This window comes from Leptosomus discolor, chromosome 5 (genome assembly GCF_034619465.1).
Source record: "Leptosomus discolor isolate bLepDis1 chromosome 5, bLepDis1.hap2, whole genome shotgun sequence".
Classification (NCBI taxonomy): Eukaryota; Metazoa; Chordata; class Aves; order Leptosomiformes; family Leptosomidae; genus Leptosomus; species Leptosomus discolor.
Window position 1 is genome coordinate 48,511,691 of NC_141395.1, and position 144,179 is coordinate 48,655,869.

The following is a 144,179-nucleotide window of genomic DNA, read 5'->3' on the forward strand; positions in this document are numbered from 1 at the left end:
GGTTCATCAAGTGACTCACAGAGAACACTGTAAAATCAGACAGTAAACTAGAAGACAATGGTGCTAATCCTATTGTATTAAAAACTGGATTAGGAATCAGCCTGAACAGGCTGGCATAGAAAATAAATTAAATTTACTTTAATTCCTAAAATAATGCTTCCAATGCATCCTACACAAGTTTCCGTTGTATTTGTATATATAAGAAATGTGTCTACTTACAGAGAACTATGATAGTACAGAGAATACTGGATGTGATTGCCAATTTTATCCAATATTCTCTGGCACTCAAAGCAGGATTAATCTTTGTGTCGCTAGTGCTATGGGTAAGTTACTGGAGAATGGATATTGGGATAGCCATTAGTTTGTCCCTTGCTGGAGAGTTTCCCAGATTTTGAGGCAAGTCTGAGGGTAAGGATGTTCAACAGGTACAACCTGTGCTAAGCATTCTCTTCAAGACACAAGAAACGTGTGTTTTCTTCATTTGCTATTTAGAACTAATTGCACATCCTCCAGTGCAAAACTTTTCAATTGGAAAATGAAAACTAATCACAATTAAATATTTAATAGAACTGGTCAAAGTGACTGGTATTTCAATTAGGGGAAGAAAAACCTAAGAGGATGTGTTCTGGTATTGTTGAAATGTTGGTATCGCTATGCATTCAGAAATTTCTGTTTTCTTTTCAAAACGACCTGTAAGTTAAAAGTACCCTTATATGAGATGTTTGAATTTTTAATTGAAATAAGATGTTTTGATCACCCTTTATAATTTATTTTTTAAATTTTGTATGATTGGTCATTGCAATATTTCTAGGTTTGTTCCACTTTGAAGGAGAAAAAGAACTTCACACTGTGAGAATTTCTCATGCAATTCCCTTTCCTCCCCACAGACTAGTAAACCAGAAACCAGCCTCATAAGGGTGGAAAATGCAATGGACGTACAGGGCACAAGTTTATCCCTTGGTTTCCAAGCCTGCCCACAACATTCATTTGGCAATCTGAAGGTTTGCTCTGTCCTTGATGCAGCAGCAAGAAGTCAGTGCAACGAGAGAAGGACTTGGACAGAGGCCTGCAGAAAGCCATAAAAATGGGAGGTCAAGAAACCATCTTTACAGTCAGCTCTACAGTGGCACAGAAACACAGCCAGTGTAGAGGAGACAGACTCTTTTCTCATGAGTTACTTGTTTCTGCACTGGTACTCAGGGTCTCACTGGTATTGGCCACCCAGTCAGCACTCATGCTGAACCATGGGCAAATCCCCATGGTGTGACTGTGAGGAGGGGTTTGGGGACAACTCACTGTCTGTTAAGAGGTGGAGAACACCCTGCTGGCCTTTGATCTACTAGGCAGGATTATACAGTGACCATGGTACCTGCAGAAAAAATGCATCAGACCTTTACTGGGATAGAGCACTCACAGTGACCAAACTAGAAGCTCTTAAAACCTAGAGAAAAATAAGAGGTATTGAGTCCCATGCACTGAATAATAAACTCATACATTCAGGCTGTCTTTCATGCAAAAGAAATAAAAGATGCTTTCTCATGGTCTATTTGTGGGAACCCAACATCTCACCCCCACAGGTCAATCTGGAGCCAACAGATTCACTCCCAGCAGAAATACAAGGCTTCAAAAGTATCATATTCATAGATGCATCTATGCCATTGAACAGAGAACATAATTTCAAAATAACTATTTATTTTGGATCATGCATGTTCAAAATATCCAAAGAAAACTTTTGAAAACATTTTGCTCAGACAATGTTTGGATTTGGAGAAGAAATTTTATAGAATGATTCTTTACATCTAGCACAGAAGCTAGCAGTCACTGATCACAGAGATGGCCGCTTCCTCCTCTCCCATCACAGCACACACCACATATCCAAAGATATCACTAGCCAAGGAGTAAACAGCCTCTAATTGTTTTTACTATACTTTGGCCCTCTTTAAATAGCTTATTGAAAGGGACTAAACATTACAGCCTTACTGCCTGTGTTCTCCTGACAGTGAGGTTATGTCTATTTACATGTGCTGGAGACTGGAACATGACCAGTGCTGTTCTCTCAAAGGTAAGCTTCCTTCTGCTTCCTGCAAAATTTCTGCTGGCTTGAGCCCACGGCTCGGAGGAGTTTTAGGATGTTTTATACTCTGTCTTTTCAGAATGAAAGCACAGGACTGACATGTGTGCTTAGTCCTCTTCTTCATTAACCTCACGCAGTTAATTAAAGCCTATACATTCAAAGTTGGGACTGCATCTGGATGTCCTAGATCACGATGAATAGCACATTGATGGAGTAGATAACGCTGGTAGCATATGCTTCTTATGAAATAAAGTCTAGTGGCCACATGAAAAATGGGGACTGATGTGTGTAAACCCCTGTCTATAAAGAAAGGTAACATCTACCTTAACATGCATGTATATCCTGTTGTTTTTGTGATATGCCTAACTCCTTTTTAACTGATTCAGGGAATCAAAAATAGATTCTTGAGCTATATTTAAACTACAACAGCTGTAGACTGTTATCAGACCTGATCCTGCTTTAAATAGGTACCTTAGGTACGGGTAACGAGGAAGTTAAAGCACGCAAGTCGCAAAATTATGTAAGAGCTCAGTGAAGTTAATGAACATACATTTCTCCATACAAACAGCTCCAGATAGATGGGCTATGTGGTCAACTAATTTTGCAAGCCATCAGTTTATAAAAGACTGAAGGTCAGCAGTGTAAAGCAAGCTGTATACGTCTCGACACTGTCTTTCAAAAGAATTCAGAAAATTCGGAGAAGGGTTGAACAAGTCTAATTAAAATAAAAGGTGAGGTGAGTCGTAGTCTAAAATTGAAAGAAATGTAAATCAAACTGGGTTTTAGATGAAAAAAGGTAATTGAGACAAGCTTATATGTCATATGGCTCTTCACTTGCTAAGAAATACAAAATTGCCAAAATACTTAATAAAACACTGCTGTCACATTGTTTTCAGCCTTATAAAAAAATGCAAGGTTCAAAGATGTCTGTCCTTGCAAAAATTTCAGCATGGGTTTGCAGGGCACAAAGTTCAGATTATTTGTGTATGTCAGATAACTATATCTCAGCTGTAATCTTACATGAACACAACTGAACCTCTGAATGCTTGGGTTACTAACAAGTGAGCCATTCGATTTAAACTGAGTGCTTTTCAATGTGAGCATTAGCCGGACATGACCCACCAACGTGCGCTCGCAGCCCAGAAAGCCAACCGTATCCTGGGCTGCATCAAGAGCAGCACGGCCAGCAGGTTGAGGGAGGTGATTCTCCCCCTCTGCTCCGCTCTGGTGAGACCCCACCTGCAGTGCTGCGTCCCACTTTGGGGCCCCCAGCACAAGAAAGGTGTGGACCTGCTCAAGTGGGTCCAGAGGAGGCCATGAAGATGCTCAGGGGACTGGAGCACCTGCCCTGTGAGGACAGGCTGAGAGAGTTGGGGTTGTTCAGCCTGGAGAAGAGAAGGCTCCAGGGAGACCTTATTGCGGCCTTTGAATACTTAATGGGGCCTACAGGAAAGGTGGGGCAATCTTTTTAGCAGGGCTTGTTGTGTTAGGATGAGGGGTAACGGTTTTAAACTGAAGGAGGATAGATGCAGACTAGGTATAAAGAAGAAAATTTTTACAATGTCAGTGGTGAGACACTGGCACAGGCTGCCCAGAGAGGCAGTAGAAGCCTCGTCCCTGGAAACATTCAAGGTCAGGTTGGACGGGGCTCTGAGCAACCTGATCCAGATAGAGATGTCCCTGCTCACTGCACAGGAGTTGGACTGGATGGCCTTTAAAAGTCCCTTCCAACCCAAACTATTCTATGATTCTATGATTCTTTTGTACATGATATCCATTGAAAAAGTGATTCAGTGCTTTTCCAGAACTCAGTATTTTATCATTGATATTATTGGTGTTAGAAGGAACAGACCATGGAAGGATCAAAATCAGTCAATAAATACTCCAGATAAAATACGTGCTCATATGTGTACTAAAACCTGTTGAAGTATATTTCAGTTTTTCCAGTGTGATAACCTTTGGTATCTTATGTTGGTTTGTATCCCATTTAACTACTAGATGAGAACACAAGAATGGCAGGTGACAGGTCTATGTAACCTGCTGTCCTTCTTCTAAATGTAGGCCCAAAGAAGGATAAAAAATGGATAAACCTATATAATACTTCTTCCTAATCCTATGTCACCTTCTAATTATTTTTAGCCTCAGGAGATATTTTTTACTACTGCTGTGTCTTTAGCAACATTCTAAAGATTTTTTTTTTTCATTACCTTGTATTTTCCTCTTGAGCCCATCCACCCTCTGGTATCCAGAACTGCTTCTATAGAGGAGGCTATAGGACAACTACCAACTGTGATCAAGAGCCAAAAATCTGCTATTTCTTTTGTTGTTTCAGTCTTGGTTCCTCCTGGCTCCATTTGATGCTCCTCCTTTCCTCAGGTCCTGTACTGGCAGAGACAGTGAACAGATGGTCTATGTCTATGCTTTTTCTGACTTTGTGGGATTGCAGGATTCTGCTACATTCACACTTCAGTCATTGACTTTAATGGAGCAGAGAAGAATGAACAACTGCATTAACCGTGAAATGAAAAGGAACATGCAAATAATTATTCTGGAGGCCCATAACTTTCCCGGCCTTTACAAATAGCAGTTTCTGTGGCTTATCAGTGTGAAATCTAAAGAATTTTAGTCTGAGCCTGAAGGGTAAACTGAGTTTTCAAGGGATCAGAGTTTTCTTCATAGGGCAGCCAACTTCCTTATCATTTATGCAGCAATGTCTGCACTGCTGCTGTCAAAATAGCTACATATTTTGCTGAAAATAGTTCTCCATTCACAATAACTTATAATAATCCAAGACAGAAACAAAGTGAAGAAAAGTTTCATGCCGTAAAGTCAAGCAATAAAATAAACAGTGAAATACTGGTGGCCACACAGCAAATAGTTAGGCAGCCTTGGTTATGTTATGATCATCTGTTCAAGGAAAGGCATACAAAAATAGCACGAGAATGAACATAGTGTACATCTACTCCAGGATCCTGCCTATGACAGCACATGCCTAGAAAAGACTAAATGGACAGAATAAGCAAGAAGAGATACCAGCAGAGAATACAGAATTCTCTTCAAAATGTATTTTTCTTGGTTTATAATCTATAAGGTCTATAATCTAAAGGTCTATAATCTCTGCACCCCTAAGTTTTTTAGATCTGAGCTAGTTTTTAATGTATATATCAGACCTTCATATGTGCTCAATTTTCCCATGTAAGAAATACACTGGAGCCTTGTCATTTGTGGATGAAACATTATTTAGAGTAAATGCTGCTGTTAATTTTCAGTGATTTCAGGTATCTTACATGACCATGTAACAAAATTTAATTGAGAAGAAAGTATTGAAGTTTCTTTGAGTGTAAGAGTGAGAGTGAATTCCAACCACACCTGCTTTGGATGTTAGTCAAGGAGGAGAGTCGTTTGGTTTTGAGCATAGGAAGAAATGGCACAGCTAGTTTGCTATGTTAGAAAAAAAAGAAAAAGAATTGTGGAAAACCACCACTGAGTGGAATTAGGACAGTCACCATAAAGATTTCCTAATACACTAACAACTTCTTCATCTTGATGAATGGTGTTTATGTACCAAGGAGCAAGATATTCCAACCAACATCTGGATCACTGACAGCAGCATGGGACAGATCTGGCTCAGTCATAGTACTGGGAGGCAGGTGCTCTGCTGAGGATGTGATTTCAGTGACATGCAATATATACTCAGAAATAAAAGCAGTGATATGAGAATAAAAGAAGTGATATGAGACTAAAAGAGCAGGAACTACTACAGACTGTAGCAGGAAAAACTTTGAACAATCTAGAAATCAAGAGGGGGAAATTTGACATGGTACAGGAACACAGAAAACCACACAGAACTTGTATTTTTGTTTGTGTAATCCATGACAGCAACTAATTGTTCATTAAACAAATAAAGCTGAGAAGTAATTTAGTTATTCTTCATGCTGGACATTCACTGATTTCAATTAGTTTTCCTGAATAGTCCAGGTCTGCTATAAAGGAATAGTTGAGACAACTTTGATAAATTTTCTACTGTATTTCATGCAGATGTTGAAAGGGTTTGCTAAACAGCTATGCACACAGAACAAATCGGGTCCTTAAAAAGGAAACTGTCTATTTTTATACAGCACTACTAACAGTTGTTATAGTATTTGTAGCAATCTTTTCCATTATTCAAAGGACGTGCCTATTGGTTGGAGTCCGTTTAAACCAGGCCAAAGGAGAATCGGAGCTCTACTGGGAGGGGACATCCAAAATTGCTGATAGTGAGCCATGCCCTTTTTATAGGAAACAGCCTTTTCTGTCCTCATCTTTTTCTGTTCTTTACAGGAACCGAATGCGTTTTATAAATTTTAAAAAGGATCCTTCTTCTTGTAATAGCAATGAAGATGCAACTGTGGTTCTCTGTCATGTGCTGTGGTGCCTCTGAACCACTTCAAACATATTCCAGACCTAAAGCCAACAGGAATTGTGGTCAGGGAGCCCATGCTGAGAAGCATTAAAACACTTGCAAAATCAGGACCCTACCTCTGTAGCTGGGCACAGTTCTTTTCCACAGGTGATGAGAGGGCAAGAGCTCCTGGTATTCTTCCATACTTCCAACAGTAAGGATGGGCTATTTACCGAAGAAAACTAAAGAAGCCAGAATAAATCAGCAGCTTCAGCCTATCTTCTAAGAAATCTTCTTCTAAACATACCTGTTAAAACAACTTGGCGTCATCTAATTTTATTCATAGACTGGAATGTATTTGACAAGGAATCTGACATCCTCTGCAAATTTCAAGACATTTGCAACCTATGTTTTGTGTCTGATCTCTGTGTTTCCTCTTCTAAATGTGTTCTTTCTTAAAGATAACTGGCACTGAAATACAAAGGAAGGAAGGAAGGGAGAGAAAAGAGAAAAAACTTCAAGTTTCCTTTTAAAAACTTGTAAGAAAGACACCCTAAATGTAGTAATACATGAAAAAACTAGTGGCACAGATTTCACTGTGTCTACCAGGTGTTAAATTTTCATTTAAATGTGTCTCGATCCTCTTACTTTCTAGCGCTCATTGTCTTAACATCATTAAGCTATTGACAGTCTGCTCAGAGAACCAGTAGTACCAATACCGATGTGAAATTCCATCACCTCATCTTAAGCAGTATGAACTTCAAAGACTACCTCTGATCATTTTGATGATAATTATTTTAAGCAACCTGCACAAAATATATATCCAGCTTAATCTATTTAAATTTAATTATAAAAGACAGCAAGATCTGGTTTTGGTTTTGACTCAGAAGACTGCTGAGAATGAAAGAAAAAACCCTTAAAACCACAAAAGCAAAATAAATCTGGGCCCAACTGTATCACAAAAAATATATTTAGGTACCAAAAAAAAAGCATGTTTATCTGAAGTACATTTGCTTTTAAGATTTCATCTTGTTTTAAAAGTTCTTAACTGTGATGCGCTCTTTAGACATTATATATCAAATGGAAATCTTTCTCTTAAGCAAAGCTTTTCCCTGCAGAGCAGAAAGGGATTTGAGATGCAAGACGCTGAATTATTTTTTTTTTAAGGTGATGCTCAGAGTTTCCATAGGAGCCCGTGGAATTTGAGCACTCTTAGCTCCTGGCAAAATGTGCCACTACTGTGTGGATGTAAGTTCCAGCTCTGCAACATTGCTCACTTGGCTGGTTTTTTGACCCTTCAATCTTGTGATGTTTAGTTTTTGTAAGGAGACCTTCAACAATAGGTCTTGATAGTAGAGTGTTTCTACTTGTTGGATTTTTAAAGCTGTATGCACTTCCTTATCTTTCCTTTTTTTTTTTCTTTTTCAACTGAAAATTATTGAATATTGTAACTTTTATTTACTTACAGAAATCATGGGTAACTAAACAGCGGTTTTCAGTAAGGCATTCAGAATCTGTATGTTCTGAGGAATGCTTCTTAGATGTTGCTGTATTTGTAAGCTGCTGGACACTGTGTTTTCCTTGTGTTGTTATCACATGCAAATCTTTGCTTTGCAGTATCTTTCTCCCTCAAGTCTCTTCTGAGTTCTTTACTGTATCCTTGTCCTTTCAGTTTTCTTTCCTGTTAGCCTGTTTGGTGTGACTGCCTCCTGCTTACTTTCCTTCTTGTTTTCTTTCCATCTTGGTGACTTTCATTCTGTCTAGAGAGCTGTGTACAGCCTGACAGATCCTTCCTCAAAGCCAAATTTGCATCTTCCAACAGGTTTTTGCTTATCTTTGAATCCCTGACTCCAGTCACTTTCTGATCTCATACCATGAAACTGTCCAAAGTGTCTGATCTGTAATCAAAGATGACTCGTTTAAGAGCATTTGGAAAAAAAATTCTTCAGTTTCTTCTAACTCTTATAAGTGTCAAGAAAACTACACCATTCAGTGCTTTATTTTCTTGGGAGTAAAATATTCATCAGACTTCTGAATGTGAACTATGTAATTTCTTAGCATAATTTGGCTCTGTACTTTTAAAGGCAGGTTCTTGCCTTATTTAGGTGAGATCTTTCCTAAGCCCAGAGGTTTGCACATAGATTTGAAATCCAAATTCTTATCTGAATCTGAATTTCAAAGATACATTCCCAGTGGATATTAGCTCTCTAAGAATTTTTAGTTGCTTCATTTATCCTGTTGTTCTGTTTCACACTTTCTAAATTATCTGTCCTGGTTTCTGTCATCTCAATACTTGCTCTTCTCTAAATCTAACTGATGGCACTATGGGGTATTTAGGTCTGTAACAGAAAAGATGGATGTTAACTGCGTATTTGGATGGTGGAAGAAGGCTGGAGAACATGTGCCAGAACCAGCTTTCCTGGCTCAATCTCTCTCTGTCCCAGACCCACAGAGACTGCTCCTTGCTTCCAAGTTTTGCAAGAAAGGAGACTTTCTATTCTTACACAGCATTACTACCAGTTGTGAACATCTTTTCCATTATTCCATTATTCAAGGGAAATGGCTATTGATCAGAGGCTGCTTAAGCCATGGAAGTTCTGTTGGGGAACATCCAATTTGGTGATAGTGAGTCATGCAGTAACTGGAGGAAACACTGCCGTATTTTCTAACAAACTATGAAGTTCCTTTATGAAATCAACACTAATAACATTACTATGGATATTGCTTGTCCATGCTGGAAAAGGAGCCAAAGTGCTGGAGTTTGGAGAGGAGTCTAACCAAACAGAGGAGGCCTATCTTTCTACACCCAGGAGAACTGAACTTACACAGAAATTGTGATTGCCAGGCTTGAAATAGGGACAGAAGTGGTCTCCTCAGGAATTATTCACGCAATAAGAAAAACATTTTAAATATCCCCTTCTCACACAAGACATTCCTGCCATTAGCATACATTTCCCCCTGACCCTAGGGGTCAGCATTGTGCTCATCCAGTTATCAGCATCAGGTTCTGGCAGCAGAAGGTGCTTTTGGGTGTGTGTGTGTCTCCCTCTGTGTTTTCCTACCAGTGCTGTTCGGCTCTTCTCACAAGGATAGGGCTCATGGCTACAACCTGGCCCACCAGACCTGACTTGTCACGTGCTCCCTTCCAGGGTATTCTCTGTCTGAAGCACCCTCTCCAGAGGAGAAGGCGAGCAATCCCTTTTCCCTTCTTTGCTAGTTTCTATACCTTTGAGTGGCATAGACATCCTCCATATGTTCAGCTAACACTAAACGGTGGTTTTATTAGTTTTGCTCATGTTCTGAATCTTGGAAGTTAGTGATTTGCCCTAAGATCTCTTATCTAAGCTTTTTACCCACAAAGAAAAGAGTATCTCTAAGCCACATGGTTTTCTAGGGGCAAAATGAATTAATGAGTCTGACAACCAAAGCCCTCACAAATCAAACCCTCACACATGTTATTAACTGAAAAATTGACTATAGATGTTTTTTCCTCACAGCTTTCGGGGAAGTGGGGAGGGGAGTGGGTATTTCTGATGGTTTATTCCAGCAGCTTCTAACATGTCTCAAAATGAAGATTTAGTCTCTTGATGGATACTTGGCTTGATGATTTGTGGCTACATGAAAAAATAATCACATAGTTTGAGTTTCATAATAAAATCTTGGAGCACCGGCAACGCTGGAAATACTCTTTGTGCCCTTCTTGCAGCTGGTTCAAGACATTCTTGACTGGGAGATCTGCAGAAATACAAGCTTCTGACTAGGTTTATGTCATATCTAAGGCTAAGTGAAACCTCAGACGTGATTAGAAACAGGGCATAGCAAACTCTGAGAACAAAATAGGATCTCAGGTTGGTTGAAACTATAAAATGGAGCACAGATATAGATGTCCTGGTAAAGTAATGCTCCAATATATGTAGAGCCCAGATAAGCTTCCTATCTTTTCTTCTGTAGAAGTATGTAAAAGTTCTTGTGCACCTGCTTTACAACCTTTTTCACAAAGATGGCAGGTTCAGTTACAGCCAGGCCTTGAGAAGTATCAGTGTAACTGTTTATTATATGTGTTTAGCGATGCTGTTTTCCTTGTTGTAGCCGGTATAGTGCAGTACTACAGAACTACTATGAAACATTTCGTAATTTGTATGAATTTTTCATAAGAAGTGATCAAAAATAATAATTGATAGTAAAATGGATGTATTAATACACCTCTTTTTTAGTAATTAAAAAATCATCCTGCAATATGCAGGTTTGCCAGAAGAGAGAGCAATCTACCTATAGACTCACAGTGTTTCAGCAGCCTTGCTTACATTTTAAAACTTCCTCTTTAACAGCTGAGGAAAGAATGGGACTTCTCTTTCTTTTAGTAATCTGGCATTTGTCACAGTTCCCTTTGTGTCTAAGAGCAGGAACACAGAAAGAAGCGGGAAATATTTGTGCAGGTGAAGAAAACAGTTTGTGAAGTAATCTTCAGTTACATCCTGAAGAAGAAAAGTTTTCTGCAGCTGAAGTCTTGAAGGGCAGGAGGCCTGGCAGTGAAAGCTGAATTTAGTGGGAACAGGGCTTTCATGGTTCTCTGTAGACAGGTCTCTAACTGTTTTACAATCCAGTTTATAACGTTATGCTAAACATAACAAAAGGGTGTCTTGTTTGGGCAAGTTTCTTGCACAAACTTCTGTGTGGAGAAGAAAAGTTGTCATCATATGAAGAAAGGCATCACCATTTTAAAATTTAAGGGCAGGAGGGAAATAATGGTCATTTTACTTTGCATTTGAATGTGTTTCACAATATCCCTGGGCTTTAAATAGAAAAGCATTTTAAATTTATTCACTGTATCATGCAGACTCCGTGTTCTCCTTAACAAACAGCACTCTTCACTCAAAAGAAGAAATGTGTAAAAATAATGTAAACATAATCTGAAACCCTTTAAGTATCTTTCCTTATTTGATTTTCTTGATACTGTAATTTGTATTTTACTGTTACTGAATGTTTCTCCTTTATATGAAGAGCCTTTCAAACACACATGCAAGCACATTGCTTTGAGTGACTCCCCCATCAGGTTAATATGCACAATTTTTCCACTTGTATCAAGCAAAACTCTTCCAACACTAGTCTGAAGGGTTTCATTAAGAACGTTTATTGGCAGGCTAAATTATTAGTACACTTTAAAAAAGTCTGCTTTGCAGTATTAAGAATATGTCCATGTATTTATATTTTAATATTTATTTATTGATGGCTTTCCTAATGATGGACGAACTGCAATTCTTACTCATGTGAGTAGCGCTCTGGAACTTTTGCTGTAAAATGGTATAATTCATATGAGTAAATGCTGCCTTTTAAAGCGCTAAATGCTTTATGAAGGTCCTGGTCTTGGCAAAGTTTACCCAGGAAAATAGCCATTACTCAGCATAAGGAATACTTTGAAAACTAAGAGTGTTCAGAATTTTATCCTCAGTGGATCTTAATTAATCTTAAGCAGTGCAGATGAGATAGCTGATACTTTCATGAAATAAAACCTTTGAGGTCCTGAACTATCCCTTGTAATCACTGGGATCTGAAGGAATTCAGCGCTGTTCAGAATTAGCCTTGCATTTGGAAACATTTACAAATCAGATGCATTGATACTATTAACCAGAACTGAAAACAGATACCGTGCTGCACTGGAGACCTGTCCCCATGGAAAAAAAAACCCAAAACCAAACTGAACCAAACCAAAAAAAACCCCAACAACAACAACAACAACAAAAAACAACCAAAAAAGGCATCCTAAGATCCAAATCAGGATAGCCATAATTTTCTTCTCCCTCATTCTACAGCCTTATCTCAGGCTACTACTCAACAGCTAATTGATTTACACCTTGCTAGAAGGGTCAAGACTGTGCTAAGCCCTCAGCATGCGCTGTTGCCTCCTGCCTTCAGAGAAACCCGAGATGGGGAGGGGGAGTGGGGGAGTTGTAGTTTCTGCCAAGTAGAAATATAGCACTTGGGTGCATATCCTTCCCAACCTCTTCCCATGGTTTTTCCAGATATGGCAACACCAGAATACGGAGAAGGCAAAGTTAGGAACCAGAATGTGGAGTGCTAAGCCGGGTAATGATGGGTGAATAAAAGGCAAAGAATGCTGAGGCACAAAAGAGGGGTACAGAGCAAATAGTGTCAGTTAATGAATTAATTTGGAAATGTGTTATATGTGCTGTAGGACAGTGACTGAAATTTGGAAAAAGACACTACAAAAGGATAAGTAGCCTTTTCCCCTTCAGTGCACTTCGAGCTGACAAGTATTAAAAAGAGAGAGTACTCTTTGCTTCCTACTCCTTCTTCTCTCAGATCTGTTATCCCCAGGAAATACTCCCCACACCAATCCATTTTTTTAACTGAAATATCTAATCATGGAAATGTGACCTAGGAGGGCTGATTGCTACCTGCAGCCTTTCCGCATAATTTAGTTGCCAGGTTCCAAATCATTTTATCATACTGTATTATTTGTTTACTTACATTAAATATTTTATAATCTATTTTATATTTAAAATATATTAAGATATAATTCATCATGGGTCCCTTCCAATTCAAGGTATTCTATGATTCTATGAATACACAAATATAGTATATTATTGATTTATTAAAATCAGCCATCATTTTGGAAAGACATGTTTCTGGCTAGTCCAGGCACACCTTTTCAGGAATTATCACTTTGCCAACTACTTACCTTAAAGATCAGAAAGAACTTGTGGTAGACTTGGAGGAATAAGGTGACCCAAAGGAATTGACAAAAGATAAGGAATGTGTAATCTCTCTTTGAACTCAGCAGGACAGGTTTGGGCAGACATAGGAAAGAGGCCTCTGGCAAGAATTACACTCGCAAGCACCTTGGCTCTGATTCAGCCAGGTACATACACACAGGTATGACTAGAGATGCCCCACTGAAGTCACTTCCTAAAATTAGGAAAATGCCTAAATTCTTTGACAAGCCAGCACTTTGAGTGTTGATATTTGCAATAAAATCCTGTATAAACAAGCCAAACACAACAGCATTCAGACATGGGATCAGAAGGCAGGTTAAAATGAAGCTCTGACTGCACTCGTGTAGATAGATGCCTTTTTGTCAGCCCATCCTGAGTGAAGTCTGTTATTATCCTTTCCCATCACAATTCAGGTGATTGGGGCACAGACTGCCACAAGAATCAGATCTACCAAGGGAATGGGCTGGGTGTTGTATTTTTCCCATATGAAATATTGGAAAAGCACAAGAGAGATTCTTCTATACAAACAAAAACCATCAAATACTTTGAAATAATGTACAGCTTTTATAAAAAGTGCAGGTATGCATAAACCATAGAGTCATAGAATTGTAGAATAGCTCAAGCTGGAAGGAACCCGTAAGGATCATAGATGAGGAGGTCTGTCGTCTGTTCGGACAAGAAAACAAATAAACACACTTTTATTGGGTCGATGTGATTTCCTGCATTTCCTATGTTTTCTGCTTGGCCCTAGGTGTTAAATGACAATGGCCCACAGGCAGAACATGACCTTGCTATCTGGGGACCAAGGACTGAGTACATGTTTTAAGTACTCAAACTGCTCAAACTGGTGATACGTGGGTTATTTGGAGTGCGCAGAAATGTTTGTGCATGTGCGTGCATATGATTGTGCAAAGTCCTCTCCACTGTTATCTATCCATGGACAAGAAGATTTCTTCAGGATGCCACCCAGCGTTTATCATAGCCTTGGGCATGTGGCAAGCAGAACAGTAGAATATCCTTTGGATAAATACACAGACACACAGATAAAGTCATTCCTTACTGCAATTTTGGATTAAAAAAAAAAAAAATCTATGCAGCATCTGGGAAACCTGCACAAAAACTTGCTAACTGAACTATTTCCATGCCTAATACACTTCCTTTTTGGGCCTTAGTCCAACACCTTCCAGATATATGTTTTTCTAAATGGAGAGAAAAAGCTTGCTGCTTTGAAGGAAACATGTCTAGGTATTGTCCATAGCTATACTTTGAGGCACTTGCTATAATTAATCTTCCTCTTCAAATCAGTGCTATTGTCCTCAGCCCCACAACAGTTGATTGAGAAATCTTTAATTAGCAGAATTTGTAGAATACTTGTACACACAGATCTTGCGCTCTGACAGAATTTCACTGATGACAGGATTAGCTAGTAGCTTTCACAGAAGGCAATGAGGGTCAGTGATAGTTTTGCCCTTTGATTAGATAATGTAGATCTTATCTAAAAAAGACTGAAAGGGACCTCCAGGCCAATAAAATACAAAACCTCATAGGTTTTATATTTTATTTATAGGTCATATAATTCCTATTGCAAATTGCTGAAACTCTGACTTAAAATATTTGAGCTTTGCCCCCATATCTTTCACTAAAAACCTACCTGATAGTCTCATGTTTGTGGTTAAAAACCTTCTTCTAATTTTCAGCCCCAATACTATCATAGCTAATTTATGACTTTGTTTTCACTGCTGTCCTTTAGTTTAAACAGCTGTATTATCTTCCTGGTGTTGAATGAAAAAACACCCTGAAGACATTTTTATAGAGAATATCTCAATCTTTTATTTGTTAAAAAAACCCAGTTGCTGTCACTTCTTATATAAAAGGCTTTTATTCTTGTCATCTTCCTAGCAGACTTTCTGTGCCTCTGTCCCATACTGAATCCTTCTTCCCTGGACACAGCCAGCTACTGTTATACATGGAGTCCTACCAGTGATTCATATAAAGGCACTATTATTTCATTCTCCTTTAGTGGATATATCCTTCCTTGCCTTTTTCACAGACACATCACATCATCCAGGTTTCCTGTGACTGACCAGCATACGCAAGCTTTCCTCCTCCTCTGTCATTCTCAATGGATGAGCTCCCAAGTTTATAGCAGAGATTCTTGTGATTAGTCCCTAAGTGCCTGACCTTATACTTTGCAGTCTTAAATTCCTTGTTGCTTCTATCATTTGGGTCCTCAAGGTCATTCAACTTCTGTGCTAATACCTTCTGTCATGGTTTAAGCCCACACAGCAAGCAACTAAACACCATACAGACCCTCATGCACTCTTACCCCACTCCCTGTGTGCCCCACACTGGGGAGGAGAAAATATAACAATATAACAGTATAACAAAAGGCTCAAGTGTCTAGACAAGGACAGTTGTGGTCATGGGCAAAAACCAGACTCAACGTGGGGAAACAACATCAATTTAATTTAAACACTACCACTACCAACCAATTTACCAACCAAATTGGAGTAGGATAATGAGAAATACAACCAGATCTTAAACACACCATCCCCTCACCCCTCCTTTCTTCCCAGGCTCAGCTCTGCTCCTGATTTCTCTTATCTTCTCTCCCCTGAGCAGCATGGGGAATGGGGGTTGTGATCAGTTCATCACAAAATGTCTCCGCTGCTCCTTCCTCCTCAGGGAGGGAGGTCCTTAAGGTCCTCCCCTGCTCCACCATGGCGTCCCCCTCATGGCAGACAGTCCTCCATGAACTGCTTCAACGTGAGTCCTTTCCGGGGCTGCCACCATCCCAGTGACAGGCTGCTCCAGCGCGGGCTGCCTTGGAGTCATAGCCTTCTCCAGGCCCAATCACCTGCTCCAGCCAAGCGTCCTCCATGGGCTGCCGGTGGGCATCTGCTCCACTGTTAATCTCCATGGGCTGCAGGGGCTCAGCCCACCATCTCATCATGGGCCGCAGGGGAATCTCTGCTCCAGCACACCTCCCGCTCTCCTTCCTCGCTGACCTGGTGTCCACAGGGTTGTTTCTCTCACAAACCCCTCCTCTCCTCTGCTCCAAACCAAATACTTGCCCAGCAGGTTTTTTCCCTCTCAAATATGTTGTCACAGAGGCGCTGATTGTCTCAGCCTTGGCCAGAGGTCGGTCCAACTTGGAGCTGGTGGAGCTTCTAGAAGCTTCTTACAGGAGCCACCACTGTAGCCCCTCTCCTGCTACTAAAACCCCACCAGGCAGAAACCCAACACACCTTCCTTATCCAGCTCAAATACTAGTCTTCAATAAAGCACACTGTAATACAGCAAGCTGTCCTGAAGCTTGATTATGCTTTGGTTGAAGTCCTATTTGTTTCTATGCTCTCATTTCTCATTAATCATCCTGTCTTTGCCCTTATGTTCAGTGTAATTACTCTTACTGAGAAGGAAAGCAAAATATTAATCTGGTCTGGGACTATATTTTGATTATCCTTAAACTGCACCTTTTCATCACAGCATGGCATAGCGATTCTTTATTCCTTGACCTCTTTTCCCACACAGATACAGGTATGGCAAATCTGCTGTCCATTTTAACTTCTCTTTTTTTTTTTTTTTTTTCAAAGATACAGCTTAGTTTAGCTTTCAAAAATTCTCAATTTATCTCACTATATCTTGGCTTTCTAGGTAGAGCTCTCGTTACTGACCTCTCTTGCTGTGTGATTAATCCTAATATGCCCCTCTCAGGCATCAGGACCTTCTTCAATTCTTCCCTTACCTACACGCTCCAAACAGCTTTCACACAGGTAAACACAAGACTTGTAGTGCTTCTCACCAATTTTCTTTGTTTCTCAGTTCAGCAGAGTCCCACATCAGCACAAGTCATGGTCAGCATTCATGACTGCTACATTTAGACAGACCTTCCTGAGAGTCATGAGACTCCATCTGATGCACAAATGATGTTGAGATGCATTTGCAGGGTAACTTCCCCTGAGACCCTCCCCTAATAGTTTTGGGATTTGCAGATGCAAGATTGCAGGAGCAACAAAAACAGAGCAAGTGAAAAATACTGCCAGAGAAGCTCTGGAAAACACTGGTCACAGCAACTTGAGTAATGCTGCAGTGCTGCAGTGCTACAAGCGAAAAGCAGGTCACTGAATTGCAAATGGAAAGTCCTTTGCATTACACAGGGTAAGGCATTTAGGGCTGCATGCAACACAGATTTCTGTTATTCATATTTATCCAGTTTCATCTGCTGTGTGGGTACATTGAGAATACTCATTGCTAATGGTTATTGTTACATAAATATTTCACTGTTTTTTTCCTCTGACCTCATCTGTTTCTAGCTGGGTAAGATACAGTACTCTCAGTAAATGCATTGCTCTCGTTATTAATATTAGGACACATTTTCACCATGCTGTCTCTTCTCATATTCTTCAGTACTTCTTTTTCTATTGCTACATCTCCATTCATATGATATTCCTCCAGCTGTGCACTAAATCTATGGTTGAATTTACACCAGTTTCTTCCAAATGTATCCTACCTCTTTTAAAGATCCCTTAAAGATCAATAGTTCCATTCTTGATACTAGACAGCCCATATCCACATGCTCAGGTATACAAGATTTCCTGTTCAATGAATACCTCCTGCTTGTTCACCATTCCAACACCTTTCCTTACTCAGAATCACAGAACAGCTGAGATTGGAAGGTACCTCTGGAGCTCACCTGGTCCAACTCCCCTGCTCAAGCAGGGCCACCTAGAGCCAGTTGTCCAGCACTATGTCCAGATGGCTTTTGAGTATCTCCAAGGATGGAGACTCCACAGCCTCCCTGGGCAACCTGTGCCAGTGCTTGGTCACTCTCACAGTGAAAAGTGTTTCCTGATGTTCAGAGGGAACCTCCTGTGTTTCAGTGTGTGCCCGTTGCCTCTGGTCCTGGCACTGGGCATCACTGAAAAGAGCCCGGCTCTGTCCTCTTTGCACCCTCCCTTCAGGTGTTTACAGACATTAATAAGATACTCCTTGAGCTTTCTCTTCTCCAGGCTGAACGGTCCCAGCTCTCTCAGCCTTTCCTCATATGAAAGAAGCTCCAGTCAGTCCCTCAATGATCTTTGGTGTTCAGAGCGGGCTGGGCAGAGGGGCAGGATCACCTCCCTCCACCTGCTGGCAATGCTCCTCCCAGTGCAGCCCAGGAAAACATTTACATTCTTTGCTGCGGGGGCACATTGCTAGCTCGTGTATTCATCATATCATGTATTGTCACTAAAACTACCTGTTATTCCTGCTGCATTTCTGTAAATTATTTGGAATACTTTCTGAATTTCCTGAGTTACATTCATTATTGCTTCCATAACATTATCACTCTTTTTTTTTTTTTTTTATTTTAAATTTCTCCTCAGTGTTTGTGTAACAACTATATTCCTGTCCTTTGTATCTTCTCTTTTCCCCAACGGATGTTTCCTTTTGCTGAATAGCTTTACTTTTCTTGATCTATGTCCCACTGTTTTTTTAACTGCAGCCAGTTTTTGTTAAATTAAAAAAACCCGACAATTCTTCCTTTTTGAAACTTCAGTAGTTCTGCATTAATGCTCTTCCCACACTTTTTAAAATCAGCATTTTAAATTTAATAGGAAGACCAGTAGTCCAGCATCATCCACATTTCTTTTCAATGGCTGACTCAGACAAGGTATTGGGTCTAGAATACCTTATGAATTTATTTGACTATACTAGAAGGAAGCAACGTTATCTTTACTTCCTGAATATTTTCCTTGCCAGTTATTGTTTCCCAGATGGTCTTAGTCATTTTAATCCCACATGAGACATGCTTTGCTTTCTCCTAGTCTTTATTTTATGACGTTTTTCAAACATTATGTGTTCCCTCTTTCACCTTAATCACAACTGTTAAGCCTTCAGCATCCAAAACACTAGTCGTTCTTTCATGTGACAAAGCACCAATCAAGTAATACATGAATTGACACAGCAGATCAAACCAACGGTCTATTTATTCCGATGTCTTTTCTTTGAATTGAGAGAATATCAAACTTTTCAGAAAAAAAAAAAAAAAGTTAAAAAATCCCCACATAACATGCAATAGCATGTTATTGAATAGTTTTTTCCAGTTCGGGAAGTTAGGGATGGATAATGTCTTGAAGCATGAAGGTACATATCTTTTTTGTAATACATATATTGTATTTTATTGAGTGGAATTGCAGACATTCTTAACAGGTATAAAAATGCTGAATCCTCCTTAAAGCCCTGCTCCGCTCAGTGTGCAGATGGTGGTTCCCCAAGTATCGTCCATATACCACTGGGGTCTGTGAGGCAAGGGCCCATGGTCTGCAGCACCTTTACAGTCAGCCTGTGCTCTCTGACAAGAGGATATAGAGGGCTCTGGTGAGCCATGAGGCATTCCTACATGCTTGGCTTTGCCAGTGGTGCCAAGCTATGCCTGTAAAGACATTCTTCCCTTTATTATTTTTAAATGTAACATTTAAGAAAAAAAATATTTTAGATGTTCCTATGCCCTTTCATTGTGAAATAATTCATACACATTTAAGCAGTCTCCTTCTAAAATACTGATTATTGTAAATGCTTGTCTTGTCGGATCTTGTTCTTCCATATAAAAATCATTCCAAGTCTCTAATAATTTGAATTGCCTTCTGGATTTTTTCAATACAAGCAACCAAAAGTAATGCAATTTTATAGGTAAATAATAAAATTATAGTATTTAATTGCAGCATTACCCGTTGACAGACATTTGTAATGTATCTTCTTTATTAGTCCATACATTACGGCAAAATGAGCAGTTTTCAGTTTTGGTCAAAGAAAACTTGTTAGGACTTTATTTGAGTGGCTGCACTAGATGTAGAAGCCTTCAGCAGCTCTGATGACTTGAAATCATCCCTTCCACTATCACTGATACCAAATTTTATTTTCTGAAATTAACCTATCACGGAGTTGCCAAATATGTAGAAAATACAGCAAATAGTTCCTACCTATATAGCTTACTTTCTGTAACAGTGCTCATATTAACCTGTATCATGTGCATCATTCCCACTCTTGCTTAATAAAGTCTTCACTGAATTTTAGAAATTCTGTAGTCAGGTCCAATTATCTAGAAAAGAAATCATAGTTACATGAGAAATTGTGAGATGTAATACAGACAAACAATAATAATAAAAAAGATGTCATCATAGATTATGTAGTTTGGATTCTCTGCTACAAGCTCATGAGTCACACCAAAAGCTCAGGGACAATCTTTCCCAAGTCCTAAAATGCTGGCAATGTAAGGGAGACTTTAACTATCTCCATTCAGGCATGATTTCTTTAAGAACTTTTTCAGATACCACATGGTCCTCTGTGGAAGACAAGTTGGAAACATTGTCTACAAAGTATCTTTTCTCAGGGAAAACAGTGAGAATAACTCAGGTGCTAAATTTATACTTAGGGTTTTTGCTACATGTTATCAAGCTACTCCAGAGCTGGAAGGGTCTAATGAGGACCCTAACAATGAAACGGATATGTACTTATACCCTTTAACATAAAAATAGAATGGTTATTTCACTTTATCTACGTGATCTAATCAGCTATTGCCAGTAAGCGTTTGGGCTGCTATGCCGTATCTGTGAAATTATCCATACATTTCAAAAGTTCAGAGTGGAAGTGCATTATTATTGGTTTGTATTCATGTTGAGCGTCTGCCTAAAGTGTTTGTTATCCATTTAATCAGGAAGCAAACCTCCCTCCTGATCTGTGAATTACTCACTGGTCAAATGCCAAATCACCACCAAGAGCTGACAGTAAATAATCTACATGATTAGCTTTTAGTGTTTCAGGGAGTGGGTTTTGATTTCAAACAGTGAGTACCATATGCCTCATTGCCTCATTGTGTGATTCCTGGAATGGTTTCCAGAAATTAGCATTACATTATATTTTTATGGTACGATTACTTTCTCTATTTTTTCTCCTACATTTTGGGTGCCTAATCTTTACTGCATAATATGCAGAACATAAAGAACAGAGGGACACATCTAGTTCATTACTGCATCTCTGTAAATAGCCAGCATGGGTGCTTTGGGAGGAACAGAAGCGCAAGGCAACCATATATATGTCTAGATATAATTTCCCAGGTTTTGGCAATCTGTGGCTCATGGACTTCCTCAGGCATGAGAGGTATATTTGTTTGATATCTTTTGATATTCTTTTCCTCTGTGAATTTGTCAGATTGCTTTTTGAGCCCATAACAGCTCCCATCATCTAAACTGCTACATGATGGTTAGTTTCATAGTTTAAATACGACTTCTGTTAATAAATATCTCTGTTTGGTTTGGGTTTGGTTTTTTTTTGAACCTGCCACAGTGTTATGAGAGAGCTGCTGAGTTGCTCACAAGTATCACTGAGTTTATTTGCAGAAGTAAAAATGTATGCTTGCACTTTTTTGAAGGCCTAAGAAACCACGAAAAGCAAAAGGGAAAAGCCTGAATTGCTGCATGGTGAGTAAAAGTTGAGTCAAGCAGAAATTCCAGGATCATGTAGAAATGATGGTTGGATTTGCAAGACATAGTATATTTTCTGAGGCTCTGTGGAAGATTCCTTGTCAGGCTTGCAGGCTCCACATTTTCGGCATGTGACGGATTACATAATCAGAGCTCAAAGGAAAAAGGAAATGGAACCACAACTCTACTCAGTAGATGAGAAGTATACAATTAAGGGATGCATACAACTATGAAGGCTTCATGCTAGATATGTGTTACTTTAAATGCATGTTACAGATTCTTAGGGGGTTTTTTTCTGGAAATTAGTAAGATATCTGACTACTTGCCCAGATACTGTAACTGCTGCTGGCTATAAAGGTCTGGGGTTTTGTTGTTTGTTGTGGGTTTTTTTTTTTTATTATTTTCCTAGGTGGAGTCTGCCATTCTCTTCTGACTATAAAGAAACTATCTGTGTATACACAAAATCGGGCTGAGTGGACACTTTAAAGATTTAGAAAAAGTCTATATAAAATCAGAGAGAGGTATATCTTTAAGTATGCAAGAAAATATTAAAAAGTAATTAGTTTGTACTAAGCTTGAAAAATCCTAGCTGCATCAGCAAATAAGGACATTTGTTTAAGGAATACCAATAAACCTATTGCTTGATAGTTCTGCTAAAGGAATGTTGAAAGTATTTTCAAAACTGAATTTTGTATTTCCACTTGCAGTTTCATTAAGAAATTAATAAATAGGAATATTATTTTTGTGCAATGCATTTCCTCCTTGCAAAATCACAAAAGGTAAAAACTGTGTTTTATGTTTTATCTGTGGCAGCTGATGATATGAACAAGTAAAATATAATAGCTGTATATGCATTTTTACTCCGGTACCATCCATATTCCCATTATCCCCACACAACAGCTGTAAAAATTTGCCTCGTAAATTAGCAGATTAAGTAACCAGAACACGAAAATAATAAGCAATAAAGTGCAGTTCCTTCTTTGGGAAACTTTTTTTTTCTCAGATACAGCAATTAAATGTAACATGTCTTCTCAATATTCACTTTTCTATATCAGGTCTTAAGCTGAAGCCAATACATTAAAAGCATTGTCTTACGATGCCGTATACCATAACATGTCATATTATCACAGTATTTTAGCCTATATCACTGGGACCTCCTGTGGAACCCTGGTGAAAATGTGCTCACGCTTATATTTAACACCTCTAGCATCTGAAAAATCTATTTTTTCAGTGTAGGCAGCTTCTTGTATGTAGTTCCTCATTTTATGAATGCTAGTTTTGTGGTTGCGCCACCGTGGGGCTGTGGCTGCAGTGGTGATTACTGTTTGTCTTCCCTGCCCGCTGTGTCTTTTTTACCACTTACACAAGCAGCCCGATGTTGTGGTGGGGATAGCAGCCAAAGGCTAGCATGTAAAATCCAGTATACAGAAGGCAATTCTGTGCAGCTGCTTCTTAACATATTAACCTATAATTAGTCAAGAGCCAGTAAGTTATATGGAAGAGAAGAAGCTTGAAACAGAGCATTGAATCAGATGGATAGTTCATAGCTCAAATAACCTCTCCGAAAAAGTTCACCTTTCCTTTCATACAAGCACTGAAATCTTTCATTTTGCAAATTATTTCCTCTTGTACACCCACCCATTTGCATACCTCAACAATACTCAGCAACTTTTTACTGGTGTGAGCTACTTTTATACTTCACTCTACAGACTGTTTTGTTTTGGATTACAACTGTAAAGCTGCTGACGGTACTCGAGCTCAATCTCTGGGTGGCAAAAGTGCGTACATCCCTTCTGCACATAGCCCCTCGGGGTTATGTTGCAGCGTCTCTGAAAACAGGAGATTCTTACTTGCAAATTATCTTGTGTGTGCTCTTTGCTTTCAGACTGACATGCCAGCAAGCCATGGTGGACCTGGCAGCCATTGGAAATATAGCTTATCAGGAGCTATGTGACAGTCATCAGACTGCTAAAATTTCCTGTAATCTTGATCTCGGCCATATGATTCAAGGCAAGAAAAAAGTAGCAATCCTTCACCTGTACTCTTCTGCATTATGGTGTTATGAAGAATTAGAAATAAGCTAAGTCTTTGGCAATACTGAAAGAAATTATGTTGCTTGAATTGTTCCTTGCATACAAGAAGCTATCAGAAAACTGAAGGAAGTACATGGAATGAAATGCTTTTACATTTTAGTCACTAAGTATTTTCTGAAGGATATTGTAGATGTTAGAATCTACGGTTGATTATGATAGTAGTGCTAGAAATTAGTCCAGATGAGGAACAGAGATAAAGTACAAAAAATGCTGGCATTCACTTTAAACCATTACTCGATGAAGGCAAATTTACAAGAAAAGTAGCTGTCAGGATGAAATGTGGATAGAGGTTAACAGGTAACAGAAGTGTGGAGGTATTGCCAGGAGACTGCTCCATGGGAATGTGGCTAAAACAAGAGCTACAGTTAAAGCGTCTTTGTGAGTACTTCGTCTAATGAGTAACCTAAAGAAAAGGTTACTCGCACTGCCTAACTTCAGGCACCTAAACTAAGAGTCTGAGCTCCTTTATAGTCAACGTACGCTTCTTTAGAGGGCTGGCCAAGATGACAAGGTTAACTTTGATGTTCAAAGTCATCTTCATAAGGGACACATTTGTCATAACTGATGAAATAGGGAGATCATCCTTACTTAGCTACCTGTCTCAAGTGTTCCCAGTTAGAAGTTGTGAATAATCTCTATCAGATGCCATTACATTAATAGCCAGCAGATTTGCTCATGAAGCAGAAGCCACATTCCAGATCTGATCATTTGACATTGTTAGGCACGTGTGTTCTGAAATTGTCACTTCAGTTCACATAATTAACAAATGGATTATTTGTTTTAATACTGATAACTAAGTTTAAATGAGGTTATTGAAATAAATTGACTCTGGTTTGTGATGAGAGTGAAGACCATGCTTCCCCAATGAAAACATTAATAAGTAATGAACGGACAGAATAAAATTTAATTAAAAAGTCATATAAAAGGAGACAGAAAGGCAGAATAAAAAGGCAGAGAAACAGCACTAACTAATAAATGCAAATGATGCGTCTTATTCAGCACTCCAGGAAGGAACAGTGACAGCCAGAGACAAGAGCGTTTCTCTTAAAAATCACCAACTATAGCATAGCCCCGACCTGGAGGAAAATACTTTTCTTGTAGGTATGAAAAGAAGATGATGATGCAAAATCAGAGTTCTGTGTTAGAATGCTTGAAAAATGGCAAATTATAAATCCAGATTCTATTAATAGTTGTCTGATAACTACAATTAATTCTCAAAAAGAAAGTATCTCTCTGAAACTATATCTGCATAGATCTAAGATAGTCTTTTAAGTAAGGAGGATTATCTCATTAACGACACATTATTACAGATTTTCTCTTAATGGAGGAAAAAAGTGAGGTGCCTTGAAATCAGCTTCCTCATCAGGAGATCTGGGCTTACAAATAATGTAATTTCATTCATTAGGTTGTTTTCATCAGCTTTTTCTCATCAGCTCATCAATTTACCTGTGCCACGTCATTTCTTTTAGTGGGTTTCCTTCCTACCCATCTTGTTTTCAGAGCTTGGAAACAAGTCTATGGATTTGCTTCAAAGACAAATCACCTTTGAAATGGTTACAGTTAAATGGCACACCTGGAACTCAAAGCAGTAGAAAAATTTTAACAATCGTACCAGTTTATTACCATCTGTGTAGGATCACTGAAGAAAACATCTGAAAAAAACAAGGCAGACTACGTTTTTCTGTTCCTTACATAAATCTGAAATGGTCCTTGCTGTTTTTCCTCACTCACTGATATTCCATAGTATATCTAATAACAAAACCCAAAAATCAAGACTATCTAAGCCAGGATCCATATTATATTCTGTAGCCAAGTGAGAGACTGAAGAGATGGGTCTCAATCAGGGAGGCAAAGAGAATTGGCATGAGACCAGAAAGTGATTGCACTTGAGAGACACAGTATTATCTGTCAGAAGCTCCATACCCTCCCTACATGCTATGCAGCTTCTACTTCTGTTTTATTAACTATTTTGTAGGAGTGATGTTAAATTGATATAGTACTGCATCACATCTTGAAGGGTAAAGATAAAAGCAGGCATTAAAAAAAAAAGAAAATACAGGACTTGCTATTCAACAACCAAACTTTTTGTAAAAATCTCATCCATATAACAGGACCCAGCGGTCTGCTGTCTCTGCTATATTTGGCATTTATAGCTGGAGAAGACATGTTTTCCTGAGTCTTATTCAATGGTATTAGCCTGAACTACCATGTCAGAGTGGTGAAGTGGGAGGGAAACACAGTGGAGAGACGATGATAAAATAAAGGCAAGGAAGGTGAAGACAATTGCTGAGGAGTTGCAGAAAGAGACAGTGAAACAAACACCTGCCCTGTTCCAAGAATGAAAGGAAAAAGACAGTGAGCATAAGAAAGGCAACAGGGAAGAAGAGTTCAGGCTCGAAAAAAGAAAGCTGTGAAATGAAAGAGACTGAGAAAATTCATTCTGGCAGGCATCAAATGGCTGAAACAATATTGTGGTGAGCAAATTGTGGAAAATATTTAACTGGAGAAAAATAAGGAATTTGATAAAACATGGTTGTAAGTGCAAAAAGTATAGGGTATAGTACTGAACACTGCACATACAAATTTCAATACATGCCAGTTAAACTTAGTGGATTCCTTGTATTCAGTAGATGGTATGTAACTGTTCATGAGTTATTTATACAAGCCCTCTGGAAATGCTTCAAAAAGTATCAGTCCTGGCTAGGCATTTTTTTAGGCTCTATTGAGAATAGATGGTTGTTCATGAGGTCTGGACTGCCAGCTGGCCTTCTTGAGGGCTCCCCAGGACAGCTGGATACTTTCCACTTTGACAGGAGATGTGTGCAGGTTGCCTTGGTTTGTGTTACCAAACATACCATGAAATTAGGGAAAATGTTGAATCACCAGAGGTCCAAAGCCTGGTTTGAAGAATATCTGCAGTCCAAGAAAGAATAAAGGCTTCCCCAACAGATTTGGGAGTAGCATTTCATATGGAAGGGAAGGCTGGGAGTAGGCATGGAGATACCTCTAAGAACTGACAAAGGGACTGTACTGATAGCGGGAGCCTGGCGAGGTATGGGAGTTGGATAAGCAGTTGGATATGAGAATTGTGAAATATAACAGAAATATTTTCACTTGGATGTTTTAAATCACTCTTTACACATGGAAATATATGCATTGTATTTAAAGTTTCTCATGAAAAAACTTTAAAATTAGAAGGACTTCGACTTTTAGTTTCCTGACAGCAATCTCTGCAGACACTAGCAATGCCAAACCATCTTTCCTGCACTTAACGCTGTTTCCTTTATGTGCTTTTGTCCCTTAAACTGTCTTAAATATTTGAAGAAATTGCTTTCCTGGCATTTTTTAAAGAAACATGTTATTTATTATACATCTGGAAATAATGCATTATATAGCTCCCTCAGAGCATTTTTTCTAAAGTATATTTTGGGAACCTTAGAAATTTCAGCTATTTTTATCGTGATTAGTTAAGTATAGATGCGAGTCTTGCTGACAGGTAATTCTTCAAAACCTTCATATGTCAGTGAATGGGTGGTCCTGACATCAGGAAGTGACTGTGAAGGGGAAACCTGTCTGAGGGAAGAAAGTGCGTAGAGTTAAAATATGCCCAGTGTCAGGTGGGTCACCACATTAATGCTGTGTGGCTTTTTATTATGATAATATTATTTTGAGTATGTGATATGCTATCATTCATACATAGTAATTCAGTTGTAAATATGTACGATATGAAATATTTAGGAGAAAAATGCCACAATACATAAAAAATATCATCCATGAGTTTTCACTGAAACCACAAGGATCAGGTTTCACAATCTTCCAAAAAAAACTTTCAACCTCTGAAAATTTTCTGGGAAGTATTTACCCCAGACATAAGCACCTTTTAATAAAACGTCCCTACTATGCACCCTGACAACTTTTCACACAAGCGGCAGTATTTTACCATTTTACTATTTTTCTATGATGTGCTATGCTGAGATTTTCAAAAAAAAGGAACAGCTGCTGTACACTTACCAGATCTATCACAGAATATATTACAAATGCCCAAATATTCAAATATTAAAACTTTACTTTCCTAGAGCTAGATCAGAGACCAGAAGTTACGTGCTAATCCGTTACAACCCTGACAAGCAATAGCAGAGAACACAAACACAGCAGTATTTTTATTTGCTAACTGCAAAGGACATAGGGACTATCAGCAATATTTGAGGGACAGGTACTTTCTTCCTCTATTACTGAATCAATATGGTTTGCACAGAGGAAACGAAGGAATCAAAATCTCCCCTTTCTAGCCATGCACTCGCATTCGGGGAAGTTATAGGTCTAGTTCATTATGATAATGGCAGCAGACAGTGATACCTTTCCCATGTAGCACAAGTGTCCAGCTTGCTGACCCTACCTGATACATGTCTCAATTGCGCAACCATACTGTGCCAGCCACAGACTCCTTGACATCCTCTTTGATGTATGCCAAAAAACCTGAGGAAGCCTTCTAACTCCCTGTCCCCCACAAGATCCAGACTGTGATTCCAGCAGCCCTACTGCATTTTGAACATTTCACACCTTCTCTGTAGTCAGTGTATTTCTCGCGTGGTACAAACCAATTAAAAGGAAGCCACATCAAATTCCTTTTCCGAAGGAAGCAAACTTTGAGTAAACATTGTTGCTTCCACTTGGCTGCAGTGAATTTTATAGCATCCTCAGGAGGAGCAGTCACAAAAGACCGTATGGCTCACAAAGTTTATCCTCAAATTGATCAGGTACTACTGCAAAGATGCCAAGATCCCAAAGCTCTCATCCACATTAGGAAAGACTTGTCTCTTTTCCCTTTTTTTTTTTTCAAGGCAAGAAAGAAATGTGGTGTGAAAATATTGCAGTCCATACCCTCTGTAACTGTCTTGTTTGCACATAAATATATTGCTTCTTTAAGAAAAAGAGACACTGGCAGCAGTGTAAGAATGTATGTTTCAATATTTGCGCATATACAGATATCAGTCTGTTTAGAGCAAGAAGGCTGAAGAACAGGCACACACAACTGGCACAAAAGGGGAGCTGACCTTTCAGTATTTACCCTGCTGGTGTTTTCAATGGCACCTACCCGGCTGACGTTGGCGACGCTATTTTGGAAAGCGCCAATGGACTTTGCAAACCTGAAAGCTTCTTTGCAAAGTGTTTACTATACTGCTTGCTTAAACTTCCTTTTCTGGGGCCTCACATTCTGTAAGCAATTAATTATGTTTTATAACATAAGCATTCAGAGAACAGGTCAGTGTTTTGATGTGTACAACCTTTGCTCCTTTAAAGGTGCTATTCTTTCAAAGCAGCAACTCAAATCCTCACATACCCTCCTTTAGCTGTAGCTGTGGCTGTGTGGGTTTGCCATCCACCGCAGCAGCTGCGGATGCAGCATATTCCCCAGACCTTGGCAGCAGTGCTCTGTTTTAACTGTGGGTCAGAGGAAAGAGAGAGTTGGGATTGCTGGATGCAGAACAGCAGGGTTGGAAGACGCATGAAATAGGAGATTCCTCGGAAAGAAGGCGTTCTCTAATAAACATCCCTTTATATTTTTCAGCCACCTGTATACCCATGCCCATACTGCTGCTGAATGTAGGATTTTTTTAATGCATAACCCATGCTACACAAGCAAAAAGGTGGTAAATAAGTGGTATATCTACTTAGAAATATGTGCCCAGTTATTCTGAGAGGTGAGGTAGGGAGTTAGGGAATTGTAAAGAGATTGCTGCTGAGGAGGAGTCAGAGGTCCTGCTATGAAGCACGTAAGTGAATGCAACAACAAAGCTGAAGAGGAGAAAATAAAGGGCTGGGTCTTGCCGTGAGAGAGAGGGAGTATGGGGTCTGGTTGCTAGTTGGTGGAAGGACACAGCAGAAGTGTGGAGGAAGGGGGGAAGCGTGGGACTGGGACAGAAGGAAGCAGAGAGGTGAATTCAGTGCTTGGCTGATCTCATTTCATCAACATTTGACACCATTAAGTCTAACGAAGAAATAAGGCAAGAACAGTTCTTCCTGCCCAGCCTGCCTGGCAGGCTCAGAGCTGGAAGGAAGCCCTTCCACATCACGGTGTCCTTGCGATGGCCTTCACTCTTCTGTGATTGTATCTGTCTCTCTTTTATACAACCAAATGTGTCACATGGTTTGATTCCCAAAGCCATCATTGCCTCAAAAAAAAGATACTGTGCCACAGACCTTTTCCTGATACTGGAAAATAATTTACCCAGTGTGAGGAACGAGTATTTAGAGGTGCTAACAGTCAAGGCTATGCACTGAATTGTAAATGACTGGCAAATAAGCTATTAATTAAAATAGAAATTGATTCCATCTTGTGGGGTTTAAGGAGAAATAAGATTCTCACAAGGTCTATTCTGAGTGCTCTTTTAGTACAGCTAAAGGCAGTATTTTAATTTTCAAATAATCCAACCCTATAATTAAAGTTACACTTTTGCCACAAATTTTAAAATATTAATGAAACTTGAATAAGTCTGGGTGAAGTGCTCCTGGGCAAAATATAGAAATATGCTAATGAGCATCTTCTTCAAAGATCTACTTATGAAAGAGCCATATTCCAACTGACAAAGTTCATTGCTTTCATTGTCTTTTGTAATTCTAATTAAATCTTCCTTTAGGAATCAATTTTTAAACCAGTCCTTCCTTTCATGTGTTTCTGGAGTCGTATATTTAATTACATTTATCTGGAAATTTACAGGAAATATCATAATAATTAAAAATAATAATCTTAAGATCTTTGTTTTAAACAGTGTGTTGATTATTGCCATCTACAAGGAGTTGCTATTGAAAACTGAGGTGATACGTAAGATGACATAAATTAATTCTTAATAAGTGGATCATAACTGTCCATGCTGGTATAATTTATAAAGATCCTGTTTTGCACGGCAGGGTGAGTAATTTATATAGAAGAAAAAAGAATTACTAACAACCTGTAATAGAAGAATTAGCATGCTTAGTCATGCCAACATAAAATCAGAATTAAATATTCTTACTGATCATTGAACAGCACTGTTTCAAAGTGTTCCCGTTGTATTATTGGAATGTAGATATAGGTAATTTCACCTGCCCTTTAGGCTGTGGTATCATGAGATAATAAAGGACTCCCAGCACTGATTCAGAATTGTAATAGCTAAATAACATAATTTTCCTGTCTGATGTATATATCAGACTGTACTAGTTCAGATTTGTTCAGGAGAGAAAAAAAAAAAGGTGGGTTAACTGTGAAAGAAGTTCTTCTGTGTTATCAAAACCATCCTGCGCTCTAGATGTACTAGCTGTACCTCAGGCACGATCTCCAGTACCTCGTTTGTTCCTTCAGCTTCTGTTGCTCCTGAGGACTTCTGCCCCCCAAATCCCTTAAAAGTATCAATCCTTTCTCTAGGGGAATACTACCTATGATCAGTGGAATTATGACACTTCTGTCTAATTTTGTTGACACTAAAAAGACATGAGATTCAGCTGAAGCAAGGCTTGAGACTTGTAAATCATTCTGTATTTCACTGTGGGATCTGATATCGAACATCTGCACCTAGGCAGAAGTGCTGGATGCACCAGATCTCTAGGAGAAAGGTTGTTGTCAAGGAGCCACTTACTAGGGTGGCATGGGTGGTGTGAGATGTTACAGGTACTGGTGCAGATGATTCTGTATTGACACCTCAGATGTTCTCTCAGATGAAGGTGCTCTACTGGTGTCACCATCAGACTTGTTTGTTGTTCTCTTCCAGCCATAAGAAGCTTGGCATAAGTAAGCAGAAGCTGTTCTTCTCCTTCACTTCTCATCCTCAGTGTGGATGAGCTTTTAAGCTTTTAAGATGCAGGATGATGAGGGAAGCAGAAGGTGAGTCTAGGATAGGGGCACAATCATGGCAGAGGATGTCCCAGTGTGAAAATGGGTTTTTTAGAGCTGGATTGCTCCAGGCCAGTCAAGACACCTGAAGTCCTCTGATTATGCTGCAGGGAACTGTGAGTAAAGAAGAGCAGCCTGCGCAAAAGCAGTTCCATAGGTCCTTTTTCATATGCGTTTGATTTTAAAAAACAAACAAATATGTACATAACAGGGACAAACCAGACCCAAGCACTTCTGTGAGCAGAAAAGTCGAACATTTATGCCTTGCACCATTTCTAGCCTTGGAGCCAGGGCAGTGCTACTTCCTATGCTTCTCATCCCCATAACCAGCCTTGCATCTCTCCCAGCTTGCTTACAAGAGCTCTGAACCTGCAGGATTTGGAGCACTGCATTGCTATTAGTTCAAGGCACCTCACAGCAGTGGTCATACCAGTGCTACATAACCCACAGAGGTTCTCAGCTGCTGCTTTTCTCCGAGATGGGACCTTCTAGTTTTGCAGGGTGATAGTGCTGCCGAAATCTGATGATTTCACTTGAAGTCACGGTTCATCACCATCTGCCTTGTTGTAACTGTGAAGGACAAAGCAGGCAAATATTAATAGGACATCAAGTTCGATACCCATGCATCTCTGCCTTCCTTCAAGTAATCAAAATGCATATTTCACATACAGTCATACAATAAAGGCCTGTCTGGAATTTACGGGCAATATAATATCTGGAATCCAAAGTTGGCAGCTTCTAGATGCCCATAGTATCTTCTTCCCTGTCAGTGGGACTTCTGGTCTGTTCAGTGGCCAAAGTAGCCTCATGCTGGCATCACAGCCAGGTACTGTCACAACCTCGATGCTCTAGGGGAAGATGGGACAGTGCAAAGATAGAGGTGCACTGGAAAGACCTGTCATCCCTCTGTGTCTTTTACAGAGCCCCAGACTCTCCAAAGAGACCAAGTCTCTCCCTGGCAGACAAGAGAAATGCCTGGTAGCTGGTGACACAATGGTGAGGGACCACTTCCGAGGCCTCCCCAGTTAAGAGCTCCACAGCTGGAGGAACAGTAGAGTGGTTGCTCCTGGCGCTCTCTGTGCCTCTGTGGCCAGCTCTACCTCCTGGGCCATTTCTGGGCCCTATATAGCCATAGGCCCACAGGTGACCTTCTCAGGTGTTTCGAGACTTTTGCCACCTTAGTGAGGAATGTGTTAGGCCCATGATTTAAATGTGATGGTTTTGTCCCTCTCCCTGAGATAACTGGCTAGGGGATCTGGACTGAGAGCCACATGGCAATCTACAAAGAGAAAGGATCAGAAGGCAGGGGAAGGGAGGAAATGGCATACTTCCTGGAAGTGATGTCCTCCCATGCCAGACACATGGTTTCCTCAAGTTTCCTGTTCAAGGACCCTGTGTGGCTTTGTCAGCTCCAATCTGCTTTAATTCTAATTTAATTTTAATCAAATTCTATTTGATTCTGCACCTGGGAGGTCTGTTCGGATAGTGTTACAGAGGAAGGGTGACGTAGCTGAAGTGAGTCAACAGCAATGGTGTAGTCAGTGCTATCCACTGCCTGGAGCACCAGAGCTTGTCCTTGCTGCACCAAAGGGCTGCCCCTCTTGAGGTACTCCAACAGCCAGCAGGAATAGCACCAAGTTGCTCTTGCAGTACAGTTCACCAGGTAGAGGGATCTCTCCTTGACAAACAAGGGTGACAAAGAACATTTCTGTTCCTCTCTGTCACACTGTGTGCTGCCACTGGCATTTGGATGGTGTTTTGCCAGCAAAAGGAGAGCGTGTTGTAGAAGACAAGGTATTTGCACACCAGTGGGAGAGGGCTGGTTGGGGAAACTGGCCCAGTGAAGCCAGAAAAGGGAAGGAGAAGGGCAGCACAGAGCAGAGAGAAGAAGAAAGGCAGAAGAGGGGTGAAGACTTCTTATAACCATAGAGACTCAAAGGTGATGGTGATACTATACACTGAGATTTCCTTCTCCACTGCTGTTAGGATGTCATTCCCCACTACAAAAAAGACCATCTTCTCAAACATCTTAGAAGATCTTACATCACCACAGCTGACAGCCCCACCCTCTCCGCAATGCCTATGTGGGTCTTAGGTTGGGGCAAGACAATAAGGGAAAAAATTGGCCTTAAAAACTACCCACAAGCACACACACAAAAAATTTACCCAGATACTCAGGAGGAACAAAGGAGAAAGGTGAAGCAAGGGGGGAACAGGATAGAAGCCAACAAGAAGGACTTTTTCTCTGTCCCTTCCCTTTCAAGATGGCATAAACTGAGGAGTCTAGGTGTAGTAGGAGATATCATTCCTGGCAACAGTGACAGCGGTCACAGCAGTTCAGATGGTAAATGTTTGATTCTTCTCCTGGGCTCCCAATGAGGGATTTCCATTTCTGTGCTGCTGTGGCCATGGCTTGTCCTTCTGCCCTGGCTGGCCTCTGTTATGCTGCAGCTCATTCTGAGAGGGGAACAGACAGCAGAAAGTGGCCGGCTCATCTACGCTTCCTGTGCAGCCTCCTCGATGGCTGGTATTGGAGACAGGGCACTGGGCTAGACGGACCATTGGCCTGACCCAGCAGGGCACTCCTACATTTATTCTTACTATTCAAAGATTTCCTATGCTTAGATTGAGATGTTCAGAAGAAAAAAACTGCTTCTAACTACCTAAACTTCATAGCACGTCTGTGATACTCTTTCTGTGCCAACCAACTCGGACAAGCAATCAGGGTGCCTGGGGAGATGGAATTTACTCCTTGAGGGGGGGAAAAAGAAAACAACAAAACCAAACAAACCAAAAAATCTTGAGCATTTTCATTGGAAAGGTCTTGGTCCAGGGATATACTTCTCCATAAATTCTCATTTTCAAACATGGTTCTCCCTTTGTGACTCCTTGCTCTAATTCATATGTTGATGAAGGTTCTACTTTTAATAGTGATACTGAAAAAATACTGAATATTCCTACCTCACTTTAGAAAGGCCGATATGGCTAAATCAAGCAATTTCTTTTCCAGAGAGTAAACAAGGAATTAATGACTCTCACAGGGTCAAACTGGACACGACTGCACAATTACAATTAAACTGTTAAACTGTTAAGCCACTGCAACATTAAATGCTCTGTTCTAACTGGCAGGAAGGGATTCAGACTTTGGTTTGCTCCCTCATACATGCAGCTCAAGTGATTCTTACGTATAAATTTACAAATAAACTGTCAGCCACATTTCATATAAGAAAATAAGAAAAATACATGCAGTTTAGTACTAGGTTTTATTCAAAACTTATGACAACAAAATCCACCTATCTTGGAGTAAAAGTTGGTTTTGGGCAACATCCTCCAATCCTGTCTCTGCAGCAACACTGAGAACAAAAGCAACATTTAATTCAGTTAATTTTCTGGGACAAATAGCTGGAGACAATAAAAACCACCAACAAAGTCCTATTTCAAATCAATCAGCAGCAAAGTGACTTAGAACAAAGTGTTTCTGTGCTTAAGGCCTGAATTGGTTGGAGCTGTCTGAGTATATCTGTTCAGGGAGAAAAAAAACAGCATGCTTGTAAGTCCCCTGTCTCCTCAAAGCAAAATTAAAAAAAAAAAAATAAAAAAGAGAAGTGTATGGTTGTGAGCTTGAGAGGGAACAGAAACAGGAGACTAAATGGACAAGAACATAAATGGTACCATATAGTACTCATATGTACCATATAGTATTTATATAGTACATATAGGTACTACTACAGTACATGTGCCCCAATTAGTACTTTATTTCAAATACATTAAGTGTAAATACCAGGTTTCAGTGTAGTTTCATTCTACCAGAAGTGCTCTTGTCACTGGGCTACAAAAGCATTATTACACATCCTCCCAGCTCAAAGTATACTTGATTATTTTGTGAAATAGAAGTGACAGAGAGAATGCCATCCTGACTCACTGTAATGCACAGGTTGGGGGAATTAATCAAGGACAGTCAGGCTCAAATCCTTTTAGAGAGGGGTGGAAATGGAAACCTACTCTTTCAGGTGCTGACTGATTATCTCTTGTGGTACTGTGTTAAAGAAAAGCGAGTATATATTTGTCATTCATTTTATGAACAGCCATATTGAAAAAATGAATGTATGTGCTGGCTCCTAAATGTCAGAGACTGTTTCTGTGAGAGTCCAATTGTTCTTCATTTCAGGAATGTTTGGTTCACAAAATACTTTTTGATCTTTATACGTGTAAGAGGCAAGGGGAGCAAATTAACCAGTTTTATAATAAACAACAGTTCCAAAATCAGAACAATTTCCTGTATCTTTCTTTTAAAATGTATCTTCAAAGTCATTTAAATCATGACATTTTTCTTTTTAATGATAGCCTGCTTTCCGTTCATCCCAGCTCCCCAGTGGCCTGTAGCTCTGACATTTCTGCATTGGTTAAAATCTTTCTTGGATTTTCTATTAGTTGCAGAACGTTCACTGCTAATAACTTTTGTTCATTGTTGAATTTGGACAAAATTAAACTAAAAAAATAAACTGTTCTTAATCTCAATTGGAAGCAAAGTAGAAGCTCCCCTCAGTAGAAATAATTGCATCCCATCGCTGTAAATACACAATAATGACTTTTTCAAAGGAATACAATGATAATCAAATTATAGGTCTGTCCTCATGCAATCATTGTATTCAAATTTTAAACCGAACATTTTTAAACTAGTAGCATAAAAGTAAAGTCTTCATGCCATCTATCCATAACTTAAGCATAAAAAGTTATGTTCAGGTAATTGTTCCAGGAATCATTGCATCACTTTATTTCATGTATTTCATATATTTCATGTGTCTTTATAACCCAATTTATATTTGACTATTTACTTTTACAGACCTTTGTGATTATTTTTCAGTCACTTGTGTGAAATAGCTGGTGAAGATGATGCAGAAAAACATTTCTGTCAATTTTACTCTGCATCATAGTGAGGGATAATACATGACAACAGGTATGGCTCCTCCTCCCAAAGGCCAGCAACTGTGGAGTGTTACGAGTATCTTTTTTAAGTCCTGCTCTTAGTATTTTGCAAGCTTCTTGGAGAGATAATGGGAAACCATGATTTTGTGAACTCTGCTTGTGAAATACCAAAAGCAATAGATATAATTTTCTCTGTGATGCTACAATGTCTAAAGATGACCAACTCTTGAATGAACAGCATGCTGCACAAACTGTACTACAGAATGCATAGCAATGCCCATTAACAAAAGGAAATGTTTGGAAATGCTACGCAGTATATGCAAAGTGTCCAGGCACTTGTATGACATCTGATAGATGGTATGGGATCTTTATGCGTCTTTTTACTCTGGTAAATCTAGCCATAGGAAAGCTATGTCCCATTGCTTTTTTGCTGAGTTCTGTCTCTGAATTACCAATATACCTGTGCTCCTCAAGAATAAAACAGTTCATGAGGTCCCCAACAATGGACGTGACCAAGACATTTTCAGCTGAAGGAATCCATCTATCAAAGGATCTTGCAACATTGGAATAATTTTGTTTTGGATAAAGGTTTCTCACCTCACCCAGAATAGCACAAATACCAACACCCATCATCTCTTTACTTCATTTATTGTCCTTGCCAGAAACCTTCTGTGACAGTTTTTAAAATCTGACCAGGGAGAAAATCAAAAAACTCTTGCAAAGGCAGTTTGGGCAACAGCTTAAAGCAAGGCTTTGAACACAGTCCCTCCATTTTAGCCACCAGTTTGCAGATGAATATATTTACCTTTTCTAGCTCTATATACATTTAATTGTAAAATTGAATGGCTTAAAACAAGAGCCATCAAAAGCAAAATCAAATCAGACTGCTCAGCAACATGGTGGGCATATTAGGTCTCAGCTAAGGAGCATTCAAGAGCTTGCTCCACATCAGGAAGACATTAAATTTGAATCAGTGACATCAGTGATGAGTGGTGTCCCTCAGGGGTCTGTATTTGGACTGGCACTGTTCAATATCTTCATCAATGACATAGATGGTGGGATTGAGCACACCCTCAGCAGGTTTGCTGATGACACCAAGCTGTGTGGTGCGGTTGACACTCTGGCATGAAGTGAGGCCATCCAGAGGGACCTAGACAGGCTAGAGAGGTGGGCCCGTGCAAACCTCATGAAGTTCAACAAGGCCAAGTGCAAGGTCCTGCACCTGGGTTGGGGCAATCCCTGTTATAAACACAGGCTGGGGGAATGATGGGATTGAGAGCAGCCCTACTGAGAAGGACTTGGGGGTGCTCGTGGATGAAAAGCTGGACATGAGCCAGCAATGGGTGCTCGCAGCCCAGAAAGCCAATTGCATCCTGGGCTGCCTCAAGAGCAGCGTGGCCAGCAGGTCGAAGGAAGTGATTCTCCCCCTCTGCTTCGCTATAGTGAGAACCCACCTGCAGTGCTGCTTTCAGCTCTGGGACCCCCAGCACAGGAAAGATATGGACCTGCTTGAGCGGGTCCAGAGGATGGTCACAAAGACAATCAGGGGGCTGGAGCACCTCTTGTATGAGGACAGGCTGAGAGAGTTGGCGTTGTTCAGCCTGGAGAAGGAAAGGCTCCGGGGAGACCTTATAGCGGCCTTCCAGTACCTGAAGGCGGCCTACAGGAAAGGTGGGGAGGGACTTTTTACAAGGGCCTGCAGTGACAGGACGAGGGATAATGGCTGGAAGCAGGGAGAGGGCAGGTTTAGACTAGATATAAGAAAGAAGTTCTTCACCCTGAGGGTGGTGAGGCACTGGCACAGGTTGCCTAAGGAAGCTGTGGCTGCTCCATCCCTGGCAGTGTTCAAAGCCAGGCTGGATGGGCCTTGGAGCAACGTGGTCTAGTGGAAGGTGTCCCTGCCCATGGCAGGGCGTTGGAACTAGATGACCTTTGAGATCCCTTCCAACCCAAACCATTCTGTGATTCTATGACTTTATCAGGGAGTAATTATGAGGGGTAATAGTTTTGAACTAAGAGTGTAGATTCAGACTAGGTATAAAGAAGAAATTTTTTACAATGAGTATGGTGAGACACTGGCAGAGGCTGCCCAGAGAGGTGGTAGAAGCCTCATCTCTGGAAACATTCAAGGTCAGGTTGGACAGGGCTCTGAGCAACCTGGTCCAGCTAAAGATGTCCTTGCTCACTGCAGTGGGGTTGGACTGGATGACCTGTAAAGGTCCCTTCCGACCCAAACTATTCTATGATTCTATGACTGAAAATTTGTCTCCCACCTTACAGACATGTATCCTGCTTGGAAAAATCCCCTGCTTGGCCTGCTGGTTTTGTGGGTCTAACTTTTGGGGGAAAAAAAAAAGAAAAAAGAAAAAAGAAAAAAGAAAAAAGAAAAAAGAAAAAAGAAAAAAGAAAAAAGAAAAAAGAAAAAAGAAAAAAGTGGCAGTTAGACACCAAACTCCTGTAATGGATCTGACTTTTTCATAGTACTTTTTTGGTTAATGTAGTGCTGTGATCTTGTAATATGAGTAGCAAACCAGAAGGTATATTAACTAAAGATGTTTAAAATCAACGGAAAGATGGCCTGGATTTTTCTTCTTCCTTCTGTTTTGAATTATAAGCCCAGCTCTCACAAGTGAGCAGATTTGCTAAATATGTGTTTATAAGTATTAGTGTCTTTCTCTCTGTCTTTCTTACTTGGTGGTGTCACTCTTAACCCAATTATCCATGCTTGGGTATATTATTGTGTATTATTTCTATTAGGAAAACAAATTGATGATGAAGTAAAATATCTTTCACTCAGGCCCTTGTTTATTTACAATGACTGCTGGAATTCTGTCTCCTCGAACCCAGGAAGATTCAAACAGCAGAAGATTTCCTTTCCCTCAAACTTTAAATCATTATTTATTCAAAGTTTAGGCTAACAATTTTCCTTTATAGGATTTTCTCAGCGCTATATTCTCAGTGCTTCTCCAGCACGTACCTGGTGGCCCCTTACTGGTTTCTTTCAAGTGGATTTTTTTTGTTGCAATTATTGTTGCTGCTACAGGTATTCAGAAAATGGCTGCCTGCATATGCCCTGTCTGCATGTGCCTTTGGAAAGGGAGGATAGTTTAGTTTCAGGAGACATAACGGTCCTTAACTGTTTATTATAACAATTTTAAAGTGTGGATGGCAGTTATATCCTCAGTGTCAGAGGTTTAAACCAATCCAGAATAACAAAAAAGGGGAAAAGGGTTTCTCCTAAGATGATTAAGACAACAGATGCAGGCAATTATGTTTAATCACATACACAAAATTAGTGGATAGGTCAAGATCTCAATTGTTAAACTCACAACACTTTTACGTGGTCACAAATCATACAGCCATAAGCCAAATACAAAAGCACAATCACGGAGTGTAAAGGGTTTATTCAATTAATTTATTGCCGATAAATTAAATGATTAAAAAAAATAAATCCATTTCAATGAGGCCTATCTCTTTTTGTTTATTTTATTGAATCTAAAACCTGCTTTTCAATATAATAAGGTCTTCAACCTGACAAAGACCAAATGTGATCAAGTCCTTTCTAAAAAGTATGATAAATACTCAAAATGAAAGATGGAAGGTGATGTTTGATCTATATTCTATTTGAAGCCCAGCAGATGCCCAGGGCTGATGGGAAGTGACAGCTACTGTGCTTTCCAGTGATTGATGGGAACCTCATAAATATGTTCATTCCTTTATAATTTATCAATTTCTTGTATGCAGCCATCACTGTAAACCTTTTCTGATGCTTTCTAATGAAATAGCAGTTGTATAAAGAATAAATGGCTTGTTACGACACATATTTTTTATGAGGTGATGATGGTGAAGCTGTGCCTTGGTGGCCTCCAGAGGTCTAAAGAGGATGTAAGTCCGTCTAGCAAGACAAACGGGATGTATTACAAAAATCCAGATTTGACCTGTAGACTGTATCAAATTGTTCTAATTTTTGGTTTCCTTCCCCTCTCTTCAAACACTTTTGGATGACTAGGCTATAAGTAAGGCTCTTTCTTCCACACCAAAAATGACATGTTAAGGTATTCTGGCACATAAACCCTGAAAAAACTTGTATCTAGTCTGTGTATCCAGCTGCACAGTAGCATTTTACCTCACACAGATTTGCTAGGAAAAAAAGTTTAGTGCCCAGTACTGGGGTGCAAAAGTCCGCTGCCCAGCATTGCAAAGGAAAAGTCCTAGAGACCAGCCACTATAGAGCATAACAATTTTTGCACATCGCAGTGTGTAAGTAACAGAGTACCTGCAGCATCCTGCAAGGCAGGTTAGTTTCAAAGTCTTTAGGGAAATTGTAACTAAAACTGAGAAAAAGGGAGTACAATAAGAAGCAGTGTGTTACTTGCACAGCATTGTTTCTCTTGGGCCCTTGAAATTTGGAAGCATTTATGGAGGCGGTCTGAAGCCAGCTGGATTCTGACAAATTTTAACCTCAGCCTCTCAGTTTCTGAAAATGAACATACAGAAAACCTTTGCAAGCTGGTACAGCAGTTCTGTGAAGACTGGAAGCTGGTCAATCCTGCCGTCAGCTCAATGTACCAAATTATACTAAATAAATGAAACACTGTCCTGATCAGCTTGCGTAAAAAATGCAGGCTAGAAGACTTTGATGAAAACACAACGGAAAAGTACGTATCTGATGCCTAGTCTTGTCGGAAACAGCAATGAGTGTTACAAGCTTTTGAATTCTACTTCGGAAAGAGAAGCCTCATGCGGCTGGTCTGAACCCACAACAAAATTCCTGTCCTGACACCTCTAGCCGTATTCACACGCTCTGGACTCCTGTGGAGCTCATGTCCGAACCCCCAGCCTTCTTCCCTTTGCTGTGTCTCAGCAGGAGCAGGCGATGGGCCCCCCCTCGACCCTTCCTGGGCGACAGCTTCGGCAGGAGCGAGGCCAGCCTCTGGCGGGAGCCTGGGGCCCGGCCACACTTTGCTGCCCTAGGACTCCAGGCGCTGCCCGGGGCCTCAAGGCACCCCCCCCCCGGGGCCTCCAGGCACCCCCCGGGGAGCGGATCTGCCGCCCCCCACCCGGGGCAGGCCGGGCGGTGCGGGCGCGGGTGCGGATGCCGGGGCCGGGCGCGGTGCCCGGAGCACGGCGCGTCCCCGCCCCGCGGGGTGCCGGGGAGGGGTGTCCGCCGCGCGTCACCGCCGCCCGCGATAAATGCCCGGCGGGGCGGGAGCCAGGAGGAGAAGCGCGGAGCTCCTCGGGGCGGCGGCGGGCACCCGGAGCCCCGTGGGGGAGGTGGCTGTGGCGGCTCCGCTGCCGGACACGTCCGCGGCGAGAGGGCCGAGGCCGCGCCCGCGCCCCCCGGCCCCGAGGCGGGCCTGGCCGGGCGGCGGAGCGGAGAGAGGAGGTAGCCGGAGGGGTAAGGGCGTTTGGGGGGGGGGGGGGGGGACGACGACACGGGACGGACGGACGGACGGACGGACGACGGCTCCCCGCAGCATCCTCCCTGGGGTGGGGGGGGGCGGGGCGGTGAGGAGCGGCTCCTCGGGGGCGAGCGGGGCCGGGCCGCTGGGTGCGGGCGGCGGCGCGGTGGGGAGAGCCCGGTTCGGGCCCCTTCGCCTCTTTTTGTTTCCCTCCCTCTCTCCCAGCGGCTGGGTCTGGCGCGGTCGGTGTGGCGGGATTCATGGTTTTTCAGCCGGGGTGAGGGAGCGGCCGTGGCTTTCCTACCTAAAGCGCTCGGTGGTGTAGTAGGGGGTGTTGGAATATTGTCTTCTTGGAAGTGGTACTGTTTTTTTTTTCCTGAGGTTTAGCCGTACTTTCCTTTGTTTCCTGAATAGAATAAACGCATCTGCCCCCACTTTCTTGTCTGAGTTGTGTACTTGTAGTTTTAGTAGGTTTTTGGAAATAATAAAACAAAAGCTGTAATCAAAGTCATATTTTTGAAATGCACCAAGAGGGGATATTTCATATCAACTTTATTGTGGTTTTCGTTTCACATTTTGGCAATGAATGCAGGCCTCAACTTTTTTTGTTCTTAAATTCCAATACTGGAAGACCTTATCTACAGTCTAATCTTCATTGATGTCTGGCTCCTTTTAAGTAGATGGGAAAAGTATGCTTTCTTGTGTGCGTGCCAGTGTACTTTATAAAACCACTTGAACAAACTGAAGTTCATATGGTTGAAGATAAGCTATCTTCCCAAATCCATAGTGCATACTTATTAGAGTAAAAAAAAAAGTAGTATCCTGGTTCCTCCCCCTAAAACAATAGTGGCAAACTCTGTACAAACTACAGGTTTTGGTGCTTAGTAAGTTCATACAGGTTAATACTTCAGCTTCTGAATTACATGACTCTCTCTTATGCATTTACAGCCAACAGACCTGGAAGAAAGACTTTGTCTTGGAGTTAACTCCCGAGCATTTTGAGATCATTCATCATGAAGTATGTAGTACAGGAGTGGCTCAAAGTAACTACCTTACTATTCATAGCTCAAGCAGTTTCTGCAGTGGTTCTTCCCAATGCCACGCTCTTAGAGGAACTTTTGGAAAAGTACATGGATGAAGATGGTGAGTGGTGGATCGCCAAGCAGAGAGGGAAAAGGGCTATCACAGACAGTGATATGCAGAGTATCTTGGATCTTCATAATAAATTACGGGGTCAGGTGTATCCACCAGCTTCCAATATGGAATATATGGTAAGGAAAAACTGTTAGTGACATGCAGAAAGAAATGTTCTTAGAATAGTTACTGTCACTTTGTGAAACAGCATTCTTTCAGTCTTAGCTTGCTTGTTTTCTTATTTAAAATGCTTGTTACTTGTTTGTTTTTTTTTTTTTGTACAGGGCTGAACTGTGAGGTAAAAATGCCTGTTTGTGAATCAAGTGTCATGCTGTACTGATAATAATGGGTTTAATCTCTTGTAACTCTGCTGAATTTAAGTGGCTGTTTCTCAGTGTTGGGGACTGATTTCCAAAACTGCATTACTCAAAGTAGTTGGTTGGGGCCTAAGAGGTTACCATCTAAGAAGAGTGCCGAACTATGAAGTGTAAAAATAACACGGATTCTTTCCCATGCTTCTAGGTTGGATGGAACTTCTGAGCAAAATGAGGCTCCTATAACAAGAAAGTTTTGTATTTAATTTGGCGTGTTAAGTGGACTGGAGTCCTGTATGTTCCTGTGTTTAACAGATTCATAATGTAATATGTAATTTCTGTTTGTGTTTTTCCCTTGAAGCCTCTGTATTTGGTTTGCTATTAGTAGACATCAATCTCCCATGTTTTTGAACTTTGATTTAATGCTGTAGTTCACGGCTAGCTCTATCTCTCCTTGCTAATTAGATCAAATCAGGTCATTTGAGCTTTTAAGAAGTCCAGAGGTTTGGCAAGAATGGTCAACTTTTCTTCCATATTCTTGTTTATACAGAAAACCTCAAATCGTTTTCCTGTGTCTACTCTGTGTTATGTATTTATCTGTCCAGGCACCAGAGAAATGGCATTACTATAGGTTGGGTTATTTATACCAAATATTACACAAGTTTCCTGACAGTTTCCTTTGTAAAGTTGTGAGAGAATCATATTAACACATTTCAAGATGTAGATGTGTTTTCCAGCTTGGAGTGATGTCTGTCAGCTTGGAGATCTGATTGAACTGAGCACGTTCATGCAGAAACCATGCTTGCTTAAAGCGTCTATAAAGGTCGTTTAAGTTTTTAATCTATATGAGTGTTACTATATTAGACTACGAGCCATTGGAGAATTAGTTACCACATTTCATCTCCAAACAAAGAGGTGATAATATCTGAAGCCCCTTTAACCCTTTCAGTTACAATTGCCTGCACGTATCCTTAAACTTTGTTTTCTGTAGTGACTTTTTCAGCCCTTGTTATAATATAGGTTACCTTTTTGTTCCAAATAACTCAGGTTGATTTATTTCTGCAAAACTTAAGAAAAAGCTGTCCAGTCCCTTTGTAAGATAAGAATAGGGAAGACTGTATTGTTTTCCCATGTTAAAACACTGCAAAACTTTTTCCCAAGATTCTGCGAAAGGGTAGCTTTGATTTTTAATTATGTGCCTTTTTCCATTCTTAATGCCATTCTGCATTTGCTTGTGTGGTGTCTTGGAAAGAAGAATTTGGGTGTACTCTGGGGAGTTAAATTTTTGACAGCTGTTTTCTTCAAAGATTCCTCCTGCACTGTGCACCCTTTGGCCTAAACTTTGTGTTAGGTCTACATCTGGAACAAGGTTTTAGGGTTTTGTTGTTGTGTTTTCTGTGCTCCTCAGCAACCCCTGACCCAGAGTACAAGTAGCATGGAAAAGAGATGACCCAATTTTAATGTCAAGGAGATATTTTTACGTCCTATTGTTCAGAGAGTGGGATTCAATTTTGGCATAATATCCAAGGGAATCAGGGATTGGGATGGGGAAGAGTTTGGGATTTGTGAATGCAAGGAGTCTGTGTAAGGGGTCTGGTCAAAGGGGTGGAGACACGTTCAGGGACAGTGACCCATGAGAAGGGCATGGAAAGAGACTGAAGGGTCTGGTCAAGAAGGTGTTGAGAAATCAGTGGTATGTAGGAGGAGAGCATTTGATGAGTAGATGTCGTAGGGGAAGGAGAACTGTGACTCTCTGGACAGAAGAAAAATTTGGAGCAGGAGTTTCTGGAAGGAGGTTAAGAGCACAGATAGTTGCTAGGAGGCTATTTAAAAAGACTAAGTCTGGGAATGAGTGGGAAGGGAGATTGTGCTTGGAGGAAGCAGGCGGGAGTCAGTAATGGGAACCAAGAGATGATGGTTTAGGAGACAGCGGGAGCCCTCTGCTGCTTGAACAGATGGAGGAAATGACAGGATCTCTGTTTGCACATATATTTTTATGATACAGTTTGTGATTGTGTGCTTATCCACCTTCCTTTCTATATGAGGTCTCATAAAGAAATTGGGGCTGGTTTATTGTTTAATAAGAGCGAAATTTGAGTACAAGATTGTAAATGTGGTGTGGAGCCACAGATTGAAGAGCAAAGAAGGAGCAATAAATAATAGCTCATTAAGCAAGCATGGTTGGTTTTGTGCAAAGATGCCTTTGGAAGAACAAGTGTCTAGTCGTTATCATAGTGTAGTGTGCATGTGCAAGAAATAAATTAGAGGCAAACTCCATTCTAACATTTCATAACTTAAAACAGATATAGCGGTATAACTGCTACTTTTGGGTTGCTTTATTAGTATTCACATGTGGCAAAAAGAGTCTCCTGCTATGGTCACAGCCACGTCACTGTAAGCTGCCCCTTATACTAGTAAAACCTCTCCTTGTAAGTAGAGCTACCTGTGCTTGTGTAAGTGAAGTTTTATGTCTTGCTGAATCCAAATGGAAGTGATCAAAGTCCAGATGCCTCACTGGTACACCTGTACCACAGACTTCTAGAGACATAAAGTTGAGGAGTTTAAGATGTCCAAGGCTGCATGGAGCTGGGAGAGGGTACATGGGGGCTGCATGTTTTCATTACATGGTTGGTGTGTGGCAGCTAAGCTAACCTAGTCGGGTTCTTTGGCTGAAATGCCTCTGTCCTGCTACAGGTATGTGTCTGAGTTGATGATGAGACCGATCCAAGTACTTAAAGAATCAGACTTTATTTTTAAAACTATTTTCCAGTCTGAGTTGTGAAACTGGCTCCCTATATGGCTGAATCAGATGAGTACCAGTGCTGATAAAAAGATGGTGGGAATGCATAGCTAAAGAATGGGAGGGATGAAGAACCATGCTTTGGGTAGGAGCTATTGGTTTTATGCTTTGCTTGTAAAGTCCAGCCTTACCTTTGAGAGAACTGCAGGGGTAATGCCACATTTGGGTTTAAGTTGTGCAGAGGAGAAAAGCCTTTGGGTATGGTCTCCAGCATGTCAGATCTTGGTTCTATTTTTTTTAAAAAAGTTTGAATTACTGGTTTTCTGTACAGCTGTTCAGTCTGCCCTTATGCCTTGAAAAAGAAAAAAGGGTGCTGGACTATCCCAGTTCAAAGGCCTGAAGTTACTAGCTGCAATAAGATTCCCAGTAGATATGTGTAAGGAACAGAACATTCTCATGGTTGTCTGGCTGAACTTACCAGATGAAAAGTTCATCTTCCCAAATACTGTGGCTCTGGTGGTAAGCAGTAATGGATTCCTAGGGTAAGAGGATAATAATAGAGCATGTGAACACAGAAATTTCTGCAGTGAACGCCCCCCCCCCCCCAAGCTTCCAGCAAACTGCAGCTTAGGGACTTCCTAAATCTGCTGTTGTACTTCTCGTGTCCAGTTGTCTTAGATGGAATTTTCTTTTATGAATCTGAATGCTTTTGAATTAATTTGTGTTCTTTGAATCTATGGCATCAAGCTGCAGAGCTCTAAATTTAATTATGCACTCTGTGAAGAAGTACTTCACTTTGCTTTAAACCTGTTCTTTTACTTGATGCCTTGTTTTTCTTTATTGTGAGATATAATTTCCTCAGTGGTCATATCTTTTTCAGCTGAAGAATCCTGCTTCACTTACTTGAAAACTGTTCTGTCTGAAAAGCTATTCCATTTTGTTTTCCTTCTCTATCTGCTATGGTTCTACTGTTTTCCTTCTAAATCAAAGAGAACAAACCGAACTGTTGATAGTTATGGCATACTGCAAATTTATAGGTTTTTTCTTTTTCACATCTTAATTTCAACATTCTTCTACTTTTTGACTGTGGCTAAACTAAAGCCGACATTTTCATAGAGCTATTCACGATGACTCCAAGATCTTTCCAATATGCTAACAGGTCACTTACTCATCTACAGTGTATTGTGTAGTTGGCTGTGATCTCCAGCAATGTCCTCATTATTTTACATGTGTTCACACTGAATGTTATCTATCACTTTGTCTTCCAGTCGCTTGGTATTAGTGAGTCTCCTATCTCTTGTCTCTTCTTTTCCTATCTTGTTTTTTAACTACCGTAAGTAGTTGATACCATCTTGCATTCCCTTTCTTGGGCTATTGTGAAGAAGGTATACAGCAGAGGACCATGGATGCATCTTGCAGGGAATCTGAAAAATTGTTTCACGTTCTTAAATATTTTTTTCTGTCTTTTATCACTATTTTCTTTATCTCATGATAGCTGAATTCTATTCATTTATCATATTTTAAATAACTTTTAGAAACTTTGTGGAAAGCTTAGCTGCACTTAACCCGTTTCCACGTGTTGTTGACACCATTGAAGTCTAATATGTTTGGGAGGAACTCATTATCCATATAGTTAATGTTTTTTGACTTGTCCTGTGAAATCATCCCAAGGGAAGTCAGCTTTTAGTCTACAGTTTCTCAGGATATGCTGGAAGCTTTTAAAAATATTAACACCCACACGCTGCTTTTTGTTACAGTGGTAATGAAGCCACTTTGAGAGAAGTTGTGTACCACACAGTAATTCAGAAGTTTCATGATCAAATTCTTTCAGTTTCTTGAAGGATATTGTCTGCTCCTGGCAGTTTGATGCTGTTAGTATTTTCAGTTTCATCTAATGTTTCTTGAGCCTGGTATGGATCCTCTGACTTGCCTTCTATCTCTTGCTCTGTATAGAAGGCTTCTGGCATGAGAAGCTGCGTAAGTTCCTCTATAGAGAACAGCAGTCCAGCAAATTCAGTTAACTCCCCAGCAGTGGCTTTATATGACCTTATGACTGCATGTTAGATCATTCTTTCCTAGTCCTATTCCTTCAGTGCTGAGGGAGTTTTTGAATTGTCAACATTGTGACTTCGATAGAAAAAAAAAATCTTTTTGAGGTTATGATGAACAGGTTGCTCTGAAAATGTATGGCATATGCATGCTATATATATGTTTATCCTGCCCTATGCTGTACCCAATTGTTTCCTAGTAAAGAAAGGAGTAAGGAAGATTATTTTTTTTGGTGTGCAGAAGAATTTAACAGCCCTGGAAAGAGAGCGGAGGGGGCTGATGTTTCCCTGCTGCCTTTCCAAAGCACCTGAACAGTGCTTGCCAGAGCATTGTATACAGTATCATGCTTTCAACATTTCCCACCCTGGGCCGTTGACACCAGCGTGACCTTCACACTATAAACGTACTTGGGGCACTCTGCTGTGGAGAAGGTAGCTGAGCTAGTACTGAAGACTGAAGCCAACTGCTCCTGGCAGTAGTCTGTGTGAGTGGGGCAGGGTGCTGTTGTGGCTCTGCTCTGCGGCTGTGCAGGTGTCCCAGCCTGTCCCTCTGCTGTGCTGGAGCTGCCGGTGCCTGCCCAGCCTCCCTTGGCAAAGACCTTGCCTTTAAGACAAAAGTGGGAACTGTTGTGCTTTGTCGTGTGCTTGTCAATATGTGTAATAATCTTGGAATACACAAGGTATGCATTCTTTCTGTGGTTAAAATTGTTATTTGGCAGATTGACTTCAGACAACCTTAAGCACTCTACAGCTGTCAGTCCCACCCTTAGATAAGTATCATATAAGAGACTGTGACAAGTTGGGAAATCAGTACGGTGGTTCATTGTGGATGGATGTGGAAGGTGTTACTCTATATTATTCAGTTAGAAAGGGTTTTATTGCAGTATTAATAAATTCTTACTAGATTGTAAAGTGTTAATAAAACTTTAAAAACTTGTTTTAGGCATATAGTAACCCTACAACTTCCTAACCTCTTGATCTCTTTTTTTTTTTCCCAAAGCATTATTTGTGTATTGTGGACTGAACTTGCAAAAGCTTTTTTTTTTTCCCTGATAATTCCATTGGCAACACTGCACCTTAAGTCCAAACATACTGATGAAAACTGAGATTTTTTTTTTTCCATGATCATGGTCAATGCTTTAAAAATAGTTATTTGGATAGTGAAAGTTGTTAGCTCTTTTATATTCCAAACATTTGTAGTCTGCAAAATAAAAAGGCCCACCAAGAATTTGACCCACCGAAATTTACAAACACAATTTTGATTAATGAATTTATAATGCTTTCTATTTTGAACTGTCCTTTTGATGCTTGTTTCTTGATTTCATACATTTTCCCAAACAAATAAGTCAAATAGCTTGTGCAAGATCCTTGTTTCATGCATGTGCCTTTGGTGTACTGAAAAGTATTTAGATTCCCAGCTTGTCAGATAGCAATGCATTTCAACTTGGTATTTCTTGGCACCTAGCCACACACTGCGTTTTGTAATTACTGTAACTGGAGAACATCAGTATCCTCTCGGGCAAGGAAGTCTTTACTTACTTAATTACTTTTATTCCTCTTTTGGCCAGATTTTGCTGAGAAATGCTAGGGATGTCATTGCAAAGCCCGTGCCTTGCTTCTGTAAAGTTTTCTTTTGCAAACCTTGTGAGGAAAATAGTCTTCTAGAGGTACTTTTGAAAAAGTTCGGAGTAGAGTAGTTTGTTTGGTATAGCTGCATGCTCCTTGGGGACAATTATGGATGTGTATTTGGCAGAAGTGTTGGACCCATATTTTGTTCACAGGGGAAAAAAAAAATTATTTATATTTATTCTTACTTTGTGTTGGTATAATACCTCTGAAGGTCTTAGTTTGAAAACCTTGATAGTGATGCATTGAAAGTGCTTGTACCATATAATTCCTTTCAAAACCATGACTGACTCATCACTTCTGTAGGGCCTCGTATTTTGAGAGTCTTGAAGGTTTGCCTCTCCATTTCAGTAACTTCATGAAAACTTCAGAAGAAGAAAATTTAAGAACGACTGTAAATATTTCTCATTGAGATTTTTCTTAATCTATTCCTCAGGCAAATTCCTGCCTATTTAAATACAAATCATTGGACTTGGGATCACATGAACCCACTAGCGGATAAGAGCTCTTGCATGGATAATAGTAAGACATTGTTCATGTCATCATAGTGACTGAGTAGGGATTGAAATAAATTTTTGGCTATTTTGTGATAGTTTTAGATCCTATGATCTGTGTAAGTCTGGGTGCAGCAGTTTCTCACTCAGTGTGTGTCTGTCAGCTCCCAGCTGAGATTTTTTTTTTGTCTGTAGTATACTTGGGAGAACTGAAACAGTGTTGGGAAGCATAGAGGAAGGGCTTGTAGTGAACTTACACATTTAGAGGAATTTTTCTGTGCTGAATAGAAGTGCCCTGTTACATTTCCTTCACCTTTCTGATAAAACTGTTTCATGTTTCCTGTCTCTGTTTATTGTATCTTGTCTGTTTTGCCAAAACTTTTCGGTGACGCTTGGTTAAAAACAATTCCCATTCCTTTCAAGCAGAGGACTGTGGTTTGTGGAAACTCTTAAGTGGCTGGAGAGCACTTTGGGTGCCAAGAACAGAGAAGCTCTTTTCAGAGTGAACCTGCCTGCTTTCCCTCTGGTTTTCCACTTTTCTGCTGCACTTCAAAGGCTGGTCGAAGTGCTTCAGCTCCTTTGGCTGTGCTCAAAGGCATCAAAGAACACAGTGACATTGACTTATCCTCTTATTCTCTCTGGCAATTTTAGCAAAGGATTGTGCAATGTGAAGTGGCCAAGAAAGCAGGTGGATAAGTCCATGATATGCCTCTTACTGATGTAATGCCAACAACAACTACTAAGCAACTCCAAGTAAAGAAACTGAAAGTGGAAAGTAGCAGAAAGGCTCACTGTCTCAAAGTTTAAGGGAGCCTTTCCAAAATAAAATAATTAGCAAGACAGGACAGACACTGTTCATCTATTACTTTGGCTATCAGAACTTCTTCATCCCCCATATCAAAAAGATTATTAAAAATTAATCAGTAGTGGCAGAATAAGAGCTTAAACACAAAATATGAACTGAACACAGAAAGAATCAATGTGATTATAGAAGTAACTCCATGTAGCCTGTCATCTTCATGATGTCTGCCTGGGAATCTTTTTTGACTTAAGGTTTTTCAATTGAGGAAAAATATATTTGTGAACATTATTTCGTTGATATGCCCTATATGAATTTATCCTGTTCCTATAAATATAGTCCTCAACCTTAGATATGGCATAAGTAGAGTGACTGTCATAGTTAGAAAAGTGTGATTCATTAAGAAGACTGTCTTCTGTCCATATAGAGAACAACTTGTACTTTATTATGAAGGAAGATAACAATTTCTTAAAGTGAGGCTATTATTTCACTCATTAAATCCAGAATTTTGGCTGCCTGGTACATGTCGCAGTTTATTTGTTATGAATTCCCTGTTGGATCTCCAAATGGTCTGGAACTCCTTTAATAATTAATGTTTTCCATCTCTTTTATTTTTTTTTAGATTTTATTTAAACATATTTTTAACAGTAGTGCCAGGTCACATGTGATCAATGGATGCTCTCTGGCAGTAAGTCCAGTTCACCCATGTCAAATCACAGTGGTCGTCTTTTAAAAGCGTTCGCTGTGACACATCTTTGAGATACTGCAGCTAATTCCTGTTCAAAGTCCAGCATCTCTGAAACTGCTGTACGAAAGCAATCAGTTACAGCTAGTTCATTGTGGTAATCACTACTAGGATTTGAGATAAGGACCTGTGCTCTGGTCAATTTGTGATTAGCTATAAATATTTATGAATACCATTGGTAATGAATGTGTGTAATTCACACTTTGACAATGGATAAAATGCCAGTCAAGATCAGCTTTTACACTATTGCTTCTCTTCCATTCGTGTCAGAATATAGAAGTGAATAGATGATTTTTAGTCATGTTCTAATAGAAAGCCTTTATGCACTGCTTCTAAAAAGTAGCAAATAAATGTACTGTTTCAGAACACCTTGGAAAGCTGAATATTCCAGCAAGGTTTTTTTAACAAGCTTAGAGTACACACAGAATTAAATGTGATTAGTCATGTCTGCTGGTTCCTATTCCTGGTTTTACTTTTTGAACACAAAAAGCTCAAACACATGAAACTGTAATAGGGAGATACTTCTAAATAAATATTGGTGCAATTTATTCAGTGTTCAGGAACAATATTTTTGGCCTCATACTGCTTTCCTGTTTCCAGGCAAAAGCCACAGTTTTCCTGCTTTTTACTCTGTTCCAAAAGAGTAGCTGAAACCTCAAGGTCTATTCAGGGATCTCTGCCCAGTTTAAAGCTCTACAAACTCCAGTCTACCACATGGTAGCATGTAAGGTCCTTACCATTCCATTTCTAGACAGCTAGTAGTTCTCCAGTGGAAAATGGATGACTAATTTGATAGTGGGAAGTTTAACAATTTTAGCTATCCTCTTTTCTTTGTGCTTAAAGGATATATCAGTACTAGTTAGTATGGTTGGCTTTGTATTTTCAAGGAGAGTTGTCTGGTGTTTCATAACTCCTGAGTTTTTGTGGTCACTGCTCTATACTGTGAAGGACCTCTGGCTATTACGGAGACCACATTTTTTTCAAACTCAGATGACTGAAGGTAAGCATCTCAGTCATTTGCAAATTACTGACTTTTCAGATGTGCTGGTTATCATTAGTTTCCATGGCCTTCCTTCAGCAGCTTTGGTATGGATGAAATGGCCTCAAATAAGCATAACTGAAAGGCTGAGCTGATGAAAGCTGCCAGTGACTGCTCATTGAGAAGAGATCATGTCAAACCAATCTATTCTACTTTCTTTATGACCCAGTAAATAACCAGCGTCGTTTTTCAGAGGGAAGTAGTAGCTATTGTATTTTTGACTTTGGAAGGCTTTTGACACTTTCCACCCCGACATTTTTGCGAGTGAAAATTGACAGACGCTCCCCATTAAACTGGCAGAAGATTGGAGGTGTTGGCACTGTTGGAGCCCATCCCTTTTTCGTTAAGCACTAGGTTATGACTTGTGTGAGCAAAGAATACACTTGAAAACTGCAGAGTACGTTAACATGGGACAGAGGTTATGGTTGTTTTAGAGAACACGATGAAAATTAGAAAAACTTGACAAGTGGAAGTAGTGGCCTGAAATCAACATGGTGAAATTTAACTGCTAGGAAGAAACCAAACAGGTGAAGTACAAGGAATAAAATGTAGGGGGAACACTGTGATAAAAAGATCCAGGAGTTGCAATGATTTAAAAAATATGAGGTGGCAATCTTTGAAAGGACACTTCTTTGTGTGAAACTGGTGAGACCTTGTCTGAAAAGCAATGTCCGCTTTTGATAATTTTTTAAGAATGATCTAGCCATTCTAGAGAGAATAGAGATTAATGGGACTGACTATAAACACAGAATATGTGATTTATGAGAAAGATTGAAGGAATAAAGCAGCTGAATTTGTTTAATCTGGGAAATAAATAAAAGGTTGTTATAGGAAAGAGAGTGATTTCTTTTTTCTTGGCAATAAAGCATCAGCTAGCATTGCAGGGCAGGAAGTTTAGGTTGCATACCAAGGAAATCCGCTTTACTCTTACAATCATAAAACTCCAGAAGAAAATTACAGTAAATATTATTCTGAAACTACTGTTACTAGTGTTCATTTAAAAAATGTGGATAATATGCATATATCTGATTCTGGCTCAGTGGAAGAGGCTAGGTAGACTACAGTCGAGATCTGTCCCTTGAAGTCATTTTCAGCTGAACCTTCCTGTCGTTCTGTGCTGGTGCCATGCAGCTGACTTCTAGTTCTCAACTGTCTTTCTGGCTTATTTGCACATGGCATTTCTCATTCTATGCTTCATCTTTTTTTTCTTTTTTTTTCCTTCTCAGTGTCATTAGTCTTAAAGAATACAGTGGATTGTATTAAGAAGTAAATAAATACCCATACTGTGCTGTGGTATTTACTTTACCACTCTCTCCCTATATTTAGAATGTATACAGCAGTGAGGTTTTTATACTATGCCATGGTAAATGTTTACTTTCAGTGGTGCCCACTGTACTTACTTTTCCATCTTTACTGAGCTTAAATTTTAGATTTTCTTTCTGTATAGACCCATCCCATATGATTTCTTTCTGCCTTCCTACATGTATGAAAATCTCTCCAGTTAAAATGTTATCGCTGTATTTTTTTTAATTTACTGGAAAATATTTTTTGAGCTACTGGGCTTGCCAGTTCTGTTGTAGTACCGGTTGGTCTAACTGGTAAGCTCACTTATGCCTGTCTGCCTTGGGTGAGAATGTGCTCTTTTGATTTAATGCTGACACAACACAAATGGTGGGATTGATCTCACTGAGCTTTTGCTGTCTGTGGTGTAGATGTCGGCATTTAAGCCTGTCTCCTTTATAATTAGTAGAGAAAAATGAGAATTTCCAAAACACAGTTTATCTCAAAGGTGGGTAGCTAAAATTATCTCCTTCTATAGATGCTTATGTGACTATGTAACTGCAAAGGTAATTTGGATAATTAGCTCAGATGTAGGTATCTGCTTTGAGGCTGTTTAAATTCAGGGGAGGTTAATCCCACTCCATGTGATTAGTTTGGCTGTTGATGAATTGTAATTTAAGCTGTGGTATGCTCACTAAAGCATCAGCTCCTTCATAAGCAGAACACTGGTTTCAGGTACTTGAACCCCATGTTGACAGAGGTTAAATACCACAGTTTGTAGTCCAGTCTGTAAAGTTAAACTGATGTTGGTTGTGGTTTATTTAATGTGATACGTTGTAAACCAGAAGCATTCAGAAGATCCGTATTGCACACAACATCCCTACTGCAAAATTTGTAACCTTCTGGGGTAGAAGATTTGACAGCTGGAGTGAGTAACTGCTTCTACCATTCAGTTTAATCTGCTACCTGGGTTTTAGCTTCAGCTAGTCTAGCATATGTGGAACATTCGTGAAACACTGATAGTGCCATATCTGTGTGAATGTCTTTGCACGAGGTTTTAACAGGGTACTGATGAAGGCGGTGCCTGTGTTGGCAAGTGTTGTGGTGCAATAGGAGCAGGTTTGTAGAGCAAAAGAATTGGTGCGGAGGACCTGACATTCATGCTTTCTGCATTTCAGGCGTGTTTAGTTTCAACTAGGTCTAATCTGCGTGGACTGAATACCCATGAACAACTGAAAGGTGTTAGATGTGCTCTTGGAGCACAACTCCTGGCACTTTATCTGGAAAGGATCCAGTTTGTACTCCAAGAGCGCTCTGTGGTACACAGTAAGGAGGATTGGTCAAGCCTTTCGTTTTAAAAGCACATTCCTGATCTGAATTAAAAAACCCCAGTAATCCACTTTGAGTTCCATCATGGTGGTATTGCAACCCAGCCTAAAAGATCGGTATTGTTTCCTGACTGCTGGCTTCATGAAAGGGGATGTTTTAGATAGAACTGTGTGAACTCAAAGAAATGCAGCAGAAATAGCATGAATAATCACAATACTCGGATGGTACACAAGTTGTTTCCCAAAGCTGAAACAGGAAAACACTAGATAAAGCATACAACCCTACTGACACTGCAAGGCCAAAGTATGTAGAGCTAAATGTTTTCTTCTCTTACTGTAAAATAGGTGCTTGCCAGGGCTGGAAGTTTAGCCAATGCTGCTGCTGTATGTAGTGGCTCAGATACAACTTTGAAATAGCAGTTTTACTGTGTGGGTACTGTTTTGGCTAGCAGAAGCATCTGAGCTATAGACCATGCCATCTTGCCAGTAGTAGACTGCTCAGGGTAGATGATGAAATCTAGCTTAGAGCTGCACTAAGCTTTGAACTAAAGGTGTGTGGATGAATTATACCATGTGAGGAACATGCTTCACAGCAATGATACATCAAAAGTTAGTGTAGACCATTATTTCTGTCACACAGGAGGATACAAGAGTAAAAGGGAAGTGGTTATGCCGGTAGCTTTCTATGGAGAAAGAGGCATCCTCTTGGATGGCTACAAAAAAGCTGGTTTTCAGCATCTGGATCTTCTGTTCTGAACATATATATTTCATTAGAAGAAAATATTGGTTGTCATAGAGAGGGGTATTACTTGAGAACTTAGTCATGCTTGCATGACCTAGGGATTTCAGGGGGAGTACATTTGGCAAGATTAAAAGTTTAATCAAGGTAGTGTCTTGATTAAGTATTGAATTAGCACTTAAATGAGTCTGCCTTGCAGGATGTTGAACTTGAATATCAGTAAACTCAGTATTATGTCTGCCTGTTTCATTGGGTTTTGGTCCTCTCTGAATTTAGAAGTTTTTATATCAAAAAGTGAAGCACAATGAGCATCTCTAAAATTATGATCAGCATCACTACCCTACCACTCAGCAATCTGCCAAATATATCAGGTTTTCATTTTATTTAACAAAGCACAGGCAAGCTCTTGTGAATGCCACCTTAAAAAAAAAAAATCATTAGAATAATAAAGTCGTGATTTCTTTCTATAGAGGAAGGTCTGGATTGATGAATCTGTTTACCACTTGGAACTAGACCAGTAGGCAATAAAGGGGGAGGAAGGGACATCATCCTTTGCCTTTGTAAGAACCTAGATGTCTGAAGTCACTTATTGCTGCAATCTTCAGGGTTATGTGTGTACTTAAGACTCCAGCCATCAGCTATCAACATAACTGTACCCAAAACCCTTTTGCTGTTCGCACTATTTAGTGTACCAGGTGTCTAAATTAACTGTGTGGATCAGAAGAAATGTATGCCTGTATGCTCACAGAATGCTCACAGAGTAAATGTAGACTTGTGGTGATATCATCATCTGTAGCGTAATTAAAATTTTTTTTTTCAAATTATGTAGTCCTCCCTAAAGCAGATGTGGACAAAAATCTAAGAAAAACTTCAAAGAGATGAAACATCAGATACAGACTGGAAGACATCAATGTCTTTCTAGTTAAGGCTAGGTCCATAAACTTGTAAAACTGCTACATGACTTGTAAAAGCTATGTACATGACTGGTAAGATAAAGTCAAAGTTGGCAGATTGCAGTTATAAAGAAGTTAATTTGTTAGCTACAAACAGTTATCTGTGAAAGCTGAAATAGAGAGGGCTTAAATGCTTAAGTATAATACAGAAAAGAGGTAAGATAATGGGATCAAGGTATCACAGACTGAAATTTCACATTTCAAAGGGTCATCACTCATTGTTTCCTGTAGCTTTGGTGCACAATTATTTATGTGTGCAGAAGATTAGAAAACACTGAATCAAAGGCCACCATGAAAATTTTACTCTGGGAAAATGTAGTTTGAGGCAGAAAGCTGTATTTGTCATGATAACACTGTATTCAGTGGTATCATGAAGAAACTATGGCGCTGAAGAGATTGTGGAGCACAAAATGGTGCAGCATATACGATTTTCTTAGACTTGGTTATGTATTGATTTCCACCTGTCTTGCTGTCTTATGTCCAAAGCAGAAAAGTGCAACATGCATTTCTCAAGCTGGGTGCAGATGTGAATTTGCTCTATGTGAGAGAGGGGAAAGAGAGGTACATAACTTGGTAGCTACAACGACTTTGACATCATGAGTACTGATGGACAAGAGGGCAAAAAACCTCTTTAGTTTGTTCTCTTCTCTGTAGTAGCACTGTCTTCCCGTTGCCGGGTAGCATCTTTTGGTCTTTGTAATTAGCATCACTTCTGTTGGAAGTAAAAAAAAAAAATGCAAGATTTGGAAAGCAGAAGGATATTTTTAAATTTAGGACACACTAGCAACTCCTTTTACATTTGTTGCTACTCTTAACAGAGTCTTGTGAAACAAAAGGAGTAGCTTCAAGTAGGTTTGGGTTGCTGAGCAGTTGGTGATGTGTTCAGTGGCTGCCTGGCTCAATGTAGAAAGCCAACCCTGATGATGATCCTTCATCCAAAAAGGTAGATGACATATAGGTTTCTGACAATGTGGACAATACTTTTTCTTGATAAACAGGTTGAATTACCTTGCGTGTGGTACCAAATGATTGCCAGTTAACGTGCTTGTCAGACCTGGGAATCGGATGTGTAGTTGTACTTCCATCTTCCTGTGCTCCCATCAGTATTTACCAAAGAAATCTGGTAGTGCTAAGTCACTGAAACCTGGTCATATCAGCGCATGAATGAGGGAACGAGCGGATGAGGAATCAGGTGCCATAGCCCCCCTACATTTCAAAAGACCATGGTCACCCTTTTGATGAAAAGAAACAACTTCCTGTATTTTTAAGGATTCAAACATTGTGTTTAAAGGGTTTATTCATCCTTCATCAAGCAAAAGGATCCTTGCTATAGCAATGCAGAGATTTCTTTTAATCTTTTTCTGTACTAATTGTTTCAAAGGGTTCTTTTTGAAGTGTCCTTAGTTTAAATCTGTAAAATACCAGCTGCTGATGACGAATGTTTTGGAAGAACTCTTTGAATTTAGTTCAATGCATCAGAACTCTGCCAGCTCAGTATATATTTCAGTAGCCAGATTTTAATATTACTAATGACATTGTGGTTAAGGTATGAGAAATGCTTACTTCTGGTAGGATTTAAAAATACCTATGTTGCTCTGACTCTTAATATTCTTCCCTTTCTCTTCTGTCTTTTTTTTTTTTTAATGCCGAGCATATTGGCATTTTAAAGATTCACTAATTAGTTCTATATTTGTTTGAACTTCTTTGTGTAACTTGCTCTGAATGGAGATTTTTATGTGTTTTTGGAAACCTTTCCTTATACGTTTGCTTTCCTGCCTTTATCTTTTTTCTTCCCAGCTTGGAGGAGGAAAGGAACATTAGAACAAAAGCCATTTGAGTTTTATGGAATGAAACGTGAAAACATAGTTATCTTTCTTTGTATATGAAGATGCTTTCATTGTTTGAAGCCAAAAGCTTGCCATCATGTACGTGAAACAAAAGAATGCTATTAGGAGCATAGGAATCACAGAATCACAGAACAGTTTGGCTTGGAAGGGACCTTAAAGACCATCCAGTTCCACCCCTCTGCCATGGGCAGGGACACCTTCCACTACACCAGGTTGCTCCAAGCCCCATCCAGCCTGGCCTTGAATACTGCCAGGGAGAGGGCAGCCACAGCTTCTCTGGGCAATCTGGTCCACCCTCACAGTAAAGAACTTCTTCCTAATAATCTAATCTAATTGACTCTTTTTTTTTCAGTTATTCCAATAAGAAGGTAGGTTTTATATACTTCCACAGATTATTTTTATATTTTTGTTTCATTCAGCCTGCTATGTGAGCAAACACAGGACAAATATGATAAAATGCATTGTATTTAGAGCTAATCTGACTGGATTAGTATGAAAATAATTTAAAATTAATAGTCTTTCAGTCCTTAGAATTAGCATAAACAAATTTTCTTCGTGTAACTTCAATCAGAATAATTAATTTAAGAGGGAAATTTGAATCTTCTGTTTTAACTACTGGAAGAGAAGGACAAAAATCAAGATGGCATCACTAATATAAAGCAGCTTCTTCCTGTTCATGATCCAGTCTCTGAAGCAATGGTTAGGCATGTTGACAAAGCAGTAGAAAACCTTTTTAATTGTTTAAGTTCCAACTACATATAACTGTAGAAATGACCTTTAAAAATATATTTAAGCTAATTTACTCTACATTAGCTGTGATATGGGATTGCAGTCTGTCATATTTTTTACAAGTTTTTCATTTGTTTTCAGAAATTCTGTACCTGTTCATAATGTTATTAATGCCTGTGTAAAATTTTTGCATCACTGGAGTAGTCAGATACAAATTTAAGATAAAGTTTTCCAAAGAATTGCATCAGGAATTAGGGTATCAGTTTTCCCTTTATTACAAGCCATTAGAGTGATCCTGGAGACTGAGAAGCTTCTTAATTTCTACATTGATTTGGAGTTGTGTTGTATTGCTTCTCTCTTAGTGGAGGTTGGGGACCCAAGTAACTGTGACTTCTACCAGGTTTTTTACTGGCTTTAGGAGGTTGTTGGTGTTTTATTCCCTTTTTTCCTTTGAAAGTTCTGGCAATCAAGAAAGTGACTTGGGGATCTCTAAAAATTCTTTGGAACTGGGGCATTGGATGATTTCTTCCAGAAAATTTCATAAATTTGCTGTAACTTAGGAGAGGTTTTATTTTAATTCTGAGTTCTATTACAGGCACTTCAGGAAGCCGTGCATTGATGAGAAAATGAGACAGCTGGATGATGAATACTGCAATTAAAGAGATTGTTTCCTATGTGCAATTTACACTTGACAGATTTTTTACATCTGAATGCATAATGCTTTTTATATTTACTCTCTCACACCTCAAAACAATACTTAAATAATTAAAATGAAGAAGAAATCAAGCTATATCCTGGTAATCTACTTGGTGTATCTCCGTACTATGGACCGCAATTTGGCACTGAGAAGTAGCTTTGAAATAACTGGCCCCATTGGCAACCATAGTCATTGTATATTTGAGCACATTTGAACTCATAGTCTTGATGAAGAAGAAGCAATGTCAAGTTGTACTGTCGGTTGATACTTTTTCATGACCTCATCCAAAAAAACCCTGGATAAAACTAAACGTTGGCTGACAGGACAACAAGCAGCATTTTCTGACAACCAGCTGTGCTAAGTATATGTGCGTGATATCCATGCCATGTAGATTTTATATCTGGCTTTAAAAATAAGGGGTTTGGTGTTAAAGGTTGAAGAACAAAGGAACTAGTCCTTTCTTCTATGGAACAGAGAATTTTCTGAACAGCTGACTGTTCTGAAGTGACTTGTGTGGTACGAGCATTGAGAAAAGCAAGACATGTCCCATCATTTGTTGTAAACCCGAAAAGTATATATACAGGTTTTTTGACATCTGATTCATGTCTCATAACATCTTGAAGTTGGGGTTATCTGTTGATTGGCCTACTGTGTGTTTGGGTTATGCAGTATATCGGGTGAATTAAATCCTTATACAGCAGCAAGTGACACATAAGACTTCTGATCATTTTTCTCATAGAATTTTTATTGACCACTTTTCATCAAAATTGTAATGATTAAACTTAAATCAAAATTAATGAGTGTATGAAATGTATGCTGTGAAATTTTGTAGTGTATTTTTTATAAGAAGTTACCTGTCTCTTAATGTTTGTATTTAATTTCTGATATGAGACAGTTCCCATGAGGTAGTATCATAGACATTTTACAAAGGTACTGAAATATGAATTACTCAAGTTTTAAAAACCGTATTCTTTCTCTAGTGTTGTAAAGAGTAGATTGCTAAAGCTGTTTTTTAGAGAAGAGTTGATAACTGAATAAATGATTCAGAAATATTTATAAAAATTTACCATGGTAATTAAATCAATGTGTCTCATTAGGCTAAATAATGGCTTTCTTAGTCCTTTTTTAAAGATTTCTTATTTCTTTGACACACTAATAAACAACAGTTGTCTAGCCTGTTAGTGCTAGTTAGAGTACTTTTAAATTTTCATTAGAGAAAGGAAAATAAAAAATTTTCAGTTGAAACAATCTTCTGTTTGAGAATAATGTTTATTGCCTTTCAGTGAAAACTTACAAAAATTGAGATTAACTGAGCTGTAACATCCCCATTACTTCATTTCTTCCTGTTCCCCTTTCATATATGTCATAAACTGGTGATGCTGTGGTGTTTCTGTCATTAGACCTGTCATTGATTCACATGGAAGGGCAGTGACTAAGGAAGCCTGACATTATCACTGTCTTAGAGGACTCCAGAGCAGAATCATGAATGAAACTGCTCCAAGGAAAGTGCACTATGATGAGGCTCACTTCACCATAAACAGTAGTAAATAAAAACCCTGGAAAGCACTGATGGCACAGATTTAAACTCTGTAATATAGCAAGTAATAGGTTGATTACATCATGATGAGTCTCAAGCTATGACCTCTTTCCCTTAATTATGCAGATTCCTGCCTGAGAGAACCTTGCACACTTAGGCCCATTCTTGAAGAGTGTAGAGTTGGCTCTCTGGCTCATACACCAACCTGTTCTGGAGTCAGGAATGACTCTGCGATAGGCAAAAATATCCAGACACCCCAAGCTCCTCATTGCTGATACTGTCTCCTGTGCTGTGCTTCCTACAAAGAGCTTTGCTGCATCTCACCTGCTCAGCCATGAAGATTTATTTCTTTGCTGTGGCGAAGGTTGTGGCCTAGAAACTGAGAAGTGTGCTTATCTCTGGCTTGGCAAGCAGGGTGGAGTAAAGACATTTTATACTGTGGATGGAGGCAGAGAAACAGTTAAAGTAGAAGGAATTTTTTTGAAGACGTATCTGATCTCAACAGTACCTTGGAGTGTGGGTGTTCATCTGTCAGGAGGATTAACGATGAGTTTAAGTTTTTTCATCAAAAAGCTATTCTTGCAGAGTTCTGGATGGCTCTGTAGTGCATAGCTATCATCACTCTTTAAAAGAAAATTTTGTTAAAGATAACTACTTCACGAGTTTAAGGAATTGATTCAAGCAGCTACTATTGACTGCCTAGCTCTGATCTTCAAAAAAAATAAATTATTATTTCAATTAAAGTAGATGCATAAAATATTTTGAAACATGAATGGAGAAAAACCCAGCACAACAACAGTATAGTTCCTTTAACCATGACTGCTGCTTTCAGAGTTGAGAATGTGGGGGGATGCTTTACAAGATAATATATTGTGGCATTCTGAGGTTCAGAAGAGCTACAAGAAATTTTAGCAGGCTTTGGAGGTGGGAAATTCTAAAAGTGAGCAGGTGCCCACATTTTGGTCTAGCATAGGTCTAATTTACTCTGTGTTTCAGAATCCAGTTGCTAAAACCATTCTTAGCAGCAATTATACAGGAAATACATTAACTTTATGACTTGTTCATATTTAGAGCTAAGTCTAAGATTTTGAGCGGACTGAATGTTATACAATATACGCAACAAACTGTAGGTGGCTTTTGTTTTAAAACACTACAGTCTCATGATTCCATTCTAGGATGATGAAGTGATTGTACTTCAATTTATATGAAGAAAATATGTAAGTGGAAGAGGAAGAACTGTTTATGATGGTGTGATAAGAAAAGGGAAGAGGGAAAGATTTATACAAACTGTCATATAAAAACTTCTGATTTAAGATTAGAATATTTTCTTATGGAGATTAAGACATTGAAAGCTTATGACTTTGAAATACTGGCCCAGTAGAGTGAATAGAAAACTTTTACTGTTCACTAAAGTCAGTACGCTTTATATCCATATGTGGGTTAAAAGATTCACTCTGACATTGTTACACGATTAGAGTACTTTTGTTGAGATAAATGTTGCATTTTGAGAGTCAAAATGTACCCTGTAAATTTCTTACTTGCTATTAATTCCAGACAAAATGGAATTCAATGCATTAGACGCTTCTGAAGAAGAGAACTAAGAACAGATATTCTAGCATTAAACTGAGTGATATTACATAATCATGGTCTTGCATAGCCAAGGACATACTTGTTTTTAATGAGTAATCTGATTAATAAGGTGAAAACTGCATGTCAAAATGAATAGACAAATTCTAGCACATGGAATTTGTCTGTTACATTTGTGTATTCTTTGGCTGTGTTAAGGGGTTTTTTGCCTTTAAACTGTGCCAAAAATTTGTAGACGTGATCTCCAGTGTCTGCATGGGAATTTGGGTTTGGAAATACTGAATTACTGTTGTTTATATAACACAGTCTCACTCTAAGAAACGTAGTCTGAACTTACGATGAAATAATTGAAATTCTTTCAGGGAATGTGTTTCCTTCCTGGAAATATTTCAGTTTCCTAACTTGAGCATTGGTATCAGAGTCTCAGGTGTCTGAAACTATTTCTACTGTTTAAAAAGTCAAGCAGCGGTATGAGTACCATGCACCCACTTTGGGACCACTTTGGACAAACCCCAGCTTAGCACAGTAAAAACTGTGCATACATAGTATGATACAATTTCTTTCAAGAAGAATATGTTTTCATATGCTTTTGAAAGAAATAAATTTGCATTTACCTTTCAGCTACGAGCCTATTCTTCTATGTCCCTTAAAGAATAAAAAATAAAGATAAACAGTAATTCATAATCTTTTTAACTTGTCCTAAGCATGCCTCTTACTAACATGAATGCCTCCTTTTTTGCCAACCAAGCCTTAAAATCAATGAATGACAACCTTACTCTAGTTTTCATATTTTAGTTTGCACTGTGTATTATTTCAACAAAAGCTGATTATAGAAAAGGGAGAAAAAATTACCTTCAATTCAGATAAACTATTGGTTTAGAGGAAATAAAGCCCTGTGTTGAAAGTGTGTTGGATAATACCCTTTTGGCTAAGAAAAGGGCCTATTACGAACAAGAAATCTCACAAGATAGAAAATGCACTTAATTTAGCTTGGAAAGTTGAACTAAGCCTTTCAGTTTCATATTTGTGACTTATTTGCTGCAGCAGGGCTGCACATGCTTTCTAAAGGGAATGCTGTGAAGGGATTAAAACTTCTTTTTTTTTCTCTTGGTGAAAACATTTTTCTTTCTTTTGTAACATGAACAGGGCATACAATTGTCAAGTCTCGCTTTCTTCTTCAGTTTTCTACCCTTGTAACGGAAGCTTTGAAAATGGACAGCACTTTTTTTCCTTTAGAGTTTGAGTTACACACCCCAAGTATTTCTAAGACGATGTCCCTTTCTTTTCTTTCAAATTTCAGACGTGGGACACAGAACTGGAGAGATCTGCAGAGTCGTGGGCTGAAACCTGTCTATGGGAGCACGGACCTGCAAGCCTCCTTCCATCGATTGGACAGAATTTGGGGGCACACTGGGGAAGGTAGTTAAAAGATACTGTTTGATACTCTATATGGGTTGGGTTGGTTTTTTGTTTGTTTTGTTGTTTTGTTTTGTTTTTTTTTTTAAATTAACAAAATTTGCTTGTTACTTAAAGGAAGAACGATAGAAGCTACAACTTTTGAATGATCTCATAGACTACTACTGGCTTTCTTAGGTACAGACCTCCAACATTTCATGTCCAAGCATGGTATGATGAAGTGAGAGATTTCACATATCCCCATCCACACGAATGCAACCCGTATTGTCCTTACAAATGCTCTGGTCCTGTTTGTACACATTACACACAGGTACGTAGGTGGGATTGTTTTTTGTCAGCTATGGAAAAGTGGTCAAGACCTACAGTTAGGTTGCTGTATGACACACAGAACATATTAACCTTGCGGTATATACCATAGCACTAGGGCACAGAAGGGGCTTGTTGTTTTTAGACTCCACAGTTAGAAGCATTGGGTATCGATGACAACCTAGAGTAAGGTTGTCATACAACTCTTTAGATTTTATCCTCATAAATATCACTTCCTTAACAGGACTAAGGAAAAAGCTCACAAACGCCAGTGTTAAACTGAGTATTACTGCTCAGTGCACTTTGCATAATCTAGTCTCTGTGCTGGTATGCTGGTAGTCCGTCCTTTCTGTGATATGATGAAGAAACAGCACATTTAAAAAAAAAAAAAAAAAAAAAAAAGGTTTTCTTAGGTGAATTCCTCAGATCAAAAACCAGTTTTTAACATGTTACTTTAACTTCAGCAAGATCTTGAAATTGCATAAGAACTAATTTATTTGGTATTTCTGAAATCTATGTATCTAGCCTGAATTTTTCCAGAGGGGAACTAGTCATGTTTTCAGTGAGTGGAAGATACATGATCCTCAGATTATACTGAAATCCACATGTCATTTTCAATATAGTATTAGAAAACTTCAAAGTGATTAATTTTTAAACATTTATTTTCTGTTTACTGGGACAGCTTACAATTGTATCTAATTTTAAGACAGAATTACCTCCATGTTCTTATTTACCATTTCTGTAAAAATACCTATAATTACACTGATGCATTATATGTGAGATCTACAATACATATATATAGTTCTTTGTGGTACTAATTCTTCACAGTACCTATCTCTTTCAACTCCTATATCCTGCTGGAACTACACAGTTGGCTTGTCTTGAGTGAATACAAGTTTAGCACCTGTCACATTTGTCAGTTTGAATGTTCCAGCCTTTGTCATTCAGATTATTTTGAGTTCTGCACTGAAAATTGTTTCAACAGATGAATAAAGGAGCACAGTCACCTTAGATTGCAATGACATGAAAGCATATTCATTTTAAATTCATGACTTGAGTCTTTTCGGTGTATGAGGGTTTTTTTTCGTGAATAGTTTTATCATTTATCATCACTCCTTTCACTGCTGACGAGTATCTGTTCTCTCAGTCTAACCAAGCTAAACCCCTCTAGGTCCTTAGGCTGTGATGAGAGCTCCAGGGCAGAGGAACCTAGCTGCTTCTAACTCATGATTATCTATTAATTGTAGTTCCGAGAATCAAATCAGATCTTTAGGTCGTGTTTTGTAAATAGTTTGCTACACTTTCAAATACATGCTTAGACCATTTATGTAAAATGAGAACCGTATCTTTTGTATCACGATAAAGCATTTCTTTCTGATAAGGATATAACTAAATGGCCTTTTGACAGTTCTAATTAGGTCACTTCAACCCATTTATGACAGAGGGGAATATAATGTCACTTTTGTGATTTGAGTTTTATACATTGAAGTTTGGAGACTGTTTTGATTTTATGTTAATCAGCTTTGGTTTTCACATGTCTTTCTCTTTCCTTTTCCATAGGTTGTTTGGGCTACAAGTAGCAGAATCGGTTGTGCTATTAATTTGTGTCATAACATGAACATCTGGGGGCAGATTTGGCCAAAAGCAGTCTATCTTGTATGCAATTATTCTCCTAAGTAAGTAGGCTGACACCCAAAAATATCTTAAGGGGGCAAGATACTTTATAATAACCTGAAAGGAAATCAGTCTGGATTTTCTGGTTTTTGTACTGTTACAAAGTAGAGCTTTGTTCTCAAGGCAGCTTTTGACTGCACAAATACTCTTGTGATTTTTCTACAGCTTCAGTTTTCTGGCCTGTGTTTTAGCATACAACATCAGAATCTTTGTTGTAGTGTGATATTTGTTTGAAAAATAAATGTCTGAAAAATAAAGTCCCCATTGTGATTTTAAGGAATGTGTAACATGAAGCCCATAGTTAAGAAAAAATTCTGTAGAATGTTCCATTTAGGAGAGTGGAGCCTGCTGTCATGTAATTAAGGAATTCAGTTTTACGGTGCTATGCCAGTCAAAAAAGTTCTTACGGTAGTTTACAGCAGCACATCATTTTTTCTTCATGGACTTTGTAATTACTTCCTGTGCATTTGGTGTAGAATCATGGAACCACGGAATCATTCAGGTTGGAAAAGACCTTTAAGATCATTGATTCCAACCATGGACTGCCAAGTCCACCACTAAACCATGTCCCCAAGTGCCACATCTACATGTCTTTTAAATACCCCTGGGGATGCTGACTCCTGTTCCAGTGCTTGACAACCCTTTCAGTGAAGAAATTTTTCTTAATATCCAACCTAGACCTCCCCTGGCACAACTTGAGGCCATTTCCTTGTCCTATCACTTGTTACTTGGGAATATCAAAACAATGTTATGATATAAGTGTCTGCTGGTTTTCATCATTTATTTGTCCATATATTAAATGCTGCTTAATGTTAATATGTTCATTTATTAAGGCATGTATTGCTAATTTTTTTTTTCTTGGTATAAAGGGGTAACTGGTGGGGTCATGCTCCTTATAAACCTGGCCGCCCTTGTTCTGCATGTCCCCCTAGTTTTGGAGGAGGTTGCAGAGAAAATCTTTGTTACAGAGGTATGTGCTATTTCAACAGTACAGCTATAAATGGGAGGAGAATTGTAACCATTCTTTTGCTTTCTTTCCTCATTATGCTTTAACGTAGTGTAACAAAATATATTATGTGTGTGCCCAAAGACGTGCTAGGGGCCCACTTTACTGTGATGGGTGAGATCACAGACTTATGATACGTGAGGCCAAGCCTCACCAGAGGGAGTGGAATGTACTGAACTCCTGCTGATCTAAGTGCTGATTGAGGGCTTTTAGTACACAAAGATGCAGACTGTCACTGTGTGCTGTTTCTGTGCCTTACTGTAATTATAGTGGAAATCTGTGCACTCATTTGTTTATAGGGAAACGTTGTCTCAGTGACATAGCCATGTGCATTAGTATAAGAAAAATCAAGAACAAGACTAGAAGACATTAGTAATTACCCAAAATGTCAGCTAGGATGATTATTAACTTCTTACAATTTTTGGAATGCTGTTCGTAGTTTATAGCATTGCAACGCAGCATATTATGAAGCTGCTGTTTCTTTGTGTTTTACTCTGTGTACAAGTAATTTAGCAATTTTTGTTAATAACTTTTGATAGTTCATAAGAGCTGCATGAGTGTGCCCGAATACTTTCTTGCTTAAGTAAGAAATGTAGATTCAATGATGAGTATTTCAAAATTATTTTTATTATGTATGAATAGAAGGGACTCATTTTCAGGTGGATGTTTTTATGAAATGAGCTTTTTTAATTACGAATTATCTATGAACTTGGTAAAACTCTTCCAATGTATGATAGAAATATCATCTTTGCTCTGTTGGTTTTCTGATGGCATAAAGATATTGAAACATGACCGTTAAGGGCATTTTCATACCCAAGTTGTGCTGCCTGTGCTAGAAAAAAATCTACCTTTTGTCAGTGTCAGAAACATATTTGAGATGTATTATTAATCTTGAGGTCTTCATCTTATGAAGCAGTGGAAAGCTTTTCCTTGCTTTCCTGCTTGTCTTCATCCACCACTTCATGAGAACAAAGCCATGTTGCCAAAACATGGTAAAGGATTTACATTCCAAAAACACTGTTGTTTTTTTTTTCCTGAGAAATATTTTTTTTTCCCTTTTTCTGAAACAGAAGATTCAGAAAGGCCTTATTCCCCCCATGAACCAGAAGAGGAAACCAATGAGATTGAACGGCAGCGATCCAAAGCCCAGGATGCAACAGCACAAAGCCGGCCAAGAACTCATTCACCTTCAGGCTCCACAGGCTCTGATGACAGTGAGAAAAATGAAGTAATAAGCACACAGCAAATGTGTAAGGAATTTACCTGATTTGCAAGTGGTCAACAAATTTGAATTATATAGTATCAAATTCATTGCAGTGAAATTGCTTTTTGCTTGTTTTAGCTCAGATTGTTTCATGTGAAGTAAGGCTAAGAGATCAGTGCAAAGGAACAACTTGCAATAGGTATGGTAAATTTTACAGTTGTCATTCTGAGATTATTCTAAAAGGCTGTATTTGTATGTGAGCTGGAATATTTTTCCTTTTTGTAATCCCATTATTTAAGATCAAGTTGTATTTTATTTTCTTAGGTATGAGTGTCCTGCTGGCTGTTTGGATAGCAAAGCCAAAGTTATTGGAAGTGTACATTATGAAATGGTAAATATTTTTAAATTAGATTTTGTACCAGTAGAATGTTTACTGAAATGTGTTTTCTGTTGGAATGCTAGTTAAAATCATATTAAGAATGGATTTTGAAGAAATTAATACTCACCAAAAATAAAAGCCAACCCCAAATGTTTAAGATAGCATCAGGCCATCTAAGTTTAGATCTGCTGTTCTGCATGCACTGTTCCAATGTACTTCAGACTTCTTACACATGCATAGAAGTAGGATCTTTGTGTCCACCTCTTTTTGTGTAAACATGTGAAGGTGCGACTTAAGGAGAAATACAGCAATTTGTGTGTACAATCATGTAAATTGTTTCAGTAAAATAGGCCTACTTGTGTATGCTTGATGCTAGCTGAAAATAGATAATTTACTCTGTAGAACTGAAAAACAGTATAGAAAATAACAGCTACTGTGAACAAGTATACTTAGGGTAAATGAGTATAGTTTATCTCTGAGTAAGGCAAAGTGGTCTTTTCTTCATTTGAAATAATACCTACATAGACACATCAAACATAATAGACTACCTACCAAGTTTTTAATGACACGTAATTAAAACCTGTTTTTTTCACAAATAAATTACAATGTAAAATAATGGCTCTGTCTGATGTGGAACTGCTTTTCCTGCTCTGTTTTTCAGCAATCCAGTATTTGTAAAGCTGCCATACATTATGGCATCCTAGACAATGAAGGTGGTTGGGTTGATGTCACTAGGCAAGGAAGGAAAAATTACTTTATCAAGTCTTACAGAAATGGCATTCAGTCAGTTGGGTAAGGTTTTTTATTAAAATGTATGGAAAGTTTTTCAGCTGTTTCTTTTTATTTTATGCAAAATAGATCATAAAATTTTGTTCATACTTTTTACCATAAATAATATGAAAATGCTATAAAAAAGTATGTGGATATAGAGGTATTGTATCCATTCTGAAACTTTAGCCAGTGTTTAATTTTAGACAGAAAAGTGATGCAATAATGATGTGAAAGAAGGTGAAATAATTTACAAAATCACTGGGGCAGTAAGTTACTATTTATAGTTAAGTAATCTCATCATATGGAGTATCTAATTAATTAATTTCTAGTGTATACATATTTACTATAGAAAACTGGTACATTCTGGCACTGAAGTAGATTGTTTTACATGTTTTGGGCAAAGCTGGTAATATTTCCAGGCTTGTATCATGCACACAGCAATCCATGATGGCTAACAAGGCAATAATCTTACAAGTTTGTGTTTGGAAGTGACCTTCTTGTACTGTGCGTGTGAATGATATGAACCAAGTAGAAAATACATTTCCTCCTATGTGTTTAATACTTTCATCACAATTCCACAGTTTAGATATGATATTTTGCACCAATATATTGCACGATTTCTGCACTGGCCAGTGGTGGAATAATATTGCATACTGTGTCAGCTTCATTTGGAGGTGTATGACACAGCTCAGGTGCTTGCCCCTAAGACTGGTATGTGAAAACAGATCCAAATACTTGCTGACATGCTAAAAGAAAAACCAGAAAAACAGTGCAGAAAAGTGGAGAATACTTGGCTGTTGCTATATGTAATTATCCAGTGATAGGACAACATCAATATTAGTATGTTTGAGTCTAAGATAATTAGCATTTGTGATAATTAGCATAACTGTATGAATGTATTCTGCAGAGCTCTACATTGCTGTCCTTATTTCTGTCTATAGTTAGTGTATGTATATGTGTGTAACAGTTAATGTAGGAGCAATACTGAACTGAAAGAAAACAGAATTTTGCTGAGTGATGCATTTGGCTCAGGTGTGAACCCAAGGGTAAGGAGATAGGTAATCCTTAGAGGCTGTGCTCTCTGGCTGTGCGAACAAATGCCACATGCTATGACACCTGTCATAATTGCTCTTTTCAACAGATTTACCAGGTTAGAGAGAAACACTGACCAGGTAGACTAAATTCAGTAGCTCATAGTTTGGGCTACCTGGGTAGCACTTAGGGCACTGGTATCAGTCTGTTTCTTTGGGTCGTCTGATGGTCTGGCTGTGGTTTAAGTTACCACACCTAAAAATGAAGACACAGACAAATAGATCTTTTTAAAAAATGTTTTGAGACAAAGAGAGGAGTAATTCTTTATTATATCAATGCTAACATGTTAGGAGCCAGCTTTCTTACAAATGTAGGAGTAGTTAAACTGTAGAAAATCTTCAAACTAGAAGGAATTAATTTCCCATCACTTGAAAAGTCTATGTTTCGATGCCATATGAGACAAAACTGTTCAAGTGTCGGATCTACAGAGTGTGTTTAGCACCTGTCCTCTGAGAATCAGAGCTCAGAATGAGGTGTTAACACTATGGGCATAGATAGTTGTATCATTGCTGAACAGTAATGGCTGTTCTGGTTTTGTGGTTAAGATGTAAAAAAACCCACAACTGGTTGCCTTGTAGATAAAAAGATTGTTAAAGGACCAAATCTATACCTTCCTATTTACAAGTGTATTTCAGAAAACTCCTGCTGCTGTATATGTACACACAGATGGCATAATCCTTCGTAATGTCCTATGTTACTTAGGACATCACCTTTTAGAGTGAATTTACAACATACTGTGGTCAGGCATCAGCTTCATAAGTCATTCTATAAATCAAAGTCTTTGGGATAAATAAAGATGATTTACCAAAGTTTCAACCTTCAAAAGGCCCATCAGTAAGGCAGGGGATACCCTGCAGCTGCCTGACTCTCACCAGTGTCTTGCAGATGGAGCCTTGCATAAACTACATACCTATTCAATGAACAGATGAAATGAAATGGGTCTTGCCTCTAGTGCATATCGCAAAACAGAAAGATAGAAAAGGGAGCGTCAGTGTAACATACAGCAAACTTCCTAAGCTTCAGCTTCCCTGATTATAAATCAGGATTGCTAATACAGATGGTTTTTCAACTGTTGCATTTTCATAGTATAGGGTACTGTTTTGAACAGTGTCTCGACCAGCTAATCAACAATAGAACACAATGAACTATATCAGTGTTTGACAATGGTAGGGCAACAGAAGTATGAGCTAACTAAGTGAAAGCAAATGGGAATCCAATAGATGAGCAAATGTGAGATTGGTGGGCCATACAACTAAATAAACCAATGCAAGCGGTTTCTGAATACAGATTGCAGTGCTGTGGAGCACACAGGAATGATTTGCTCCAAGGGTGAATAGGGAATCATTTCCTTGTTTTTTTCTTTAAATAATAAATAACTTTATGGGTGCCAAAAGCATCATCAGCTTCTTTGTTACAGATGAAAAAATATTAGAAGCAAAGGCATATCCAATGAGTTAAGAGAAGTAGAAGAGAAGAAAAGTGGAACATAGAGAGGAGTAAAACAGAAGCATTCATCAATTGTAATGCAACAACACAATGTGTATACCTAGCTGACTTTATATAACAAGAGAAAATGGATACATTTGGGTACCATATAAGTGCTGAGAAAAACAGACTGTTGCAATGTATACTGGGTTGTTAGTGATACTGGTGATAATTTCACATAGACACAAGATCCAAAAATAAAATTTAATGACATTTTTCAAAAAAAATGCCAGGAGAAACTCTCTTCGGTGTTGGAGCTGTTCGTAGGAATGAACCTTTAGGAGGAAGTGAATGATCTCTTCTGGTAGATGGATGCTTCTGAGCAACCACAGATTTTGGCTGCTATGTTTTGAGGGACAGAGATTGCGTAATTTGTTCCTAGCTCACTTACTTTCTTAGCAAATTAATTTACTGAAAAAGCTTAACATGCATTCCTGGTTTTCAGACAGATTAACTGGGAGTACAAAGTAAATGTGTCATTGTAATGAATAGATGCGTAACGGGGGAGAGGGAGTGCCATGACTGGGGACAATGTATTTTATTTCTAGATTCTCTAGTAAAAATTCTTCTAGCTAAAAGAAATCACTGAGATATGTTATTCATTGACTATTTCTCTTATATCTTTTTCAGAAAATACCAGTCTGCTAATTCCTTCACTGTCTCTAAAGTAACAGGTTAGCATTTATTTCTTATAAACTCAGTAGTACTTATGTGTTTTTCTAAATAGCAGACATTTATTTGTTTCTGTTGTACTTTCTTCAGTTCAGGCTATCACCTGTGAAACTACAGTGGAACAACTGTGCCCATTTCAGAAACCAGCTTCACACTGTCCAAGGTAAAATTCTCTGAGTTTGATTAATTTTAAATGCTGCCATATTTTCTGTCAGTTACTAATTGTCAGTAGTTCTGATTGATAAGGGTGACAACAGTAGCTGTAAAAGTGAAGCCAGAAACGTTTTACTGGTATTTTAGTCTTTAGTCTAAGTAGAAGGCCAGATATGATCTACAGGCTTTTTCATTAGGGGAATCTCACTTTCTGTTGCCCATAAAGATGTTTCTTTGGTCCCTTGGCAAATCTTAGTGAAATTATCATTGTTTAGAGTAAAGACTGCAAAGAATAACGTGGTTTTATTTTACGTTGTCCATTATTATCAGGGAGTGTTGTGATAGGACAAGGGGTAACGATTTCAAACTGAAAGAGGTGAGATTTAGATTAGCTCTTAGGAAGAAGCTCTTTACTGTGAGGGTGGTGAGGCACTGGCACAGGTTGCCCAGAGAAGCTGTGGCTGCCCCCTCCCTGGCAGTGTTCAAGGCCAGGCTGGATGGGGCTTGGAGCAACGTGGTCTAGTAGAAGGTGTCCCTGCCCATGGCAGGGGGCTTGGAACTAGATGGTCTTTAAGGTCCATTCCAACCCAAACTGTTCTGTGATCTATACACCTTGGGCAAAGTACACTTTATTTCAGTTTATTTGCCTGTAAAACAGATAAAATAAAAGGATATGATATAGATATTTAGCACAGACGTTATCAACTTTTTTGGGAGTTTTGGAGCATAGAGTGAGCAAATAAGTTTGCAAAAAAAATTGAAATATATATGGTTAAGGTAAGGTGTGGTCTGCAGGTCAGTCAACAGCCTTAAATATAGTGCCATTTCTTTGACATCTACGTTGATAACTCTTTGAAAGGAGCCTGTGCCACAATGTTTTGGGGAAGGAAATCAGTAACACTTAACCATAGATGAGTCAAAGGTAAATATAGTGTAGCTTGACTTACTGCAAGCTGAGCTGGAGATATCCACAGGATTATTTTCACAGCAATCCTACAGCAAATACAAGATGCAAGTACAAAGCCAGAACTGCTAGGAAAGCATCCCTTCATGTAGCACTTGAGTACATGGACTTGTTTAGTGTTTGGCTATGACTTGTGGCATTCTAGCTGAAAGATGTAGAGAAGCTAAGTGGAGTGGAATGCAGGAATGGATGGGTACAATCTCATACTTCTGTCTTTTATTTCTTCATTATTAAAAACTAAAACTAGCTTAATTAAGAAAAAAATAGGATCTGTCTGTAAAAATTTAAAACTAAGGTTAAAAATGAATGATTAATTCTGATGCATCAACTTAAGGAACTTCACAACAGCAGTAATTCATTCAAGATTCTGTGTATGCTCTTAATTCTGAAAATGTAGCTCAGGAGCTACAAGGCATAATCATCTGTGGCATTGGTTACACAACCTCATTTTTCCCTTCTCACGCCCTAATCATAAATCAGCAGGTGTTCGAAAGGCCTCTTTGACATCTTCCTTCTTTCAGACAAAAATCTCTTTCCTAGCTGCATCAGCCTGTTTGGATTACCCATCTGGTATGACTGTAGCATGCCCAAGTAGTGTGACATGGCCGAATATCGATTGGATGGTGGATAGCATCCTGGAGAAGAACGCTTGCCCAGGACTGCCCCATGTAGGGTGGCTCCGAAGCCATTAGGGCATGACCCCTTTTTTAAATGAAACAGCTCAAAGTAGACCTAGAGCTGACTGACAGTTCTTCCTTGTGGCATATCACACTTACCAAATAAGATGCTTGACACCTTCTGTACTGCTGTTAGCTTCCCACATGGTTTTCCTGTGCGTCTTGGAGCTATAGCGGGCATGAATCACAGAGTTTTTCTCAAAGGTTAACAAAATGCAGTTGAATAAAGACAGTCTTTGTTTCAGTAGCTTTCTGATCTAGAATCAGCTAGGAATCTCATTACTTTCCAGAGTTTTTCATTTTAGCCACAGATGCCAAATGCTCACCCTCATTATAAGTTGCTAAATTGGCTTGAATGACCAGGTTGTCAGCATCATAGCAGGTCCTCATTCAGATCTGCCTCTCTTGAGAAAGCATCCAGCTGTACAGTTTGTATAGGATGCTGTGGAAACAAATAATAATGTAAGAGTGAACAGTCTCCTCACTGGCTTTTCTACTGGCCTCACGTGTGTTGAACAAGAACACCGTCTACTTATCCAAAGGGAAGAAGACCAGACCTGCTGAAGTATGTTTTTAAGCACTTTATTATGACCCACATTTTATATCAGCGATGCTTTTGCCCGGATTGTCAAAGCCTCAAACACTGGCAGCCTTTTAGTATCAGTATGGACTCATGTATATGGATCATCAAATTGATTTATACTCAGTAATGCTGATGTTGAATATGATACAATAATACTCTGATATCATTCTTCCTAACTGTGTGTGGTTTATTTTTGATATTGCAGGGTGTATTGTCCTCGCAACTGTATGCAGGCAAATCCACACTATGCTCGTGTAATTGGAACACGAATTTATTCTGATGTAAGTATGTGATTTACATTGCATTATATAATGTAATATAAAAGCTATAATGTAAGGATAATAGGATATAATATAGATATCCAGTTTTCTTCCATATGCTGATTTTTTACACGGTGTTTTCAAAAGTTCTTTTTCAGAGGCTCCCATTTAAGTTGGTAGTACTCAGCTGCTGAAGATAGTTATTTGAAAGGTATTTGAAAACTCAGTGTAGACTTCAGTAGTCTCTGGACCCGTATTTTCAATTTTTTATCAAAATTCCCACTGATTTGGTCAGTATTTGGTCAGTGTATACTCATTTAAACTATTGCTCTTTGGACCCTTATGCAAACATAACTTCTGTCAAATTAAACTAACAAAAAAAAATTATTCTGAAAATAAATATCAACAGTCTCATTATTCTGGATATTTCTTATCTGTGTAGATAGCTAAATTGCAGCAGGATTTTGATACATTTGTGTAAAGTACCTCACATTGTCATATTATTTTAACAGACTAATACTGCTGAGTTTTTTTGTTGTTTGTTCCCTAGGCAACTTTTTTCATGTCTTTTCTACATCATGTTTAGTTCTGAAGTGGGTAGAAAGAATGACAAGAGGTTCTCTTCTGTGCCACTCCTTTTGTCATCTCTCTATGGAGAAGCCAGGATGTAGTGGCAGAGACCACATGTTTGCCAGTCAACTCTGTGTTTTAACTGTCTATTAGCTGTCATAATGAATAGCATGGCAACCAGCTGGGTCAGATGATTTTCACTACTGTCCAGCACTTTGAAATGTGTGAAAATAGTATGCAAGTATTTATTCATCGTTATTTTGAAACTAACTAACATCTATTAGCTTACCTGGGTAACTTGTCCTGAAAACACTCTTCTCTGTAAGTAGTGTACATGTGTGAGAAATACTTCCAGTTCAGGAAGATAATTGATTTGTGCATGTGGAACTGGGCCCTTAATGTGTATAAGAGGGGCAGTGAAAAGAGATTCAATCAAATTCCGTTTTGTGGAAGACTATTTTCTTTCAGTTCTGTGGTTGCAATCACACGGTACAGCCAAAGTTTCCCAGTGAGTTAGAAAAGACTTTGTTGTAGGAGAAAGACCCATTGCTGTTTAACTTACACAGAACATCTTAAGAGTCCGTACTTGCTTTGGTTGGAGAAATCCTAGCTAACTTTAAATAGTGTTATAGAGTTAAGCTTTAAAATTATTTTAGATGTATTCATTATTCATCTCCATTGTATAGAAATGTGTGCAGCCATACTGCTTTTAGGAAAAAAAGGACATAAATACAGGTAAGAAACCAGGGATGGGAGTTGTCTTACCAACTTCAGATGCTGTCAGGATGGATACCTACACTGAAGGTGCTTGTTCTAGGTTTTGTTTGTAGTAGTTTGTAGTGCATACAGTATGGTGGTAAAGGACATAAAATGGCATCTGCAGAGCAGAATTTTTGACCTTTTCAGAGTGTCTACCACAGTGTGAGATGTCTATTCCTCTCCATTTCCTATAGAAGGATCCTAGGGCATCTAGCTCAGATGTAGACAGATGTTTCCTACCTATATTTGTACAAATGTTCCCATCGGTGGTGTCAGCATTATACAATTTTCTACAGTGTTCCTTTGTTGCTATCACTTAAATTATTTTAAAACTAAGATAATTTTTATTGAAACTTTCACTAAATAATATGATTGGGTATTTTGTGCATTATAATATATTACTGAACTAGTTTCAGGTGAAGTATTTATAGAGAATAATCTGTTTAGTAAGTGCATCCTCTTTTGCAGTTTTTCATGTATTCAGACAGACTTGTTCATAGATACAGAGCATCCATTTACCTGCTTGTCATAGCATATGTATTTGAAATTGCAGTCTGTGATCTACTTGGTTGATTCCACAAAACAAATGGGGTTTTTGTGACATTCCTGCAAATTCTTTTGTTTTGAAAATGCATATATAAGTATGTGGATGTAGGCAGATATGCACATGACTTATTTATTTGCACAACTGCTTAGGCCACTTGCATTCAGTAAATGAAGAAGATTTTAAGAAGAGATATTAAGAGACAAAAGCAAATAACATTAATAGACATAATTAATGCAAAAAATATATGTTTACACAACCATTTTTGTAGTATTCATGAGAATCTAGTTAAACCTTTCCTGTTCTGGCTTTGGTCTGATCAGACATTCATTCTTAAACTCATTTCATAGTTTACAGTGACTCCTTTTCCCCCCTTATCCTGGGAAGGGTTGTTCCCTGGTTTATTGGTAGTGCACCACAGAATTTTTACCCTTTTTTCCTCCTATTCTTTTTTTCCTTTGACATTGCAATGACTGTCCCTAACTTGACGGAAACAAAACCCCCCATTATTTCATCCTCTATTCTTCCAGTCTGCTAGCTATTGCCTCTTTGTCTGTGGCAGATAAATCACAGCCAGCATCTATAAACTTATGTTTGTGGGGAGTTTTCATGTAATATCCAGCCCTCTGTGCTCTATACCATCTATTTTTTAGTTTATCTCCTTTGTTTCACTTGTCTTGAGGTAGATTGCAAACTCTTTAAAACAAAAGTATCTCTTATCCTGAGTTTATGGTACAATTTGTTTATTTTCTGAATAGAGCTATTATAGTGTGACTAAGAACCGTAGTATGTGTCGTTCTCGGCAGACAGAAGTACAAATTATTCTTCATATGGCCGAAAACACATCGTCCCGTTTGTGCTTTGTGTGCCTGCTGGCCCACAAACGCTGCTAAGAGTTTCCACATGGCAATGTGGGAGACCAGGAAAAAAAGAAAGTTTCCTCCTATCTTGTGCTGAATAGTTCGTTCCACCTTTCAAATTCGGTTAATCCATTTTGTCTCAAACCTTTGGAATCTTATTTCTGGAATTTCAGAATCGTGTCATGTTGACAAGCACTTTAACAATATCTGTATTTTTAAAGCACTTTTCATATTACCTCATTAATGAAATAAAATAAAAAACTTCCCAAGAACTGAATCATGTCAGGCCCATTGTGGTTGTCTGAACTCTGTTGGAGATGATCTTGCAGCACCTGCCTGTACAGAGATTGTCCTTTGTTGCTGTTAGCACCTGAATTATCAAGGTACCAAAATAACAAACTTTTTAATACAGAGATGGAGAGGCTACAATAGTTCAGTTGAAAATTCTTTCACTTGCAGGTTTTTTATGTAAAATTTTATTTTAATGGACACACCTTGGATGTGTATATGGTAGAAGTTATTAACATCATTCCAATTGCCTTATGAGTATTTATGAAGAGATTAAGGTTTGTATTTATCCTGTTGTTTTCACAGGAGGAAACATTCTACCAAAGACAACCTCTTACCACTAGTGACTCTACGTTATGGGTGTTGACTGAGCAATTCTGCAAAAAAATTGAGCCTCCTTTTGGGGGCTAGAGATCAGCAATGGGTTTTTATCTAAAGAATTTGAATTGTGTGATTTCATACTATCTGAGGACTTTGGCCATATTAATTTTTGTTTCTGTTAACCATACATGGAAATATTTCCCTGATATTTGTGCAAAAGTACTTCTAATTCTCTGCTGTGGTAAAATCTAAACAGTATGATGTAAAAAAGCTATTAAATAGTTCTATAGTCCTGTGATGGTCAGGGAGAGATCCTTGTGGGGTTAAAATGCCTTTGCAGAGTACTGCTATGCTGTGGCGGGTATTTGGTATTTTGCAGAGTGGCTGAAGAAGGAAAATAATGAAGCAGCTTGGTAGTCAGATTCAATGACCTGTTAAATACTAACAAATTTCAGAGTTTTCACAGGGCAGCAATAAAGCGGGTTCATATAATGCTGTATGAAATGTTTATGTTAACATAAAAATTTTGCCTTATATATCATTTGGAGTGAATTCATCAAAATGAAAGAAACAAACCCAAATATCTGATGAAGACTTCCAGAAAGTGATAAAAGGCTGCAAATGTAAAATACTAATAATATCTGTGGTAAAACTAAGCATGAAATCCTGTTCTGCTTAAATTTAACAGGAGGATCGCCTTAACAGTTCAAGAAAGTGTGATCGGGATGACATAACATTATTAAGTATAGGCAATATTATGGCATTTGTACTGGAATCTGATTCCATTTAGATGAAGGTTGACAAGCCAATGAGAAGTTCTTGAAAGATCAAAGCAGATAATACTTTTATCAAAAAATTATATTCTGTATATATTGATAAAATGATATGCATTTATTCATATCTGTTCTTATAAGCTAGTTCATAATTATGAATTTATACAAATTTAATTATTCATGTGTTCAAAAAGTATGCACATTTGATCTCCAATCTCATTTGGAAAGCAGCATCAGAATAGTTTATTTTTCACCTGAAAATAGCCTCTGAGTTGGCCTCATCAACCCCATTCTTCTGACTTCTTTTTCACATATCAGATATAAGCATCTTGCCTTTAGCTTTGAAATGTGCATTAGCCCAGACATACTTCGTTGATCCAGTAACCAATTGTGGTACCAACCCTAACAATGACCCCATCCTGTACTGAAAATTGTTTCTAACAAGTAGTCAGCCTCTTCTGTCAAAATCTCCATCCTTGACTTTTCCTTTCTTTTTTACTTGACTAGAAACTTCCAGATAACATTGGATCAGCTAGTGTTTTAGCTACCCTGAAACATAATTAAAAAGGTGTCTACCTATCTAATGACGTACACGAAGTGTAGCCTTTTGGTTACTATTACAGAGGTGACAAACTTATCTTTCTTTTCCCCAACCCTACCTTTCGCCTTTTTTACATCTCCAATGTGAACTGCAAACAAAGTTGCTACTGTATTATAGTACTAGTAATTAAGTGTTCTTCTAGTTCTTCACTGTAGTTAATTGCTGGTAAACATCATCTTTTGTTTCTTTAGACTGTAATCCTGTATTGCAGAGGCCATTTTTCTCTCTGTATATTTGAAATTGCACATGATCAGTCTGATCTTTACTTACTTCCATAGTATGAGTACATAACGGGTGCTATAATCCTAAAAATAAGGCAACTACTGGTGTTCAGGATATGACAAAAGTCTTGCAGCCTTGGGAGGAGAAGAAAAACTACAGAGTAGCATAAATGGCATCCCTTCTAGCATGTTCAAAAACTGCATCCAGCAGCGTGAAGAGAAAAACTCTAAAGCACCTTTGCAAAAGAGTCTTTGCATGAACAATTTCAAATCTTTACTCCTAGAAATATTGTAACATTAAAAGACAAGCTATATAACAGTGAAACTGTTAAGTTCTGTGCTTGGAATGAGAGTAGGAAAATCATTGCTATGTTAAACTCCTGATTTTAATATAGCATTGAGATTACAAAATAGCTACAGTAACAGATATAATTTATTACAATTATAACTGGAAGAAATGCAATTCTTGTTTAAATAATGCTCTGTTTGACTTGCTATTGATATTTATATTGGCTAAGTTTTTAAGGTTGGTTGTGGAGAGACCTATTGCAGTGAAGACTTTTTCCACAAAGCAACTTGGCTTTAAGTGGAGATTCGCTGTAGCTGGAACTACACTTTGCTGTGCTGTGTGTTGAAGTTTGGGACCTACATTCTGGGGTATATAAGAAGTGTCATTCTTCTGGTGATTAGTTTTAAAATGCTGAAAGAGTAGTAGGGGACTGCATGTTTAAATGAATTATTTAAATTAATATTATCAAGATTGTCACTGAGTAATCCTTCTGTGGATATTATTTATGCCACATAGGTTCGTGAGAGGACTTAGAGGCCTGAGAGTGTATGTTTCACTCAGGTTAAACTGCTGTTAACTTCACAGAGAGTTTTCATAGAATCACAGAATACCAGGTTGGAAGGGACCTCAAGGATCATCTGGTCCAACCTGTCTTGGCAAAAGCACGGTCTAGACAAGAGGTTCCAGCACCCTGTCCAGCTGAATCTTAAAAGTGTCCAATGCTGGGGAGTCCACCACTTCCCTGGACACATTATTCCAATGGCTAATTGTTCTCATGGTGAAAAATTTTCCTCTTGTGTCCAGTCGGAATCTCCCCAGGAGTAACTTGTACCCATTAACCCTCATCTTTTCCATAGTACTCCTTGTGAAAAGGCAGTCTCCATCTTCTTTGTAGTTACCCTTTAAATACTGGAACATGATGATAAGGTCTCTGCTGAGCCTTCTTTTCTCAAGGCTGAACAGACCCTGTTCCCTCAGCCTTTCCTCATACAGCAGGCTTCTCAGTCCTTTGATCATCTTTGTGGCCCTTCTCTGGACCCTCTCCAGCCTGTCCACAGCTTTTTTTGTACAGCGGGGACCAAAACTGAGCACAGTATTGCAGGTGTGGCCTGACAAGCACTGAGTATAATGACTTCTTTGTCTCTGCTGGTGATGCCCTTGTTGATGCAACCTAGCGTCCTGTTGCTTTCTTTGCCACTACAGCACACTGTTCGCTCACATTGAGCTTGTTGTCCACCAGGACCCCCAGGTGCCTTTCCACAGAGCTGCTCCCAGCCTGTGCTGCACTCCTGGATGATGTGTTCCCAGGTGCAAGACCTGACACATCTCCTTGTTGAACTTCATCAGGTTCTTGTTACCCGACTCTTCCAGCCTATCAAGGTCTTCCTGTGGGGTGGCTCTCATCATCTAAAGGGTGTTTGCATGAACCTGGATTTTTGTTCTTGAGACCTGGGGCCCAATAGTGCTGTGTAATTTTACCTGCATAAGTCTATGGAATTAGATCCTGATTTAAAAATTATTCTTTTGAAGCAATTGGAGAGTCTTTAAGTCCTAACTCTATTTCCTCACTCAGAATTGGGGAGCTAAAGCCATTAGTCTGCCATTAATCAACTGTCATAGCTAAGGAATGATTTTAGACCTCTATCTTCTGTTCAGTGCTTACACTATACCTTTAATCTAATTTGCTTCTAGTATTTGTCCATACCTGGATAGGAAATTGTGATGTTCCCTTCGAATATGGATCATTTCACTGCTGTTTGAGGCTTTGCACCTAGAGATGGAATTACTGCAGTCTATATGTTACCTTTGGGGTAGGACATCCTCCTAGAAACGTGTGACTGCAGTGTGTGTTTGCTGTTCTGCAGTTCCTCTGTTGGGCTCTGGCTGGTGATTAATCTGCATCTCCTGATCCATAATAATTGACTAAGGTTTGGGTTTTACTATCTCTCTGTTGTTGAAGTGAAAGCTCATAGAGCCTTTCATTTTGAAAGGCTCAAGAATTGAAACATGTTCCTGATCTTTGAACTGAAATAGCCTGAAATAAATTATTTTAGGGTTATGCTGCAGGACACCTTTGAAGACACAGTGTCTATATTCCTATGAACTGGCCTAATTCCTGTGAAACAGATTTAAGTACTCTAAGATTAATAAAATTATTAATGCAATAAATGTATTTACTTTATATTTCCTAGAATTTGGTTTAAATGTCTTTATGAGTTTTCTTCTAAACAATTTTGAAAATGAGTGAATGAAAACTAATTTTTTCTCATTCTTTCTTAGATATCCAGTATCTGTCGGGCAGCAGTACATGCTGGTGTAGTGCGCAACCAGGGCGGTTATGTTGATGTTATGCCAGTAGACAAAAGAAAGGTGTACGTTGCTTCCTTTCAAAATGGGATATATTCAGAAAGGTACAGAGCCCAGCTTCAAAGATCACACTTTACCCTTCACCTCTAAGATTTACAGTCTTGCATTGTGTCTTATTTGTACATGGAGCAGTGCTAGAAACCAAACAAACAGGCCAATGTGGGTGATTTGCAGAGCTTGTGTAACAGCTGTGGTGACTTTGGAGAAGCTGTGGTACCAGAGCTGCCTGCCTCCTCTAAGCTCATAAATCATTACTCTAAAAAGCTGCTTATGAAATAAAATAACCCTCTTGTTTATTTTGCTGGTTCTTTTGCAACTAACACAATATTTGATACGAAAATTGCCTTTTCTTTCTTTAGGGTTTTTTTAAAAATAACATTAGTGATTTATTCTGTCGAAGTTAGAGAGTCTGCAGTAGGTGGGGCAGGTTCATTGGTTCATGATTAAATGTTTGTTGCTGATTTATGTGGTATTGAACCAGTGAGCCTGGATCATAAAGAATATTCACAAACATTAAAATTCTTAATCATTAAAACATATTTTAAATTTTTTCTGAGTGGTTTGACTATTTTTAACAGTTTTCCTGAAAGACATGGAGTTGCTGTGAAAGTTCATTTAGGTGTATTCAGTGTATTCGTGCATTCTGTGATAACACATGGCTGCACGTTGCAGATTAAATTTAATCCCTGAAAGAAGAGTTCTCCAGGTTGTAAAGGAAGAAAGAGGAATTACCTTTAAAAAAGTCTTTAACTGGTAAAGCTAAGAATGATTGTTACCTCTAAAACTATAGGCTTTCCAAGAAGTTGCTGTGGGGAAACACCTCCAAAAGTTTCTGTAGAGAACTTGGAAGTAGGAAAAGATAGAGTATTTTTTTGTATTTTTAATGAGGGGTGAGGGGATGTCTTGCCTCTTTCCCACAAACCTGGAAACTTGTAAAATGCAGACTTCCTTTGCTTAATGAGTGACTTAGTTTACATATTCTTTGGCCTTTCCCCATGACCATCCAGATCCCTCAAAGAGTGCTTCCTTACTGACATTTCTGTTCTCCACATCAGTCTCCTCATTGAGTAGTGATGTAGCCAGGAGAAATGTTGCAAATTTAATCATTATTTGTACTTTACAGTCTTGGTTGAAGTTTGGAAGGTCAGTGGTTTGGAAAACAGTCCCATGCAAGTTTTCTGTGAAGCAGCAGATGACGGATTGTGCCCTTCCTTACTTTCACCTCCGTTTCCCTTTCCTTCCCAGATATGCCTCAGACAGGGTTCGCAAAAGGGAAGACGATGGGACCATTAAATATAACATTCTAGTTCAATTTATATGACGAAAATATTTATTCTAACAAAATTTCATTGCAGTTGGGTATTTTTGTTTTATTTCTTTTGAAGCCAGATATTTATCCATTCAGAAGGCATTTCCTTTGTTTTTGTAAAGTATTAATTCTTTTTAGAAATCTGTTCTTCAGCATATAAGCAACTAACAAACAAGTGATCTCCTGGGTCTGCAAGTTCTCTCTGAGTATAGTTCATAGAATAGTGAGCATAAAATGCATGCTTTCTCTTTTTCCTAAAAACTTTTTTTAGTATTTTGCTTCAATAGAACTTTATTCTCTAAACCAGAATCCTTCATCACAAACGATTACTTGAGTTTCTTTATGTTATGATTTGTTCTTAAGCTGCTTGGAAGAAAAATTAATCTGAAATTTATGTAATATTTATTTATTTAGCTAAGATATTAAAAAATATCTTAGCTAAAATTATGGGTAGTCACAGGAAGAGTCGCGGGATCCTAGAATTGTATTTAATGATTCAAAAAAGTTGTCATTGGAGTGCTGCATTTTTAAAAATAACATCAGGAATGTTTTTATGTTTCAGTTTGCAGAATCCTCCAGGAAGCAAGGCATTCAGAGTATTTGCTGTTGTTTGAGTCCAGTAAGTAAAACGTAAAACAGGCAAGTGAAACCAGAGCACTTGGAAGAGAATAATAAAGGCCATTTCTTACAATTCCTAAAATTTGTATAAAGCTGTAACATTATTGTACAGAAGATATATACTGCTTTGCACCAAAAAGTTTGGATTACGTATATATCTTAATGAAAAAAATCTGTAAAAGTAAACATGGGAGAAAAATTCATTTGAAAACCTATAATGATATATAACAATATTTTGAATCCTGTGTTAAATATTGCTATATTTTCTTAGCAGTTACTCCTATACAGTTAATTCAAAGCTCATAAATGTTCTTTGTTTTCTTCATCTGAATATATTATTGTATGGTGCTTTATATATGCCACTAACAGTAACCTTAAAACTATACCATAGGGAGGCCTGAGTTTTTATTTCAAATGTACATAAAAGAAGCCATCCCAATAATTCAATATAAAAAAATCATGCCTTAAAGTAAAATAAAAATATATGTAACTTTTTGATGATTTACAGTAGCAGTAGCCATGCAAGCATAAATGAGGAGCTAGAATGTTTTAAATCTCGCACTAATCGTAACAAGTACAAATACCTATTTTGAAATAAAATGGAAACTATAAAATACAAGGAAGTCCTGGGTCATAGTAGCATGTTTTCCCCTAAAGAAATATTTTTAAGAGACTGGGCCTTCATGTTTATTATTTCTTAAATAAGTTAATAAAATGTTTATTGGATGCTGCTAAGCTCTTTAGTTCAAATAACCAGTTCATTATCGCCCAGTCCTTCATGGATATTCAGCTATCTTGGGATGGATGAGTGTGGGACACATATATAAACTTGAAGGATCTGAGAAAATTTTTGTATTGAGAAGTGGAGTAACCTGAAATCAAGGTATAAGCCATCAGTTCTACAATGCAGTTCTGCACGTATATATGCTTTATTTTTGCCATTTGACTCCTTCAATATACCTAGATTGGGTTTCAGCAAAAACGTAGAATTGTACACATACATAAAAATTTGCAAGCTTGACGCCTTAAGCTGTACATGGTATCCGTATACTATACATTAATATGAGGGTAAATGTTAAAAAAACCCCAAACCTTAAAGAAAATGGTAACAAAGGCTAACCTTGCTCCTCATGACCTGGCAAATACTCCTGCAGGCCAGGAAGTATAGTGGTACGGAGCCCAGTGACAATGATGTTGTTTGTTGCTTCACCATTTTTAAAAATTCGTTTATGGTGAACAGCCTTGTGCATTAATTTTACCATATTATGGTATATGAAGAACATGTAGTGGTGATACTATGTTTCTTTCTATGAAAAGTATATTGGTGCTTTAAGACTGAAAAGCTGTTAAACTTTATTTTTGTTGTATTTTGTTTCTGTTGTTGAATTTGTTTCCTTCCAACTTGTAAACGTATTCATATTCTTCATATTTCAGAATACTATATTCTGCCTTCTGTTTTGCTACGTATACTACCTCATGTAGTTAGGCAAGCTTTGTTAGGTTTTTAATCTGTTTTGAATAAAATTAATTGACATAGTAAGAGTACCTTTGACAGCCTTTATTTTTTAATTTTGTCCTGCCTCAAGAAGAAAATAACAACAGACACACAAAATTTACTTTCTTTGCTTTGTTTTTTCTGACCTAATCATTGCATGTGTAGGACCAAAGCAACCACCTTGTATTCAGTCCAACTCTTTGCTATTGTGGTAGATGTTTCTAGTGCAAATGTTCCTAGCTACATTTGTTTGGAACAAGCAGATTTTTGTGTTACACCTGTTTTTGCCTCATAAGACTAATGGTCAACTTGGGAGTTCCATTTGGGAAATCTGTTTAATTGATGAGGGAGAAAAAAAGTCTGTGTAACCCCTTTTTTTGCGTTTAGTGGTAGGGGGCCGTTGAAAGAAGCTTTATAGCGCTGTTGCAATACTGGCATTAACCATTTTTCAGAATTGGAAACCAAAGTGTAAGAAGACTTTGACTGTGATGGAACTCAAGCCCAAAGGCTTGAGATAGACTTGTGCCTCCTTTTCTTAAAAGCACCAAAGCACTAACACTGAAAGGCCTCCTGCTGCTACAACCTACTGCTGGGGTTATCAGAACATAAAATGGAGTAAGGCCACTTCTGAAATAAAGGACACACAGAACTGCGGAGGGACACATTTGGAATAAAACGGTGTGAATGCAACTGTAGTGTCCCTTTCCCCACAGGCAGGACGCTTACTTGCAGCTTGGCCTTGCCATCCAGTAGCTCTCCCTGTCCCCTGCCTGGCCCATTATCCGCAGCAGTTGCCTCAGGAGCCTGTGGGAAGCCTAGTGGGTGCTGCGGGGCCTGAGGGGTTAGCTGGCTCCCTGCTCTGCTGACCAGACAGTAGGATGAACCCCTTCCTTTGGGCACTGCAGAGCCTGGGGTGAGGGAAAGAACAGGGCAGTCACACCTTCAGTCGTCACCACAACTTCCTCACTTTGAGTAGATGGGTGATTGGAGTTGCCTGTGGAAACACAGTTGGCACACCGAATTTCTGCCTCTTTCTTCCATTTGTTCCTGACATCTTTTTTCATTTTCTGCATATCTTGGGTTCTCCTCTCTCCCCTCAGGAAAGTCCAACCTACATTTCTGCATACGTTTGCTGAGGATTCATGTGCAAGGGGGCAGGGGTGGACCCTTGGTGCCATAACAAAGTTAGTGCATGGTGGGAGGAGAACTGGGAGCTACCTTCAGCGTGCGTGAATGGTTGCTGTGAGCAGCTCTATTATCCTACACAGTGACAAGAAGAAGGGGAGATGCGTAACTCCTCACCTTATCTGTTGCATAAACTTTGGAGTCATGTTGCTTTTCCACATACATTGTTTCTATCCTGTTACAATATAAACATTCCAGCTAACGTTGGCTTTTTGAGTTCTCTTCTGCATTTACTGTAAGTAATGAGTCAATGAGTACACATTTCCAAGCAGCTGTAGAGTGGGAGCTACACATTGGTATTTTTGTCTGCACCAGAAGCAACTGGATGCCAGATGGTCACAACGGATTCACAGAAAGCCAAATGAGTAACTAGCAGTATCAGAAAACTTGCTGTAGCCTAATGGGAAAATACAGAACAAAGTCAACTTTTAAATGCTGAAGAATTGTTTGGTTAAGCCAGCAGTTACAAAATTATGTTCTCAACTTGAAATAAAAAGAAGGGATAATCAATAAGAAAGTGAAGCTTAATTCGTGCTTTTCTTAATGTTTGCCTTGCCTCCCAGGGAAGACCTACAACTAGCCAACAAGAACTTTTACAACTGATACATAATAATCCTCTGCCAAAAAAAAAAAAAATATCTGCCATTTATGATTTTGAAAGGGCTAAAATACCAAGAAATGTAAACCCACCAATTACAGTAGGCCCTTAAAAGCATATGTGAAGCAGGGAAGAGTACTTTTGAACTTTTTCCCATGATCCTGTGGCATTTCCCATTACGACTTGCTGCATGAGGAATGTTTCAAAATAAAAGCCTGGGAATCATTTGGAGAGGAGTCAAGTATTTGTTGCGTGCAGTGCACTTGCTGGTGAACTTTTCAGTAAGGATCAATTGAGGCATTTCTCTGCTAAGCTGCAACCCTTCCAGCTGGTAATTTCATAACTAAACAAGAGTAGTTAGTCTGAAAGAAAGTGGTCAGACTCAAACAGATAATTCTTTAAGTCTGTCACCATTTTGATAGCTTATATGAGGATACTTTAGTTTTAGGGACTTGGGACCCATGCTCGTATCAGTAGACAGCTCGTAGTACTAGCTGGACATAAACTAAGGAAACTAAGAAACGTTTCCTTAACTTTGTGGATACTGAGGAGTTTTAGAGAGTTTACAGACTCCCTTGTGTCTGTTTTCTGCATAGGGGCCAGTCTGATCTAGAAATTATACACAAAGCGTTTTTGGAACCAAGCCTGCAACACAGGCTGGGGTAACGTGCATGTAAGTTTACAGGTTTCTAACTGATGAAGTACTCAGTTTCAAGTTTTATATAAATATCATGCTGTCGATTCTCAGCAGATTTAAAAGAAGGAAAGTAACATCAGCTTTTTTGTGTGTATCAATATATATGCTCAGGAAAATGCACAGCACTTTACTTTATATGGCAGCAATGTAACCAAGTTCCTCACATAAACAGGGTCTTCTGTGTGGCAATCGCTTTTGAAGTGCGTTTTGAATTTGGCTTAAAACTCAGATAACCCAGCTTCCTGTGAATACACAAGGGGAGGTTTATTTCCTGCAATTTCTGTAGTCATACAAAGGGTCAGGTTTAGAAATGTAAATAGTTGGAAGTTAACAAAGATTATTCATACAGTGCAATATTCTGTTCAGAAATTTATATGAATGCTGTATGAAATACTGTACTGTCACACTTCTATATCTTAAGGCTTTTTATAGCATCTGTGAAACTCCAGGGAATTATACAACGAATGAAAACCCTGTAGAATTTTGTTTCATTCAGTGTATAATATGCATCTTACAGAGCTTTAGATATACAAGTGATAGCATACTTTAGTATTCAGAAAAATGCATATGATTTTATAAAGACATACATTTTGCATATGGGGAAAGAAGCTGTGCTGTCAGCCTTAGCTTTAGTCTGTCTTTGCTGTCAGGAATAAATGGTGGAAATAGTATTTCACTATTGATATTATTGTTTTTAAATGAGAAGTCATTGTCATGTACTAGGGGGCTGTGACAGTACAGTAAAATGTGATCCCTGCTCCATGTTAATGTAGGATGATAATGTGACACCTGGAATTTGCCATCAGCTGTTCAATGGTCTGTGTTAAATGTCTTGTTCATCTTAGCCTGTTTGCTAGGAGACAGATGCCTACATCATTAACCGTCACAGCACTTTACAAAATGTACTAATAATAAGTCGTAAATTTTCAGAAGCTAGCAGAAGCCCCCCAGTCAGACCAGCTCAATATAATAAAGCACAGGAAAATATGAGAGATCAAAGGAGGAGAGTAAAGAACACGCAAACAAAACAGCTAGTCATGATACTCCGTGTCCTACTATCCACATTGATTTCTACAATAATTACCCTAGTTATTCAATTCAGTATCTGTCCTCAGCGCTGTATCCAATATTGGTTTTGTCTTTACTAACAATGGTGTGAGTGTCTGAAGGCTAGCAGCAAAGTTGGTGGTGAAGAACTGAGATACACTGGCCAAACAACATGAATAAGTTTTCAATACTGTGTCTTCTAACAGGCACACAAAAGACTTCAGTTGCCAATGGCAATAACTCAGGCTTTTAAATTCACTAATTTAATTTAAAGCATAAGCATTATAACAAAATAAAAATGTCAGCACATGCTAACTCTTTAGTAAGAAATTCCGTTGTCCAAAGAATTCCCGTTTATTTCAGCTGAAGAGAAGTTGCTGTAGCTAAGACCAGTAATATTAGCAATAACCTCATTGAAATTTTACTTAGTATAAAGACTGGTTATGCAGTTTAAAAAACTTTATTTGGTATGTTTGCAGTTATTTCTGAGTGAATGTTGTTTACGAAGACAATGTCCTTATTGGGAGTATCAGATTAAATACAAGAACTTGCATTAGAGTTTCTTGCATGTCTTTTTGGAGTCACTTCCAAAGGCTGGGAGACTTCTAAGAATTTGTAGTAATACTCATTATTTTTAGGATGCTCAAGAAACAAAAAGTGCTAGGGGGTAGTAAGACTTCCAAACTTAACCTACAGTTTGAAAAACAAGTACTTCAGTTGCTTAATTATTCACTTAGGCTTGTTTATAGGCAATGTAAATAGCAAGCTGGCTTTGACTTCTCATAAATTGCTGCTACTGTACATCCCAAAGATATATTTGAAACATTTGCTAAATAAATCTCCCTGTAGTCTGTTCAATCTTCATTCCTTGTTTATCTATTGAAATTCATCTGTTTCTTGTTGGTGGTGTTTTGGGGTTTTTTTCCCTACTGAAAGATCATGCCTTCTGAATAAGCATTTCTTTTATTGTGTCAGAACGACTTCAAGACCTTTGGGGCTGCAGGCTGCACTAAGCACAGAAACAGAGCAATCATTTTATGCAAAAGGACTTAGTCTCAGGTTTTGGATTTAGCCCAGTTCCGTACACAAAGAAGTACATTGTATGAATTGATTTAGTGCTTGCTGTACTGGAGGTGGTAGTCCTACTCTGGCACAGCTATAACTGAGCCAAGGAATAGTTTTGTGAAGTGCTCTGAGCCCCTCTCTTACCCAGTAAGAATTATGGGGTAAATTAGATCAGTTTGCATTTTTTAAATAAAAGGAATAACTAGACAGATGGGTTTGCTGGCTTGCTGATAAAGACTTGCCCTTCTGCCACTGATTGAGGGTTTAAGCACGTTGTATCAAACATGTTCCATGATGTGCAGATCATGCAGATGCAGTGATTTTTTTTGCTTGGCACTAACACTAAAACAATTTATATTCAGAAGCTTCTGCTCCAGCAGCTTCAAAGCCCACGTAATTCTAAAGCAGTTTTCTAAAATTACAAGGCAATTATTGTGTAATTTGTTATTATTTTGTAATAGGTAAAGACTTGTCCTAGAGGTGAGGAAGTCACACCTTGAATGAGATGCGCTGTTGCATGTACTACACAATAAAAATAACGTTCTTTGATTTAGGACTTCTTTTCTGCTAATGCCTCAGTTCAATTTGTGGTTTTCATTACAATCCCTCGAGAAGTACAATCCAATCAAAACACCTAGAATATACTTAAGGAAAACCACCATCTCTACCATGATCTCTCAGAAGACATTCGGCTCTTATTTATCTCACATCAACAATGACTCAGAACCACTCCTATAAAAATCACAGTCTGTGACTCCCCAGAAGGCTGCATTTCCAACCCAGCTTCTTGTTAGCACCAGTCAAAAGCATAGGCAAAGGACTCAGTCTCTCTTGTAATATGTTGAATACCTTAACATCCATAGTCTGTGAGAGAATCAGGTTTTAACAAGAAAGTGAGACTAACCTGCACCTGAAGGCTAGAATAGCTGAGGTCTCAGAGAATATGAGAAACACCTCTTACAAGAAAGCAGGGCACTGCAATGTGTTAGGAGACAAACTTGCATGCCTTTGTCACATGATCCATGAGTAGAACTGGTAGATGCTGCTACAGTACAAAGAATAAATCTTAATAAAGATCGATCACAGTACTTTAAACCTGCCTGGTTACTATCCCAAACCAAATAACCTTCAAATAACATTTTAAAGCTCACTGTTTTTCTTTGGTGTGTAAGAACAGGCAAATACCAAGGTCGGTGGGTCTGAGAAGGAGGATTTTTCCGTGGTTTGACTGGTAGGTGGATAAAAGCTTGCTGAGGTAAACTGATGCACAAAAATCAGATGCAAATCTTCACGTTTATTCACAAGCACCCAAATTCTCTGTAAACAGTTTTCCAGGAAGCTATGTTATTTGTGCAAACAAATCACTTAAATGGGTGTCCATTTGAGTTACATTTACCTGTTTTGTAGGACTGGCAGCGGAAACCGATTTGCAATGAGTTTTTGCAAATATAGCATTAAAGTTATTTAGTGGTAAGGAGAAATAAGAAATAGTCCTCATTGTATTTCAGAAATACATCTTTATGCCTTGATGCTGCTTACAATACATAGCTACACCTCTCAGTATCCTCTAATGAAATAAAAATGGTTAGGGAACTGGTACCTTTTAGAACTGCTCTAAGAGTCTGGAGGTGATGGATCATGAAGGTCAAATTCTTCAGAAAAGTATCTGTTAAGCAGAAGACAGGATGGAGGGTGGTTTGTTTTATAATTTTGCCATAGAGAGTTTCCCAAATTGCTTAGATTAGTTAGCAAGTACATGTTATGATGTCTTCTAAACTGAATAACCATCAAGTTTCTCTCAGTTTCTAGAGCTAGATATTTAGTTAATTTAAATTTGTAGATGTAAAGGTGCCAGCCCATGATTTTGTTTTGAATTAATTACAAAGGACTTAAAAATTAACTTAAATTTCTGTAATGTGTTCAACCCAAAACTCTTCCTTTTGCTTGTTCCTTCCAATCTGTAGTTCCCTGTGTATCTCCACCAGTTCATTGGTCAGCAATACTGTCCAGACATACAAATTCCTAGACAGCAGTGTGTTGGGAGTGAAAATCCAGAGAATATGCATTAGTAAAAAGTTATAAAAGATACAGTGGTATGTGGGTTATCCTCACAGTGCAAGGAAGACAATCTGCTCGTGAGGAATGCAGTTTGTGTCCCCAAAAAGCCAATGTAAAGGAAATAGCTTCTTTCAACCTACTGAATGAATGGCATGTGCTAGCTGAAAGACTTGTTATTCAGTACAACTTCTGGGTTTGACCCTGTAGTTACTAAAAGTATCTGCACAGTTGAAGTTGCTACCCAACTCTCATAACTCATGCCTAGTGACAGAAGTGACTGTGAAGTAGAGGTAGTGTCTCTCCTCCCACCTAACCCAGCTGCTTTGAGTCTCAGCAAGAGCATAAATGCCTCTTTTCCTTCCTAGTCAAAGGTGGGAGTTACAAAGAAAGATAAAATCTTGAGAGGATGTCTGCAGTGCTACTGCACTGCACAGCGGGGCTAGAGGGATGGCAGACTCCTTGCAGGGCTCTGTCACTGGAAATGTTCACGTGAAATCAGAGAGAGGAGATAGAGGGAGGGAGTCCTGCTGTACCATGAGCATATACAAGGAAGTGTGATAACAAAGGCACCTTCAGCACAGTAACAATATTGACAACAGACAGGTTTTGTGCACTAGGAAATTTAGCAAACTGTATTATGAAGCAGTCAGGATGTTTATTGTTAGATATAATGCTGCAAATTTGATAAATGAAAGGTTGAGTTATCTTTTCAGTTAAACTGATGTAAATCATTTAACAGAACGATCCTACCAATATTTGTGACACTCCTCAAAAACTGGGGTAAGGTTAGCTTTGCTTTTCCTAATTATAAGAATACTTCTGGAAGAAGCAAGTTGTTCACCAAATTATGACATCATCATACAATTTTAGCTATGTCAGTGTTTCAAACGTTTTTAGTGGAAGAAGGATCAGCATTGCCTGTTCTGAAAAATGACTTATGTTGGTATTAGGTGCTGTAATAAGAAGAAACCCTTGTAAAAATGTAGCTAATCCATTTCACTGGGACATTCAAGTGTAGGCTGATCACAGAATCACAAAACTGCTGAGGCTGGAAGGTACCACTGGAGGTTGTCTGGTCCATCCCCCCTGCTCAAACAGGCTGCTCAGGACCATGCAGTTTTTTAATATCTCCAAGGAACGGAGACTCCACAGCCTCCCTGGGCAACCTGTGCCGGTGCTCAATCACCCTCACAGTAAAAATTTTCAGAGGGAACCTCCTGTGTTTCAGTGTGTGCCCATTGCCTCCAGTCCTGGCACTGGGCACCACTGAAAAGAGCCCAGCTCTGTCCTCTTTGCACCCTCCCTTCAGGTGTTTCTGCACATGGATGAGATCCCCCTGAGCCTTCTCTTCTCCAGATTGAACAGTTCCAGCTCTCTCAGCCTCTCCTCATTGGAGAGATGCTCCAGTGTCTTTATTACCCTTCGTTGGACTCTCTTCAGTATGTCCATGTCTCTGATGTACTGGGAAGCCCAGAACTGGAGCCCAGGAGTGGCCCCACCAGTGCTGAGTAGAGGGGCAGGTCACCTTCCTCAGCCTGCTGGCAATACTTTGTCCAATACAGCCCAGGACACAATTCACCTTCTTTGCCATAAGGGCACATTGCTGGCTCATGTTCGACTTGACACCTACCAGGATCCCCAGGTCCTTTTCTTCAAAGCTGCTTTCCAGCTGGGTGGCCACCAGCACATATTGGTGCACAAGAGTTATTCCTCCCCAGGTATAGGACTTTGCACTTCTCCTTGTTGAACTCCGTGAGGTTCCTGTCACCCCATTTCTCCAGCCTGTCGAGGTCGCTCTTAATGGCAGCACAACCCTCTGGCATATCAGCCACTCCTCCCAGTTTTGCATCATTAGCAAACTTGCTGAGGGTACACTTTCCCCCTTCATCTGGATCATGAATGAAGATGTTAAGCAGGCTTGGACCCAGTATAGACTCCTGGAGTACGCTAGTTACTGGCCTCCAACCAAACTGTGTGCCACTGATCATCTCTTTCTGGGTGTGGTCGTTCAGCCAGTTTTTAATCTACTTCACTATCTGCCCATTAAATCCATAATTCATTGCCTTCTCAGTGGGGATCTTAAGGGAGTCAGTGCTGATCTATTGACAGAAAGTATCATCTTTATGCCTTGCCTCTAGTGCTTTCTACTAGTCTGCAAATAATCTGCTCAAACAGTGGCTCCAGGATCAGGAAATTTAGTGCAGGGATTAGTAGGGATTAGTTGATGTTTTTCATTCGTTAGGTGGGGGCGGTCTACAGACACTGGCAAACACTATTCTTGATGTTATTCTACAGTCATATTTTCGTATCATTCTCCATTAAAAAAAAAACCTTTCGATCTCATAATGTGGCTCTTCAGTCTGGATTTATGCCTGTGACCTTCATCTAGCTCTAGTGTCCTAAATTTCCACTGCCAGGAGCCCAAAAGCCCACCTGAGAACATGTCCTTTACAAAATTTCAGTCTGCTGAAACTGATGATCAGTTTTGTTCTTCAGATGGGCACTACTCAGTCTTGTAATTACTGGCAGACCTCTTCAGACCTGAAGTATTGTGCCAGTCTAGTCATGACTATTTACATCAGCGGAAGGCTCAACTCAGATTTAAGGTAAAAGTGGGAAGTCTTGCAATACCACGAGATAATACTCTGCAAAAAGCAAACCTTTTTTACATTAGCTCCATAAACAAAACAGAGTTGAGTGTGATGAATGAACTGATGTAAGAAAATGATTTTGTGTGATTTCGCTGGAACAGCTCTATGAAACAGAGGAAGTGAAGCATTCAGGGTTAGAAATGTTTGAGGAAGTGGCATGAATTATAGAACATTGAAAACAATGGGAGATTATTTCAGAGGAAAAAAATACTAACAAAGAGGTATCAAGATTATTCAAAATACTTCTCTTGGGGGCAGATCATTTGCTTCTCTATCACATAAGAATGACTAGTTCTCATTTTACTTCAAACAGCCTGAGTAAGACTGTTTATAATTCCATGGGTAGGCTTAGTCTTCTCAGATCTTGCTCGTTTCCCTCCACTACACACATTTTCTCAACAATCTTATCCCCATATGTCTTTTTGGGGTGCTATGCTATGATCCAGTTGGGTATATCCCTCTGGATGCCAGCTTTTTCACACAGCAAGCTGACTAATCTTGGTACCTCCTACTTCTGTAAATAACTTTAGTACACCAAGAAACAGGAAGATCTTCTTTCAAGCAAGGCAGAATTTACTTTACCCATAGGAATGGAGCAGACATGGGAATGGCCTCATTGCAAGAGGCCTCTCTGCCCAAGATAAGTCTTGAACTTGGCATTCCCTGCCTTCTTGAATGTGGGCTGGTCTCAAATTTCACATGCTTGAATCTTTTGGGTATGAAGTTACAGTTTCTTTGGCTTTCAGACAATCTATGTGCTTGACACAGCTGACAGCTCCCTTGACCTCTTTCTGCCAGAGCATTTATGCCCTGGCATAATGAACAGGGTTTATTAGTTTAAGGGACACAGATTTAGTAAAATAAAATCTTCTGAATTTACTGTCATGTGGAAGAAGCAGCTCCCTGTAATGGCCCGTTGTCCTAACTGCCTTTGAAATGCATAACTGAAACTTTTCTGTCTCTGAAGCTTTTGGTTCATTTTCTACTTTGGCAAACAGTATTACTCAAGAAAAATAACACCAGTATTTAATCACAGTGATTTTTAAAAGCTCAAGCCGGATTTTCAGCTGGTGTCAATCAGGCCAGCTATCTTGACTTCAAAGGAAATTTGCTAATTGACACAAGCTGATGGTATAAGTCTACATTCTTCATAAACAAACAAAAAATAAACATTGGCGAACCTTCTTAAAAGGACATCTAATTTGGATTCATAGTCTGTCACCTCCATAAACTTATACAACAGAGCATGCATGATTTCCTGTTCCCAGGCTCATTTCCTGGGCAACAACACAAAATGGTAGTGCAGGAAGCAAACAAGACTCTCTTTAAATTGATGGTATTTTTAAAAATTTACTACTATTGAAATAAATATTTCGTAAATACCTGGTTATACAGTGGAGCATATCTCTTCCAGCATGAAGATTTCAGGAAACAAAGCAGGGGAGAATTGGATTTGCCGGATGGATGGGACAGAAACTCTAGCCTGCACCACAAAGCAATTTTACTGTCATTAATTTTCTTTGACTATAAGAGAGGAGCTCTTTTGGCAACCCCTGCAGAGCCCCCAGCACACAGCCTATTTATGCGGGCTGAACACAGAGCCAAAATTTACCCTAAGCACAGTAAAAATAATGGATAATGTAAAAAGCCAGCTGTTTAGAGCAGTCTCACACAAACTAATAGATGCTTGTTTTTATAGACATAGGGGACTCCTGTTGAGTCCGTTCTAGATGATATTTTGCCTGGCCCCAAAAGTGTCCCAAATCCCATGGGAGTGCTCTGATTTTTTTTCCCCTGCATCTAGTGAATATTTATGAGGACTGAACAAGGACCTCTTTAAATTAGTCATGTGGATTTACTCTCTGCTATTATTAGGTGGAATATAGATTACATCCTATGATTATGTGTGACATTGCAAAACCTAAACCTCTCATCATTAGCACTCAGAGGGCAAAGTATACACACCTTTTGTTTTCTGTTAATCAGGGCAAAAATCCAATCATGCAAAGGTTCCAGAGTGAACCTTAATGAAGCAACAATGGTGGCTTTTTTTTTATTAAATAGATTCTTATCTCTGTTTGTTGGTATATCTCAACCTGTACATTTAAGGAAAAATTTTCTAAAACGTCTGATTTCTGGACTACATGGTTAGAAACTACAGGTAAGGACAGAATAGCAGAATAAAACAACACCTAATGCACCTAGTGCTTTGGAAAATCTGCCTCTTGTAGAAGGCACTAGATGAGATCAGAGGTCTTTTGAAAACCTAGTCATTATAATACGTCCTTCTGGGAAAGAACAGTTACTCCAAATCATGAACACATTTAAACTGAAATAATGAAACTAACAATGCGACAGTCATATTTTTTTGTGTTCATTTCCATTGGCCTTTCTTGTCTGTACAATTTTTATTGGTAATAGTAAACCAGTATATGTATATCTATGCAGAAAATATTTAGGGGTGGTGAAAGGAGGAGGAGAAGAGAAAAAGAGAAAAAGAGAAATATATTTTTATATACTGGCAGCATTATTTCCACATTAAAAGATGTGTGACAATTGTTGCACTTTATATTTTTCTGGATTGCCTACAAACTGATCATGATTTTCTCTAGCTGTGGTTGTTACTCTCGAGAATTCTCCCAGTATTTTGTGAACAAATTTTGATCTTTCTGTTTTTTTGAACCCTTCACTGTATCTTTACCCTGCAACTACCTTTCTTCTCCTTCTATTTCTTTTTTCTTTTTTTGTTTTTTGTTTTTTTTTTTTTTTTTACAGGAGGAACTTGGGCAAATAAATTAATTACAGCAGTTTTTTTGAAGGGATTGCAGGGTTTTGAGTTGAATGATGGTCTCAGTGAGTTCGAAGACTCCTCCCACATATTAGGAATTTAAAGCAGAAAATCTTATGCTACATTTACACTGAATTTCTTGTGGCAGGGTCAGAGACAGCTTGTGCTGAAATTTGCCAGTCATCCATACTGTTTGACTGTATGGGAACCCTTTTAAAGCAGCTCTGGCTGTATTTCCTGAGGCGAAACTCAATGGGAATCTGGAGGGCAGAATTCAGGTCAAGGCACCTCCAGGTACCCTGTCTGGTTGGTCCTTCTCCGTGTATCACATCCATTTTTCTGCTGTTATCGTAGGACTGATATCATCCAGATAAAATAGTCTGTGTAAAGGAAGGGAGTTATTCTTGTATTTCTGCTTTCTGTGACATTGCCTGCTTCTGCAGCATGACCTGGAAAAGACAAAGGGGATTTACAGGAAGCTTGAGCTTAGACTTTTAGACTGCCAAAAAGACAATGCAGGTGCAAACAGGCTGCTGCATATAGTGCAGATGTAGCCTATTGATGTCAGGGTGTGAATATAGAACATTTAGGGCCTCATTTCATTTTGGGTAGGCTGAGGCTTGTTGAATCATAACAACTTACATAATTGCAACATTATTTTAGATTGGAAGTTTAGTTTGGTTCATGATGCTGATTCTATTCTTACAAACAATACTTGAAAGTGGCAGTTTTTATTTGTTGGTTCTTGCAAATTTTACTCTTTGATTTGTCATATCTGGTGGGTGCCTTAGAATGCTGCTTCCTGGAGTCATGTGAATTTGAAAAATTGAAGTTCATTTAATGAAAGAAGTTGTGACAAGAAGACATTGCAATAAAGATCTACCCTTTTGGGTATCTGTAAAGGATAAAAATCTAACATGTTAAAGATCAGTCTGCCCATTAAGGGTCTAATTTTTCTTCTCTTACACTGATGTGTTTTGACGGAGTACTGGTTTTTACAGAGGTAAGCAATGTAAATTAGGTCCTAGAAATTCAACTAGAGATTCCTCCTTTATCTCAAATGGTTTTATTCATTACTCAGAATACGACTATTGTGACTTATGGGTTGCCTTCTCTTTTTCATATTGGTGATGAAAGTATAGGAAAACCCCTTATATTTCACATTAGTGAGAGAAGCCCTATCGAAACTTAGATGGACTAGAGCCATAGTGCATTCTACACATTTTGAACAATAAGACAACCCAGAGAGAGCTCACAATCTAGGATTTAAAAATAAAGTAGCCATATATGAAAAGAAATATGTATGAAGCTTTCTAATAGCTCTTAGGATCCCTTTCAAGAATCCCTTTCAATTTGCTTTTTATGTAGAGCTATGTGAACATTTCCAACATTTTCATGAATAATTGTTCATCTCTTAGAGACAAAAATTGTACTGCTTGAGAAACAGGTAGGAGCTTATGATTAATTTTAAAATAGAATTTACTTCTTTTCCTTTCCAGTACTGACTATATTCCCATGCCAACATTTGCTTTTTCTAGAATATCATCACCCAGAGAGCCTTGTGTCCACATCTTGTTGTTTAACACCCTCTCAGTATTTGGAGGCTCCTGAAGAGGTAGTTTAAATTGCATATGATTATTTCTGTCCCCATAGGCAGTGTTTGCTTTTTATTCAGATGTGTAAGCAATCCAATTTAATTTTGATTTTGTTGTTGCCAGGTTCAGTGAAAACAGAATCAAAACTATGCAATTTGTATACACAGCAAAAATAGCCTTATTAATGTAAGAGGTAAAAGCAAATGGATGTATCTGAATGTAGGCAAAATCATCTGTCAATACAGCAAGATGGATCTCTAATAACATTTGATGAAAAAAATAGGTATGGTTGTCTTTGTAATAAACTCTATAAAACAAAACAGAAATCTGCAGTTGCTGTATAAACTACTGGTTGCTATTGAAAATAAAAAGTTATTGAAATCAAAATAGCGGTTTGATTGGAACTTGTCTGAGCTAAGTTTTATGGGCTACAACAGTAAACTTCTACTGATGTATTTGAACCACTAATATCTCAATAAAATTCTCCTACACTTACCCAAGAAAGCGATTCATGTTTTTGGTGTAATTCAAATTACCTTCAAGAACTTTAAAAGCAATACCTTTAAAGAGGTTTGGACTGGAGTAAGTATGCCTGTCAAGGGTTTCATTTGAAGCCACACCTTCTTTTATATTAGCATAACTCCTCCAGTTAGAAAAGACATCCTACCCTGATGGAGAATAAAAAGGCTGTCACTGGTTTTCACCAGTCCCTTTATGAAATCAATTGGAGTTTATCAACATCTGGACTTTTAGACTGTTGGACACCTTCAGGCCAGAAGGTCCCTCAGCCCAGGGGACTGGGGGCAGTGGGGGGTCCCTGGGGTGAAGGGCAGAGCCTGGAAACCCAACCAGGAGCAGGGCATCTGGGGGGACACAGCGAGAACCCCAGCCCCAGGCATCGGGCACCTCCCAGGGGATGGGGATAGGCTGAGGCCGGGTTGGGACACGGGCCTGGCTCAGCAGGGCTCACAGCCAGACAGGTCGGGGCTGTGTGGAGCTGGAGAACAGCCCTACTGTGTGACTTGTCATCAGACATTATGAGGTTAGGCATGGTGACAGTGCGGTTACAAAGCTTCTTGCCCCATGACAGCTTGTATCCTGTACGATCAGAGCGTGGCTGCAACGTTCTCGAAGCTGTCTACAAAAAGACCACAGCTGTGTGATGGTACCCTAAAGGCTACAGTAAGATGGAGGACCACAAAAAGGCAGAAAGCTGATTGATAGCTTCAAAATGCATCAGTTTTAAAGTTGAATTCATTTTTTTTTCTGCTACAAGGAAGTTTTTGATAAAGATTACTCAATAAAAATGAGCACAGTGCCTTTGGAGATTGACTTTTCCCATTCTGTCTGCTATGGCTTCTACAGAACGTCATTTTACAACAAAAAGTCCCTTGAAAAGTATTTTTGTTCTGAAACTGAACCAAGTATGTTACTAAAATTTACATATACTTCATGTAAGACTAAGAAAATAGTTCCATATTGTCCTAGGTTACAGTGTAAGATGTGCCCAAAAAAAGTATTCTATTACCATCTTCAGGAGCTGTTGAGACCAGGTGGGGCGCCGCTCCCTGCCTCCCCCCTCTGGACTATCTCCTGTTAATGGGCACAACAATGCCTTATCGCCTGACCCATCGATAACTCGCTCCTGGGCTATCTCCTGTTAATGGCCCATCAAGGAACTGCCTCACGACTCCCCATCCCATTGTGAGATGCTCCGCCCGGGGGGAAGGAGCCAAGCAGTCCATGCCAAATAAAAACAGATCTCGAACACCCTAGCAGCCTTCTTCCACTGGATTCCCAGAGGAGTTTTTCCCCCCCATTGGAGTTCCAGAGGACAAGAGCTACCTACCTACCACTGGACCTTCGGAGGAAGACCAGACCCTTTTACAAGATCGCTGCTTCGACAGAACTACATCCATCACTTCAGGAGGACTGCAGCCAGCATCTTATCGGACTGCTACTGCCACCCTAACAGGGTGTCAGGTTGTATTCCTGACTCTGTCAGTGTAAACCAGTGGGTTGTTGGTTTTTTTTTTCCTGCCTTGTGTTTTATATATATATATATATATATATATATATATATATTAGTAAAGAACTGTTATTCCTATTCCCCATATCTTTGCCTGAAGGTCTCTTAATTTCAAAATTATAATAATTTGGAGGGAAGGGGGTTGCATTTTCCATTTCAAGGGAGGCTCCTGCCTTCCTCAGCAGACACCTGTCTTTCAAACCAAGACACGTATAAAACTATTCTTCTTTCCTCTGTTTCTGTCTTCATTCTATCTATGCCCTAGCCTCATATGACTTATGGCAGTAAAAATAGGGAGGATACATATCATAACGAAAATTCGGTAGTCCTGTTTTGCAGCATGCATTATGCCATGAGAGATGCAATTACTTATTTGAAATGTAAAAATGTTAACTATTACATCGAGTTGTTCTTCAGGAGAACCAATTACTGTCAAAGTCATGTTCAGCCAGCAGAAGAGGTTTTATTTTTTAAATGCTCATTGAGTCCTCCCTCAATGTAAAGTTTTTCTTAGTAAAGTTACTAAAGAAATAATTGTATCCTTTATGTTCTGGTCTTTAAAACAAAATAAAACCAACCCCTGTAATCCTGACAAAAATTCCATAAAGGGGCTATCAAATCACACTGAAATAAATGGGAGACAAATTAGACAAATAATAGTTTTTCTTTTTCCCTTTCCTCTTTGGTAGTTTATCTATAACATACTCTATATAGATCTAAGGTTTGAGAGTGCCCATTAAGCAGTTACCCAGTTGCATTCAGCTCTATTGCTCTGCACTTCCTAACAAGCCAGCTACTGAAAAATCAATTGAAATTCCTGTCAGATCCATAGCCCTCTGCAGACGTGGGGCTGTATTCTAAGCGTTTAACATGATCTTCTGGAAAGAAGAGTCAATAATATTGTCACATACATTCATTTTGTTATAGTAGTGTTGGCTATCACCCATGAAACACATAATTAAGAACCATTTTTCATGAGTAAATCTCCGTGCGGTCTAGCACATAAGAAGAATACTTAGTGATTACTGCATTCAGTGCCTGTTTCAGAGAACTTTTGGAGACAAATGCCAAGCATGCAATACCTGTTAGTAAGACCTCTTTGTGACACAAGTTTATTTAGAAGTCATGAACAGGCTTTTTATTTAATGGACAAGGTCTTTGGGAGCTATTTAATAGTACAGCAGTTACCGCGTTTAGTTAAAATATTTTTGACAGCTCCACAGTCAGAGTCACATTACCAAATCTTTAAACATTGATGTGAATACTTGGGGTGGGGGCAGTTGTGGGGAGCTGATTCCCCTGAGAGGTTTTAGTGGTGAGTTCACAGTAGTTAGTGGAAATGCTCCAGCTGAGTAGCTGATTCTTTCTTTTGATCAAGACATTGACACCAATTTAAACTCTTCAGGGAAGATATGGAATCTTACATTTTCTAAAGGAAATGTCTAAAATGAGGTATTTGAATCCATACTTGGGCAACTGAGTGATTGACTCAACGTTCACAGCTGCTGAGCACTGGGAGTTCTTTGTGAATTTTAGTTTTGATAAGAACATTAATAAAGAGTAAGTAAATCTAAATAAAAATTTATTTTTCTTTGATTTTTGTAATTTATTTTTGTTTAACATTTGTCGTGATTTAACCCCGGTAGGCAGCTAAGCCCCACACACAGTGGCTCACTCACTCCTCCCGCCATGGGATGCGGGAAAGAACTGGAAGAGTAAAAGTGAGACAGCTTGTGGGTTGAGATAAAGACAGTTTAATAGGTAAAGCAAAAGCTGCGCATACAAGGAGAACAAAATAAGGATTTTATTCACTACATCCCATTGACAGGCAAATGTTTAGCCATCTCCAGGAAAGCAGGGCTCCATCACATATAACAGTTACTTGGGAAGACAAATGCCAAAACTCTAAATGTCTCCCCTTTCCTCCTTCCTCCCCTAGTTTTTGTTGCTGGACGTGATGTCATATGGTATGGAATATCCCTTTGGTCAGTTGGGGTCAGCTGTCCCAGCTGTGTCCCCTCCCAACTTTTTGTGCACCCCGAGCCTACTCACAGAAGGGCTGTCTGAGAAGCAGAAAAGGCCTTGATGTTTTTTGTGTAAGAACTGCTCAGCAATAACAAAAACCTCCCTGTGTTATCATCACTGTTTTCATCACAAATCCAAAATGTAAGCCCATAGAAGCTACTATGAAGAAATTTAACCCTATCCTAGCCAAAACCAGTACATACTTCATCCCCTTATTCTATATCATTTACATCATGTTCGTAACCCATGCTATCCAATACATCCTCATTAACCACCATGATGGTCTATGAACCATCGCTGTGAAATGTCTGTAAAATGTCCATAAAAAGTCCATTGAGTGTTTTTTTAGTTCATGACTTAGTACCGCATATGTTATGGTTGTCACTCAGGACAGGAAATTTGGTGTGTTGCATGGAGTTTTTGGGCACCAAAGCTGGCTCAGGTCAGGTCACTGGTGCACTTCCACTGCTTCTTGTGAGGCATGTCCTCCATTTGAGCCTATGTTCTAGCCACCCAACTAATAGGCACTACACTAAAATTTCACAAAAAAAAAATTCCTGCCCAGGAGACAGCAGAACTTGAACACACCAATAGATATCATCTCTATCCGTGCAAAGAGGATGTGTATTTATTCTTAACCTCTTAGACCTCTTTTTCACACTTGATTATAGAAGAATCCTGGTTCTCCAGAATGAATAATTTAGACAAAGTGTTATGATAGTTTGAATTTTTATAAAGGGAATATGCACAAAGGGCCTATCTATGTTAGTCACAGTGCAGAAAAGGGTTATTTTTGGTGTGAGTCTGCTTTACTCCTGCACTTGGAATCTTTGTGTGTAAACTGAAGTGCATTACTGGTGCTCTGAAGATGCACCCTCGGATGGAACCAAGGTTGAAGCCCTGCACCTAGGTGCTATCTAGAATGCTCTGCTTGCATTGTGTGTATGAAGTTTTTCAACAATTTTCTCGGTATTGACATATGGTGTAAACTAGAAATGGCAAATGACATAAACTTCCTTCCTGGTAAAAATGTGATGTGGACATTTGCTCCTGAAAACATAACAGATCACAGGAAATCACACCTGCTGTCCTACACCATTTGGAAAGAAAGACATACCCAAAAAGTACCAATGGGAAATTTTTCTTCTGTTATTTATCACTTCATCCGTGCATCCGTTTCCTCCCTTGAAGAGTTTTCAGTAACGTTAAATGTCCAATGTTCAATTGGACGTGTGCTACTGGTAAAACCTCCATCATATTGGATGGCTGTACTACAGCCAAATGACCACCTGCAAAGTTAAAGTCAATACTTGCATGAAATAAGCAACTGACACTGATCCCAAGCAAGACAGAAGTAAAGCTCAAGATGGAAGGAAAGTGTGCTCAAATTATTTGTATTTGAGTGGGCTATTCTTTGTAACCTGTTAAAAGAGGACCGGGCCTCAGTTTCCCATTTCTGCATTGTAGCAAACGATTACAGAAAGTAATCCAGGAAAATCAGCTTCAGGTATAAGGGCCTTAGGATTTGGAAAGCTCCACCTATTGTGAATGCTGCTGCATGTGATGCAATGAAGAATGCAGAAAGTACATCGTACTCATCCTCTGCTTCCTATTCTGGTTGGAGTAGTTTTAATCAGGTTTAATCATACACATATATTTGCTATAAATCCAAGAGAACTTTCCACTGGAAAGGCACTTCCAAAGCACACCAAAACGAAAATGCTGCTGTAACAAGAAACTCCACCTCTCTTTCTGGGGAGAATGAAAGAACAAATGACACAGAACAGATGCTAATCACAGCAGATGCTGATTGTATCACAGTGCACAACTGGAAGATACTTGGATACAATGGGCAGGGCATCATTACAGAACCTGTTTGAAACAGAACATAAATAAAAGAATCAGACAGAATTCACATTTCTTAGATGCACACAGAAGGTGACTGAGGAGAGTTGTTGGTTTTGTGGGTTTTGTGCAATTTTGTTCAGAAACCACCCTTGAACACTAGCAACCATTGTTTATGACTCACACTTTGCCATGTAATTTTTAATAGCCTCTGCTCTTGTTTTGTCAACAGCTTCATTTAGTAGCTGCCTCATTACTTTTCAAATTACACGAGAAAGTAATTCAGTTTAATGAAAGCTACTAGCACTTTGAAGTCAATATTGATGTAACGCTGCAGGGGAAAAGTAGCTAAATTTAATAAAATCAGCAGTTTTTAAATTAGGCTCTGTGGCATCTATGCTTTTAAATTGTATTATGCTTATTGTAGATGTAAAATCAAAGATGTTTTTCAAGTACGCACCTGGAAGCCAGCTCTGGAATAGAAAAATTCTGAACAAGGCACAGCAGTACTGTTTTTTTCTGGATGAAGATACTAGATGGGATTTAGTTCATCTGTAAAACTCATATTTTATAATAATATAATTGATAGTACAAAAGGCCAAAGTTGTCTCCAGGTGAAATCTGCCCCTGTTTAGACACCAAGTGTAAAGACTGTATTGCTTGCACTACTGAGCTTGATAAGCAATATAATCATCTGTAGTCCTTTTATTGTCTCTTCAACAAAGGTAAGCAGTGTTAGCAGAATTCTCTTCATTGTGGTTATTGAACATTTTGATTGGAGAGGACAATCAAACTGTGAAAATTTGCCTCTTGCCCTTTTTTTGATAATGAAATATATACTAAAACATCATTGAAATATTATTCATTCCATAAGAGGAACGAAAGGACTCTTATACAAACTTCCCTGCATGAATCTACTTTGCCCCTTGACATGCTGTGGCTAAGGTTAAAAGATATAACAAAAATTACGATTAAATGCCCAACACTGACAATTTTACAAAAGCAATCTTCCACACCATTTTATGTATTTCTTTGTGAGCAAACAGATTCTAGTGTAGGAAAGAAAAGTTATAAGTAATATATTTTTAAACCCCTATTTATTTAAGTACCTTTGGTGAGACTTACTTATATTACTCTGCGTATGTCTCAGAATAAATCCCTACCTAGTGGCTTCTTGCATGCCTGTTTATATGCTTTTATATAAAGAAAGCTAAACCAGGTTTTTATTTTGAAATATTTTTTTCTTGTCTGTGGATGGGAGACAGAGGAAGGAATCCTTTGTCTTCTGCTATTATTTCATCTGTCTGTTTCTGACATTTTTATACCGTCTGTTACTTGGGAAAGTGCCTTTGCCTTTTGTTTTGTACTGCTGGTAGAGACTGATAAGTTCCATTCTTAAACCACAATAGTTGTTTTATTTTCTGTACTCTCTTAGGAAGATTTACTGTATATTTTAAATAGGTGTGTTGCAAAATCAATTTATCTTTAGATTTGTGCATGAAATTCATTTCTTAGGACTTCAGTGTTTCTTTGGTCTTAGACTAATATGGCATGAATGCTGACATAATTTTAAGCAACCAATTCCTTTTGTATATCTAGACCCTCATACAAATTCTCTGTACAGATGGATAATAATATTGACTTAAATTTCATTCTTAACTAGTTTTATGTGAGGGATATTTATATCACAATCTGTTCACTGTTTTGAACATGTAAGAAAAAATTTTGTTCAGAAACCACCCTTGAACACTAGCAACCATTGTTTATGACTCACACTTTGCCATGTAAGAAAAAAATAAAACTATGTACTGCAATTAAAAAAAGAATGTGATATGGACGTTGTTATTTTCATGCTGGAACTGCCTCCACATACATGTAGTGGAGAAATAATTCAGAGAACCGCAATTCATTCTGAACCTTTTTTTTTTTTACAAGTTTTCATTTCTTTTTTAATTTCTTCAAAGTATTTTTTGATTATTTTAGACATAAAAGAATTTTAAAAACCCAAGACTTATATCAAGCCATACATTTCATATTATGTTTGAAAGCATGCTCAGTAACCCCAATGAGAGAAATACTTATTATGTCTGTTGAGACTTTTGCAATCAGTTAGCCAAATGGCAGTTTATTCATCTTTATACAGTGGGCTTGGGATTGGTATTAATTTGGTTTAGCACTACAATTCCAAAGGTATGCAATTTCTGTTCTCCAAAAAGAAGTAGTGGGCCGTGCCATTTTATTTCTTTAGATACTCAGAACAAGCATGTGAAAAAAACTTAGTCTGGCAAAACTTATATGCGTTGAAGAACACTGTACATCCTTGTAACCACCCGCACGTGCCAATCAGTACCCACTGCACATACATTTTCTTAGAACACCTGTACCAGCATATCAATATGAAACTTTCCAAGAGTGATGTAAGATACTTCCCTTGAAAGTCTGTGTTATGTACATATACTGTGCCTATAATCTGTGAGTCTGTTGGAAGGTTGTTTCAGTCAAAATACCCAGGGCCTGAGGCTTCTTTTCTCTCAATATCTGAACAAGGAATGTGAAGCTAGCTCAGATTCGTATTGGTAGGATGCAAAGTTACATTTGAATTGCAATAGAGATGTAAGCAAAAGGGCTTAACAGGTTTATCGAGTGTTTGGACTCTCCTTTAAAATTGTCCATTACCAATTTTCTCTGACAGAATACAAACATTTTCCCCTGTACCTTTTCCCACACATTTGTTTTCCAAATCAAACCTTGTCATCAGGCTGCCAGGGAAAGGCAATCATTATGCCAAGGAAACCCTCTCTTTCCTTGTGCACTGATCAAATCTGTGATAGACAAATGCTTCAGGACATCTGTATTAAAGTTGTGATAAGCCATAGCACGGAAGAGTGGAGAAATGTTTAAATAGGTCCAAGAGATTTATTTGCTCAAGTACAAGCAGGTGTGAGCTTTGGATTTTACTGTTCTAAGCGGTTATTTTTAACACATCAAAATAAGATTAATATAATAAAACTGATGATAACATAGATTAGTATCAAAGAATAAGCCCTGAAACAAGTCCACTAATTCTCCATTCACAGAAGATGATCCAAATCAATGTTTAATTAAATATCCAATTAATTTTCTCTAGAATAAGAAAGCAAGTAACTCCAATGACCCTGACTACTATTGGTACGATCAGGAGAAACATTCATTGTGAAGGCGGCAGAAGAATACAAGTCTCCAGAGCTCACAGATGGAGGGGATAAACCTGCTGGCTGACTTTCCTGGGTTTGATATTAAAGAATAGATTTACTTATTGTTTACAATGTATCTGTCACCACAGACTTAGTCTTGAAGAAGATACAGAGAAACCTAGTAGCTTCCCCTGGATCCCAGTCTCCCCACTTGCTAGCACCTGGGGATACAAGTCCCCAAGGCTGCAGCCCCACTCCAGTTGCTGGTACTCAGACCTCTTCACACATATACACGCACATCCCTTCATGAGCACTGTGGATCACTCCAGTAACTGGCCTTAGACATCCAGTCTGTCCAGTAGCCAGCCTTGGATTCCCTGGCCTTTGGCAGCATTCACGCACACAGGTCTCTCAGGCAACCCCCAGACCTGTAGTCTTCCCAGCAGCTGCCTTGGGCTTTCTAGTCCCTCCAGTAGTTCTTCAGCCTGACTCCCAAGACTCCTTTCTTACTTGCCAGCTAGTCCAGCATGTCTTGTGAGTGATCACGCACCAACATATGTACCCCACAATGCACACACACTCCACTCTCTCCAGTGACTGTCGCTCCTGACGCAAGGGCCCAAACTACCTTAATCTCTCCCTTTCTCTACTTTTGATTCCTCCTTTAACTATCCCCTAATAAGCCTTGTGCAACCCCAAAATGCTCTTCTCAGCATCTCACAATGTGTCCCACGTTCCCTAGGCATCTCATAACCCACCACAGACATGGGGTGCTCTGGAGAGCCTTTGGTTCAACAGCTGGTGCTGGGTGGCCCCCTGGCCCATGGGGCTGAGGCTCCCCTGAGACAGCTCAGGGTGGGATCAGGCCGGGGGAACCCTTTCTCTGACCTGGCTTTTGGGGCTTCCCCACCTGCCCATGTGCCTCTGGGCTCCTCTGTGTGTGCAGAGGTGGGCCTTTAATCACACAACTTAACACTGGTGATTTTAAAATACCTTGTACAAATTAAAATACACTTAATTCAGAATTAATTGCTGCAGAATATCATCTGCTGTCTGAACTGGCTTCAGACAATACAACTTGGACACACAGCTGAGACAAAAGCAGAGATCAATCCCAGCCACTGGTATATGTTTTCTAGTATACTTAGCCCATACCTTTAACAGCCTCCTTTAGAAGAAGAACGGTTTTTGTGGATATTTTTCCTCTTATTCTTTCTTTTCTTCTGCTTTTCTTCAGCTTGCAAAACACTGCTCATTGTATATGTAGGAAACATCCTACATAGAATCAACAACTTCAAAAATTTAAAAAACCCAAATAATTTGCTAATTTTTTAATTAAATGATACTTAGCTTTAGGAGTTGATTCAGCTGTATGTTTGTGCTTAGGGTGGAAAAACACAACAGGATGCAAAAAGAAGGCTTCACACGTGAAAAACTGTTTGATGTCAGCAAATCTTGGCTTACTCTATACAAATATATTCCTGCTCGTTTACTTCATGGAAATGTCTTCCATTTTTCGTGAAAAGCGGTTTGGTTTGTTCTCTAAGACAGTGCTCTACACTCTACCCAGTATGTGACTGATAAGATTTTTTTCTGGATTTTACATGTAAATGCCGTAGTTGGAGTTTGTTCTCCATTGTGCTTTCAGAGGATAGTTATATACTACATTTTTCTCAGTATTCCTTCCAGCTCCCTTCCCCCAGAATACCGTCTTCTTAAAATCCAGCTCATTAGAGAGATTCTATTTATTCCCCAGTCCCACAATCAGGCTTTTCTGGTGTAAAGGAGAGTTGCATTTAATTCTGGTGGAAAGAGCTGGAATCAAACAGATCTGAGAGGCAGGTAGCACAGGGACAAAAACTTCCCGAAACTGGCATGCCACTGTCAAAGACTTAACATGTGATTCCACCTGGAATTACTCAGGAATGTTAGGGTAGAAACCTTAACCTTGTACATTTATTCTCACACTAACAGAGGTGTCAGTTACTAGGCCACGCTAGGAAGCACTGTGTATGAGAATTTAGTACGTTTCAAGACTAGAATACTCAATATTATTTCCTGAATTTCAAAAACAAAATAACGCTCTCTTAGTTCTTTCTTATTTGTTTTTAAACACCCTAATGGAAGCCTTTCCATAAGCAACAGGAGAATCAAAAGCCAGTAAAATGGAAAAGGGCTTCATCAGTGAATCAAACAGCATTCTCATACAATGGAACATTTAAAAACTGTCCTTTGAGGCTTCTATTCAATAAGGCCTTCACTGATAGACGAGTTAGTCTGGATGATATTTAAAATAATTAGAATTTACAGTATTTTTAGAAGGGCTTTACTCTCAGCTGATCAGGTTTGGGGATTAAGCAACTTAAAACAAGCACAAACTGCCTGTGCTTTTCCCATCTATATATGCAGGGAGAATAAATGGTTGTGCCATTAGAAGCTGCTGTTTGTCTTCTTCAGTCATCTGGCAAATCCCCTTCAAAAATTAGTTGATACGGTGGCTTCAGTCTCTCCCATTGTCTGTGTTTTTCCATTCAGGGTCTCCTCTAAATTATTACACCATTTAATAATCAGTCTCTATTATGAACAATAATCTTACTATGTGCTGCCAACTGTACACAAGGTCTTATGCAAGCTGTGTGCTGTTATCTCTACACAACTAGATGTCTTCCATTAGTCATGCCATTCCCATTCAGGGAATAACCATCAACAGTAAAAACTTGCATTTTTAAACCAGAAGACTACTAAAGGCTTTAATTGCTTAATTGCTTGATCACTTTATCTAGCCAGATATATGAAAACGTTTAACAGTACACGATGCTGGATTGAAACTGTGCTGCGTCAGGTTTAGGTGGGCATGATTCATTACACCACCAAGGATTTTTGTGCTTACACTTGAATTGTTTAGCACCTCCAACTTAGGAAAACAGGATCACCACTTATACAATTTAAACAAATTGCAAATGTCAGTAAAGTTATGATAGTTTACATGTTCTGAATATGTTGCCTAATTTGTCTCATTTTTACTAACCTGGGATCAATATATTGTACAAGATGTTAGACTTGGGTTCCAAACAATTTTCAAGTAAATATTAATCAAAAAAAAATCCCAAAGTTGGGAACAAACTAGGCCAAATTTAGGAAATAAATCATAGCTGTTGAAAAAAATACAGATGTTTTCTTGAGAGAAATATTCCTTGCGTTAGATGATTGTAGATTGTTTTCATGCCCAGGCCTGTCCAGCCGGATTTGAGGAACAGGCAGAAGCAGAGCATTCACTACCTTCATTAAGAAAACCATGAAACAGCAATTGGACTCTATATCATTCTGTTTGTCCTTACAATGTGAAGAACTACCTCATGTCTGATGTCTTAGGCACAAACCAGATAATCCTTATAATCCTTACAATAATTGTGTATTGGATGAAATTAAACCGACCTAAATTTAGGTAGACTTCTGCATGCATGCCAGGTCCCATTACAGTCAACACAGAACTCATCAATATGTTTAACAGAGACACAAAAGCAATTTAGTTCACCCCAAGTGCACACCTACTGGCCTGTTCCCAAGGAGTCTAATCACTCATTTTTTGTGACACTTAGGGTATCTTGGACTTCCTGGGCATCCTACTGAGGAGGCAGATGGTCTCCCATAACTCCTGTGTCTAATCCGCCACCATGACCGGTTTTACATCGTTATATACTATGTAAATTTTAGAAGTATTATACACTATTAGATACCAAACAGTATACACTACTAAAAGCCTGTAGTATTTCTACTGATGTAGCTACTGTGGGGCCAAGTCATGGTCTCTAGCACTGCTGTTCCTAACAGTTGGCTGGATTATTCTACGTACTGCCTTGGCAAAATTTTGGGAATAGCATTGTCCAGAGATTATTCCCAATGAGCTGTGAGAATAAGTCTGCCCTATCTTTTGAGAGGAAAGACATATAGGTTTAGAAAATATATGAAACTGTTTGTACTCAGGCTGTGCTGTGCAACGCACCCTCAGTGCTAGACAATTTACCCGTGGTCCACCTTTAGTTTACTAATAGTTACATTTGTGTCCCATCTCTTTTAAGTCACATTTAGATGTAAATGGGGATTAGGGGTGGTCTACCTTATCATGTCATCTTCTTCTAGCTGTTTCAGGTTATTAAATGAAAAGCATTGAACTGACACGGAGGAAAAACATGTTCGTAAGGTCAGGATCCTCATAACGTCTCAGTATATCTGTATTGCTGCCCAGAGGAAGGACTAGTCTCCTGATAGAGGATTTTGGAATAAAAATTTAGCCATGTGTAATGAAAACCTAAATGCCCCTAAAGAAAATTCTGTACTACTCTGTAGTATAGTCAGCTTCCAGAGGAAAACCTTCCTGGAGCCTTCAGGTGCTTTAGGCTTTCTGAAATGGTGTAAACAAGCATAGTATGTAGTTTCTAGCCTTATGTACCTGAAGATTTTTTTTTTTTAATATCAGAAAAATAGTGTGTTGATATCGCAGTTTGATGTCTTCTAGTTTTGAAAGCTTGAACTTAAGCAAATTTCATCTAAGCCTTCCTAATGCTTTCTTTCACTGATTGAGTCATTACTACATATACTGCAAAGAATTTACCTGGAGCTTTTGCCAAGATATAATTCTACACTGTTCCTGTTGAATTTACATTTAACAAATCATCCTGACAGCAGCCCAGTTAAGACATGATGCAATTACATGTGGGCTTTATTTCAGGTATTCTGCCACTTCGCTATTTCTCTGAAGACTGGACGTATTGCTAATACATCCAGGGCCCTCTGAAGTCAGTCTAGGATTAATATTAACAAAAAAACCTACTGGATTATAATTTTTCTAAACAAGAAACCTGGTCTAGGGGCAACAGTGTATTTTTTTCCCTGAAGTCGCTTTATCTTACTGTTTGTAAACAGGACATTCAAGCATTTTGACCAAGGACTTCCTGCTCCACCCTTCACAATCCCTTTCTCATGAGTTATCATACAGTCAGAATTTTAACTGAAAATACGATAAATATAACATGGGTTGTGTATTAGTCATTTAGTAGTTGATTTGTGTCATATTGCCTTAGATTAACCTTCATAGCCTTCATGGATTAACCATATAGACCAACCATTTGAAGCAGCATTGCTGTTACCATTTTATAGGCATGGCATTCAGGGGGTTGTGCTGTACTTCCAGTAGAAAATCCAATTGGCATTTGGGAACATTTCATAACTTCTTCAGAGAAGATGGTTTTCAGCAAAGTAATCTCTTTCGGGGAATATTATCTCTCTCCCGATAAAATAAGTGGGATATTTGCCAGTCATGTTTAAGCAGCTATAATGAAATATTACAATTCCTAATAATGAATTGAAATGTGTCCTGGGTCTAGGTAATTTTGCAAGACAATAGGAATTCAAGTGCAACAGATACAGTTTCAGCCAGTTCCTCTGAGCTCTCCAAAAAAAAGGTAGACATCCTGAATGAAATTCCAGTGTTACAAATAGATCACATCCGATTATTAATTCAATGACTGAGTTAGGTGTATTACTGTCTGGAGCTGATCTGCGAAAAAAGTTTGTCTGTTTGCTGGAAGCTTTGTTTAGTAACCTGTGATGTAGTGCCAGGCCTTGGCACGGAAGTATGATCCTGATGCAGGCATGCTGATGTTTTCATATACCTATGAGAGCAGATAGTCCCAGACAGAGACAGCTCTAACTCTGTGAATACATTTTAATAAGGGTTTATTTCATATTAACTCTGGTCAGTGACTTCAGCAATGAGAAGTATGTGTGTAATTCAGTGTTCATTATTGATTGTTTTGTCTTTATTTAAATGAAAATTTTAAAAAAGCTTGCTGAAGTTTATTAATCTTCTACCTAAAGCAGGCAGCTATAGACTTGTCTCTGGTTCATAAATAAAAAGGTCAGTTATATGAGAGAAACACACAAATGGCCTAAGGCTGAGCATCACAGTTTGTTTTACATCACTTCAGAGAATAATCACTGTTTTTGGAAGGAAAAAAGAGATTCTGTTAATACACATTGTATATTCTATTTCCAGTTCCTTTCCTCTAAATATTAATTAATGTTCATTACATATCAGGAAGTATCACTAAGAAATTAAGTATTACTACTGCAAAGAGCTGCTAAGGACTAGTTTCTTGAAAGTATTTGTGTGACTAGTTCTTATGTAAGTGCTTAACTTCCATTGCTTTAGTTGGAAATATGCAGTGGATGTAGATATTAGACCTCTAAACATCACTGTGGTTGAAGGCCTTTTCCAATTTATCTACCAAGCTCATTGCAGACCCTGGATATATATTTTATCTCTAGTATATGAGTTTATCACTAGAGTTGCTTTACACACCAAATACTGAAGAACAGCTGCATATTAAAAAATCACGTGCATCACTAAAGCATGTGATGTGTACATCATGCTTTCTCACGGGTATTTTGAGAGGATCATACTCAAACAGCTTTTCCATTCCATTTAAAAAATTTTCGTATGGTCCTGTCCCAGAAAGTTACTGCCAGGATGATTTCCTGGTGGCAATAAATTAATGATAATTTGCCAGGACACACAAGAAATTTTATTTTGCTGAAGTCGCTTAGGAGCAGCATTTGTAATGTGCCATGTATGTAGCAATTAAGAGCCCTGAGGCAACTGAGGGGAAAAAAACCCCAACCTAACCCTGAAAAAGAAAGAAAAAAAGACTTGCTTCGAGAGGACTTTGTGCACACAGTAAGAACAGAGGGAGCTGAAGCAGAAACATTCCCTAAGCTGCAGAGACCAACTTTGAGTAGCTTGACACCCAATCAAAGCTCTTTCAGTGTGGTGTTAATTAGCAACTCACTTAAGTAACAGTGTACGTGCTAGAAGCATTACGTCATCTGAACTTGTCACTGGCTGTTGAGCAAATAGCTGTGAGGACCAGATAGTATTGCATTACAATTTCTTTGAGTCCTTTCATAAAAGCTCAGGCATGGATTTAACAGAGAAGCTAATGGGGTTTATCCCCTTCTCCCCCTCCATCCTACCTCCTCTCCTCATTAAGAACACTGTTCCAGCATACATTGAGTGTCAGGTGATGAGGGAAGTGGTGGCATCCAGCTCTGCATACAAATACCAAATTCCTTCCCATTTTCCTTGAAGCTAATAAAAGACTCCCAGCGAAGCAAATGGGAGTTACGTAAGAATCTTACACTCTGAAAGAGCAGTTATTCTAGACAATGAGCAATCATAAAATTATCAGTACAGCGGTGTTTATGCACATACTTGCCTTTAAGCAAGGGCATAAGTATTTGTAATCCATTTAAGCGTGTACTTTACTTTTAAGACACCAGACTTCCACGTAACCTTTAGGCTTAAAGGTACTCTCCTGACCAGGTATCACAAAGAACATAAATGAGTTTGTTTCCTTCAGACTTTCAAAAAAGGCATCCTGCTTCAGAGAAGAAACGAAAATGTACATCTAAAACCTTTAGGAAATAACTTCATTCAGTCAGTTAAAGTGTTCATGACGTGAATGTGATCCACTAGGTTTGATAGGAAGCAGAAGATTATCTTAGGGTGTTATAGCCTGTCCTTTTCTTTTTTTCTTTTTTTTTTTTTTTTTTTTTCCCACCACACGAATCTGTACTTACATTTGTTCTATCAATAGAGAAGTTTGCAACTTCTTACCGAGAAACCCAGAAGGTTTATCTAGCATTTAAGAGTGATGCTACTTGGAGTACTTTTTTTGGGAAGTACTATTCCAAAAGATACTGAGAGAAAAAACTCCACACCTGATGTAGAGTGTTATGATGGAGTTACCCAGAATTCTGCAAGGGGAAGTAATTTTATGGAAAGTCTGTAGTATAATGATATGATGTGAGGAGGCTATGGGCCTGTTTATACTTTCTTAAGTTAAGAACATTTGTGTTCAGAATTCCCATCTGTGTTTGTACTGGTTAAGAAGTAAAATGTACCTCTGCAAAGAGATTCAGGTAGGTGTGCAAAAATAGCGGGGAAGATGATCACAAACTGACTCTTGTTTTGAATCATGAATGTTTCAGTGTGGAGCTTCTTCACAACAAATGAGGTTTGAAGGATGAGATCTGCATTGGCAGAGATCTAAAGGTAAGACCTGTAAAGAAAACTACATACATTTGACATATACGTGAAGACAACATTGTAATTATCTTTTAGGACCCATGCTAGGGATTTTTTACTCTGGACTGACAGCTCTGGCAAGATCAAGAGCTTGGCTGTTGGAAAGTAACATTTTCTATCAATTCCGAAATGTTTTTGCAAGAAGTTTGCAATCTAATTTCTTGAGCCCCCAAGATATTTAAAATAACTTTACAGAAACTATTTTAGAACTTTAGAACTTTGTTTGCTTCTTTCATTCATTTCCTCAAACTATTAAAAAAATTAAATAATTTATTCTTTAAAAAGCACTCATAACGGGCTTTTTCTTTGTAGCCCTTGACTGGTCTGAAAAAAACCTCAGAAAATTTAGGCAAACTAGTCTATTTTTATGGTTCAGGATTTATATTCTTTCCAAACAGCAATTTTCAAGCTCTTATAACTTTCTGGAAAGGTTATTCTTTGGGTTGAAATTCATCATGTTTATTTCAGTGTGTAGCCATTTCAGAAAGCATTTGGCAGAATGTCAGGTGGATTCATATTATCCCATTTGAATCTCACGTTGCACATTGAAACAAATTACTCCCTGCATTTATATCAATTTGCAATCAAGTAAGCTTTTTCTTTTTTTACCTTGCTGGATTTATCTCTTTTTTTAACATTTTAATATTGCACACACTCAAAAGAGACACAGAATACTTTTCCATTTTGTATGCAATTACTCACCACAGATTTAAGAGCAAGAGAATTTTGTGCAAATAATATGTTAACGCAACATTAGTCATGAGACATGTTGAGAACTTAAACAGCACAAGTCAGAAACTTATCAACCAAATTTTGATTGCCACAGCAACATTGTTAGCATTATGAGTATGTGAGACATAAATAAAAGAAGGTACAGTTTATAGAGACATAAAGTGCTGTGTATAAACAAGATGATGAATTATTTAAAAATAGAGGTCCTGAAGCATCTATGATTTATCCTGGATTAGTTACAGCTGCTTTGGGAACCATAACACTGAAATTTGTGATTTCTGTCTGATTACTTTCTCATGATAGTGCACATTAAGCAGACTTTCCCCAATTTATTATACACTGAAAACTTCTCTTAAAACACTTCTTGATAGGTTTATCAACTGATGGATGATAAATAATAGTTTATTCTGGAAAATCTCCTGCTTAATTTTTATGGGCATTTTACAATAACTAAAAATTCTGCAAGATTCAGAGAAGAAATTTAAACTTCCAGTTACTTATCATGTAAAATGGCACCTAAAATGAAGCAAGATTTAAATGTCTCATTAGAGACAATTAAGAATATTTAAGAGGATGTTTTAGAGTAATCCACTCTTTCATCCTAGAATCTCTGTTCCCACATATGCTTGCTCACTGGCTTTGACCAAAAGCATGGTAACAGCTGTTACTAGTTTGGGAAGAAATGCAAAGTACAAAGAAAAGTAAACTGACGAATGTTCTGAGATTCTAATGCATTTCGGGCTCTATATGTCACTCAAATCAGCCTGTGATTAACTTACACTTAAGTGGAGCTGTCTCCATTTAGGAACTATCTTTCCTTAAATTCATCATCAGCTGCTAGCTCAGTAAGGGCCACATTGCTATGATGGAATGGCAGGAATGAAGTACTAAATATATTTTAAGTAGTAATGGTAAAAATCATAGATCCTCCAAATATTTCGTTATTGTGCGCAACTAACAAAAACTAGCAAAAAAGCTAAAAATATAGTCAGAGGCTTTTCATTTTACTTCTTTATCTACTATCTTACTTTTGAAATATTATTGATGAAATTACTTTGTTTCATAACCTTGGTTTCTTGATTCTTTATTTCTTGTGTAAGCAATTCATAACCAAAGGAATGAAAAGAGATGAGACCCATAACGAAGAGCACAATTTGTGCCAAAAATTAGAAGTTCTTTGTCTGCTTTAAAAAGGTCTATAAATGCAATGATTTTGGGGGAATAATAAGGAATTTCAGTTTATCCAAGCGGTACTTACTTGTTTAAGACAATGTATTAATAACATATAAAAGACGATCACTCTTTAGTATTTCTTCCTAAGGGGGATTATTTGAATGGCACTGAATAGGATTCCTGCCTGTTGTTACTGCTTGTTTTTATTTTCATCTTTCAGTTTAGCAGCAAAAACAAGCCTGAAGGAAAAATCATTTAACCCATCCAGTTTCTATGCTTTAATATTTACCAAGTGTACAATCAACACTTCTTGTATTGCTCCAATAGCACTCAGTATCCCCTGGAGCTTTGGATCCATTTACTAACTAAATCTGGGTTTGACCGTTTAACCACCATGGCTAGACAAAATGCTTTAGTTGTGCAACCACAGACTATTTTGAACGTAAAATCCATACGAAAAGTAAGTGGAACTCTGACTGAAAGCTTTAAAATATCAAGTTACAATGGAAAAAAATACCTAAAGTTAGAACTTTTTATGGCAATTTGTATTAAAGTAAACTCTAGTAAGGTTTAACAAAAATAAAATAAATAGTAATTGAAAACACAGATACAGGACATTTGTGTTTTATGTTTTCACAGTTTTCTCAATCATTGTGTGCATGAGAAGAGTTATTTAATTATAGATGGGGTAAAAATATGTTAGCTATGATTTACAATTTGGTGACACAAAATTTTGAAGAGAAAGTGAAAATATGCTTACAGCTATTCTGCGTGTTAGCAAAGAAAAGACAACGTTATAAAAAGACAGCAGTATCAAGGGAGTATTTCTTCTGTCTTTGAAACCATGTAAATACTGACACATTTTGATAAAAGTATTTAGTTTATATATCGCTACCTATGATGTATCCACTCATTCTTGTTTACAGGATGCATTTCCAATCTGTACCATGACTTTCTTTTTTCCAGTTTTGATCTATATTATCCTGTTTGTTGGTGTCCACTTCCAAATAGAGTGAATTAATTGAGGTAGGCCTTTCAAGAGCATTGAAGAATTGCAATGTAACCCTTTTCTATTTTAAAGATGCCTGATATAGGTAGAAGATAGAATTGAGATGCTGCCTGCTGCAGAGTTAGGCTCAGATGCAAGAACCAAGGGCTTGAAGAAATGAGTTCTACAAAGTGCACTTGGATTATTTTTTTTTTTCCCCAAAACTGTGTTGTGTTTATGGTAGGGAGTTGCCACTGATCCCCTAACCATCTTTCACATTCAAGAAATGCACCAGCAGTCTTGGTTAGACTAAAACTCTGACTCTTTAGTTTTTTTTATTTTTTTTAGTTGAAAAAACTTGAAAGACATTTTTGCTAGATTTTGGCCTAGAGTGGGGCAATTGTTGTAAGATTGCTTGTAGTGGCTTCTTTCTACCACTATGAATATGGTATTTGCAATATATTCACAAGACTTCAGCAATTTGGTTAAGTATTTTCAAAATGGACACAAACGTCTAACCATAGTGTGAGTCCTTGTCTAGTCCCTATTCCCTCACTAAGGCAGGATAGATTATATCTAAACCACAAGTAAACTTTACCTTAGGATGGAGATACTGCAATATTCCTGAACTTTCTTTGCCTGTGCTTAGCTTTCCCATCCCTTTGACAGTTTTTTTGTGTGTTATCCAACCATGTCCCCTGTTAGTTTAAATCTATTACCTTTTATTTCCAATGAACATGGAAAATAATTATCTTCTTTCATTTCTGTTGTGACCACATTTTTATTTGAAGATATTTCTCATCTCTCTCCTATGCCTTTTGCTATTTAGCTATATCATTGTTGATTTACTGTATTTTCTAGACAATTAATCATTCTTCTAGAGCTTTTCTGCTGGTACTCCAAACTGAACTCCTCTTCCAGGCTCTTATCTCTGGTGGCTACTTCTTAAATTTAATGTTGTCAATTTACTGTCTCAAATACGTTGTTCTTTATAGAATTTAGATAATATTTTTTTCAGATTAGATGTAGATGTGATGTCTCACATTCAGTGTATAGTCCTCTAAAACCCCTCTTGATCATTGTCTACCTCCTAGTTTCTCGTTGTACTCACTGAACTGAATCCTGTTCTTTTTCAATCCATTTCTCTTGAAACAACTTTGAATTCTAATCCTGCCTTGCCAAATGCTTGTGGGTTGTCCCTGCATGATTTTTTGTAAATTGAACAAATATGATCTCTATTTCATCGTGTCCCTAATGAAATATAGACCACACCCAGGACAAGCAGCTGTGGAATGATTCTGAATATATCCCTCTAGTTTGATAGTAAACTACCAGTAAGCTTCTTCCAATGAGTTGTTTACATTCATGCTCATGTTGTACTCACGTAATAATCATTCTTAGCTGTTAGACCTAATTTTCATTTTGTAGGACTCTTTTGAGTTTCAGTTCCTGGAAGAATGTTTCTTTTTATCCGATAACTACTTTCTTTATTTGCTATTCTAGACACTGTTCAAAATGTCCCAAAATGGGGTGATCTCTGTCGGGTAGATGTAAGGTCAGCTGCATTCATTGTTGCCACAAAAGCCTGTGCTTTTAATGACCCTGCTATATAACTGGTTCTTGCTTATTTTATTTTCTCAATGTCATGAAAGTAATGGACTCTCTGTCACCTCTAAAGTGCCTTTGATCTTTGTTTCATGGAAGAAAACAATTCCCATATATTTTTTGAAAACATGAGGAAAATTTTGATATGAGTTGGAATTTTCTTTAGAAAACAGATTTTACAAAGTTCGTTGATGATATATTCAGACAGACCACTGCTAACTCAGATGGTTTCATTTAACATAGTTCATGGAGGAAAGAAGCAAATACTGAAGAATATTTAAATAAAACTGGAGGATTATTTGGTAAAGGCAGAAATAACTGGGTCCCAGTTGTGGAATAGATGCCAAGTCTTAAAATTCTGAAGTGAATATTTAACTTTCACCTTTTTTGTAGTATACTACAGATCCTTGTGATTATGACTGGAAATGGATCCTTTCTTACTGGCTGCATAATTGCAAAGGCCAGCTTTTACCTGTTTAAATTTAATTTTGAAAATAATAGTGTATTAAAAAGGCAGCTTGAGAAGTTAGGAAATGAGAGGGTAGAAGATTTTCTTTTGCACTCTGTAAACTCTTTGTGACAAAATTAAGAAGCTCCAAATATAGCCCTACTTGCTGACTTATGGGTAAGTTATGAAATAAAAGATTTAGTTAAGTTTGAAATTGAACTCGACACATTGGTAGCTCTCAAGAAAGTGCTATAATAGAACATTGTATTTTACTTCAACAAATTAATTTGTAATTTAAAAAGAAAAAGTTGCAAATCTGGAAACGCATTCTTAAAGTAATACAAGTAAACTTGTATCAGCTTTGCACGAAGTACACGCATATTACTATCAGAAAAGTGGTATTTTATAGTCATTTTGCAAAGAAGTAAATAAGTGTCAAAGGGCACCATGCTGCAGGGAGCAAAGCCTGCAGAAAAGAGGAGAGGGAATTTGTTAAGGCTAGCCAATTTTATTTGTGCTGGCAAGCTTGCATGTAAGCTCAAAATATTATCATTTATTTTTAGGGTCTTAAACAGGGCAAATTTTATGTTCTTAAATTACTTTATGCATATTTGCAAAATTTGCTCATGAACTCTGCAAAGGCTAGGTGTGTTTACAGTAAGGTCATTTTGTAGGTAAACATGCATAAATGTAGGAAGTAGGATAGCAAGTAGGTGTCCCTGAGCTTAATTTCAAGTGTGCCAAAAAGTTGTATTACATTTTGATGTATCTAGGTTGTCTTCTTCCATGTATGGTCTCTGTATATTAGAGCTTTAAACATTCTTTCAGTTCTAAGTATGGGAAGTTTATTTGAGTTTGGAAGGAAGACTAGAACATGTAGTAGCATGTAACAAAGCCTCTTATTACTTCACCTTTGGGCTATCTCTGCCATGTCTATCTGGAAACATTCACAGCATTATTTTAAGTTGTCATTTAAGCCATGTACAAAACACTGGATGGTGGATTTTTAAGAGCTGTAAATTTTTTTCTGTTTTCTTGATCACTCATTTATAGGTTGAGAAATTTGTTACCAACTTTAGATTTGTATAACAGTTTTTTCATTTTGAGCAATGTATAGTTAATATTATAGGATTAGCTGCAGACCCAACTAACTTCTCTTTTGTGTATCGTTAAAGTTTCTGTCTGCTTCTGTGATTTTAGTCTGAAATGTGAATATTGTGGTGTTTAGCTTTCAATGAACAAACCAGCACATTGTCAAAAACCTTCTGATGTAGCTAACAGTCAATAGTACTGACTGAACTCAAAAGAATGTGATATTTTTAGGCCAAGTTATTTGGTTTCAAGCCAGAAACATTTTGGAAACATTCCACGAAATCAGAAATACCAGACATGTAAAATTCCAGTATCTCAAATAGGAGACAAGTAACAGCAGATCACATTTAAAAACAGCTTGGAAAACCTAAAAGAATTTGGATATCAGAATCAGATATATAATGGGATGGTAGTATTAAATGTAGCCAGGAAGACATCAATACCCTTCCATATTTAGATATTTTACTTGCTGCATTTCCATTAAAAACTAGATTAAGCCCCCTGCATTCCTACCACATGCACAGATTTTTTCTTCCGTGAGCCCACATCCTGAGCTTAACCGGCCAAAACTGCCACCGAAATCGGAATTGGATCCAAGACCTTTCTTTTTGATACGAAGGCAATCGTTTTCTTTTGGCACACGCCTACAAACATGCATATTCCCAGTTATGTATATATTCCTCTGTATTATATGTATAAGCATTACCCATTCTCTTAAACATGGTGTCCTACTGATGTAACGTGGCCTACTTGACATAAATAGATGGGACACGTCACCACATGATGCGTCACTGTGGACATAGGAACAGATGTGCTGTTCAGAAATCCGCGGTCAAAATATCTGTAATATGCGATTAAAGAAATATTTATTTTTCAAAAGTAAAAGATTTACTCCCCACAAAAATGTTGCTCTGGTAAAGTTCACATCTTTCATTACTTTATGCTTTTAATAACTATGGTGAATATTGTACCATAAAGCTCCCATTGGTTAAACTGTATTGGAATCATGCTAGCATCTTTCAAAAAACTAAAGCCACCAAAATATATTTCAGACACCTGTGTAATCATTTGAGACTAGTATCAGCCTTTCCTTAGGAAAATCTTCCTTCAAAGATAAGGCAAACTTTGAGCAAGAACTGTGGAGTGGTGTTTAACTGGAACACTTAGATTTCTAAGGAAACTTTAGTCCATTGCTTTCTAAAAAGAAAAAAGAAAAAACTGATGTATTCTTTCAGCAAGTAAATCTTTTTGCAGGATCTAAGTGGCATAAAACAAGGGGGTTTTCACACAGATCTTCTTTAGTACTCCAAAGTAATTTTATTTCATCCGTTGGCTTTGAAATTGAAAAAAATGTTCATTGTTGAAGAGAAGCCCGGATAGTAAAATTTAAGTGTTAGAGTCTAAGCCTTTGAGTTACTGATAATAAATGGATGACAGCCATGTATTTTATAAACAGAGAAACTCATGCTTACTGAGAAAAAATGCAATCCTTGTTTATCGATATGTATTTTCCTTATTACTCATGAGTAAAATTATTACTTAAATGTGGTTAATGATGGAGCAAATAGTGGTTTATCTAGCTATGGTTACTTTTGGAAGCAGGCAAAAGGAAAATATTAGAAAGGGAAAGAAGCTGAAAAAGAGAGATTTCATGTCTGTTGGAGGAAGAATATTGAGCAGGCCCTAAATTCCTCAAGTGATAATAAATAAATGTGGTTTTTTTTATTCAAGGTTGTTAATACCTTACACTCTGTTCTCTTTGTTGTTTTGCACAGAAATACCAAAATACAGATACATGGTTTGTGACAACAGGAGTGAAGAGATGTGACCAGATCATTGTGGCAAATACTATGTTCCAAGTTTGACAAGACCTAATGGAAAATAGTTATTGAGATTTATGATTCAGAGTGCTGTGCCCTAACACTGCTGGAAACAAAAAGAATTTTCACGTCCTTTGCCACAATGCCTGTTAAGTCCTGAACAATGGAATTGTCTTGCTTGGCAGGCAGAATAGACGATCTGAGTTGTCTTCGCTCAGGAATGAAATTGAATGTTTCTTGCTGTGAAGAGTTTTCCATTTACTGCATTGTTCAGACTGCATTGATTCAGACAAATTGATTGCCTCTGTGGTAACAGATCCATGCCAAGGGATGACAAAAGTTAAGTCATCTGTGATTAAGATTCACCCATTTTTGAGCACTGAGTTTCTGGAGGCACTCAGATGAACTTCTGGAGGCACCATAACTACTGAAATGCAGAGGGTAGGCAGTAGACTTCTTAACAGAAGTAATTTTGTAATTTAAAATTTTTGTCATGTGGCTTTGATTTATGAAACCATATGCAGATTAATTCCTGGATATGGATTCTCTTTTCGAGATCCAAAATTTTCATTTACGCGTAGCCAAATATTCGTCAAATGACCTTAAGCATTGCACTTAATTAGACGAGGTATTCTCCAAAGACCATCTTAGAGTTCATTACTTCCATAGTCAGCGTTACAAGCATTGACTTGTGAGGCTTATTCCACTTTTAACCAAAAATGTAATGCACGTTTTCCTTCACAGTCTATTTAGTTTGTTCTAATATGTGCATTTTCTTGCTAGCATGTACCTTAAATAATGATAGTTACATGTAAAATGAAACAATAAACGTAAATCTTTCCTGTCATAAGTTTGTTTACAGACAATTTAGGTTGCCTAGATGTGGATTTTGACATTTACAAGAAACACACTCTTGATTTTTTTCCGTTGAGGGAGCAGGGCTGAGGACAGTGAATGTAAGATTTCAGTAGGCATCTTTTTCTTAGTTACCCTCTGTGGACCACTTGTGGTCCAGAGGATTTCCCCAGGGACTCTAGGCTATAGTTTAAAACCATCTTATTTTAGAAGCTGAGAGGTTGTGCCATGCCAGAACCTTAAAAGAAGGCTTTAAGAGGATGGTATTAGTTTTCTGGTGAAAGAACATTGTACCTTTCCTCAGGAAGTAAGAGGAGGAAGGACAGCATTGTCTGGAAATATTCTCTGTTATGCACAGAAGTATGTAACAACAACATTAAACTTTTATTGTATGTCTGGGATTAAGGACTGATGATTTATCTTTAGAAATTATTTTTAATTTTTAACCTATAGAATAATTCTGCCTTATTTGGCCAGACAAAAAGAAAATGTAACTCAAAATACAGAAAAACTTGGAAATGGTGTCAAATCTTGGGAAACGAAATGCAGAAAACAACAGGAGTTCCAGGGAAAATCACAGAAATGGAAGAAAATCTCACATCTAGGCCTCAGGCCAGTAATTTAACATCTCATTTTCACCATTTATCCAGCTTTTACTGGGTGTCATTGTTATAGTTGTTGGGAAAATAGAGGGCAACATGGAACAGAAAAGCTGAGTTCTGTTCTTTCTTTAATTAGCGAAAACATTTCATCAAAGTTTTCTGGAAATAAAATTACAAAATATGACTAGCACTAAAATCGATAACTCACAGAGATTTTTGTAAAACTTAAGTATTACTGCAAAATTCTGTGAACCCTGTGGATGAATGACTTTTCCTCGGGAAAATTCAGAGATGAGAGTTTTGCAAGGGAAAAAAAAAAAAACTTTTGAAAGGTAACTGATTGTCTTCAGCAGTTTCGGTGAGTTAGTCTAGAGAAAAGTCTGAATGACTGATGGATTCCTTCTCATCCTCAGTGCATCCCAGAGCAGGGTTTTTTAAAACCTTTTTCTTCGAACAATTGTCTAACCTTTCCAGAAAATTCCACAGATCATCTTTTGCAGAGTTGCTGCTTTTTTCTGTTATAGCTAGAAATTAAGTTAAATTTTGAGTGTTTATTTATTTCTTTATATCGTTCTGTTTGTTGACTTGCTTGCCTCCTGAGTGTAAATGTGTGATCTCTTTGTCATTTCTCAGGCAACCTTCTGACTTACTGAGAACCAGAGGCTCTTCACAGAACATACTTTGAGAAAAAGTACCCTAGAAGAACTGTAAAAAAATAAGCTATCTGTTCCAATAACCTTTCTTTCTGTGTTGAAACACAGCTAAAGAAAGAAATGAACAACCCAGCGTACTGCTCCAGTATCTCTTTTTCCAATTTCATTCTCACTCCTGGAGAGTTTAAGCAGCTGATTTGGGGGAAGACAGCAATACAGGATAATTAAAGAATTTTTCTGATCCTCTGTTAATTAAAATTGTGTATGCAGTGAAAGTTAAGAGTGTGTTAAGGATTGCATCACGTTTAAGCCACAAGCTTAAAACCAACTATGCAAAGGGAAAGGTTCAGAAGCCTACACTTTTCTTATCAGCAATGAAAGAGAGAAGTAATTGAAAGATTTTCTTTTCTCTGCTAAACATCGAACAAATATCACCTGTGAATATGACTAGTACTCTAAAAGTTCCTAAAGGATGGGGTTGAGCATGTGGTTGCTTTTGTGTGTTTTTTCAGTTTTGCAGTTTATAGGTTACTGAAACAGTTATCACAGGTACAGAAAACAGTAACAGCTGCCCTATGATAATTTTGGTTACTCTCCCAAGGTTCTGAACACCCTGTTTAGCTTTCAGAAAAAGGGATAAACTATCTGGAAAAAAAAAAAAACCCTCAGGAACAGCTGCAAGTAAAATTTTTTTACTATATAACTGTAATCAAGTCACATAAAAGTTATTATATGCAATTCAGAAGTTAAGCTTCTAAGTTAAACAATCGAAAGATACGAAATTAGGAAACTCAGTTGTTTTTTAACCTTGACTATGTAACATAATATTTCAAAACAACCTTATACAGTTATTTGCTTTGCTTCAGTGAGAAATTTGACCCTGTTCAGCTAAAAAAATCATGTTCTTTAGCCCAATTGTTTTGAGGCCCATAGATATTACAATGTGATCTGGTGTGTGACTTTTTTCCTTCAAGGTGCGAGAACGAAACAGACCTGCCTCCTCTCACATGGATCTTTAAGACAGCACTGTCAGCATCCTCAGGATGCAGTTTTTATCTTTAACTGCTAGTTAAATGAGTGCCTGACCCTGGGAAAATCAAACTCTACTGACCTCTTTAAGCCTTTGTTCAGATTATAATCACTAAATTCATTCATTCAGGAAAAATAGCATGTGACATACGAGAATAACTACAATTAACGAACACAGCTTTAATTTGGATTATCTAAGACTGAAATACTGAATGAGTGATCAATCCCTGGTGGGCAAATTCTCATCAAATAAGTGTGAAGTATAGTTGAATAATGAGTAAGTCAAGGAAATTGCACTTAACTAATGAACACTATTGAACAGTAAAATACATTCAGTATGTGAGACAGTAAATAATTCATTTGGGAAAACGTATGTTTAAGGATGCCTAAATATTTTTAAGCACAAAGACCATCCCCCCTGTGCCTTATTAGAAGACCCTATCTCTAAAACAATAATTTATGTCACCCCTTCTTTAAAATAATTTTCAGTACATTTATACTCTATTCTATCTAATAAAGTTTATTGTCTTTATTTATTCTGACTGTATTCTTTTAATGGCAAACCTCTGAATGAATTGTGGAGAGGCAACTTGTCATGTGGACAACTTTTAATTTTGGCATTTTGTCACTAAAATACTCTTTTCCTGTTAGAAGGTTTGGTACAATAGATACAAGTTATTCTCTTGTGCTTGGAGAAGGTGGCAAGTGTGGAACAGCAAGTTAGTATTTTCAGACAGTTTATGGCAGAAAAAGCATTGTATATAGTGATGATACTTTGTCCTTTTGCATGCTGTATTTCTTACATGTCTGCCTGTGTAAATGCTCTCCCATCAAGATCACAACAAAAAAGTGAACCTCAGATACTCTCAGAAGTTCATGTGGTTCCCACATTCAAAAATAGGCCACTTTGGCTTTAGGTCTCTCCCCTGGCCAGCAATTGTTTATTTTACTTCTGAGTTCATAACACTAAGAATTCCTCATGGAAGAGAAATTTTGTTTGTGTCATTACTACTAGTTGGTGAACATAATTAGTACTGACTCCTGCTAACTACGCATTATTTATTTACACTTATAAACTGCTTACAAATATTCTTAGCAGACTTTTGAGATACAAAAAACAGTTAAACCAAGTACCCTGGATCTGCTACCCAGAAATGTTATTTAAAAGTAAGTTGATTTCTTCTCGAGCGAAGAAATGCACCACAGCTGGTGCAGTTGTATTGTACAGGTCAAGACAAGGACAGTCATTGTGGGTTCAGGCAGACATATATTTTCTTTGAGGCATGGAGATCTGCCGTCTGGGACTATGTTTTGTGATGGAGAAGGACAGACATGGTGAATGAGTGGGAAGGATCATCAGTTGTTGTCCCCACAGAAGCTCAGCTACTAATGTATGTATTTACTTGAATGATCTGTATTCCAGGTCATATGTCCAGGGCAAGGTGAAGACCACACCATGAAACATTCATGTCTTGTGACTTATACTGCAGAAGAAAACAAATCCATAAAGAATTTGCGTGAGACGGACTACTGTTGTGTGTATCTTGATCCAGGCAGATCGCTTAGACTTACTTAGCTGCCTGGCACCCAAAAGCAGCAAGTTTGGAATTAAATAACATGAGAGAAGCTATGTGAGATTGTCTACTTAAGAAAGAATTGTAAAATTTAAGCTTTAAATACATTTGGAGTGTGCAAACACTTGCGAAGGAGATTTTCTTGAATGCTGCCAGGCCCTTGTTTCTGAAATCCTTGTCCTCATTTCTTTCCGTATCCAAGGAAGGGCAGCACTTTTAAGAAAAGGAAAAATTGCCATTGTTTGATTACAGGTATCCATCTGGCATGGGTTATGTGCTTTCAGCGCTCACTCTATACTTTTTTATGGGTACAAAATGCTGTAACCATGCACCAAGTTCTCACCAGAGCTGTACTACCCCTTTGCAGGAGTACAGTGCTGAGGAAGCTGGAGAATGCAGCCAACCTTTTTCAGACTGTCATCATAGGAGACTACCTCTTACTTTCAAAGCTGAATTATTTTAAATGTGATGAATACATGTAAAAATAAGATTGTAGCAGTCCTTGAAAGAAGTGCTTATTGACAACTCAGGTGAAGACAGCACATGTGCTGTACAGTACACCTCTTCAGTGCTGAATCATGTTTTATCAGTGTCCATTAAAAAAAACAGAGGTGGTGTCAGTTACTTGAGACAGACGTCATTAGGGTCTTTAGTTTAGTAGGGTACAAATATACCCTAAAATTAAAATGCAGTGCTCTGTTTATTTCTGCTGTTCATGGAGCCATCAGTAAACTCACAACAACATGGTCTCTCTAGTAATGTTCCAATGTCAGCTGCTCCTGTGGCCAACTTTATCCTGCTGTGAATGGGTTTCATTTAGTTTCCCCATCCCCTGTATACAGTAGGCTGACTATCCAGGAACCATATTTTATTTTCAGCTTCAGTTTCTTTTCCACTGAAAATAAAAAACAAAAATGTATTCATTCCTCTGGGTTCCAGTGTCAGCACGCTTTAAAGTAATGTAGTATTTTGCATTTATATAATATCAGTGAGAGGGCTTTGCAGAATCTAATACAGAGGTACCTCTTCGCACCTCTCTAAAGAGCAGCTGGTAAGTTGAAAACCAAGAACTGTTTAACTGGGCACAGTAATCCTATACAATAGTTCCACTCATTGCATCCCACACTAATGGGGGAAGTATGAAGTCTTAAAACAAATGGAAAAATACTGTGTCATCTGGGGGGTACTAAATCTACAGGGCTGTGAATGAAGATCAAGGTGTTGTGGTGACAACACATACAATGTACTTCAGGCTTGTACCTCAGAGCCCTTCCCTGTGAGCCCCATTCCTTTCACTGTGCATCATTTAGGCATTTCTTGCTGTCTCAGTTTGAAAGACAGGTGTCTGCTGAGGAAGGCAGGAGCCTCCCTTGAAATGGAAAATTCAACCCCCTTCCCTCCAAATTATTATAATTTTGAAATTAAGAGACCTTCAGGCAAAGATATGGGGAATAGGAATAACAGTTCTTTACTAATATATATATATATATAAAACTCAAGGCAGGAAAAAAAAAACCAACAACCCACTGGTTTACACTGACAGAGTCAGGAATACAACCTGACACCCTGTTAGGGTGGCAGTAGCAGTCCGATAAGATGCTGGCTGCAGTCCTCCTGAAGTGATGGATGTAGTTCTGTTGAAGCAGCGATCTTGTAAAAGGGTCTGGTCTTCCTCCGAAGGTCCAGTGGTAGGTAGGTAGCTCTTGTCCTCTGGAACTCCAGTGGGGGGGAAAAAACTCCTCTGGGAATCCAGTGGACGAAGGCTGCTAGGGTGTTCGAGATCTCAGTTTTTATTTAGCATGGACTGCTTGGCTCCTTCCCCCCGGGCGGAGCATCTCACCATGGGATGGGGAGTCGTGAGGCAGTTCCTTGATGGGCCATTAACAGGAGATAGCCCAGGAGCGAGTTATCGATGGGTCAGGCGATAAGGCATTGTTGTGCCCAGTAACAGGAGATAGTCCAGAGGGGGGAGGCAGGGAGCACCGCCCCACCTGGTCTCAACAGCTCCTGAAGATGGTGATAGAATACTTTTTTTTGGGGCACATTTTACACTGTAACCTAGGACACTTGCCTTTCATTTTCTTGGACTGGTTCTTTCAACTTTACATAGCCAGGTCTCTATAGCCTGTTTTATGTAGGGGTGGTTCCTGCCTTCTAACTCTCCCTTTGAGCTAGTAAGAATTAATATTTACATAAAATGTTCCCTTCCTTATAGGTTTAAGAGAGGTATGTTCTCATAGCAGGTCTGACTCTTGCCTCAGATTATGAAAAATAAATACAGAAATTAGAACAATAGTGTGAGGGAGCAGAGGTAGGAAGCAGGGTATAAACTTCCACTGTAAATCCTGTCTTCAGTGACAGCTCACAGGCTCTGATGTGTAAAGATACATTGTACATGGAAAATGAGATCACATCTCTAGTGTAGATGTGCACAACTCCCATGTTTTGTTACGGTTTTGCCTCAGTTCTAGGATGACTATTGTGTCTTTTCAACACAAATCCAACTTTAGAGCACTGGAACAGGCTGCCCAGAGAGACTGTGAAGTCTCCTTCTCTGGAGGCATTCAAAACCCACCTGGATGCAATCCTGAGTGACCTAGGTGGTCCTACTCTGGCAGGGGGATTGGACTAGATGATCTTTCGAGGTCCCTTCCAACCCCTAACATTCTGTGATTCTGTGGTTCAGCCTGTGCCCACACCTTGTTCCACGTCCTAAACAGCAGGTCATCTTAGTGTCAATGGAGGAGTTTTACAAATCAGAGAAAGAGTAAGTACTCCGTGGTCTCTGGTGTTTACAGAAAGGTGCTTGGTGGACAGGCTTATGGTGTTGGCAGACACAGGAGCTGTGAGAGCTGGCATGAGCAGGGGTGCATGGGATTATGCTAAGGTGTGAGGGGCTGAGACCTGGAGTGACTCTTCTTCACTGAGTAGGGTCGTCTGTAAAGTTGCTAGGGCAAAGGAAGATTTCTAAGGATGACTCCTTTCCTGTTCATCATGATCCTTACCTTTCTGTGGCCCACCAGGCAGAGGAGGTAAAGGAGTGACAGATGAACAGGCACCACAGCTGCCAGACCTGATGCTGTTGCAATCTTTCATGGCTAGAAGATGCAGTGGCAGAAATTCCTGCTGGATGCATGACAGCATAAGAAGGATGTATGAATAAGGAGGGGCTGCCAGATTGCTGCTGTCACGCAAGCACTTGGCACCCCTGTACACGTTACAGAGGCAAGACACTGTTTGGGAAGAGGAGCTATTCCTGATACTGGAACAATGCTCCTGACAGGGATAGTGAAATATGGCCATGGCAACAAATTCAGTGTCGGGGAAGTAAAAGCAACTCCTTCTCAGTCTTCTTAGAGACTAACACGTGTCTGAAAGATAAGACACTTCTATATTGATCCTTAATAACCGTTTTCCTCTGACTATGACAAAAAGCACACTTAGCTGCAGAAAAACAAGTGCAGGTCGTATCTATCCAACACCACGGAAAGCCACAGCTTCTTTGCTTATTCAGAGAACAAAATTCTGCCTGCAATCACTTATACCAATTCCTGCAGCCTCCTCCTACATTCAGGTGTATATAAAGGTGGCACACGTTCCATGTGCCTCTGACTCGCATCACCTCTTGGCTGAGAAACATTGTCCTTTGTATCTATACTCAGCTTCATCCTTGCATGAGAAAGCCTGTTGCATTGTACCTTGGTATTAACAGTCACAGATCTGAATGATCTCTGATCCCACTGTCCATTGAGAAATCTACTGAATGAAGAAATAAATTGAAGCAATTGGCAGACATACTTGACAAAACACTGAGAAATTTAAAACCACATGACTGATTTAGGAAAGATGTATCAGAAATAATACTTTTATTGCCAGGGAGAAAGTGGTGATGCAGATGAGTGGCTCTGAAGCTCACGAACATGTAATTAAGCACAATTTTTCCCTACACGCTATGGTACACTAACATTAATACGCTGACTTTGTCAACTTTTTAAAAAATGGCTTCAGGCTTTTTTTTAACCTATCAGAAAGTAGTAGTACAATAGGCATTTGTTGACCTAAGTTTACCAAGCTAAGTGCACATTGCCATCTATTATCATTTGTATTGTTTATATTTTGATCATTAATATGGTGGCTAAGGATGACAACAAGATCCTACAGACAAAAATAATCCTTATCTCTCGTTGACATGAGATAGATGGGAACAATAGTATATGTTTCAATAGAATAAACAAAGCCTGGCAGAAAGGACACAATTTAAAATTACTTTCCTTACATTAAAAAGTCCTGTCTACAGATTTGGTTCAAAACAAATTTGATGTGCTTTATATAGAAGTAAGGACCATCTGCAGTGGTTTGGAGCTATAAATATTTTTGGGTTCCTTCTGTTCAGTAACATCATCTATTAATACTGTCTCTTATGAGAGGGAGAGGGGAGAAAAATGCAGTATGTTTGGATGCAACCTAAAATTTAAGCTCAGAAAAAGTTCTGGCAAAATTTCTGATGGAAGCTGGTAAATCAAAACAACAGTAAAATATTTCCCCCCAAAATTTTTATTAAAACTTGTATACCTAACTTTCAAAATGAAGTTTATATCGTAAAAGTGTTGGAAATTTGGTTTTCTAACCTTTGATTCCAGAAAGAAATCAAAGTTTAATCTACCATGCATTTCATAGTGAAAAAGGTGACTCATCATCTGTCTATTCCAGACTCTTTTGATAAAGTAACTAGCAATCGCATACCATGGTGACAAGCTGTGTTTACCAAGCCAGCTCACAGCTATGCTTGGGAGTACCTATGGCTAAGAATACAAATGGTACGTCAAATATTCTGGGAAGACAACATACGGAATGGGTCTGAGTTCTTGCAGACTTTTTCTTTTTGCATTTTTCCAAGTGACTCACCAAAAAAATTTTCTATGTAGGAATTTTCTATATTTGGCAGTTGAATTTCCTCTTTTTCTTCCATCACAAAATACATTGTCCTACATCTCTGATAGGTAATTTGCATCTTAATTCCTGGTGTTAACTGAATTCCTTACACCAGGGAATATTAAATCAGTTTTGATTGCCTTATTTTTGTTTGTTTACTTTGAAAGATTTTAGAAATCTGGCCTGGTAAGAACAAATGTCCATTCTTTGGTGTATTTTTATTTTAATCTGATGCATTCTTCTTGATTTTTTATTAATATATTTCTTTCATGAAAAAATCATTGGAAAGGCAATGAACCTTGGTGATGTATTTATTTATCTACATTTTAACTTTAAGAAATACTTTTAGAAAAGATCTGTTATGACAAACTCAGCTCATTATGGAAAACTCCTTTGTTTTGAACTGTATTTCCATCATTTGTAATAAGAAGTTCTCAGGTAGAACAACATTGAGAGCCCTTCTGGTAAGTCTTTGGAAATACATCTAGTGACTTCAGATTTGATTCTTTACAGAATGCCTAATGGCTGTTGCCGGGGATAAAGTGAAAAAAAAAAAAGAAAAAAAAAGAAAAAATTTATTTCTGATGCTTACCAACATTTAGTATGACTTCAGGAGATAAAAACATTTTCTTTTCTACCTGAGGAAAATTTTAATACCTTGAAGATTAATGCTAAAACTCTGTTAAACTCTCTTCTGTGTTTTCTATTGGCATATCTGAGATTAAATTTTCATGGCTAGAGGGATAATGAAATTTGCAATAGGAACATTGGGTTGGACATGTAATATGGGGACAGCAAAAACTTATGCAGAGTTCTGGAGTGCAGAGAAATTGAAATACCAATGAAACTTTAAATTAGAGCTTTTTATTTTTCATACTTTTTTAGGATACAAGTAAAAGGTTGGCTAACCTGAAATCCTGAATATTTTAACTGCATCTATAAATGTAATCCTCACAAAAGGTTGCCTACCCAGAAATTCTGGTCCTTGCTTAAAATTCACCACCATGGCTTGGATGAAGATGTGAGACTTCAGAGTCATCTTCTCAAATGAATGCCCCGCTTACTATGCAATTCATGCCTCACTTGCTTAAACTTCTTCCTGGGGCAGTATAATTTTGACAAGAAGAGTGGAGCATCGGCTCGGCCTTGAACAGCTTACAGATGGACAGTGACAGGCGTGCTTCAGTGTGTGTTGGTGATGTGGCGGATTTTCCTCACAAGAACTGAGTATGATTATTTTACACACATTCTGAGGTAGGCCTTATGTGCAGGATGCCAGCAACATTGATAGTATTTCTTCTACCTGTGTTTTAAAGAAAGTGGGTGGAAACATTTCACTAGACAAGGAAGCTAGCCTTATTCCTGAATTTAGTTCTGTCCAGAGGACACACAAACCATTCAGGGCAGTCAGGCTGTGGAAAGTCTCATTTTGGGGCTCCAGCTAGGCTTAGCCCTCTGAACAATGTAGAGAACTGCACCACTCTCTTCAGAGTGGGTGCTTCTAGATGTTCACAGATATAGGCCCATGGGAAATTTTATTGTTAAAATTAAAAAAAAAAGTGAAAAGAAAAAAGGTTCCTGCAGGTTCAGGTAGGGCTGAAAAGAGTTTTTCTGATCAGAGTTTGGAATTAGGCACCTTGTTTCACTTAAACTCCACATTAAAGACCTTCGGACCAAGTCCTTACCCACTAGCAGCAAGTCTCACAGAGTGTGGCCGAGCAGGGAGCTGAGCGCTGCCCTCGGGCTGGTTCCTCAGACAGTACCCAAATGACATCTACACTATAAGTACGAGCTGCAGTGGGATAAAAGGATACGGAGTATAAAAAGTCTGTGATTTGAATTTAAGATGTCAGGGTAAATTTGCAAGGATTTAGCAGTGAAAATATGTCTCATAAAATGATCCCTGTGAGAAGCATGGACCTGGGCCTTGAACAGGGTTACCAGAATTTTAACATGTCCACATACAAAATACAAACTAGATGGGCTTGCCTTCCTAAGCCAACGAGTATGCAAAAGATTCAGTTAGTTATTTTAATGCCTGCATGTTTGGAAAGAGTAATTTCTGTGCATAGGGAAAGGATAAGAAGACTAATGCAAAGTATAGAATGAAAACTATGTAGCATGTGTCATCTGTGTCCGTTTGCACAGCCGTATAGAGTTATTTTTTCTTATGAGGTTTGGCAGTAACTATGGATTGGCAGGCTAACTTACAAAGGTTGGTGTAACTTTGGTTGTTTACAGCATTTAATATTGAATGACGGTATATTTGGCCTTTTTCTGTCAATTGTTTTCAATGATAAATTATTTCTGAGTCATTCTGATCCAGCAACTGGGAAACACTGTAAGCAAAGAGATTAGATATGTCTGGTTTACGTGAGTCTCTTAGAACTATTTGAAAATACTCGCTTAAGAGTGGAAACATTAGAACATCATGTTGTATAAATATTCTGTTTAGGTTTCTGTTGCAAAATACAATCTGAAAATAGTGGGTCTTTTATATTGAAGTTTAATTCCATCTCTTTCAAAGGTAAAGCCACCCCATCATTCTGCTAAACCGTTCTGCATTCTTTGACATCATGTCATCATTGTCCTATAGGAAAGCCTTCCATTGTCAGATGTCAATATAATGTTCACCTTTGCTGTGTATCTCTGTAATAGTTGTGCCTCTAGCCTTGAAGCCCAAGAAATGAGAAACGAAACTATACATAACACAAAAAACACTTACGAATTGCTCAGTCCATAATGACAAGGACCTCAGTGTAGAAGGGTTTGCTCTCTGTAAGACCCTTTTCGCAGTCTTAATTATCTCCTCATCAATAAATTGAAAGTTCTTTGAAAGGGTGAATGTTGTGGCACTGCACAATCACCATAACTTTGATTTTTCAATATTATATCGCTCTACCTACATCTTACCTACCTGTGCAGCAGCAGAAGGCTAGTCAAATGAACCTAACACTGGGATAAAAGTCAACAATACTAGAAAAGTCAAAAGAATAAAAATGAGAAAAACACATACAAGAAATTATAACAGCCAGCTCTTTCTTTGTTTTCCAAATTTTATTTTCCGCTTCATCTTACTGCTGTGTTTTTCAATGCTGCCACAATAATTATTGCTTCTGAATGTTGTGGTAGGGAGAAGAGATAAGGAAAAGATAATGGAAGAATAATCATGCGTCCTGGAACCTGGAGAAAGATGTGGAAAGACATTAGGGAAAATTACATCTGTTCCCTTCCCTGGAATTCATTTGTCCTTCACTTCTGCTACTTAATGCCTTTTTCGCCCCAATATTTCCTTTTTTTTTTTCCTCATAGTCTAAAATCGTCATATAGAAGGACAAAGACATTTCACAAAGGGAAGGATTTCATGCTCTTAGAGTTCATTTCTCTATGATACGTATATTTTTTAATCAACATTCAGCATTCTCTTTAGCCTCTACCTGCCAGGTGGTCTTTCTTTTCTAACCTGTTTAATCATGTATGACAGTTTATTGGATGAATGCTTTTGCCTTTCCAATGAGGTGCTCTGACTTCATATTTCAATCTTCATATCTCTTGTAACCTCTCTCCAGTGATTGATTAAAACAGATATATATTTATGGCCTACATAAATGATAACTTATGATAACATCCTAAAGTATCTCAAGCATGCAAAACCGAGGGTGAAATTCTGGCCTCACAACAGCAAAACTCTTATAATTTCTGAGGGGCTGAGATTTCACCCCAAGGATGAAGAGAAATTATTTATGGTGGCACAGGGGAATATAACTATGAATAATTTGATGAAATTAAGATGGAATAAATTCCTATCAGTGAGATATATTATGTCAAGGATCAGTATATCAAGGGAAGTAATGGAAGATCTACAGATTCAGGCATTTTAAAGTAGCTTTGAAGAAGTACTAGATAGTAATGCAGTGAGAAGCTTAACAGTTTGCTTAATAGATTCAAAGTCTCTCCAGTACTTCTAGTTCAAAAGAGCTCCTATCGCTGCCTGCTTATCCCATTTCACTTAATTTTCCTAATAAAATAAAACTCATAGCCTGCCTGATGCATTTTTTGTATGTGTCTGTTTGGAATTAAGTGATCAGATTGAAACTTATCTGAGAGAGTGTTAGGGGTTTAGAATCTCAAGACTTATTATAGGCATTGGGGCAGCTAGATAGAAGAAGGCAGGAACAATTAACAGCCTTGATGAAAACCTGATAAGACATCAGAGAATCCATATGGCAGAGAAATTCTGGTAGCCAAGTTTCATTCATTCCATCATTCACAGAATTTTTTTAAACATTCCTTTGTGTTGCTAAATGCCTTAAGGACTGACATAATAAAACAAGAAAACAATTCAAGAATACAAATTCAGGGTCATGCATTTAAGCTTGCTAACAAGAATTTACGCTGTAAACTGGGATCTTCTCCATTAGAAACAATATAAGAGAAGAAAGACCAGATGCAGCAGCTGATATGGCTATGAGAGATCAGAGTGGTGTAGAAAGGAAATGTTATTCTAGGATATTTTATTTAGCTTTTTTTTTAGTAGAGGAACTTCTATCCTTCTCTTGTCATAAAATGTCAAAAAACTGTCAAACTTTTGTGGAGTCTGTCAAGGTCTGATCTCACTCAGACTTACCAGAAGTGAATTATCAAAACCGATGTCCAGTCTGGCATTGTTTCCCAATGCTAGTCCTATACTAGCTATTCAAAGCAAACAAAAACTAAATCTGTTTTTTTCCATTACATTTTTAATGATTCTGTATCATATTGGATGTCCTTTCTTTGTAGTCTAGGACACCTTTGTGCAGTAGGCTCAGCAATGAAAAGAAGTAATTTCCTGTTCCAGATTAAGTGCATCATTCTAAAGAAAAGACTCCAGAAGAGTGAGTTCTGCTTACACAGATCTCACAAAGTCTTTTGACCTTCAGAAGTTTAGGTTTGGTATGTACTGCCCAATATTATTAATGTAATGATACTGGAGGAGTGTGGGGGTAGAAATCAATGAAATGAAGAAAAATGTAGAAGAATCTGCTAGAAACAGGATGTTTTATTATCCACAGAAAACAATGTGACTTGAAACAACTCAGGAAGACAGGTAATGTATTGATTCTCCATGACGTAAATGTGTCCTATCATGGACAGAGGCCACTACCTGAAGTCATCTCTGTTTCCCATTTCTTTCCCTGATCTTTCAGGAAGTGGAATTCAGACTTCTTTTTTTCATATATTTTCAGCCCCCAATGTGACACAGCCGTGAAAAAGTAAATCTTCTCTGGATTATGTGAGGTATCACCAGAAGAGCTAGGTGCACCACTGAAATTCCTTCAGTGGGTTTTGAATCCAGCTTCTAATGAATAATAAATGAAAAGTTTACCATTGCCTCTTTCTGATTATCATGAATCAGTGCTGCTACTAGAAAAGGGCAACTGTTTTCCAGCCTTTCTAAAGGCTGTGACTCACACACACTATCACTGTAGATTTCTCTTATTTGTCCTGTTCTGCTCACCATTAAGCTACACAGTGAACACAAATATTTGATGACTGACATTCTTTATTACTCCTGTTTCCTCTCTGATAAACAAAGAAAGGGAGTTAAAAAAAGAGGTTTGTAATATATTAGATAGAATGTAATGGCAAATTTATGAACATACTTCATTTGCATAGGTTGCTCTGATTTGCATTAATTTCCAGCTGAAGTCACTTTTGACTGGAATAAATTTACCCCTGATAAAAGAAACAATTTATGTCCTACTCTTTCATTATCTTCCAGGAAGGTTCTGGGCATTTTAGTACAGGTTAGTGAAGTCAACACTTTCATTACACTGTCCCTCATCCCAGCCTCAAACCAAAACAAAATATGCCCAAATACAGACAGCTGAGTTTTTTCCAACAGTGGCTCAGAACTGGAGAGTTAAAATACAGATGTGATTCTACAGAAACATATATCTGTGTCATTTGTGAAGAAAAACATGATAGGAACAAGTATGGTATTTATTCCAGTTTAAATACAAAGATGGGATGCAATCTCTAGCACAACCTTGTTTTGTGGGCTAAGGGGCCACCTCATGCTGGATAGGGCAGAGAGCATTAAAAAGAAGCTTTCTTGTTCTTGATCTAATCAGAACTTAGGCATAACTTTATCTTTAGCTGTAATAACTCACCATCTTCACAGTTTTCCTCTTAGAAATCCATGTTCCATACAAATGCTTTTCCTGTTAACTCAGAGCATTTTAGATCTTTCTAGTTTTATTTGCTCACTCAGTAAACAATGTCAAATTTTAGCTTTTTTATACAGTTAAGACGATAATTCTTTGGGTCTGTGCAGTAAAGACACGACAGTTTCTGTAGCCCATATGGCACAAATAACGTAGATGTCAAGTATCCAGATTCCTAGATTTTCCAGATTGAAAGACCAAGTTCTTAACACATTTATTCAGGGCAAACAGGTTTCTGACTGGCATATATTCAAAAAAACAGATTTGCATTAGCACCTTTCCATCCTAAGTCAGGTTGCTAAAATGTTGTCAACTTTCCTTAGCTGGAAGCTATGTAAATCATCTTTCTTATCCCCCAAGAAATTTCAGCAGATTTAGGCAGTATTTTACAGGAAAATTATATATAGTAAGGAGACCAAAATTTTTCTGTAGCCAAAGGAGGAGAAAAGGGGAAAAAATGTTAAAAAGGATCAAAATGCCATGCATAAAATTTTGACTTTTCCAAAACAAAATTGTGCAAAATATCTGAATGATTTGGGGTTTTTTTGTTGTTGTTGTCACTTGAGTGCCCAGCAGGAACAGCAATATTTTAGTGTTAGGGCTGTTCTATGCCTTACCAAATTGAATAGGCTAGGCAGCATGGAATGAAAGCAGAAGAGGGAAGCTTCTGAACAAACAAAAAAAATGAATATTTTTTCACATCTGTGGAACTGCTTGTGATAGGACACTGCTTATAGATTTGTAAAGAAACTAGAAAAATGCATGGAAGAGAAATCTGTTGATGTTTACTATATACCAAGGTACCACTTTGCTTCAAAAAAAATCATGTTAAGGGTCAGCAACATTCTGTGGAACCACCACCATGTCTTCGCTGTGCTCATACTCTCCCCTGGGCTTCTGCTGCTGGCCTGCGTCAGAGACAGGAAGATGAGCCCAGTGTACGCATCTGACCTCTAACAAACCTTGCAATGCTTTTATGTTCTTTCTTGTCTCCCTTGTCATCTCCTCAGTAATGCTGCTGAAGTTGTGCTTCATAATTAATTAACTTAGCATAGTCTCCCCAGCACAAACGCAAGATAAAACTTTTTCCAAGAACATGGTGAGACATGTTCAGGAAAAAGTAAATAGATTAAAAAAATAATATAAATCAAACTTCAATCAGGAACTGGCAATTTAAGTTTGCCATATGTCCAAAATTTCATATATTGATCCTTAGACCAATACAAGAAACAAATGGTTAAGCAGTTGTTCAGTCTTCTCATTCTTCAAGGAATGATAAGAAGGGAAAAGTGCATAGTAGTCTAATGTGTCTTATACAGTATTTTTCTGCTGTAAAGATAAAAGCAGGGGATTTCTGATTTCCAGATAATAAGGGCTATATAATTGATTCATACCAAATGAAAGCTGAAATTCTTTCTCTCTAAGAAATTTTGTGGTAAAAAAAATATTTAAAGTTCAAAAAATTAGAAATATGGAGGATCCCGTCAAGGTCAGATATTGTTTATTGTGCCAGTACTATAAAGCTCTCATCAACCATCAAAACCTACTTTCAAGCGAAGAAAGTTTCCATACTCTAATCCTAGGCCAGCAAACTACAAATAACTCAGCCCTTTGCCATTGCATTCTAATATGGACTTCTGATATGAAACATGAACATACACTTTATTTGCAGTCTTCAATAACTTTTTATAGTAGACTTGGCATTTTGAAAAAACAGAAAAAAATTCCTGTTTTTCATTCATTGCCTTATTACACAAGAAAAAATTGTGAGTGTTGGTCGGGTCCCCACTTGTACACATGTCCCACAAGCAGCCTTTCAGCCTCCAGAAATTCCCCAGAGCTCAGACTGTGCAGTCCATTGTGCACTAATACCAGGAAGGTCACTGGAGAATCTGAGTCCTTGAAGACACAGAGCAAGCTATGAAAATAAGGTTGTTATACTCCTCAGAGTAATTGTGTTTTAACATGAATGTCAATAGGACCCTATCTTAAAATACTTCAAGAAAAGACAAAATTGACAAATGAAAAAAGAGTGTTCCTCAACAAATCCATACTGATGTAACCATGACCTTCTGTAATCAGTAGAGACATTGGAGTGGTTTTCTTCACTTCTTTCTGTCCGGTCTCACAGAGATTGCGTTCACTCCTTCTCCTTTTGCATCCCAAAAGGAAGATGTTCTCTGTGTACAGCCTGATCTAACTCCCATAGTTCTCCATGGAAGTCAGACTAAGTCTCATAGCCCAGGAGCAATGAAAAATTATCTAGGACAGTACATGATTTGATGTCAGAAGGAATTAGACCCTTAGCCTTTCTTTTGGTTCAAACATTAGT

General features: G+C 38.4%; 1 protein-coding gene across 1 annotated transcript; it reads left to right on the forward strand.

The window, feature by feature from the left end:
• The first annotated feature begins 42,955 nt into the window (after positions 1-42,955).
• Positions 42,956-85,737, forward strand: CRISPLD1 (cysteine rich secretory protein LCCL domain containing 1). Its single transcript, XM_009947002.2, has 14 exons — positions 42,956-43,213; positions 64,880-64,998; positions 65,173-65,305; positions 66,862-66,977; positions 67,845-67,945; positions 69,052-69,231; positions 69,324-69,384; positions 69,510-69,576; positions 70,226-70,356; positions 73,543-73,586; positions 73,675-73,747; positions 76,167-76,242; positions 83,728-83,858; positions 85,686-85,737. The coding sequence occupies exons 1-14, from the start codon at positions 42,956-42,958 to the stop codon at positions 85,735-85,737; spliced, it is 1,542 nt and encodes a 513-aa protein (XP_009945304.1).
• The last annotated feature ends 58,442 nt before the right edge of the window (positions 85,738-144,179 follow it).

Excerpts from the sequence above, each read along its gene's own strand:
- CRISPLD1 (XM_009947002.2), top strand. The coding sequence starts at position 42,956 with ATGAAGTATGTAGTACAGGAGTGGCTCAAAGTAACTACCTTACTATTC. Across the intron at positions 66,978-67,844 it reads GTATGCAATTATTCTCCTAA|GGGTAACTGGTGGGGTCATG; the intron begins GTAAGTAGGCTG and ends CTTGGTATAAAG. Across the intron at positions 73,587-73,674 it reads CACTGTCTCTAAAGTAACAG|TTCAGGCTATCACCTGTGAA; the intron begins GTTAGCATTTAT and ends TACTTTCTTCAG.